At 42.1% G+C, this 144,179-nt stretch overlaps 1 protein-coding gene across 4 annotated transcripts; it reads left to right on the top strand.

The window, feature by feature from the left end:
- The first annotated feature begins 27,785 nt into the window (after nt 1-27,785).
- On the top strand, nt 27,786-117,924 carry APX6 (ascorbate peroxidase 6). Of its 4 annotated transcripts, XR_015687594.1 has the most exons (13): nt 27,786-28,234; nt 42,569-42,649; nt 51,798-51,924; nt 60,978-61,105; nt 61,214-61,284; nt 93,343-93,385; nt 93,492-93,588; nt 93,773-93,856; nt 94,099-94,220; nt 94,324-94,393; nt 100,073-100,226; nt 101,178-101,250; nt 117,650-117,924. XR_015687594.1 is itself a non-coding variant. In XM_087661074.1 (12 exons), exons 1-11 carry the CDS (start codon nt 28,036-28,038, stop codon nt 100,179-100,181), a joined length of 1,131 nt encoding a protein of 376 aa, XP_087517200.1. In that variant the 5' UTR covers nt 27,786-28,035; the 3' UTR covers nt 100,182-100,226; nt 117,650-117,924. The 4 variants fall into 4 exon arrangements, 3 of the variants coding, with proteins under 3 accessions (XP_087517200.1, XP_087517199.1, XP_087517201.1); XM_087661074.1 differs by lacking the exon at nt 101,178-101,250; XM_087661073.1 differs by lacking the exons at nt 101,178-101,250; nt 117,650-117,924 and having other exon boundaries at nt 100,073-100,532.
- The last annotated feature ends 26,255 nt before the right edge of the window (nt 117,925-144,179 follow it).

Here is a 144,179-nt window from a genome sequence, read left to right as displayed (position 1 = left end):
CACATCAATTTCATGTTGACATATCAACTCTCTTGCAAATGCTATCTTTGCAAATCAATGTCATTGCCTTTGCATAAGTTGTGACTAACTCCTAGCTTTGAATGGCATGATAGCTTTACTTAATTTGAGTCCAAACCCGTTATTCACAAAGGGAGAAATCTAATATACTAGCTACAATATAAAAATCATATCAAGAAGAAAATCAATCTCAATCAGGTGAGTACAAGAGACTCCCATAGTTTTAGAACATATAGAGGGTGCTTAATACATTTGATGATTAGCATAAACATCGATTTCTTTAGGAACAAGGAAGAATCCTACCATACATGAATTTCAATGAGGCACTATTCATAAATTTGGGGATTAGATATTAAGCTATAAGAAATTTCAAGGCTTAGCCTTAGCCAATAATATATAGTAAGAAAATGCCTATTTGTAGGATATACATTAATTTATAGGATTAATAAATTTAGAATATCTTTTTTTATTTTTCCTACCTTAATTGCAAAGGAAAAATCATTACCCAAAGTAATCGCTCATCACCCAAAGTAATTAATCCTTGAGGGCATTCAGCAAGCACCCCAAAAAAAGACAAAGAAATTTATTAATGCCAGCTAGGCTTCCCAACGTTCATCTTGGCGGGAGAAAGAAAGAGAGATTTGAGAAGAGGAAGAACAAGATGAAGAAGAAAGGACCTGACTAATGTGCTTTGAGAGAGAGAGAGAGAGAGAGAGAGAGAGACGAGGCTTGCATCAGCCATTCTTCATTCCAACGATTCATTTGGAGTTGAGACCGCGGCTGGTTTAGCTACGATGATCTGAATATTTTGCAGTCGATGAATGCTTCAGCAGCAGCGCCTCTACAACTGTATAGCTGGTGAGTAGCTAGTCTGTAACACGTCCACATTTATAAGGGTTTAATGTACTGTAGATGGATGAATATTTGGCAATGCTTATATTTCTCTTGCAACATGTTAAAGTACAAACACTACAGCAGGGTCGACGGGCGCAAATGCACCCGGCTATTATAACAGTTACCCCAACGTTAGTGACTCGCTCAGATGAGAGCTAAAGGTGAGATAACAGTAGAGTTTGGTGTGCTATATATTGGCACCTATAAGAGATCGAATGTTCCAAATCAGTACGCCTTTCTTTGGGTGGAAGGGTCTGAACTCTAGTACACCTATGTGTGTTGAGCCAGGCCATTGCAGTATGTGCCTATACGTGACTGCAATTCACCAATTCCATGGTGTGGAGGGTTTCTATTACCGATCGTTTGTCTATATCTATGGCACAATGCTTGCTAGGCCTGATCATCGTTTGGCTCAACAAGGTGCACAACCATGTTGCTTCTATTTAGACATAACATCAATCAAAAGGAAGAGCCAAAGGAACTTGTGAATTTTGAACATTATCAAGATTTGATTAAACAAAAATGGTATGGATGTATGTAATCTCTTACATCTTAATAATAACAATGATATAGCTATGTCCTTTATTGCAAGTACATTTATGTTTTCAAAATTTGATAAGGTCAGGTTCTGTTCTACATTTGTGTTTATGTTTATCTTGTATGTTTGTTTGTTCACAGTCAATGATGAACAAGGTTTGGAGGATGTTGAGCATGAACTGGAGGCAAAGGATGTAGCACCTTTTGTCTCAAATAGGTGAGATGCCTCCATTTATGTTATTGTATTAAGTATAAAATGGTTTTTTGGTAGGGATGAGTGCTTCAATTAAGTGAGAGATTATACTTGTTGTGGTTGTAGGCAACGCGGGCTACATATAGGCTATCCAACCTACAACAGGTACAAATGCACAAGTAAGCTCTGTGTATGATGGCGAGAGTCCACAAGACTATGTGCTCTCTGACAATGATGGGTATGATCCTACCATGGTGAGAGTAAGATCACTCATTGATCATATTGTTATTTGTTTTTCTTCCATTGCAACATAGGAGTACTTGATAAAGGTGAAGAGATACATGCTGAAATCTGTGGACAGGGGTTAATCAAAAATTGGTTTTATCATTAGCATATGCTACACTTGCTTTATAGCCTTTGGATGCTATTTCCAAGAGCGTGTTGGTACTATGTTTCCTCATCTAGTCCTTTAGAATATTGCATTTCAGTTTTGAGCCCACTCTTATTGTAATTGAGTTGTCATCTCTTTGTAGCTAGTCATCTCTAGACTGCTCTGTTTATCCTCTGCATCATTTGCTACCTAGGAATTGCTATGTTTGGCATCTACTTTAGCCATTATTTCTAGCTCAACTTCATAATTAGCATACAATATAGAGTTTGGGTCCATTCTAGAGAAGGATACGCTTCAACACTCCCTCAAGTTGCTCCCATGAGAATGAGTGTCTATTGGGCAGCCCTTTGTTGGTGGGTCATTGAATGCAGTAGAGAGTGTCAAATTGTTATTCAGATTTGGAGTTGACTTCAATATTCTGGATATGTTTGGAAGATGCCCTACAAATGGTCTATGAAGTACGTCATCCATTTGTATGCTTCTATGGGAGGTAACATCTATCAGAAGTGTGGAAGTGATGGAAGCACCACCCTTCATTGTGCTGTTGCTGGTCGGTCCATAACTAGAGAAAACTCTCCAATGCTTTTAACACAACCAAATGCTACAAGGCCTACAACAGTTAACGACAGTGAAGAACACCACGACATCTCCCATATTATACCCCTACAATCAATAGATTAGCATGGTACTTAGTTTGACATTGAGACACATCTATTATCAATTGGGGCTTGCTAGTTTGTGTGTGGAAATTGGTACCTACCTAAAAGTAATGAATGGCCTAGTTAGATAGAAAAAGCTTTCATGATGATGTAGACATACTGGTATGCATAACAACTCATCCTTATGAGCTTGGTATAATTGTGTTGCATGCAACTAGGACTGCGAGGAGAATCCATGGCAATCATGACAATGGAGCTACAAAATGGAAGAGGAAATTAGATATGTTTGGTATTAAATGTGCTTTGGTCGGTTGCTTCAATAGCATTCACTAGTTGCAAAGCATTGTTGGTATTGAAGGGATCCGAGGAAAGGTCCATTTCTTTCACACAATTTGTGGTAACAAGTGTAGAAAAGAGAGTCTTGTGTTGCTCTACTACTAGCAAACACATAATAGTATCAGAAGTCAAGCATATGTGGAAGAGATAATTATACATGCATTTTGCATGATGCTGAATACTCTTGAGTAGTATGTGCAAGGTATCAAAATCATGCTCTTACATCAAGCTCTATTGAGCAGGGCTGATGTTGATCATGGTTTAGATCCAAATTGAGTATAGTATTCTAGATAAAAGAGGAATGATGCCTAATGGCTTATGCCTAGATTGATGTCATTGATCAGTGTAGTTTGTTTCTTTCATCCAAGGTGTAGTGGTATATAAATAGGCTATTCGATGTAAGAGGAGTTGTTTATTGACATGTATATAACTTTATGTTTTTTATGTGAAAATTTGAAATGAGAGCCATGATTTCTTAGAAGAGGAGCACAATTCATGAACACCTACAACCTTGCTCATCCCATAAATGGGAAGTTGGTGAAGGTTGGAAGGTAATATGTCACTCCATGCACCTTGAGCACGAGTAAGTCATCATAATTAAATGATGGCTGCAACACATCTAATTTTAGGACAACCAGGTACCATATGTGGTAGTTTTGTGGAGTTGATTTATATGTGTACAAATTTCTAAATTGAAATGTGGATGGTTTCATGAAGAATAACGTGCATAGTGGTCAAAACTACTATTGAAGGTTCCTAATAAATGACAACTCTGTGAGCTAGTATAGAATATGGCTATTATGTCTATTGTGGTCCCTTCAATTGTGTACTATTACTATTGAGTTGCAATGTTTTAAGGGATTTTCTTGAATATCAGGTGCTTACAACTGCTAAAGATGTAGCAAAAAGAGTAGCTGAATTATAACAGAGCATGATAGAATCACTCAAGCTTGATATAGAAGATAGTATCGTAAAAGACAAGGCTATTGATGAATTTGCAAAAATCACAGGATTAGAATCTCCTAGGATGAGCTACGAAAAGCTGCATCGGAAAAGCTCGAAGGAGCTAGTCAAGATTCTACTTTTGGACACATATGCTCTATGTAAGTTCCTTTCACTTCTAGCCAGATTGAAGTTGACTTGATGGTTAGTTTGCTTTTGCTACAGGGGTTGAAGGTGATTGAGTCATTAATGGAGAGCTTGGCAACAAGAGCATGGCAGGCTTTTGGAACTGCTTTGAAAGGTAGGGTGAATTTCATTCAAAAGTAAGCACTTAAAGAGCTTTTTTTTTTGTTTTGGGTTGGGTTGGGGGGGTTGGGTTTCAGTAGTGGCAAGCTATTTTTATAGACTTTCGATAATACAAGAGACAGAACTCTAAGAATAAAGAAGAATGATTTTTGTGGCTTGGATAATTTAATCTTTGTGCAGAATAAAGTAATTGATTGAAAACTTTGCTGAGACATTTCAATAGTAAGGAAGCTTCTCTTACAAAGCTGGAACTCTTGCCCCAGGATTTCTTCAGATGCCTTTTTTGATACATATTTTGACAATTCTAAGCAATGCTAGGATAAATTAAAAGTACTCTGAAGGGTTTCCCAGTTTGGGTCTTAACACTAGCTTTTCCTTGTGGGATGTATTGAAGGGTTGTAGGGCTATAACATCTAAGGGCTTGGAGGTCCTTGAGTATGTTGGGTTTTGCTAGTCTACTTGAAAGAGGTTTACTCTATCACTTTTGGTTGCATCTTGAAGACATATGGGCATACATCCAAAATCTTGATATGAATTCCCAAATTTTTCCATTTTGGTTATATCCATCTACAAGTGTGTATCCTAATCATGGTATAATATTTTTGCTTTTGTCTTAACAGGTGCTACAATGGTGAGAAGAGTTAGTGCAACATTGATGCTGAATTGTAGGGTAGGCTATATGTGCCATCTAAGTATTTCGTAATGCTCATGTGAAGTACATGAGTGTTAGAAATATCCTATTGATGTGTAGGAACTCAAAGATCAATGGTTTTAGTATGGGCCAGTAGTATTTAAGCATTCAAGGTCTAAAAGCATGTATTGAGGCTGATGTTAGGGAAAATTGTATTAGAGGCTTGCTATATCGAGGAAGCAAGAGATCTTCTAGACAGGTACACTTTAATATTTTTCGTTGCATGATATTTTCAAGCCTAAAGGCAATGGAGTGAGAATAGAGGAATAATGCATAACTTTTCCCTTTTCTTCACAGATATGGATTGCATGAGCAGATAATTCTCTCAGGAGCACAAGGGTCAAGAAGGTACCCATACGATGGGCAATAGTGTGAAGAATGGGCTTCTTATATATCATCATTGAGGTATGCTGTTTCATTGAGCCTTTCTGTTTTCCTTTCCATTTAAGTTTAAATACTGTTTAAAAACAAGTTAATATGTTTGGTTATTGTCACCCTATTCATTGCCATGAGAACCTATTGCTATTTGAGTTGTTGCTGGTCATGACACTACTGTTGAAGGTTATTGAGTATTGCTTCTTACAACCAAGGACCTTTTGCTATCATCAATCGATGTGCTACTATTGCTACCCCTTTGAAGTCTTTCCATACCTGTACTTTATAGCCAAATGAATCCAAGATTTATTGGTGTCAAAATTTGGAGATGAGAGCTAGGGAACAATTGGGTGCGCAAGCAGTAATTGAAAGGAAAATTGTTTTGCCCAAAATCAAATCTCTGAGGCCATTGGAAAGCATGCATATCAACATTTTTTTCGTTTGAATGCAATGGTGAAGTGAAACTATTTTTTGGAGCTTATTACTACAGACAATGTATTGTGGTTGAAAGTGGCCATGAAAGTCTAGTTGTGGATACCACTACATGTATGAGTGTCTTGCAAAATGGTTTTGTTCCATTTTCATGGGATTGTATTAGACCAATACAATCATTGTTACACAAATTTATTCCACTTCAACATGGAAACAATATCATCGCATATGAGACAAAAGATTTGAGACCAAGGTCACATTTGATTAAGATAGGTTGCATCGGTTGCATTCCTCCTTGGCTAGAGGAAAATGATGTTGTCTATATGAAGTCTCATCTAGATGCTTTATGCGAGCCAAATGACCTCAAATGTGCCGATATAAGAGCAGTACACTATGAAATGAAGCAAGTAAAAGTGGGCTGGCTAACTAATGTACACTTGCAAGAAAATATTTGGAAAGTGAGAATAGAGGATCAAGATTGGAAGGATTGGTGGCTATGTGTATCCACAAAAAAGCAATGGCAAGTACTCAAAACAAAAGCAATTGCAATTGACAATAAAAGAAAGATTGTACCTACCATGTGGCGTTCCCATGAGCATGAGGCAACAATGTTCTCATGGTATGTTTATTGAAGTCTTTTGTTTTGTATTGCTTAATGTAATTTACATTTTCAAACATTATGACGGTATGTTTATTGAAGTCTTTTTTTTTGTATTGCTTAATGTTATTTACATTTTCCAACATGCATTGCAAACACTTTCTTATTGTTACCATGCCTATGTAGGTTTGCCATGCCGACTTCTAATCTAGAGATGATGGCTCTTTTGAAAAAAATGATGAGTGAGGATCTCAAACTACTTGGGCTTGTGGATTCAGTTGTGGAAGAAGTGAAAGGTAACTAACTCTAATAACTAAATTTATACCTAATTTTATTACTAATTCATGTGTTCTAATCCAAGTGTTAATTTATTTTGATGTATTAATTTATGTCTTAATTTGTTTAATTTATTTTGATCATTAGATGTATGTTATTGATCCTTACTTACAAATGATGACATTCTCTATATAATTTTCTAGTTAAAAATTTATTGTGTAATTTCTTATTTGATATTAGCATGTCTAAGAGTAAGGGCAAAGTAGATAAAGTGATAAGGAAAAAAGAGAATTCCCACGGAATTCCCTAGTTGAAAGTACATATAAGTAGGAAATGTAAAAAATAGGAAAAATGAGAGATTTTCTAGTGAGAGTACCTAGGGAATCACCTCTAGAATTTTTTTCCTATATATGGAATATTTCCTATATAGGAATTATTCCCTACACAGAAAATTTTGTATTTTCCTATGTAGGAAATATTTCCTACATTGGAAAGGTCTTATGTGATTCCCTACTTATTCTCACTAGGAAATGTCCCATTTTCCCTAGTTTTTACTTTCCCCACTTATATGTATTTTCAACTAGGGAATTCCATGGGGAATTCTCTTTTTTTCCTATATGGGGATCGATTGAAAGTTCCTTGTGCTGATTTAAAGAGGTTGTGTGTTGCTCGTCGATATCGTGCATCCCCTTCATCACCACCAACTCGCTGCACAGCCAGGGCTCATCGGCATGCGGGCTGGCCGGGCTGAGCTTGAGCTGGGAGAGCAGCGGGGAGCGCTCTAGAGAGGAGCGGAAGAGCTTGGAGACGCAGGAGAGGCGAGCGAGATCGCGAACGGAGAGGCCCGGCAGGATGCGCTGGATCAACACCTCCTCCGGAAGGAAGTCGGTGATGGTGCACGATTTATTGCTGCTGCTGCTGCTTCTCTTGCTGGCGGAACTGAGATCGATAATATTCATTATCATCATCGAGATTCGGGCCGACCCCCGCGTCGGGAATCAAGGTTTATCACGATTTGTCAAAAGCAAAAGAGTCGCTGGGAAAAGCAAAACGAAAAGCGTTCCATAAGATTCGGAAAGCTTTTTTTTCTAGAAGGCATTGGGATCAAGAACAAAGTGCTCTTCCCCAAGCACCACGTCGGACGTTTCCAATTTTCCCCTAACACAAGGTGTTTCCTATGGAATCGATGGACCGTGGTATCTGTATCTGTTTTTGGAACGTGAAATGTGGGGGGAGAGAGAGTGTTATCCCCCTCGGACTCAGTCACACACATCGTGCCATGGACTATCTCAACATGTCATCCCAACATAAAACAGCACAATATAACACAGTCCCCCCCCCAAACACAACACGGCACCCCATCACAGCATGGCACCTCAACACGACATGGCACCTCAACATAGCATGGAGCCTCAACATGACATGGCATGGCATCTCAACACAGCACGGCACGGTAACACGACACGGCACGGTGCCAACGTAACTCAGCAGTCCATCATCTCATATCTCCCCAATGGGTAGGGAAACCTTCATATCACTTGATGTTTCTTGGTGCTTACGCAAGGATGCACCCTTAAAACCCTTCACCGTAGCACAACACCCCACGCACCTCTCACCCACAAAAAGTCTACTCAATCCCCCTCACTCTCGCCGAATGCACTCACCATCCCCACTGACCTAATCCGGGTGGGAGCCCTGAGCCACCTAACCATGCCCACGCAACACGCACTACGGCCCCATGCCAGGACACGCTCTAGAGAGCCAAGCCTCGAGTCGAAGGTACCCCCACTATACACACCCCCCCTACAAAGAACTCGAAGCCCTCTTCGAGTTGAGTAGCTACTAAGAGTTTGTTATATATAAGAGTAAAACCAATACTCGTACCTAGCTTCAAAAAAGTGAAGGTAACTATAAGAGTGCACCTACTTAGTTATGCTCTCAACTATATTTACAAGCCACGCTGCAATGCCGCTACCCTATTAGGTTCGCCAATGCTAAAGTGTGGTGTTGGCATCGCGATCTACTTCATTGGTTGGGCTCTTACTAACCAAATCTTCATTTGAAGCCTTGTCTGAGGAAGCCGTGGTGATGCGCTAGAAGGCCGCGTACCTCTTTGCTCATCTTGCTCTATCCATGGCACTAGCACAAAGAAGTCCCCCACCCCGTGCCTTGGTTCTCTTTGGTGTGTGGCGCAGATCAACTTGTATTGGAGGGTTGGACTTCGCGGCTCCTTCGAAAGTAGATCACCTCCTCGCGAAAGCAGTGTGTTGCCTAGCGCGGAAGGTTTGATCCCACTTTGCCGCATTCTAATTATAATTGTAATAGTATTTATAGTTTTAATTATAGTTTAAATCAACTGTTAGTTCTAAATAAATAAATAATTTATCCTTACTAAATAATGATCTAATTTAATAATTAAATATAATTTACAATTATTTTAAGTATTAGTAATAATTATAAATATAATTAGTTAGTATTCTAAGTAAATAATGATTAGTTTTAATTAAAGTTTTAAGTAATTACTAATATTAATTATAAACCTAAGGAAAAAATGGAGAATCCATGATCTGTTGTCTCAAATTGAGTGCTCAGCATCTCTCTAATGTGCAATGTGTTCGCAATGACACTTAGTAATGATCAAATCTTCAACATACAAAATGACATTGGATAGAGTAGTGAAAGGGTCTTGTAGTGTGAATCATGGTAAAGGGCAGTACAAGGGACTTGGGAGCTCATTTAAAGACAAACTGAAGGCTCCAAGGTAAGTGGAATGGAGGTTTCTTGTTCTTTCAGTAAAAAGCTTTCTAGGTTATGGGTTGAGGACTGTTATAGGAAAAACTAAAAAAATATATGATAGGGAAAGGAGGAAGCTTATCCTTCTTTTGATGCATCTTTTTATTGGACTACAGGGTCTACCTTGAGGAAGGTGGATACAAACCATAAATCATGTTCTTCTTTCTAATTTAAGCCACAACTAGATCCTTGAGGTATCATGAAGCTACTGCCTATAACACACTTAGTAAAATGAAAAGGATATTCATAATCTCATGCTGCTTGTTTGTCATTACAGGGCTGGTCTTCACTTTTTTTCTTGTTGCCTCAAGTGTTTATTTTATAGAAAGGTGATTGTGTTACTTTTTTTAGTCTTTCTACAATGGTTTCCGTCCATTATTTATTTGGGCCATACCTGCACAGGCTGATGCAAGGACTTGGAGAGCATGGTATAGAACTTGAACTTCTCTCATGGATGGGAATAATAATCAGTAACAGCATATGCATGTTGGATATACAGCTACTAAGATCCAAGCACCTCTTTGCATCATTTGACGTGCAAGATTAGTTGAACTATGTGCAGGATTAGTATAGCTGGCTTTGGGAGCAATAATTGGTCAAGCAGTTCTACAACCACAGCAACTTCAACTGGTTTTGGCAATGTTCCAACCAGTTCTGGGAGCACATGTTCAATTGGTTTTGGCACAGGTCGATACATACTAGATTGGTAGATGTATCAATGCAAGATTATATGGAAGCACTATCCTTCATCGTGTTGCTATTGGTGGGTCCATGGCTAGAAAAAACTGTCCAATGCTTTTGACATAGCCAAATACTATTAGATCTGGAGCTGATAACAGTGTAGAACAACACTACATCTTGCATGTTATCTCCTTGCAGTTAGTAGATTGGCCTGACAGTGAGTTTGACTTTGAGGCTAGAAGTGAGGAAGACCCAATGACTTTTGTGCTGCAAGAAGGATAGCGGCTCTTAGATATACTTGCCATCAACAAACTGGAGGAAGAAAGTCTGAGTGCTTGTCTTGCAGCAGTGAAAGCAGCATCATTGGGCAGTCTAGTCAACTTCTTTTATCTCTATTTTATAAGCATTATCATGGATATTTTTGTTCTATGGAGTTGTTAAGAAGACCAAGAGTGAGTGAGTGAGAATTTATGAGAGTTAAAATGGACTTGTTATGTTGTTGGATTAATAAGTGATATCTGCATGTCTCTATATGAATTGGTTTTTGTTGTTGCAGTTGGGTACTTTGGGGTTTTGTAATTTTAGCTATTGGTAGCAAAAAGAGGACTACATGGAGGATGAGCAAGTCCTACTGTCTAAAGGATCAATGTTTTGACATGGTAAGGTGTGGTCTATTGTACAGGTAAATATTCTTGTCTAGTGGTGGTTGTAAAATTGTTAAGCTTATGATTCTTTCTTCAAGATTTGGAAACAAAACACTTTTCTCACAGTGTGAGACTTTCACCTTTCCTTTGAAGATTTTCTAACAATGAAATTGTTATTGATGAGCACGTGCCAACTCAGTTGATGCTCCAATCAGGGATGAACACATACCAAAGACACGCACACATCTTTGTAGCCAGAAGATCTGCATGCATATGCCTAGTGCCCACTTGAACTGAAGCTCAAAACTTTGAGGATTTTTAATTTTAGCTACTGGAGCAAGAAGAGGGCTACATGGAGGACTAAAGGTAATAGTCTATATCTTGCAACACCCTGACGAAGAGGGTTTTTATATACATTTTGGTAACATAAATATTTGCATATAATAGTTTGGCATCTTAGTCTATAACTAGCCTTATTTCTTTCCTTAAAATCATTCTTGGATGTAGTTAGCTTTACGGGTCTCCTTGTTCTATTGTCTTATTTTATGTTATCTAGTTGACCAAATGCATGAGCATTATCCATGTGTCTATTATTTGTGGCAACTTGTTGAGTGTCTTTAGGCAGTGGATTGGCTTTCTTCCACAAACAATTTCCTTCGCTCAGTATAATAATGCAAGTGCCTTCACTATGTAGTGTTGGAATCACAGTAACATCCGCTACATCCACTTTGTATTCACTATTGCACTTAGTGTTTATTGTTTCATTCAGTACCGATTGTGTCAAAAAAAAATTAATAAAATGCAATGTAATCAGACCTTGCAATTGCTTCATAGTTCAGACATGGAATCACTATTGCATTCACCTCATTCATAAGTGTGTTTCCTATGTTGCATTCAGTGTTTTCTGCTGCCATAAGGCATTGACAAATGGAGACCATCATGATCAAAGTTTTTGGGCACCAGAGAAGGGCAAAGAGATACATACTGCATCAATCAAGGAAGGTTACTACTACAACTAATAAGCAATGGTACTACTGCGACCCATCTTTTGTGCAAGTAAGCAATAGCCATAACTTTTGTAGAAAAGTCTTATTATTGGTATGTAGTCATTCTTGATTAGTGGTATGTTGCACTATGTGAATAGCTATATGATGATAGCTGTGATTGATTCAAGTAAAGAGATCAATAGAGGAAACATTTTCTTTGAAGTAGAATATAATTAGAAGTTAGACAGTTAAAGTTTTTAATCTCTATTTAATGCTAACAATTAAGGGAGAGAAGGGAATGCTAAGTTCATTTTAGTATAGGAGAAGTAAAAGAATTTTTTAATGGGAAGAACAACAATCATGTGAGTTATGGACTTCTACAGTTTGTAGCAATCTTCATAGTACAGGGTCCAGAGTTGGTGATAGTGTAGAATAACATCACATCTCCCATGTTATGCCCTTGTAGTTAACAAATTGTCATAGCAGTCAATTTGGCATTGAGACTAGAAGTGAGCTTGGCAAATGATGTCCTCCCTAGTAGGATCATGAAGAAGGCAGAAAATTAATGTCATATACAAATACAAATTTGGTTTTGTGCTACTTTAGGTTCTAATGTGGCACTAGAGTGGAGCTTCAGAAATCCAATGGCTATTAAATCTGTTGGATGTGGATAAAAGGTGCATAGTTTGGTTTGTCCTTGAGGGTTCCATTTACTATGATCAGTTTGAACACCTTCATTGTATTTTCATTTCAATGCAAAGCATGTATTTGCAACCATTAACTCCTTGAATTGTGCAAGTGTTTCCCAAGTTTTTCTATGTTGGGTCCTATTTTCAGATTTGCTCCTCTTTTCAGTCACCCATCCTCTAGAGGTTCCAAATCCACATTGCTTAAAGAAATATACAAGGCAAACCTTTGCTGATTATATTTGATCCAAAAGGATGGAGGAGGAGACACCAATTCAGTATAATAGATAAAATCTTGTTGCATGTAATCCATACGCTGCTGAAGGCAGTCCACTTTAGCAGAAAACCCATCACATAGTTTAGCTTTATCTTGCAACTGATCAGACTCCTCTTTGGAAGACAAAACAGAAGATACAAGAGCTGGAGGAGGAATAGAAAGAACATCCACCTTTTGGTGAAGTTCTTTGACAAGTTTCTTTTGGGACTCTACAGTTTTCTGAGAGTGTTGCATTTTACCCTCACTAGTACCAAGTTTACTAGCCAAACTGACCATTTCCTCAAGGGAAAATTTTTTCTCAATCATCAAAGATACATTCTCCTCCCCCAATTTAGCAATCTTAGATTCTAGCTCTTGAATGGTTGCCTTCTGTGAATCCATTAAGGCTGCGGCAATAATCATTTGTTTATGGATATCACTGAGTGTGGCCCTTTCTGAAGACAGATCCTCCAGTGCCTTACTCAACTAATTGGTTAGGGAATCCACCTTGTCTTGCATAGAAGTGTAAATACTTGTGTACAGTGTCTGAAGACAAGAAGTGAGGGAGGTTTCCAAAGTAGACTGGACACTTGAAACCATCTAGGGAAGCATGGGTCTAGATAAGATGGTTTGTAAAGATGAAGGGATTTGTGAATCTAGTTGTCCTTCCCTTTGTGCTGCAAATAAATTGGTACATGAGAGGAATGAGGGAAGGGAATTACCAGAAACAACAGGAGCAGATGCTTGTACACGGGAATCTAGTACAAGAGGACTGGAAGGACCCTTTGTACGAAGGCATTTCTGTCGAAAAAAAAACCAAGGGACTCTTCATCTTCTGAATTAAGTTGCTTGGATAGAGGAGAACGGACTGAAGGTGGAGGCTGCATCGGCAAAGGAGCAGGAGCAGGCACTGGTACACCACTAGGAGGAGGTGCAAAAGTGATAATGCGCTGTAAGAAGGTACCATAGGAGACATTACTGAGTTGACCCTTCCATGCTCGCTAAAAATGTTGATCCATTTTGGATAGTAGAAAGCCTGCCCAATTGAACTTAGCACCCTCTAGAATCTTCCCAAAAGGTGTGAAAAGTTCCTTGGATAGATACTTAGATGTAGATTTTCCCTGACATAAACTAGTCCTGGAGGAACTAACATAGTTGCTTCCATACAAGAGAAGAGATATGGGCAACAGATACCCCTGAACCGTTAATACGATGGCTGAGAAGCAAGGGGGTAGAAATTCCCTTCTTCAAGAGCGTGACAATCTCTTCAGCAATAAGTAACTAGTCACCACTAGGCACAAATGAAGTAGAAATGGGCAAGCACAGTGCTTCATTTGATATTAGCTGTAGATAAACAAAAGGTGCGGTCATAAAACCAGACCAAACTGGTTTTTAAAAGAAGCCAAGAAGGAGTAACAAAGCTTCTTATCCACAGGCGGCAAGGTGAGGGCAACAAATGATCAAAGGCCTGCACGTTGGGTGCAATTTGCCTCTAAAAGGAGGGAATAATCATGGAGTACGAGGGGAACATGCTATACCACGATCGAGAGAAAACCTGCAAAACCCACAAACAAAACCACCACTGAAACCATCGACAGGAGAAAGATTTATGACAAGACTGACTAGACTAGACCAGACCATCCCAAGAAAACCACATCCTATAGAAAATTCAACATGACCTACTCACATATGCAACCGAAAGCTTCGTGATATGCATAATAATCAAGCACCCTGATCCTCGTAGACAAGCACATAACAGAAAACAAAAGTGTCACGCATACCATAACCCAAACACAGACTCAAAAATTCATGATTGAACCAAAAACTCTGATCGAAAATATTAAGAACACAGATCAGACCAAGGGCAGACTAATAATCCCAAATCCCATGTAACTTTCAGCATCCTACAGTGCAGTGAAGTGGGTGGGTGAAACTAATGTCTCATTTTTTTTAGATGATCAATTAAGCACAGTTCATTGTTAATTTAATCCGTTAATGCATGGTGAGTTGGAAACGTAGCTAGCCCCTCTTAAACTGGACACGACTTAACTTGACTAGGTCTCTACTAATGCAGTTCATTTTTATAGTTATATGATGTGTGGCACTTGAGTGCATGCGTGACTTCGGGGGGTTCATTTTAATAACAAATTAAATATGTATATGCACTTGTGAATGGTTTTTAATTTACAAAAATTACGTGGATTATAGTGCAAAGGTACACGTACAATAGTGGGGTTCCTTCTACAATTAACATCCAATTCATTTTATTTACAATTTTATGATGTGCAATCTATTAATTTGGTGTGTGCAACTAACGGTTGACTTTTATTACAATTAAATGTGTGTTATGGTGCAATGTGAGAGAGGGAAAAAGAGAAAAAACGTGGTGATGTGTGGGTTTGTTTGCAAAGTCTGATACCACGTCCTCAAAAATGGAATGCGCAATCCACAAAAATCCACAAAAAACTGACAGAACGTCGACTAACAATAGTTGTCCTACCGTACAGAAAAAATGGAAACCAACTAACACCTTAACCAAACAAAAAAAATGATACACATGACCAAAATTTTTAAAAAATGGATATGAAGGAGAAAATTTTGATCAATTAAGAAGGATTTTGTTTTTTTTTGTTCGTGTCAATGATATGCAATGTGGAGTATGATAAAAAGATATATGAGCAACATTTTGGTTTATTGTGGTTTGGATTTTGCTTTGTGTGTTTTTATTTTATTAGTTTTGTGGTTTTTTTTTCATACCATGATGGTATGGTATGGAGATGTTTTGTTTTGTTTTATTGTTTTTTTAAACATTAAATGCAAAAGAATTTAGGGAAGTCTGATGGAATGGTTGTTTTGTTTTTTTTTTTAAACCAAGAAACTGATTTTTCCCAACACAAAGGCTGAAAACCATTTTTTCAAATTTTTAGAAAATTTTCCATCATGTTTTTGAATTTTTAAAGGATTTTAAATGATAAATATATTTTTATAAGATTTTTCCATGAAATAATTATAGTCCAAAAAATATATTGATATTTTTCATTCCAAAAAAAAATTCAAAATGTGAAAGTATATGAATTTTGGGGAAAATTTTGTCTAATTTTTATGTATTTTTCTAAAAAATTTAGGAATTTCCATCATTTTATGAATGATTTTGGCCAATTTTATTTTTTTAAAAAAATATTTAATGGCATTTTTTATGATAAAAATTTTGTAAAATTTAAAAAAAAGGTTTTCAATAAATTTTGTATTTTTTAAAATTTTTAATGCTTTTTTTAAAATTTCAAACGTTTTTTTGGATTTAATTATTGTGAAGGGATTTTCGGGATTAAAAAATGAATACCTGGGTACACGCGTATGAACAATAGCGACCTCGCACACCCACGAACGAGTGCAATGCACGTCCTCACGTGTGAACACCCGCAAAACAGCCCACGAGCAACTCCCGAACACGAGCAACAACGCCCACGCACGCGCACAACCTTGCGAACTCCCACAACTAACTTGTCGAGGACGGAGAATGAGGGTGGAGTAAAAGGGGCTAGGGAAGAGGGGGGTGTCTTCAAGGGTGAATGGGGGAAAGGTGGGAAGGGGGGGCTTAGGAGGAGGTGGGTTTACGACGAGAGGGAAGAGGGGCTTTGTAGGGGGGGGGGGGGGGGGGGGGGGGGTGTGTGGAGAGGGTGGGTGGTATGGGGGGGAAGGGGGGTTTAGGAGCGGGTTTGGGAAGGGTAGTGGGAAGGGTAGGAATGAGGGTTAGAAGGGGGGTGGGAGGGGGAGGAGAGGAGGGCCAAGGAGGCAGCGGAGCTGGTGGCAGCAGGAGGAAGAGGAAAAGGAGCGGGAAGAAGACGAAGAAGAAGGAGGAGAGGAAGGAGAAGGTGGAGGAGGAGGAGGAGGAGGAAGAAGACGACGACGACAACGACGACGATGATGATGATGATGATGGAAGAAGAAGAAGAAGAAGAAGAAAAGAGAGAGGGAGAGCATAAGCAGGGAGAGAGGGGAGAGAGAGAGGGAGGGGTCGGGGTCGGGGAGAGAGAAGAAGAAAGAAAGAGAGAGAAAGAAGAGGCGAGAGAAGAGGGAGGAAGGAGAGGGACCTGTCGGGGAAGGGGAAGATTAGGATTTTTTTTTCAAGTTGAAAATAAAAATAAATAAAAAAATAAAAGATAATAAAAAGTTTTTTAAAAAGCAAGGCAACCTCCCCTCGTCCCGCGCACAAGCACAGGGTGGGGGTAAAATAATTTGCAGTGGTGGCGGGACCCATAGACGGCTGGGACACCATCACGAGGGCAAATGGTGCAATAGACGCCTCAAAGGAGGGGTAAATTAAAAAACGCGGATGTTCAGGCGCAACGTAAGAGACACGTACACACGCAAAAACTGGAAAATTTTAATAAAACCCAAACCGTGCAGCATCGGAATGAATGACCGTAAAAAAGAAAAATGTGCTACAAGGTAGGGGAAAGGCAATGGAAAAATGCAATAGGGGTCCAGGGAGAATGCAGGGCATTCACATGGAAAAATGTGAAAATCGAGCCTGAAAATACATATGGAAATTAATATCAAAGAGAGAAACCGTTCGTCGAAACGAAGTGTGGGAAGCAGGAGAAATGTACTGAAGAAGGTGCGTGAGAATTCGAGCACTATAAAACACAAGTTCGATCAAGAGAAGAGGCATTAACATGGGAAAACCCAAATAATCGAACCCGAAAAGGCATTCAAAAATTAATAATTAATGATCCGTCCACCAAAATAGAGGGTAGTCAAAAGGAGAAATGTCAAGACATAGATGATCGTCAGGGTTGGCATAGTAGAACTCAGTTCCGATGAGGTTAGGACACGTTCACATGGGAAAAATAATAAATTGAAGCTAAAAAAGACGTATAAAAACTAATAACGAAAAATATGTAAGTCGGAATAGGGCGGTGGAAAAAGGAGAAATGGGCAAGAAGGGGGCCGGTCAAGAGTATCTACTCAAAATTGAATTTCGAGGAGAATAGGGCAGGTTCACATGGAAAAATGACGAAAATAAGTACGAAAAAGACACAAAAACCCACAAAAATGAATATCCAATGAGGCATGCATTGGAATGAGGGTGGTAAAAAGAAAAAATATCAAGGGAAAGGTATAGGATAGGGTCGGCATGTCAGATTGTTGTTTCGAAGCAAAAAGGATACATTCACATGGAAACATGTCTAATTAACGGAAAATGGTTCAAAATTTAATAACTCAAGAAATGTTTTGTGGAACAAGGATTGGTAAAACTAAAAATGGTCAGTTCAAAGGGAAGAATAGGGCTGTAAGGTTGGATTGGGGTTCTGGTGAACGTAAGGTGCATTTACATGAAAAATTTTCAAAATAAAGGATAAAGGAAGCAAGAGAAGGAATGGCCCCATGAGTGGGGTGAAAGTGAATTGGTGGGTGGCGAAGGGACCCCATCAAGGTAAAAGCAAGTCATAGCATAGATGCATGATCAAATTGAGGCATATGTAGGGGGTTGCATCATAGACACGCAAGGACACGTCCCCACACTTAAAACCTTAACGGAAAGGGTAAACGGAACATCAAAGACCTAGGACCATACATCACACCAACTCTTGATATCCCCACACTTAAGACCTGACCGTCACTAATAAACAAAAGGCGTAGGGTTAGAAAAACTAAGGAATAACTTGAACCATGTTGGAGAGAATCAAGGTTGATTGTCGATATCGCATACTATGTCTCAATCGGATACAGGAGAGACCAAGGTGTCTTTGCAACACGTACATGTTCAACGGGATAGGGACCACGCAGTAGCAATACCTAAGGAGGGAGCTTTGTTGAGGGAATCATGAAAAACCATCGATAGCAAGGAATATTGCACTCAGCTCACAGTCACTCAAATGGAATAAAAAAACAGTCACTCACCCCAGTACTGACATCACTCGAGTGAATCATGTTGAAAATCCAAATCTCATACCGGAGTTAGGAATCGACAAGGGGGATGGTGCAGAGGGAGTATGCCAAGTGCACAGTTGATGGTGCATTAGTGCGTCCAACCCCATCTAGCATAGGTGCAAGCAGGAAGGCCAGGGAACCTTGTTGTATAGTGTACAAAAGAGGATGATGTGTCATGTGGTGATAGCAGAGACCAATCCATGTGTGCATAGGGAAATGAGAACGTACCTGACTCCAATTGTCGTCACATCCCTCAATCCGCACCTCTCGATAATTGATTGAGGAAACACCAGTTACGCTCAGCCTCCCTCTGTCTCATACCCTATTGATAGAGACTGGAGGGTAGTCCGTTCTTGGAACCCATTGATGTTATCCTCACAGTCACTTGTGTAGAAGGTTGTATGCATTGTGCGCAATTGATGGTGCAAGTGTGCATCCCGCCTTGTGCCGGCATATGGTGCGAAAAGCAAGGCTAACGAGCCTTATAGTGCAATGCACAAGAACAAATCGTGCTTTGTGCATCGAGAGGCCCAATTCGTGGGTGGAACACTCCATTCACACATCGCACCTCTCTGTTAAATGTAAAAGGCAAGGACTGGTCACTCACTCCACCCTCTGTCTCACACTCACTCATAGATACAGAGGGCAAATCATACTCACATCCCCATCCGGTTAAGATGAAAACTCGCATCACACAAGGGGTTGTCAATGAAGATCGTTTCATCTATTATTGTCATCAGGGAGTTGATGACGAGGCATACCCAGGGAGATAGCCCATATATCTGGTACTGTAGATTTCCTAGAGATCATGTCGTCTGTATTAGGGAATTACATATTTTGCAGGGAGTACAGAGACAGTACACCAAGGGAGGTGGCTTTGGAATTTCTTTTGGAAAAGTGTCTACTTATGATTCATCTATCCTGGACTGCAGTGTATTAGCACCTTTTCTCGGAACGAGACCTACTATGACAAGGAATTGCTTCCTTTTCCCCCATAATAGTTTTTTTTTCTCTTTTTTTTCTTTTTACCCTGCTCCCGAGAGTGTTTCCACCTTTTCTCGAAGAATAGGTCGGCATGACAAGGACCGAAGTCATTTTCTCCCATGACTGATATATTTTTGTTTTTTTTCCTTTTTTTTTTCTTGTTGTCTTTGAAGCATCGAATGGCAAGGACACCATATATCAGAACCATCCTCGCCACCTTTGTTGCATCATATGGAAGGGAGCCAAGGAGGAGGAGAAGGTGGCTACGAGGGGCTATCAGAATGGAACCACATCATCAGGATTAGCAAGAGGGTTATCAAGAGTATTAGGTAAAGGCATCTCGACCATTGTGCAAAGAATAATGAAGCTATTAACGGTGATTGTCAGGATCCCTAGGAAGGGTAATACTTCTTGAGGCAATAGCCATTAATAAGGAAGGGATCATCCGAAAAATTGACTCTCTAGACTTGGACTAAGCCATTCGGATTGACGGCAAGTACCTTATAAGGACCCATCCAGCATTGTTGAAGCTTGCCTAGGAACTTTCCAAATCAAGAATCATAAGCGAGAACTAAGTCACCTCCTTGAACTCCTTCTGCTTGATGAAGTTGTCATGATAGAGCTTTCTGCGAGCTTGTGTGGCTTCCATGCACTATAGGGCCATCCTGCGGATCTCATCAAGACATTCAAAGTGCAAGAGACAGCGTTGCAAGGACTTAGCATCTCCCAAGCGTTCATTGATGGCCACCTGTAAAGAGGGTAGCTCGAGTTCAACAGGAAAAACGGCTTCTATACCATACACCAACTGGAAGGGGGTCTATCCTGTAGCTGCCTTATGGGAGGTTTTGTATGCCCAGAGGATCTCTGTAAGTTGATCATTCCAATTGCGATGATGTGTAGCAATCATCCTTGTCAAGATGCAATTGGTAACTTCAACTTGGTCATTGGCTCTAGGGTAATAGGGGGTGGACTTGCAATGGTGGATCTTGTATAGTTCTGTCAATTCTTCCATGATTTTGTTAAGGAAGTGGGTACCTCTATCACACTGACAAGCTCTAGGGGACTACCAAAATGGGTGATGATATTCTCATACAGGAACAAGGCCACACTATTTCTATCATCTCGCTTTAGAGCTTTAGCTTCACACCACTTGGTGACATAATCCATACATACCAAGACATATCTATTCTACTTCCGTCTGGTGGGGGGATCGATTGGACCTATGAAGTCGATGCCCCACTTCTTGAACGGCTTCAAGGGAAGGACAGGTTGCAATGGCATGGCACTAGTCTTGGTAGGTTTTCCCATCCATTGACAAGCATTACATCGCTTGTAGTAGTCATAGTGTAACGTGTCCACCCGTTGCTTACAGGACATGTCTTAGTAGCCCATCGAAAAGAGGGTCCAGAAAGCTTCGCCTGGCACTCCCATGGAATGTTACGAGGTTTGTGATCTAGGTCTTTCCGAGTCTGCCATGTAGCGGAAGTATTCCATCCGTTCCCACTTAGGACCAACCTAAATCAGGGTTTTTCTAGTGGTCAAACTCCTAGAACGACAGCTAGCATCGTGAACTACTTTACGCAGAAACGTCAGGGTCGAAGCGGATTCATGCTTCACTTGGTTCAAGGAGAATGGAAAACGAGAGGGATGCAAAGCTCGACCTCTCTGCCCATAAGGCATAGTCCCATTCCGTTCCCCTAAAAGAGCATAAATTGGGATTCTAGTAACCTAAACTCTAGGTCAGCGCCCTTGCTGTTTATTTCCTTCGAGAAGAGCTCCTTGCTGTCCATTTCGTTTGAGAAAAGTTCCCGGCCAACCGGGACCACCCATCCGTAGGACGGACCCATGGCCACATCCACCGCACTTTCCTCAGGGTTGCTTTAGTTGTCTAAATACCTACCACATTTAGTTGTACACGCATAAAGCAGCTTCCTTAATTAGCCAGTAGACACCGGTTCCTTCATGTAATCTTAGCACTTGACATAGAAAAGTAGTGTCAACCAAGTTCCTTTTCAACAGTTGATCTTATTTATCTTTGGAAAACATCATATAATCCAGCCCGTAGGCTAATCCATAATCTGTCCGAAGGCTATCCAGCAATCCACATGGATTACTATTCCAAGATTCCACCCATAGACTAGTATGCGGGCCTCGAGATCCAATCCCGAGTCACGTTGGCCTCTTGTGCAGTGCTCGGAAGGCAAGGGATTTACGGCCAGAGCCCCCTGGCACCCAAGCATCCTCTTGCTCCAAGTAGTGCCCAACGGAGATACCTCATGCAGCGGGTTCGGTCCACATTCCCGGCATGGCTAACAACCCCCTTGGTTAAGGTCAGGCAGACAGTCTGGGGTAACTGATGTTGCCTCTCCCTTTAGGCCTTCAACCTGAAGCATTAATTATCTTTCCATCTTTAGTTCCTTAAGCAAACAGTGCTCCTAAACTATTACAAGGACAATCAATCCAGTGGTCGTTTATTTGGCCAACTGCTAAGGAGTGAATTCTTCTCTCCGAATGCGTCCAGCATTCGATCCGAGATCAATTGCGACTTGGCAAGATCCCCAAGGGTTTGTTTGTTCACCCTTTTGTCCTTGGGCTAGGGCCATACCCTATTAACCCAACTTAACCAACACCTTAGGTTTCATAAATTAACAGTAAATCATGGCGACCATGTTGCTGTAACTTGATTGATCCTTTGCCTACCAAGCAAAACATAACTTCCCTTAACTTGGCAAATCAGCCCAAGAAAGGTGATGTAACAGGATGTCTACTCATCCTCTTGCAAGTTAGACTTGTGCTAGAACCTGCCAACCTCATTCCAAGGAATGGCAAATCTATCTTGTGATTGAACCACAAGGCCATGCGACGTTGCAGCTTGTTGCACAAGTGTCGCATCTGTCCCATGGGATCATTTCACCCATTGAACGACGTTTCCTGGTCAAGGAATTTTGTTTAGACAAGAAGCAAGGTTTAGGGTGTCTTCTTACCCAACCCAACCCTAATTGTACTAGGCCAACAACGTTCGGTCCTAGGCTTTCCAAACTCAATCCGAGTTTTAGCATTAGGTCAAATGATCCTTAGGGTAGAACCCTAGATCGTTGTTTGCATGGGCGTCCAATTGACCCAAACCTTCCATGAATGTGGGTAGGACCTTTGGGTTTGAGGGCTTCGACTTGGCGTCCAAGTACGATACTAGGCAGCACTTCCAACGTGCCAAGCCCTAGCTAGTACTTGCGGTGTTTATCGTATCGACTAGTTATGCCTATACGAATCACTAACAGGTTATAATATTACAAGTGTTCTAGCCAGATCAGTCTACTTGTCTTGCTACAAGAACGATCCTTTCCTAGAGATGATAAACTTGATCTAAAGGAGAAAAATAGTTGCAAAATGTCACAATACATGTAAACATGCGATTCATTGCTTCTACGCACCACAAGATCCGCAATAACCCTATCTTTTCTTGCTAAAGTCAAAATGCATGATAATTTGAAGAATAACTCACATAGGACCTACTAGGTTTTACATCAGAGAATCATGCATACAACCCCTTTTGTCTAAGCTTTAAAATTTCATGCTTTGATAAGCCATGCAACCTTTCGTAAATGCAACTCTTGATGAATGAATTTTTCCGCATGACGAAGGAGGTGCTTCATGAGGTTCATGAGGATCTCAAAGACATACAGTAGGACTCTTGGCTAGTGATCGACAATGATTAGAAGGTTTTTGATGTATCATCGTGTTTAGCTATCATTCCATACATACTTAGACATGCCATTTAGTTTTGTTTGTAGCTGTACTTTTTTGTTCTTACTCCATTAGCACATAGCTACTAGTCTCATGTCACTGACATTTAGAATTATGCAATTGCACAAGAGGGCTTTGAGTATCCTAGATGGGATCTACTCACTGCTGCTCAGTGTGGCTTATTAAGGGGTACAAGGCCTCTAGCAAGGTATAATTGTATTCTCTGGTTTAGTTCTAGTACTTCATATTACTTAATTTCATGCTGGTAGTTGGCTTGTCATCCACTAGGCTATGCCAAGTGTTGACGCTCAGATTACACCTTATGAATTTAGTATGTATGTAGGCGCTTATTCTATCACATGTAAAGCAATCCTTAAATGTCATGAGATGTCATGTGAAGGGTGATAGATATCCTAATGTACCCCTTTTTTGTATATTTTTATATCTATCTTCAAATGAGATGAAATATATTCAGCATAGCACCTTGTGGGGATGATGACAATTGATTCTACATTTTTGTATTTGTCTCTTGAAATTTCAAATCTATTAATTATGATTTCTCAATTCGAGAAATAACTGAGTAGTACTTTTCAGGATAGTGTATTGTTGTAAATCATTATGTTGTATACTTCATGTCGGTATAGTATCCCTAAAATTTATGTGTTATTTACGATCGTTTTCTCATTCTGGAAGTGATAGGCTGTGATATGGATATTCTAGGTAAATTATTATTTATACAAATTATGATAGGCCATTACAATTGATGCAAAGTCCTCTTTTGGTAGCAAACAACTAGATTTGAGGCACCAAGATTCATAAAAAAGCTTTCTTTTCTCCTCTCTATCTTTGCATTATAATAAGCAATGCCCTAATTTCTTGTTGAAAGCATGCTCTTAGCTTAAGTAGAACCCTTGCTTGTTTCACGAGTAGACCCCTTGCTTTTGGGCAATGATAGCTAAGAATCCAACCAATTTACCTTGAGAATGGTCTTTTATTGACTATAAACGACTCCTCTTTAACAATTGAAACCTTCAAAAAGGATCAAAATGTGTTAATGAGCAAATGAGGGAGGTATACCTCAATACATTCTTGAATAATAGCCTCTTCAAGAATAACTCAAATGGATTCCACACCCCTGCAAGGGATAAATCTCCAAGCTCTAGCTTTCTTGGATAACAACACCAACTTTCTTATCCCAAGCTCCTTCATGTGTAGCTATGGATGCCTCTCTACCTCACAAGCCTCAAGGATGAGGCTCAGATACCATGCTACAAAACATGATTTGAGCAAAAAGATGAGATCGAGCTATGGGGGAAGGAAGAAGAACAAGCGAATAATCATAATAATATGAAAGATATTTCCTTGATGACTAGTAGTCGTGCCAAATACACTCTTTTATAGCTTTTCATGTAGGATGCTCTTCCCTCTCTTCACTTATGGGATTCAACACTTTATCATACATTACATGTGCCTTTTGCATCATACATTTTAATAATAAGTACATGGTGTTGCTCGATTAGATACAATTTGCATGGGAGAGAGCTTAGCTCTCACAATTGATTTTCACGACAATCCTTTTCTTTCTCAAAAATTATGAGGCCTTTTCTCTTTGCAGTTAACAAGCATGGTGCATGACATTGAAAAGACCATGATTCTAAAAAGGGGTAACAATGGGGGACCCAAGGAGGGGTTAAAATATCCAATGATAGGATGTGATTGCTTAGATAAAGATGGGATTAATTAATCAAAAAACTAATTGAAGTAATTGTTTTGAAATGATTATTTTCAATAGCCATTGCGTTTGCGCCTAAAAGACCTGCTGAACGAATCTTGTGTAATTGATGAAGCTATTTTTATATGCCTTCACATCATGGTAGAAACTTAATTAATTAAATAATTAAGATGATGGGTGCACGAGTGAAAAGTGCATGGATAGCCATCATGATGGTATTATTCTATAAACACGTGGACTTGATTAGTTGAGTGCTTTCCTAATGGAATTTTATAAGATACGGTCGAATGTTTGACAATTTAAGATTGAGTCATAAAAGCCAATCTAGAGTCATAGAACCCAACTAGCACCATTTTAGAGGACACATAGATAGTGGTCACAATGATGCTATTTTGCAAACAAGTGGACCCAACTATTTAAGGAATTTCATAACAGAATTCTATAAGATAGGATCGAATGTTTGACAATCTAAGGTTGAGTTATAGAACCTAATTAGCACCATTTTAGGGGACTAAAGTGAGATTATACTAAGGCATGAGGTTAATGCTTCATCTCCCCTTGTCTCTCACTATCTTTTAACTTTGTGTGGTGCCAATTTGTTCTTAAACTTGATTGGTTACAAAGCGATACTTTTGAACCAGGCACTAGATTACTGATAGAGATTGAGAGATCATAGGCCTCTCGGGTTGATCCTAATTGGTCGAGGCCATAATATTTTATTGTGAGGTGGACTTGGAAGTCACTTAACTATCTAAGTCCATGAATTTGATAGGGGTTGAGATGGTGTTGCTAAGGAGAGGTGTCCAAAGCAACTACCACATGTCACCATTCTTTGCTTGGATAGGGGTCAGTGTTAGGGTCAGTATGTAACACATGGTATGGGAGCAAAAACTATCTATGTATTCACTAATATTAAGAAACATGAGTAGATCAAATCATGCCTCAAAAGCAATATCCTAGTTCTTCTCAAGATAAAAACATTTTGATTTTTATCAAGGGGAAGAGAATGTAATATACCCGCATGTACACGTCATTATCACACAAATACTTTACTTATGTGAGCAAAAAGAATGAAAGAAATGAAATAATATTATATTATTATTTTAACCAATAAGTTAGGCTTATAATATTAGTAATAATAGTTATTTAATGGGAAGGGAAAAGAGAAGTTAATTAAGTTAATCATGTAAGTTGTCTAGTTACTTAAGTAGTTAGTTGGTTAGTTTAGTAAGCTACCTAATTAGTAAAATAGGTAGGTTATAGTTTTAGAATTAAGATAAGTTGGCTTAGTTAGCTTATAAATAACTATTAGTTAATAGTGATTAGTAATCATTAGTTAATTAGCAAATTTTCAAGACAAAATCCTTACCTTGGGGGGAGGCGGATGGATAGCTTGAATAAATTGTTGTTTCTTAACAATGATCTTCCCTATCCACATGTGCCACCCCTCCCAATGGTTACCATCAATGGCCATCCCCTCCTACTGCTACATCACCATTCCCATTGCCTCTCTTATTCCTTTTCTATTGTTAATTTCCCCCCTCTCTTGTAGCTTGTATCTCCACCCCCTTGCCCCCCGGGAAAAAAAAAAACCACAAAATAGCCTCTTAACTCTTCTTTTGGGCATCCTAGAGGAGTAGGCCAATAGGTTGCAAAGAGAGGGAGAGATAGTGAAATAACACTCTCCCACATAGGTCGTTTTTCATGTCATGAGACTTTAGAGAGAGAGAGAGAGAGAGAGAGAGAGAGAGAGAGAGAGAGAGAGAGAGAGAGCTCTCCCCTCTCTTATCTTTTCCTACTCTCTTAATCACCCACCCCTCTCTCCCCCTACCACCAACTTTTCTATGAATAATTGGGTGAGGCTTTTAAGACCCTTTAAGGCAATTGCCAACCACCACATGGGCAATGCACAACACTTGGAGACTAAGTTGTGAAGATAACTCCATTGATCACCACTTTCCCAATATACTTAATTGATCAAGTAGCTATCTAATACTATTCCATTTCTTTCAAATGACTAGTTGATTGTAGGAATAGAGTGTACAAAAAAATGTCTAGGCCAAAATGTTTCCTTAAGTTAATTAAAGTAGCAACAGGAAATAGCAGATTGCATAAAATGAAAAAATGCAAGGGTAGTGCTATAGGATACTAGAAGCAAATCACATTGTTGAACTTTTGCCCTTGTTAGAAAGGAAAAAAATATTCATAAGTGTGTGACAAGCAATGGCTTTAATTGAAGAAGAGTATCTTGGTTGTTGTGGATGTGGTTCATGGAAATTATCATGAATTTGGAATATAGAAGGATTGTGACTAACATTGTACTCTCCTCTTAACATTAATCCCATCCTTGCCTAAGATGAGAGAAAGAATCCTCAGCGAGAATGATGTATAGCATTGGATAGACCCCCAGTTCTAGAAAGAGGTAAAGATAAGGGATCTCAAAAAGGGTTGCAATATCCAATGATAAATTAATCCAATAAAACTACTTTAGGTAATTGCTAGGAAAAGATAGTTTTCAACTACTTTTATGTTGCACCTAAAAGCTATTCAATGAATCTTGTGTTATCAGATAATCAATGAAGCTATTTGTATGTGTCTTCACAAGGTATCTTTTCGAGTTTTGCTAGACAATCAAGAATACTATATGTTATTATTTTTTATTTTCTTACAAAGTGTATCCTTTCAGTGTACAAGTATCTTATCTTTTGGCGTTCGAAGGATGATGTCCAGTTACCACCCTAAATAAATACATAAGGTTTCGTAAGTCGGATGGCTATCATCCACCCCCACCAGCTTTTGAACGCCTCGACCCAGGCATTCTCACACGATACTGTGCTGACAGAAGAGTGAAGCTGAGCTTGGCAGGCAGACCTAGCAGTAATTTACTTGCAGCTTTGCTTGGTGTCCGTTCGTTTGTCATCGGGCAAGAGGAGCGGGAGGGACAGACATGGAGGGTTGTGGCGCTGTCGGTGGTGGCTCTACCAATGCATACCCCTCGCGCGTCATCATCTTAGCATCACCAGAGTCCACTTCCGGCACTTTTGTCTCTTCTTGGCTTCCATCCTCGTCCAAAATGCTCCCATTGGTTCCTCCCCCGAGAGCCCAGCGCAAGGGTTCCTTCAGATGTTCACTGGAACAACACGCAGGTATACCTGCTTCTCCTTCCCATTTCCCGCCATTGCTTTTTAGACACAATCGTTTTTATCTGTATGCCCGAAGGAAATTTGGTAAGTCATTGCTTGTTAGTCAAAAAAAATGCCCGAAGAAAGTTGATGTTTGTTAAGGGTCCCGTGTTGTGTCGATAAACAAGTCTATGAAAACTTAAGCTTAACCAGTAGTAGTAACCAGCCATATATGCACAATAATGAAAAACGGAAGGAACATCGTGACACATTCCTGATAACCATTGACAAGGTTCTTGTTCGGACACACAGCAAGGGCTCATGAGCGTGAGGAGGAGGATGATTGTCCTTTTGTTATTAGCATTCTTTTCCTATAAGCAGGGGGATTGTCCTTTTGGTATTAGCATTCTTTCCTAAAGATAGGCTAGTCAAGTTACCTATGGGTAATTTTCATTCAAGAATCACCTTATCACCATAACATTGTAATAATGTATGCCCTAATAGGCAATGTTAATAAAATCCATGCTTGACATCTGGTTTATCGGATCATTTCAACTTATTTGGTTGTAAGGAATCGACAGTAGTGAGGTAGGGAGAAATAAGAAAGAAGATGGAAAGTGAGAACACTTAGCAAGAGATGCAAGGGTTGTATACACATGCACTGGTAACAAGACATGAGTCCATGTTTAGCTCAAGTGATAAGATGTTAGTTAGTTGGCCCAAGGTGCCCCAACATAAAACCCTAAGCCATGATTATTTGATGAGCAAATCCTTTGGCCATTAAGTGGGCCTTGTGTTTGTACAAATGTGCCTTCTCTATGATACTTGGTCACAAAGATTGACATCATTCCAATCACCTTGCATTTAATAGGCCTTCGATTCATGTTCCATGGCCCTATGTCAAGGATCATTATGCGATACCTCTCCAACCATCGACGGTTGTGGACTCCAACTTCCTTGTCTGTAGTGGCGAGTGTCATCAACTTGTAATTGGTGTGTAAGACCTTTCTTGTATGTGCTTGATTGCGACTAGAAAGTTGTGACATTTTGTGTTGCTCCCACTCTTAGAGGATAACCTCAATGGCTGCATCATGGAGGGTTTGATGAATCCATCGGGGAGAAAGCCAATGATTCCCTTGCTCCTTGGTTTTGAATTCTATCTTTGGATCACGATGGCTAGGAATTTGACGGTGGTGCAATCTCCTCCTAGAAAGTCTTAAACTCTGATTGCTCCCCTTGAAATTGGCTATGGCAACCACCTGTTGTTTGTGTCTCCAAGCATGGGGGTGCTTCTAGCATCTCTGCGATTGGAAGCTCTACGCATCGCATGTCTTTGCTGATGTAGATATTTTGGGACATTAGATCATAAATGCGGTATCTCACTGCTTAAAAATTATGCCCACGAACACGTCTAGTGGACTTTGGATCCATATTGCTACGTGGTCTATGTTGTTACCCAACCTCCCACTATTGCCGTTGAATAGTTGCCATAATCTTTAGCTGATCGTTTTTGTGTTTTCAGCGTTTTGAGTTTAGGGTTTGCATTTATTGCATTAATGTTTGAGTAATTGTGTTATAGTCGTGTTTATACATCTTGTGTTTTCTCAATGCAAACTCTAGCATATCTTCACATGGTATCAGAGCCGACGCTTTTAAAGGGTATCTTGTGGTATTGTGGAGGCTTGGTTTTGTGTGAGGTACACAAAGTAATAGAGAAGTTTCGTTACTTGCATGTGGAATTTTGGAAGGTTGCATAAGCATGGGTCAAGGTGAATAATAGCTACAAGAGCTATACCTTATGTCACTTATTTTTTCTTTTGTAAAATTTTTAATAACAAAAACATTTTTGAGTCTCGCCAATCAAACTAAAACATTTAGACATCATCATATTAGGAAAAAGTATGTGAAACTGCTTTCTTTCTCTCTATTTTTTGTTAGGATCGGCAAAAGGAAAGGGGAAGGGTGGAGGGGGTATGGTTTTATGTATGACAAATGCTATCTTTTATGTACTCACTAAAGCTACATTTCTAAAGGAGATTGCATTAATGCACAAAAACATGCAACCATTTCACAATGTCTTAAGACGACTCCTCCTTGGGATCCTACTATGTTCTATCAGGCTTCTCCATCACCGGAGTCCTTGAGGAGGCATTATGGACTTAACAAGGAGGACGCCACATCACCTTTACCTTCACTCTCTTCTCCTTTTCTTGACTTAATGTGATAGATGAGGAGTTCGAAGAATTCATGGGTAACAAGTATATCAAGCTTACCTCCCTCCTACTAGCTTTTGTACAACATCTAGACCGGTTGGTGAGGCCAGCCACCTCTCTAATCAAGGAGGACATATGGCATTTGGAATGATTGGTAAATCATCTTCTTCATCTCAGCCAAGTCCAATGTCAAGTTCAATTAACTCCTTTGAGTCATGAATCAAAACCCTCCTGTGTTTCTCCTTTTGGTGTGTAGGGTCTCGATACTTTTCAAATATACCAATGTAATCAAGGAGGCTCTAGACATAGATATACATCTATAGGTATATGTGAAATTGTATCCTCTGTTCTTTTTGAGTATGGATTTGGCACTTCTCTATCACACTTACCTCCCATCCCACCCACATCTCTTGAGTCTCTTTCTTTTGCATTTAGTAATCTAGGATTGCACTCCACTTGTGCATCTAGTACACTGGGAGTTGGGGCTTGCATATCTGCTTTTAGTTTCTTCTCTTTCTCTACATCCCATGTTATGTATCCTCAGGTGAATGCCTCTTTGCATCCTTGTATATCGTTAGGGGGGAATGCCACCCTTTAGCACTGTGCTTTACCCACATCCACAAGTGAACACATCTGTTTACCTTGGGATAATTGTGATGGGTATCCCCCTCACTTTCCCTAGACACTCATCTGTTAGTAGTCATGTTTGTCATGCCTTGTCATCTCTTGCCTGTGAGCCTCAGTCTGAGTCAGACGAGGACATTAGGAGCTCTGACATGTCTGTCATGTGTTATGATGGGGGAGGCTAGTCACTCTTGACTGGCTGTCTTAGGATGTGTATTTCTTTTTGGCCTCTTTTAGTGGGCAGCCACTGGTGGCTGCCCGGCCACTTTTTTGGTCACTGATGTGGGGCGCCCATTTTAGGGCATTTTTAGGGTTTGCGCCCATTTTAGGGTTAGGGTTAGGGTTTGTCCTTTTGCCTATTTATTGGCAGCCCCCCTCCCCACTTGGTCACTTGTCTTCTTGCAGATTCAGACACTCCTCCCCCGTGGTGGTGTTGCCATCATCATCAGCCTGATCTGGTGCCCTCACTGACGCTTCGGGCTGCGTGCAGGGACTGATCAGTCCATTTCAATGTATTCAGCATTCACTTCAGTCAGTGCAGATTTCTCTTTCTTATTTTCTGCTCTCTCTCTCTCTCCCCCTCCGTGTTCGTATTCCCTCTTCCGCAGCGCACTCTCACATGGTATCAGAGCCAAAGGAGAGTACACGGAGCTGAGATTTACGCGGGAGAACACCCACAACTTTGCATTTGCTGGTCAAGACGTCTCCAACAGTTGAGACGTCACCTTCTGCACCATCTTCTTGATCAAGGCGGCCTCTTTTGGTGTCACATCTTTGCGTTTGTTGCTGGCGTCATCCCCAACAGCCAAGGCAGCCCTTCCAAGAGGTCCCAAATATTTGCGTTTGCTGCTGGCGCCTTCTCCAGTGGCTGCCACGTCATCAACAACCTCTTCCTGCTTGCGTTTTCAGCCAGGCGGCCTCCCCAACAGCTGAGCGACATCTTCCTTACTGGTGTTTTGAGGTAGGAGGCTGTTTTTCTGTGGTGATTGCATCATTAGCATTTGCGTTTGACATCATCCTTGCGTTCTGTGCAAGGCGGCCAGCTCAGGAGCTTCTGGTGTTTGTGTTTCGGCACCGGCAACCTTCCCTTGTTGTGTTTTGGTGTTTGCAGATATCGAAGATGTCTTCTCATCAATTTACGGGCTTTGATAACTCAGATGACGAGCTTTTGTCTCGACACTCATCTGAACGGAGGCGTGATTTCTATCACGAGGACCGTCGTCCGGAGTCTATTCTTCTTTCCCGTCCCCCTTCTATTCATGTATCTCGGCAAGCCTCTTCCAGTGGGCCGAAGATGCAGCCTTTGGTACCCCCTGTACAGGTACCCGTACTTCCTCAGCTGCCCAAAGAGGACCGGTTGGATGGCTCCAACTTTTCTCAGTGGTCTTGCAAGGTGGAGTGTATCTTGGACTCCTTCGATCTTTGGGAGCTTGTTTCTGTTCCTATTCCCCGGCCTAAGGTGGATCCCGCAGATGGGACATCTATGGATCGTGCAGCCTTATGGGATCGGCTTAATTCTAGAGCCAGATCTTTCCTCTTTCTGAGTTTGCAGGATTCTGTCCTTGTTCATGTTCACAGGTTGAAGACTACAGCAGGCGTGTGGAGAAAGCTCGCGTCTCTCTATCAACAGAAGACGTTTGCCCACCGGATATCTCTCGAAAAGAAGTTGCGGATGCTCGCTATTGATGATAGTCCTTCCATGAAGGACCACATCAACAGATTACAGGATATGAGGGATGAGCTTGCATCCCTCGGTCGGACGATATCTTCTGAAGACATGGCTATGATTCTTTTGACTCAGTTGCCATCGCCTCGGTTTGATGTCTTCTACACCAGCCTTCTTACATCGAGGACCCGTGAGAAGCTTCTATGGGAGGAGCTATCCCCACTTGTCTTGGAGCATGACGAGCAACTCAGAGAGGTCAGTGCTAGTGGATCCGACTCCACTAGAGCCTTTGTTGTAGGTTCGGAAGGACAGAAGAAGAAGAAGAAGAAGTCAAAGGCTAAGAAGAAGGACAGTTCTTCAGACTTTGACTCAGATTCAGAGAGACCAAAGTGCCCACACTGTGGGAAAGGGACACATCCCGAGGAGAAATGCTGGAAGAAGTACCCTCACCTTCGTTCGGGAGCGAAGGGTGGATCTACATCGGAGCCTTCTTCTACCTCTACACCAGCTGTTACCCTTGAGTCAGTGTCTTCTGCGCAGCCTTGGTTAGTGGACAGTGGTGCTTTGAGTCATATGACTCCCCGAGGTGATTTGTTACAGGATCTCCGCCCATCAGAGGGTTCAGTCACTGTTGGTGACATTTTATCAGTGCCTATTAGTGGTGTTGGCACATTGCCTTTGTTTACCGACCGACCTTCGAGCTCCTTTTCACAGGCCCTACATGTTCTGGATTTGGGCCTTCTCCTCCTCTTCGTTTATGGCCTTACGAGGCTTGGCACACGAGTGATCTTCACCGAGCATGCCGTTGTTATTGAGGATTCTTTTACAAGAGCTGTCTTATCTACAGGTTGGCAGGAGAGCGGGCTTTACAGGCTCCATTCCCCTTCTTTGATGCAGGGTCCTCCAAGGCAGTCTATTGCTACACCCGTTCCCGCTTGTGCACCTTCTATTCCACAGGCTCCTTCCCATCCCCCACCTTCTCCTCCGGTGGTTCCCTCGTACCCCCCATCCCTTTCAGAGGGGGACGATCTCGGTGATGCGGCTGTGGATTCCCTGGTCCCTAGTGTTTTAGAGGGGGATTCCCAAGATCGTGAGGAGCTCCTTCAGCGGCAGTCTACATCGACGGACTTCATCGACCTTGGCATTCCTCTTGCCACCCCGGGATCCGTTTCTCCCTTGGCCTTCAGCCACACCCAGGATCTGCGAGGGGGTGTTAGCAGTCATGTTTGTCATGCCTTGTCATCTCCTGCCTGTGAGCCTCAGTCTGAGTGAGACGAGGACATTAGGAGCTCTGACATGTCTGTCATGTGTTATGATGGGGGAGGCTAGTTACTCTTGACTGGCTGTCTTAGGATGTGTATTCCTTTTTGGCCTCTTTTAGTGGGCAGCCACTGGCTGCCCGGCCACTTTTTTGGTCACTGATATGGGGCGCCCATTTTAGGGCATTTTTAGGGTTTGCGCCCATTTTAGGGTTAGGGTTAGGGTTTGTCCTTTTGCCTATTTATTGGCAGCCCCCCTCCCCACTTGGTCACTTGTCTTCTTGTAGATTCGGACACTCCTTCTCCCCCATGGTGGTGCTGCCATCATCATCAGCCTGATCTGGTGCCCTCACTGACGCTTCGGGCTGCGTGCAGGGACTGATCAGTCCATTTCAGTGTATTCAGCATTCATATCAGTCAGTGCAGATTTCTCTTTCTTATTTTCTGCTTTCTCTCTCTCTCTCCCTCCGTGTTCGTATTCCCTCTTCCGCAGCGCACTCTCACAATCTATCAGAAGTGGTGCAGCAATGGAAGCATAAACAACATGCTGAAATAAACTACTGAAACACAAGACAAGAAAGAAAGAATGAATGAACACAAATACAGATGAGAACTCAGATGTATGCTCGGGAAATGGAATCCATATCGAACACGAGACAATAGTATACAACAGTGAGTCACTAGCTATGTGGGCACCTTGGCACCGGCTCCTCTCTCTCGAATCGCAATAAATGCAGTCGGCTAGCATTAAATGCTCCCGAGTCCTGAAAGGGGCGCTAGAAAATGCCAGATAAATACACTAGAAAATACTACATAAGATGCTAAATGAAATGCCGTAGCCTTTGCAGCATAGACTCACACATGAGCTGACTAATTTGCTAACACCCTCTCTCAGATTAGGGGTGATCTGATACAATACAATAGTACAATGATGGGGAATCAGAAACTATACAACATAGAACCACCATAAGAACCATGGATATCTAAGCAGTCGGTCGCCAACGCGCCACCAAGATGCCTCCGAGAGTATCAGATGTCGGTGTCGATCATAATAGCACCACTCGAAAATAGAGAAGAATCATAGCAGCTCTGTGTTATGTCACTTATGTCACTCAGGACATAAAAGATCAATCTGCCAAACATGTATCTGAACATGTGACCATGGAATCCCCGCCTTCGGCCAAAACTGCCAAAGTGTCCCCTCATGTGAGCTCCTGACGAAAGCCTCCCGCTCTTTGTCACGAAAAGAATAGCCCATTATGAACCCAAATGTCAAATCTAGGCTCTAGGATTTCACTGCTAGACAACGATGATGCTTTAGGGACATCCCTCTCTGGATCCTGTGCATCTGTATAAAAATATAGATGAGGCACACCTGCCCCACCACCACACTCTCTCACACTCCCTCTCTAGCACCGAAGAGTCCTGAGGGATGTCATCATGCCATCACTAGAAAGTAGCAAAGGAAGGGGCCATCACTCCCTTCCCACAATCCGTAGAAGTTGATCCCTTCTGCGTCTTGGACGTTCCGTAGGTGACCTTTCTTCCCACAATGGTAACACTGTGGCTTCGACTTCTTCTTCGAACCCTTCTCTAAAGCTGCAAGAGCCTCACGTGATCCTCCATAGTGTGATGGAAGCCGCCCTGTAGCCGTAAGGTAGCCTCATGCTCAAGAAGCATCGAGGACGTGTGCAGAAAATTGACAAGAGTCGACGAAGCCTGTGCCCGTAAAGCATTCGCCACTCCATCTAATTCGGGGGGGAGCTTGTAGAGAGCAGTACCAATGAGATGTGCCTTTGACAGGGCAGATTGCATCTGACGAAGCTGATCCTAGATCGTGGTAACTCGAAGTAGAAAAGATTGGATAATATCCTTCGCCTCAAACTTCAAGTGCTGGAGCTGTCCATAGAGGGTCACCGCCCGCATCGTAGAAGGTGTCTTGTACATCAGCTGCAACTTCGACCATACCTCTGAAGCCGTCCTGCAGGCAGTGACTACCGGTAGAACTGCTTTAGAAATACACCGAAGAAGAGTCGAATAAGCACGGGCATCGTGTGAATCCCATGTAAGCACTGCCTCCTCATAGTTGCCTTCATCAAAATCAGATGGAATTGGAGAAGGCTGTTGAGGATGTGCCATAGCTCCGCCAACCACGTACCATAACTGCTTCTGGATAAACCACGCTTTCATCACCGCACTCCATGTGTGATAATCAGGTCCATGTAGCTTGTCATCTGTGGGTGTGCACAGAGGAGCCATTTGGAGGGGATGGAAAAGAGGAGAGAAAGGAAGGGCGTTGGAGAGTGAGCACAACCAAAACGCAACCAAAAACACAAAAAAAATAAGAGTTCACATGCAATGTAACCCAAAATCTAACCAAAATAAGCCAAAATTTGCTGCACAAAGTCAAAAAATCAGTTCAAAACTGCCAGAAACAGCAAAAATGGCCAGTTTTGCCAGTTGCCCAGCCCAAAATAGTGCTGAAAACAGCAAAACGCAGGTGGCACACTGCATAAACAGGTGTAGGGAACTGGTGCCAACAGCCTGATGATGAAAACACAGGCTGCAGGAGGTGTTGGATAGGTAGGCGATGCAGATGCTGATCAAAACGCAGTGTATGGAAGCCAAAAACTGGTCGCAATCAGGTTGACAGCAGTCGCCAGGGCAGCAGAGGGTTAAATCAGTCCTGAAATCAGCAATAAAACACAGCACAAGGTGTGCATAACCTGAAATCTGATACCATGTCAGAAGTGGTGCAGCAATGGAAGCATAAACAACATGCTGAAATAAACTGCTGAAACATAAGACGAGAAAGAAAGAATGAATGAACACAAATATAGATGAGAACTTAGATGTGTGCTCGGGAAACAGAATCCATATTGAACACGAGACAAGAGTATACAACAGTGAGTCATGGGCTGTGTGGGCACCCTGGCACCGGCTCCTCTCTCTTGAAGAATCCACGTATGATGGCTGAAGTACTCACAGAGGAGGAGGATCCCAACAATAAATAGGCATAAAATGGGGGGAGCAATAAATGCATTCAGCCAGCATTTATTGCTCCCTAGCCCTAAAAGAGGCGCCAAAAAATGCTAGATAAATACACTAGAAAATACTACATAAAATGCTAAATGAAATGCCACAACCTCTGCAACACAGACTCACACATAAGCTGACTAATATGCTAACATCATCTCCCCATCTATTGGCCTCTCAGATGCAGGGATTTCCATCGTCTGTTTATCGTGTGTTGTCTCACATTCCATGGTCACTCACGCAAGGCTTTTTATCCTTTGCTTGTGTGTCCCTATCCGTCCTCCACTAGCTACTCGTGTGGTCACCATGTCCATGCCTAGTCGGTCTATTCTCACTTTTGGATCCACCGTGCACACTTCATGCTGTCATGAGATTTTTGGTCTAAGCTTTGAAAGTAGACGACTACCCATACCTTGTAGAGTTTGATGCTCTACCTATAGGACATGAGGAGACATGCTTATGGGAGAGTTTACCCAGTGCATTGATGCAGTTTACAAGAAGTCTTAAGTGTTGGGTAGTTGACTATGTGGTAAGTCGAGGAAGACTTGATAAGTTGAGGTTTGCATCTCGCATAATGTATGGCTTTTGGGCCGGGGGGGGGGGGGGGGGGGAACTTGTGGAACTCAGAAGGGAGTTTGGGGCAGCACTCACTGTGTCAAAAAACAGGCACAAACAGGGCAGAAGGGCTTCAAATTGGCTGGAAGAGGGGGAGATCTGGCATGCAAACTGAAGTGGAAAGCAAAGGAAAGGAAGCTGTAGCATCAAGGGGGTAAAGTTTGATCTCTTGGTAAGAAAGGAGAGAGTTCTTTGTCTTCATTTGGCTGTCTTGAACAGGGAATAACAAGGTATACAATAGGGCAGCTTGCTATCCACAGGGTTTTCATCATCTTCTATTGGATCTAGGAGCATCAATACAAGGCATCTCACTCTCTACCATAGGGGGATAGTTTGTACTTATCAAATACATAATTTTGAGAGGATTTGGAGCAGCAAATGAGTCTTTTAGTGCTGTTGTGATACACAGTAAAAACAGCACCGAAGTAAAAAATAAGGCTCGTACATGGTCTCCTTCATCTTCAACCATTTCTATCATTTGATATTGCTTTCGGGTGATGGGATTGACCTTTCCCTCAAAATTCATTAACTTGTATAGAGATTTGATGCTTTTGCCTATCACACAAGCCTATGTACAGTAGGGTTCTGATCACTTCTTATTCAAGGTTAGGGTGTATATTGGGCTATTGATTTTGAGTTGATCGATTGTTTCAACAAGGGTTGGATTGATCTTGCATTGTTTTACTTGATAGAAATACAAGGGCTTGGTTTTAGATTCATTTGATGTGTGAATTGTTTGTTCTTTCTCTCTTCTTCTTCTCTTTAACCTCTATTCTTTGCACCCTTATTTCTGAAACCCCTGTGGTTTCAGCTTTCATCCCTCTACTCCCTAACATTTGTGCAAGATGGGAGATACATTAGGATCAAGTTCAAGTGATGTTATTCAGCAGTTAATGTAGAATATGAATATGATTTTGTAGGCACAACAACAACAACAATAACAGCAACAAATGATGCATGCTTTTGCAAAATTAGAGTCTGCTGTGATCAAGGCTTTGCAAGTTGTAGAGCAAGAGATCAAACTATTTAATGGTTGGAATGTATCAGCATATTTGCATTTGTATGCATTGAATATTGAATTTCTATGGAGTGGCTCAATTTGCATGGAGTCAATATTTTGAGCGAATTACTATGTAGGAATTAAAGGTACAGATTAAGGAATTGTATTTGTAGGATGTTGATTGGTCTATGTTTAAGAAGGCATTAAGAGAAGAGTTTTACATAGAAGATACCAATTTGGTTACTTGTAGAACGTTTTAAGAGTGGGTTATGAAGCCGAATAAAAGGTTCGTAGCTATTGAATTGTTACGAGAGTTTGAAAGTAGATTTGAGCAATTGGATATTGTAGAGCAATAGGTTCTTGAGTCCCAAAAAATTGAGATGTTTTTGCAGGCTACATGTCTTGCCTTACAAGAGAAGTTGGATGATTTGTTGGAAGATCAATCTATTGAAATGGGGTTTAAAACAAAATGGCGATATGTCAAAGATGTTGTAAATGCACTTGTCAAGAAGTACAGAAGAAGGGAAAGATTGCATATTGGGGCTTTGCCTACTGCTTCTGGCAAGACCATTGAAACTGTATTTAAGCCACATGTATCTATGATTGTTTTGAAGGTTGAACCTGCTGTTTCGATAGTAAAAGAGGATGTTATGGATGAGTTGGTGTAGGGAATGCATAACCTATAGTTTCTTCATTCCCGTTTTTGGTTTTAGTTTCCAGCCCCAAAAAGGCTTTCTAGGGTCTTTTGAGAGAGTCGGTCGGAGCGCCGTACGAGAGACTTTAGTGGGCGAGACTCCAGATAGTTGGTGCTTCATCATCAGAGGCTGCTACACTTGCGTTTTCAGTTTTTGGCTCTTCCGTCTTCTCCAATGTCACTTCTTAGTAGTTGGTGATGCCTTCAAGCTCTCCATCCTTTGACGGTAGTCTCCTTGCTCCAAGCATCACCGGTCATTATCCTTGAGTTGTGGATTTAGAGGCTCCTCTTCGACGACAATCTCCTTGGTCTAGGCGACACCTCATCATCCCTATGTTTGCAGACTTAGAGGCTTCTTTGGTAGTATCCCTGCTCCGGGGTATCCTTCGTGCTACGGCACCCTTGTATCAGATTCACTTTATTAATTTATTTCATTCATCTGAGTTTCTCTTCTTTTCTCTTTTGAGTGTTTGTCGCACACACTCTGTGTTCCTCCTTGCAAACCCTACTGTCTCTCTAGTTGCTTAGTCATTTTGTGACATGGTATTAGAGCTTACCTATTTGCTTGACATAGTATCAGAGCTAGAGGTGCTCAGTGAGTTGCGAAGATCCTCTGTATCAGTGAAGGCAAAGATAGGTTGCAAGTTCGACATCAACATATGATTTCCTTACCATTTTCGTTGTGTCATTGGGCGATATCCTTCTTCTCCCTCCCACCCTCCCTTTTATAGGTTGGCATTACGGTATCATGGCATCTTCATTGTCAGCTTGCCCATCTCTTGGGTGCTCCTACTGTGGCAAGAACGGTCACATCATCGAAGATTGTTGACATCGACCTTTGCTCCCTACCCCACCGGAGTATATACGTCTTTCACTAGGCACTCCTTGTGCTACCTCTCCTTTCTAGGCCACGATGGTTGTTTTGCATCGGGTCTTAGCTTACTATTCTTAAGGCAATAAGAGGCATTCCACACGCACTAAGTCCTTTTCAGTAGCTGGAGGCTTTAAGACCTCACAAGGTGATAAGTCCTCTTGGAGACCACCACCTTGTGTGGAAGTTTCCCCCATCCATTTTCAGGTCCGGTGGCCACCACGACTGACATCTCCTCCACAGTACACTCTATTGTGAGCCTGCGACTATTCCCTACCCTTGGTTCACCATGCGCCTCCTCCTACCCCAACCTTTTCTCCTCAGGATCGAGAAGACGCCTCTAGGCTCTCTCCGGCTTCTACTCCTTTCGAGCCCTTCATATCTTCTTCGGCAAGATCGGTGGTACTTCCTTCGTTTTCAAACACCTTGGAGTCCGTGATCCATGAGTTGGAGTCCCCTCCGACGGTAGTCTCCTTGCTTCAGGCATCACTAGTCATTATCCCTAAGTTGCAGATTCAGAGGCTCCTCTTTGATTGCAATCTCCTTGCTCGAGGCGACACCTCATCATCCCTGTGTTTGTAGACTTAGAGACTTCTTTGGCAGTCTCCTTGCTCCAAGGTATCCTTTGTGCTACGCACCCTTTTATCATATTCACTTCATTATTTCATTTCATTCATCTAAGTTTCTCTTCCTTTCTCTTCTCAGCGCTTGTCATACACATTGTGAGTTTCTCCTCGCAAACCCTACTGCCCCTCTGGTTGCTCAGTCATTTCGTGACATGGTATTAGAGTATACCTGTTTTCTTGACAGCCGAGCTTGCGGAATCCAAAGGGTATAGGGCATACATACATTTACAGCTGAAACACTAAAGGAGTTGAATATCGGTTGTGAAGCATTCCTCTTGCTTGCTGAAAGGGAGTGCTTTTTGCAGATGTTAGCCACACATGGGAAGGCAATTGCATTTCAGCCTGTTGAAATAGGTTGTGTGGACCTGAACATTGTGGCTTGGATGGTGATTTTTACTATTCCACATGTGCATGGAGTTTAAAGTTGATTCCAGTGCCTTAGGCTTCCATCCCCAAGTTAATAGAGCTGCTAAATGAAAAGATGCGTACGAAGATATTGAAGTCGTCTTCAGCTCCAGACTCGAATAGGTGGCTTATCGTGCCCAAGAAGAATGATACATTGAGGTTTATTCAAGACATGCAACCAGTCAACAAAGTGGCTATAAGAAATGTTGGTGCAGGGCCTATAGTCCATGAGTTTGTAGAGGTATTCGTTGGAAGGGCTATTTATTCTTTGCGAGATTTATACTCAAGTTATGATTAGTTTCAACTGGTAGTTGAAAGCAGGGACACCATGCCCATGAAGACACCCTCAGGCTTGGTATGGATGTGTATGCTTCCACAAGGTGCAACAAACTCGGAAGCACACATGATGAATGCAATGAATAAGGTGCTGAGGGATTACATACCTCAACTTATTGTGTCCTTTAGACACCCTTAGGCTTGGTATGGATGTGTATGCTTCCACAAGGTGCAACAAACTCGGAAGCACACACGATGAATGCAATGAATAAGGTGCTCAGGGATTACATACCTCGACTTATTGTGTTCTTTTTGAATGATGTATGAATAAAGGGTTGTGGAGAGGAGGAGAAGAATGAAGAGTTGGATGTGAAGCATATAGGTGATTGTGAAAAGATGTTAGCTCTCTTGGAAGGAGTACACTTGACTCTTTTAGGCCACAAGTTTGTATTTGAAGTTGCGGAGGTCTTGATTGTGGGCCATATGTGTGGACCCTATGGCAGGAAGCCTTAACGAGCAAAGATAGATGGTAGTTCAGAGGTTAGAAGGTTATTGGGAGTATGTGTCTTTTACCTTATATAGATTCCTCATTTTGCGCATATGGCTAATGATCTCTATCAATTGTTTTGGAAAGAACATAAGTTCTAGTGGGGACAAAAGCATACCAAAGCTATGAAGAAATTGAAGAGACTATTGAAGTTAGTATCGACATTTAGAAAGGACGATTACTCAAAAGGGAAGCCTATAATCATCATAGTGGATGTGAGCCCGATTGGTATTGGATGGGCGATTGGGTAGGATGATGATGAGGGGAAGAGATACACTATTAGGTTTGGTACAAAAGTCTTGAATGAAGGGCAATGAAGCTATCCACAAGTGAAGAGAGAGCTTTGGGGCCATTGTAACAGCCCTAAAATGTGACAAAGAATACTTTCAAGGTGCTCATGTGGTCATTGAAACAGATTGCTTGCCATTATTGGGCATGATTACAAGTTGTGTAGCATTGGATATTGCCATGTTAAGGTGGACAGCTTATATTGAGTCACTAAACTGTGAATTACAACATATTGCAGGGAGGAACAAACCAGTTACGGACATGTTATCAAGGGCACACTTTGAGGATGAAGACGGGATGATGGATGTTGAAGAAGAGGGTGAGTTTCTTGCTGAAAATAACTATACTACTGCTAAGGCTGAATTGGTAGTTGCTGTAATTGCAGGTACAACTCTTATTAATGCAAGGACTAAAATACAGCAAGGACAGTAGCTGAAATGACAGGGAAATGTGCTCTAATAGTGAATACAACAATAGATAATGTGGATATAGTGATAGCTAAAGCTTAGACAACAAAGAAAAAGTACTTCAGGTGTTATATGATAGCTTTAGTGATGTTTTTGGAAGACTCATATGCAGGGGACTGGCTGAAAATAGGGTAGTATCTCAGTACACTATCAAAGAGAGAAGAGTGGTCTGAGGAAGAGTACAATAGGATTTAAAGAAAGGCATCTGGATTTTTCTAAAAGATGGGTATCTTTGGAAGCATGCAAAAAAGAAGAAAGGGCTTCCACTGTGAGTTATTGGTGATAGAGCTACACGGGTACAAGTGATGGAGGAGTTTCATGAGAGTCTATGGGCTAGCCATAGATGTGTTTGGGGCACCTTTGAGAAGGTAAAGGCAAGATATTGGTGGCAAGGAATGTATTGAGATTTCGCACACTTCATTGAATCGTGTACTACCTGTCAAATATACTTAGTAGTGAAACATAGAGATGGATTGCATACAACTTATTCCTTGTCTATTCATTATAAATGGTGGTGGATTTGGTGACTATGCTTACATGTATGTGGTAGAAGAGATATCTTGTGCGTGCATGCAAGGATTTGACAAATCAGGTGGAAGAAAGAGCTCTCAATACGAAGACAACACACATTGTATACACTTTTGGAAGAGGTCTTTTGCCGTTATGGGGGTGTGGGAAAAATTACTGTTGATAGAGAAGAATTGGATGTAGATAAGGCTTGTGAATTCTTTGCTTGGTTGGGAAATAAACTTGGATTGACTTCAATCTATAATCGAGAAGGTAATGGAGAGAGTGAGTGGGGGCATCCGCCTATCATTAAAAGCATTGGCAAAGTCATGTAGAGGAAGAATGGAGGAGTTGCCTCGATTGTTATTGTATACCTTATGGACCGATAGGACAGCACATAGTATAGTGATTGGATACATGCTTGTTGAATAATGTATGGACAGCAGCCCATCGTACCTATTGAAGAGGTGATTGCTCTTTGAAGTGTGTTGCCTTGGGAGGAGGGGCTGAATAGAGGGATTGTTGGCTCTACGCATTAAGTAGCTAGAGAGGAGACTGGAAGACATTGAGACAATAGTGTAAAGATTGGGGGTAGCAAATCTTCGGAATAAAAAAGGTTTGATAAGAGGCATAGACTGACCAAGGGCGATATAGGAAGGCAATTGGGTGTTGATTTATGCATAGTTGTTAGGTACAAAAGGTACGATATGGTACAATACGATAAAATACGGTACTAAATGGTACCTTATGATTTTATAAGGTATGATACAATATTAGTACAAAAAGAAATTTAAGATGATTTTTTAAATAACAAAAACCATAAATCATTAAATGATAGAATACATGTTTAAAGTGGAAATAGCCATTTCATCACAAAATAGAATGAATACATAAGGGTGACCATCACAGTCGCATGGGCTGCGCAAAACATGTGGTACAACTACAGTCTAGTATATCTGATACAAAAAAGAGAGAGACCTGTGAATCTATGATGAGGCATCACTATCATCATCATCATTAGAACCATCTGAGTGCTCATCAAGAGAGTTTGAAGATGACTCGACATCGGATGATGAGACACACTCCTACTCATTCTCACTGATAAGGTTACTATCATTATCAAATGATGGCTCCCTCGGTGGTGGCTGTGTAGGCAAGGGGGGGATGCCATCATGAGGCACAAGATGTGAGCTACTAGAGCCCCTCCTTACATATGTTTACAGGCCACTCGAACCACCCCTCCTCGATGTTGGAGGGCGTCGAATGACCATACCCTAGCTACTACCTACTGAAACTCCTCACCCACAAGCATGCTGACTGTGAGTGTCACGAGTATTTGTTGCTATAAGCTCTCTATAGAGCTTTGCAAAAACCATCTCCTTCTCCTTGTCCACCTCCTGATGTACACTCTGAAAAGTGTCGCCCATCAACTTGAATGTATCAACATTCACCTACACAATGCAGTGATGCACGTAAGATTGTAAATGCTAAAGTCTAAATTGTTAAGTATAAACTTCAAAGTTCAAACTTTAAAACAACAAAATTTAAATTTTATGGTTAAGTGTTTAAACTTTACCTGCTTCCGACTACCCATGCTCATCATAGTTTTCATCATGCGTAAGTGCGATAATAGACTAGCCACTCATAAGTGTTGTGTGCTAAGCCGATTGCGAATCTTTGTGTGAATGAGAGAATAGGCACTCCAGTTTCTCTCACATGCACCCAAAGAGCAATCGTGGGCAAGGACCCTCATGGCTAAGGGTTGAAGGGTCTCCAATGCATATCCAAAGTTTTGCCACCAAAATAAAGGCTTGACAAGTTTGAAGTGAGTCTCTCCTTCAACAAGTGGGAGAAACAAAAGCTACATGCCCTCTCTGATTTGCATAATATCCTAGCTCCTCCAGCACTGCATTGTGGTCATCCATAGGGACCACACGAGTCAAATAAGCAAGCTGGTCCGAACGGAACTCTCTATTATCCATGACTGCTGGCGACTTGTAGGCCGGATGTACCAATGCGGCAAGACCATGGATGGAATTATGTATCCATGCCCATGTTCTCTCTGCTATCTCTAAAACATGTGTACACTGTGTCTTTGTGATCACTGTACAAGCATGCGTCTCCACCAATGCGGTTCTAAAGAAGTGAATGAGAAGGCCCATGGTGGACCCCTCGCAATCACTCATATGTAACACCCTATAAAAGGGAGTCACGACAATGACAACGGCACGAACTTTTTGCCAAAACTGCTCATTAAGGCACAAGCGCTGCATGGCTTTGGCCTCCTTTTGTCTCATGCTCATCCCACTCATTCCATAGAGTGGACACCACTATCTGGTGCAAGGTGGACCGTACCTCATAAAGACACTCCAGCAATAACCACATGTAAGCAAAGCGAGTTGAAGAGGCTTCTTCAACTCCAGTGTGTTATGCTCATGATACATCGCAAGCACCTTTACCTTTACTATGAAGAATGTTACAATTGATGTAGCTTTGCAGACCACCCTCTTCACCCACTTGAGCTTCCCAATGTCCTCCATGAGCAAGTCGAAACAATGACTTGCATATGGAGTCCACACAATCGTGGAAAACTCAACCTCAAGCAAACGGCCCATGCCTTAACAATTCGATGCATCGTTGGTAACAACTTGCACCACATTCGAGGTGCCCACCTAAGTATACTAACAATACTTGGAGGTTAGAGAGAGAAAGAGAGAGTTAAGCCTTTCAAGTTTCAACTTCCAAGATTCAAGAATAAAGAGAGATGGGGGTCGAGGGCCTTGGGGCCTGAGGGAAAGAGAGAATCGAGATAGATATTAGAGAGAAATTAAAATAGGAAGATAGATAGTTATGCATAAATCAATTATCATAATGAAAGAAAGTGAAACAAATTTAAAAGGCAATGTTTATCTCAATGATAGCTTGTCGAATGTGGCGGTAGATGAATGTGCCCATCGTTTTCCTCCCCCTCTTGCCGGTATCTACGGCACGCAAAAAGTAAGTGTCGAGTAGACATGAGATGAGTATGTTGATGATGCCCCGTTTCTTATGATCACTCCATCATTCGGTGAGAATGGAGCCACCATATTTTATCCATGCAGCCCAAATAGGATCAAGGGCTCTATCAATCCTCTCTTTCTCTTCATCAATATTTTTCGTCCTCATGTCGTTGTATGTGACACTGGTCCATCCTGAACATGGACCCACATTGGCAATGGCTTTTACCATCTTCTTCCATTGCTCTTGCTTTAGGACATTGAATGCAAGATTGCACTCAATCACTGTGGGTGTAATTTCAATGTCCACAAGTCATTGCCTTTCTCTAAGAAAGGTAACCGATCCATGCACATGACCGGGAGCTTGAGAGAGAGAGGATTGTCTCTCTGGCAATGCATGAGCCTCCACTTTGTCTTTTACCGAAGCCGGATGCGGATGTGGAGCCCCCACTACCAATGGTAGAGGCCTCTCCCGCATCTGTTGAAGATATGTCCACATTCGATGCTTCCATGCTAGTAGGCAGAGGAGTTGGTGCGGATAAGCCACTTCCTCCTCCTCTTGTGGACTCTTCTCTCATCTTGGCGAAAATCTTATCCGCGATGTTTTGAGGGATCTCCTTCCATGGAGCAACTTGCCCTCCCGTCTTGGAAAGATGTTGGAGAAGCCAAGTTGCACTGCTTGTATAGTGCTTCCCACAATACTTGCATGTCCAATGGTGGGAGTTGGACTTCTTTGTCTTCCTCTCCATATGGATCGCGTGCAAATTGAAGGCCTTGTGCTTCTCATGAGTCATGGTGCCGATGACGGATAGAGAGGCTCGGGGGAGAGTGAGAGAGAGAGAGGGAGTGAGATTCTTGAGTCTCGACTCTTGAAACTTGAGTCTTGTAAGTTGAAAGAGAGGGAAACTCAAGAGGCTCGAGGGTTGGGGTAAAGTTGAGAGAGAGAGAGAGGGAGTGAGATTCTTGAGTCTCGACTCTTGAAACTTGAGTCTTGTAAGTTGAAAGAGAGGGAAACTCAAGAGGCTCGAGGGTTGGGGTAAAGTTGAAAGAGCAAGAGTGAGAGAGAGGGGATGGGAGATGAGAATGGCAAATGCTTTGATAGGGTGTGGGATAGAGGGGATGGGAGATGAGATTTGAGAATGGCAAATGCTTTGATAGGGAGGCTCGGGGGAGAGTGAGAGAGAGAGAGAGGGAGTGAGATTCTTGAGTCTCGACTCTTGAAACTTGAGTCTTGTAAGTTGAAAGAGAGGGAAACTCAAGAGGCTCGAGGGTTGGGGTAAAGTTGGAGAGAGAGAGAGGGAGTGAGATTCTTGAGTCTCGACTCTTGAAACTTGAGTCTTGTAAGTTGAAAGAGAGGGAAACTCAAGAGGCTCGAGGGTTGGGGTAAAGTTGAAAGAGCAAGAGTGAGAGAGAGGGGATGGGAGATGAGAATGGCAAATGCTTTGATAGGGTGTGGGATAGAGGGGATGGGAGATGAGATTTGAGAATGGCAAATGCTTTGATAGGGTGCGGGAAAGAGGGGATGGGAGATGAGAATGACAAATCACAAGTCCACTCAAGATCCAAGAGACGAAGATGAGAATGGTAAATGCTTGTTGAATTGGCCTGGAAGCATGGAGGAGAGGAGCACCTTTTGTAGCTGAGAGAAGGGTCAAAGTTCAAACAGTGTTGGCTGGAATCCAAGGAGGGCTTCTAGGGGGGGGGGGGAAGTGCATAGCTGGAAAAGGGGGTGGGATGAGGTATGTAAGGCTTTCCAACCCCCCCCAAAAAGTGCCATGCAGGCAGGCGGAACGTGTAGGAGTAAAGGTAGGGCCACAGAACATAGGACTCGGGACGCGGGACGCCCAGGTGAGGTGGCTAGAAAGGGCCCAATTTAACGTATGAATTTGTATGGATACGTACCGTACGGTATGAACAATACCGTACGTTGTACGGAGACAACTATGGATTTATGACAACAGCTTGGAAAATCAGCATAGCACTATTCGAAAGGTCTCTAAATGGTGGTTTGGTTAGTATGTCTTGAGATGTGTACATAACAATGCTACCTATTCACTGAGTGAATTTGATTAGACAACGTTGAGGATTCCTATTATAGGAAAGCGGATTAAGATCTTCACGAGACGTGAAGCTGATGCATATGAGGGACATGAGTTGGAAACATGTACTACTCATGATAGAACTAAGAGTCTAGCACATGTTGGAGAAGTGCAGGTTTAGAGGGGGTGGATGTCATGAGATTTTTGGTCTAAGCTTTGAAAGTAGATGACTATCCATACCTTGCAAAATTTGATGCTCTACCCTACAGGACACGAGGAGACAAGCTTATTAGAGAGTTTACTTAGTGCACCGACTCTATTTACAAGAAGTCTTAAGTGTTGGGAAGTTGACTATGTGGTTAAGTGAGGAGGAGGACTTGATAAGTCAAGGTTTGCATGTGGCATAATGTATGGCTTAAAAGGGAAGGGGGGGGGAACTTGTGGAACTTTGGAAAAGGGGCAAAAGTGGAGAAAAGAGGGGAGTTTGGGGCAGCATTCAGCGTGCCGAAAAGTGGCGCAAACAGGGGAAAAGGGGGCTGCTGGAAAAGGGGGAGATATGGCATGCAAACTTAAAGTGGAAAGAAAGAGAAAGGAAGCTTTAGCATCAAGGGTGGTAAGTTTGATCTCTTGGTAAAAAAGAAGAGAGTTCTTTATTTCCATTTGGCTGTCTTGAGGATGGAATAACAGGGTATGCAATAGGGCAGCTTGCTGTCCACAGGGTTTTCACAGTCTTCTATTGAATCCATGAGCATCTATACAAGGCATCTCTCTCTCTACCATAGGGGGATGGTTTGTACTTATCAAAGACATAATTTTGAGAGGTTTTGGAGCAGCAAATGAGTCTTTTAGTGCCACTGTAATACACAGTAAAAACAGGGCTGAAGTACATAAATAAGGCCCATATAGTGTTTCCTTCATCTTCAACCATTTCTATCATTTGATATTGCTTTCAGGTGATAGGATTGACCTTCCCCCTATCAAAGTTCATGCACTTGTATTGATGCTTTTGCCTATCACACAGGCTTATGTACAACAAGGTTTTGATCTCATCTTATTCAGGGTTAGGGTGTATGTTGTGTTATTGATTTTGGGTTGATCGATGGTCTCAACAACAAGGGTTGGATTGATCTTGCATTGTTGTATTTGATAGAAATACAAGCGCATGGCTTCAGATTCATTTGGGGTGTGAATTGTTTCTTCTTTCTCTCTTTTTCTTCTCTTTAACCTCTACTCTCTACACCCTTATTTCTGAAATCCCCATGGTTTTGGCTTTCATCCCTCTACTCTCTGATGATGCATATAATGGTGGGCACTCTGGGATTACCTCTCAAGTGTACTCCACTCCTCCACCCCACCCACATTCCCCATCTTATAGCACTATCACTCTTGTTGCTATGGTCAAGAATGTCTTCACGAATAAGACTCGGATGTGAGGAAGTCCTCGATGCTCCAACATCAAATGGGCCATCCTAAGCATGGTTCGATTCGCTCGCTCCACAACACCATTTTCTAATGTTGTGTTTGGATGGGAATATGCTAAACTTGATATGGTGCTTCTTGCAAGAGCTGTCAAACACTTCGAAACAAAACTCTCCTTTATGGTCGTCTTTGAACCTCTCAAGCCTTGAAGGAAGTGTGCTTTTTCAATGAACACCTTCCACTCATTGAAGTTGGAAAAGACCTAGAATTTGTACTCCAAGAAGTAGGGCCACATGCACTTGGAAAAGCCATCAATAATAAACATTAGGTAATCGGCCTTCCTAAGGAAGGCTGTTCTAATAGGTTTGCACGAGTTTGTGTGAACCAATCAAAGTAGTTTGGAAGCTGGCCTTGTGGCTTGCCTTGGGAAAAGGCTATGGTGCTATTTGCTACTTTAACACCTAGGGCATAAAGAAGTGATTGAGGAAAATATGTGCTCATAGCAGGCATGCCAAAGTAGCCCAAGAGCCGATGAATATTGCACGGCAAGGGCTGTGAGCTTAGAGCCCACCCTCCTCTATATCCTTCCAAAGCACTTGACCTGTGTATGCATCTTCAACCATAAAAACATTGTGAGTAAAAACCATGCATGTCCCTTCAAACCATGAACATACGATCTGTTAAAACTGAAATCAAGAACACAAAGTATTTGGCAGAAGAGTCTTGATGATCTAGAAGAAGGGAAATGGTCCTTGCTTCATGAACTGGCATTGAAGAGTTCTTGGCCTCTTGCCCTTCTTGTTGCCGCCTCCCAAACCTGCACTTACAGTAAATGCTTTGGTGGATCTTGCTCCACCACATCTGATCTCCTTGTGTCGCGCATCCTATTCTAAAACAAGTGGGGCAAGCTCCCCCCAAAATAATAGTATTTCAAACTCTAGAGGTGAGTAAGATGGTGTAGAAGACATCATACTTTGGAGATGGGAGATAGCTAATGAGTAGCATAGCCATATCTTTGGATGTTATTTTGTTGCCAAGGGATGCAAGCTCGTCTTGCAACCTCTCCATTTTGTTGATATGATTCTTTATGGAAGGAGAATCATAAATAGGTAACATTTGGAGCTTCTTCTCAATGGAGATGCGGTGGGCAAAGGTCTTGACTTGATACAAAGAAGACAACTTTGTTTAGACCTTAGCTGCTGACTGGTTTCTGCAAACACGTACAAGGACCAGACATAAATAGACTTGGAATTAGGCCTTATTCATTCATAGGGGGTCTCAAGGTGAGGGATTTAAGGTCATTAGAGTTGGACAAGTGAGTCAATTTATAGGCTGTTCCTAGTCTAGCAGGATACTAGTTGATTGTGTGATTGTGTTTGGTTGAGTGTGATTGCATCTTGAGTATCAACCTTAAGTGTGTGCCTGCATGGGCTGGTGTATGCAGCAGACACAGTTTTTGACCAAAACTGCCTGCAATCAGCCGAATTTGGGATGGCCAAATTGTAGGCCTAGCTTTCATTCTTTTAGTCATCTACACCCTTCCTGCAGGGAGCTGTCCTGCGATGTGTGCTGTGCTGCCATTGCTCTATTGTCCCCAATGCCTGGCATGAATTCTAGTGTTTGCTGTCCTTGTGGCAGCCAGCAGTATTTCATGTCCTTAAAACATAGGAACTTGTGTGTGTGCAGAGACCTGGCTGACCTGCTACATGGCTATTACCTGGCCACTGTTGTAGCAATTATTAATTGGGCATAATATATATGCTGAAATTTGTTTGTTGGGCTGCTTTGCACGAGGGTCTCATTTAACTTTGCTAGTGAATTTCTTGCTTTGGAAGTGTTCAATTTCATCAAGAAACTAAGTTCTATTTAGGTTAATTTCATTACTTGGAAGTGCTGTCTCATATGTTTATGTGTGTATGTTAGGATTGAGTTGAAAATAAACCTATTAATTGAAGGCATTGGCACTCCTTGGAATTTGGGGAAGCAGCTAAATTAGGTTGTCAAGTGACTCTTTAAATTGTTCTGTGGATATGAACCAGGACCTTCAAAGGCTCACTTGTTGATGAGACGGAGAGCACTCACAGAAGCTCTCATCTCTTCTTCTATCGCTGTGGCTCTGGGACAAGTCTTTACTTCCGAGTCACATGCAACAGAGGAGATATCAAGGTTTGTTTGGTTTCCTGCATTTCAGATAGGCCTTTCCTTTTATTTTGGGTGCTATGCGGCCTTTTTGAATTTTCTGAAAGTGTTTACCGATGTATGCATTGATTGATACAGACTTCAGGTACCTCAAAGAACACAAGGGTATCCATCATAATTAAGGAAAGCAAAAGTTGAACAGCTTAACAATGAGTGCTCGATGCCTTTTAAAAAATTTAAGTTACTATACTATATGAAGAAGAGTGTGGAGGCACCACTAGGGTTTGCATCGAGGAAACACAAGAGTGTACGACCACGACAGAAGCACAACAAGATAAATACAGACATAGAGAGCAAAACTCAAACTCTAAACGCAAAACTCAAAATTCAAACACAAATAAAAGAAGAGATAAAAGAACACAACTTAAAAGTGAAGGAATGATGTAAATGAATGTAAGAGTGTACAATGTGCCCAAGGGCAGAGCACTGTGTCGGAGAGTGACGTTCACCAGAGATAGATCCCAAGTCTGTGACTACTAGTCGGAGTGTAGGATGAAGAGAATGCAGCAAATGCAAGTGTCAGGAGGGCATGGAGCACCAAACACAGGATGGACAGGTGTGGAAGAGGTCTGACAGCTATCGCTTGATGTGGAGGATGTTGTTGCCTGATGTAGGAACTGTCGCCTAGTGTGAAAACGCTAACTGCAAGCTGTATATGTAGTCGCCAATGTCAAGCAGCTCCAATCGCATGTAGGGGAGGGTTAGAAACCCATCGCCAATGCTGATGGAGGAGTGCTAGATGCAAAGAAAGGTGTGGCGGTAGTCGTTGGGGCTTGGACAGCCACGTGTGTATGAGCTGATGGTTGAAAACTGCACTCAAGGGTGAGAAATCTGCATAGACGGGATTAAGACTGAATGGAGGCAGCCTACCTATTTATAGATGAGGATGGACACTCCCAATTTAAGGGTTTCATTGAACTCTCTTGAATTGTGCCCCGTTTTAAGATTTTCATTAAATCAAGCTTGTTTTGGGGTTGTTTAAGTGCTCATCATGGAATGTATTTCTTAGCTCAACACTCCCTCTCAGGCCCAAAACATGGTGAGAAAGGAAGACCAACCCATTTCGCCCAAGGCGTCCCACCCCAAAGCATCCAGGGCATTGGACAAAGGGTGCACGGTGGTTGCCCAGTGGCTTACCAAGACTACAAAGGCAATGGTTATCTTACCAAGGGAGTTCAAGTAGTCACCCTAGAGCGGACAGAGCATCAGACAAAGGGTGCTCGTCAGCTGCCAAGTGGCCTACCAAGCTCTACAAAGGCAGATGAAACTACAATGAGCTTTTTTTTTTTGGTAAGTGAGAGATGGTTTGCAGTTGATTGAGTAGAAGACGCGAGAATGAGAAGGGATGGTTAGGTCCAACCCATCACAAAAGAGACAAGCTACCCATCCACTCGAGGATGTCGATGACGAGGGAATGGTGATGAAGTAATGGTGGTTTGTGGTGTACAGACCGCTTGTGGAAACGGCTTATGATTCACCTAGTGGTGCTTTGCACAATGAGTATGCTACATGTTGTGAAATGCTCATGTAGTAGGTGCTACTTGGATAGTGTCCCTCTTGGGGAAAATTTTTACTTGTCCAAGTGCTCTAGTACAAAGATGATGAAATCATGCAATGTAAAGGGTGAAGGTACAACGGGGAGGAGAGACCAATGTTGAAGACAAGTGTCGAAACTTGTAGAATACCAAGAAGGGTAGAAATCCCCTGTCAACCTTGAATGTTGATGCTGAAGGAGGAAGAGGAGCCAAATGTCAGTCTTCGGTGGGGTGTCGAGAACCATGATGAGAAGAATCCTGACTAGAAGACTAGGTAAAAGTCACTGCTATGATAGCATCAAGAGAGATGATGTACGATCTTGCCTCGGGAGGGAAAGCCTACATACTGGTAGAAGAGCGAAACTCCTAGGAAGATGAAACCGCGAAGGGAACGGTGTGCATCCCATGTCTCCAGCCCAGGTAGGACTAGATAACTTGCATGTTAGCCTTGCATTGAAAACAAAGTTTGCAAAAAAGAGTAATATCTACAATCACAGAGGTCAATAGTGAGATGCACTAAAAAAAAGAAAAACAAGACTAAAATGGAAAATGAAGTGAATGAACAAGTGTAATAATGCAAATGTGTATGGGGTTGTAAATGCAACGAAAGACTTAAGAATGAAAGGCTAAGTGTGGGAATACCATTGGATATGGCGAGGTGGGGAAGAAGTCCTAGAAGGTGCAGTGTTGGAGGTCCTAGGAATGGATGCGTAAAGTGCAATAGGATTGGTGCTAGCACCCCTCAGGAGTAGAGAAGGATGTCTGTTGAGGTAGTTCGTGTGGCACATGTCCAGCAGCTGTGGGGGTTGAAGGAGTAGATGGGATATTAGCGGAAGGCGTAGCCCCACTAGATTGTGTAGTCGTAGTAGTATGTTGTGGTTTTCTAGGAGGAAGACCTTGGGCCTTGGTACGACACCTTGTTCACATGGCACAACCTCTGGCAGTCTGTGTAAAACGTATTTTTCTTAGAAATTTGCTGCCAAAGGGGTTGAGGCTCTTTGTTTCCGTTGGGGGAAGTGGTGCCACCCTTGTTTTGGCTTGCCTTTGCATTTTGCGAGTTCTTGCCACTGTTGGTTTTTGCTCCTGAAGAAGAGGCAACCAACGCTTGCCCCTTTGAATAGATGTGTTGGGAATAAAGGGACACCGTGCCTTTTATGGTGTTCGGGTGTGCACGCACCCTTATACATGTACTATATATAAAACCTAAAGTGGTACTTGGAGATTGTACCCACATCAAGTTTTGTGCTCTCTCTCTCTCTCTCTCTCTCTCTCTCTCTCACTCTACTTTGCACACACTCTCTCTCACAGTGCGAACCATAGCATCGTGTGTCTCGATCCTCGCATACCTCGTTGACAAATTGGTATTAGAGCTGTGGCAAAGGTGTGCATGCTTCCCGAGGTAGGCAATAGGTGAGGCTATGGAGGTGATAGCTTTTCAGGCCAGGTTGGCAGTCCATTGCAGCAGGTGTCCCGTCAAACTAGGCATGCTTAGGTCATCGGCTAGCTGCACGTCACGTTTTTAGCAGGTGTGAGTTGTGACACTTAGGTGATCGCCTTGACAGTCAGCCGTGAGTTGTGAAAGTCAGCTTCGACAGGCAGGCGACGGCTTGGATAGGTGACCGGATTTGCGACGACTGATTGCAAGCATGAGCACGTGACAGGTTGATTAGGCAGCATGAGGATGGTGGGCTGGACCAGTCAGGCGGCGTGAGCAATGGGCTGGTGGAGATCATGCCTGGTCAACGGCGTCATGATTTGATAGTCCTTTTTCGTCATTTTTTTTCTCAAATAATTTCTGCAATCTGTTTCCTTTTCCACTGATGGGCGTTCGCATGTGTAAGCATTGTGTAAAATTTTGAGCTGAAAAGTTGGGGCGTTTCTCAGATTTGGGGATTTTGATGCAGAATAGGACAATTTGATTCAGAAATTGGAAATTCAGGGTGCACATTTGCTCAGGAAATTTGGGACTTTTCATATTTCAGTGAAATTTTGTCAATTTCACTCAAATTTGTGCACATTCGACCCAAGAAAATTTGGGTTTTTGCCGAATTTCATCAAATTATGCAAGAATTGCATAGTATATGCACTTGGGTACATGTATTGATGCAATTTGGGCGGATTTGCCTTTGAAAATTTGGGGCTTTTGACCGCAATCATAAAATTTGTGCCCGAGAATGCATATGGAGAAGAAATTGCAGCAGAATTTTGGGGATTTCACATGCAATTGGTGCATTGGCCTATAAATCTAGCTGCAATTGATTGTGGAGTGTAGTAGCAGACATTCTTTAATTTTGGAAATCAATTTGCAGATCTGAAATTTCTGCAATTTCTTGATTTTCACTGCTGGTTGGTATTTGCAGCGTACCACGGTCATTTGCGTGACATTTGGGCTTGCATTTGCTGACATTTGAGTCAATTTAGTGCTGCAAATCATGGCTGGAAACAATGACAGGAGCAACTTTTTACACATGAAGAAGCTTGAGGGTGCACACAATTTTGCAATATGGCAAAAACAGTGCCACAATGTCTTGGTGTAGAAGAAATAGGTGAAGCCCATTAAAGCGAAGGGAATAAGACCAACAGGTATGGAACAAGAAGAGTGGGATGATTTGGATGAGCTTTCATGCTCTACCATAGAGCTCTCAGTGTCAGACAACTTGCTCTTTGACATTGAGAAGCTAAATTATGCATATGAAATGCGGTGAAGACTTGAGGAATTGTATGCTTAGTAAAGTGTAGCCAACAAGGTTAATTGACTGAAAAAGTTGATGGACCTTTGCATGAAGGAAGGTACAGTCATGTCTGTACATTTGAACGAGTTCAACTCAATTTTCAATCAGCTGATTGCTTTGGATTTCCACATTGATGATGAGTTCAAGTCTACTTTTTTGCTATGCACTTTGCATGAAAGTTGGGATACTTTTAGGACAGCTTTGAGTAACTCGAATGCTATCAAGGATGCACTTGAAAGTAAGAGCATTGAGCTCATCAAGGTACATATCGATGATAACCCTGCAGACCTTCTCACGAAGGGTCTTTCAACATAGCAGTTTGCCCATTGCCACCAGATGATGGGGGTTGGATAGTATATGTGTATTTCAGCACTGTACATACATAGACTTAGCTGATTTTTTTCTCTACCTTTAGACACGTTGCATTTAGGTGGGAGGTTGTTGGGGATAAAGGGTCATTGTGTCTTTTATAGTGTTTAGGTATGCACACACCCTTACACATGTACTATATATATATTATCAAAAACTTGAAGTGGTATTTGGAGATTGTACCCATATCGAGTGTTGTGCTCTCTCTCTCTCTCTCTCTCTCACTCTCTACTGTGCACTCACTCTCTCACACTGTGCAAACCATAGCATCATGTGTCTCGATTCTCGCGTACTTCATTGACATAGATGGAGGTGGAGGACTTCTTGTGGACTTGATCATGTAACCTCGCATAACGCAAGAACTGACGCTCAAACTTGTAGGTCAGCAATAGACAGTGAGATAATATGCTGGATAAAATAGAAGTATTTGTTGGGCAACTTGTTCAAGAAGGACGTAACTTGATCGTTGTCTGACTTCGGAGAGTCAGTAGTGGCAAACTCGACAAGTAATCGCCAATATTCTACCAACTTGACTTTCGGATCATCCCCTTCCTTAATGAAAAACTCTTGAAGCTCAAAGTTGATGTTTATATGCCGAGTACGATCTCTGATTGTATAGCGGTTGATGAGATGACTCCAACATTTCGATGCGAGAGGGAAGTGCTGTAACTGAGAGTGAAACTCATGAAACAAACCGTGCATCAGCTCGACATTGGTTGTGGCATTGCTAGCTTGCCATTGATGAATGTAATTATTAGGGTGGGCTACGTGAGAGTCATGCATAGGATTAAGTCCAATAACAAGGTTCCAAAGACCCTGAGACTCAAGCACGTGCTGCATATAGTTCGACCAAGTAGTGAAAATTGACTCGTTGAAATGAGTCTTGTGCGTGTAGGCATTATTGGTTGAGGCAACAAGAGTGATAGTGCTTTGATAAGGTGGATAGGGCGGGTACACTTTGGAATGGATCCTAGAGTGCATACCAGGCATACGAGAAGTGTGCACGTTGGATCCAAATGTGTGCTTGGGATGACTAGGCATGGGCATTGTCGCTGCATGAGGACCCCATGGTGGAGGGATAGAGACACGTGGAGCAGAGGATGAAAATCCTTGGGTGGGAGTGACCCATGGAAAGTGTGATGACGCACCATAAGCAGAGGATGAAAATCCTTGCGTTTGAGAGGTCATGGTGTGTGTGTAGCTAGGGGTAGTGACAGGGATGCCCATCACAACTGTCCCAGTTGGAAAAGATGTTCTTGCATGAGAAAAGGCAGAGGGAACTATGTTAGAGAGTGACATTTCCTGTAACAAAGCCCCATAGTGCAGAGTGTCTTGTGGGAAAGAATAGGTGACAATGTTAAGAGGTGGGATGCCCCTTAACGATGCACCGTGATGTGAAGTGGTAGAGAAATGTGAATATGGAATAGAGAATGAAAATGTGCTAGGAGCGGAGACAGAAGGTCCAACTCCCAGTGTGTAGAGGTGGATGTGGAAAGTAAGCTGAGGTTTCGAAATGAGTGTGATATGGCTTCAAGAGAAGAGGGTGGGATGGGAGGGAGAGAAGAAGAGTAATTGACTTGGTCAAATGAAACGGAAGATGTAGTTATATCTGATGATGAATGTTTGCTTCTTGAGCCTCCTCTATTAAGATTTACATTTTTTTTGCCATTCGGGTCTTGCACACCAAAAGGCAAAACAGGAGAGGGTTTTGATTCGAACAACTCAAAGGGTTGTATAAACCTGATACAAGGCTTGGCCAAGATGATGAAGATGGATCGCTAGTCGTCCCAAATGTCACATTGTTTCCATGATGAAAAAGGTAGCCAGTCTTATCAACCATTCTAGAAGGAGTAGCAAAACTGGAAGAAGGGATGTCTTCTAGTCCATACTTGTAGGTACTCCTCAAACTCCTTTGTGAGGTTAATGAAATCTGGAATATCTGGCATAGGTGTAAACATAGAGGGTGATGGTGAGGGTGAATGCGGAGTGCCGCATTTCTCATCGAGTCCATAATGTAGGAGAGCTTGGAGTACCAAACGCAGGTTGGTGGGAGACATGGGTAAAAGAGGACTGACAGCTGTTATCTGATGTGGAGGATGGTGTCTGTCTTGAGGACATGCATTTTTGAAACCTCACTTAACATGTGGATTAATTTTTAATCACATGGTTAAAGTAAATGTTGCACATGTGAGGTATAACTGGGACTAGAGTAAATTTACGAGTCTGAGACTCCAGAAAATCACGGGATGTCAAAGGCAAAAGTTGCTATAAGGTATGCCGCACATGTAGTTGGTGGTATCTGGTGCTAGTTGTTGGCCTAGGTCATTTATTTGGCCATAAGTGTCAGTTGGTGACACTAGAGAAGTGGCATTTAATGGTATATAATACCAATCTGATGGTCAAAGATGACGTAGAGACACTCAAGAATGGAAGTCGCCCAGTCAATTTAATTATTGGCTAGTCAGATTATTTTTTTGGGCATTGAAATAATTATTAGATTAATTTTCAGTATTTAAAGATGGAAAAATTAATATTTAATTATGGATAATCTTGGAAAACCATTTGGAAAGGTTGCTACTTGTCATAAATTTCCATGCAAGATTGAAAAACGTCTTTAGAGGTTGGGGACATACATTTTAGTGCATTCAGCTTGTAAGAGAGAGGAAGGAGATGTTGCTGCTCTGATCTGTAGCCATTGGAGGATCTTCTGAGGTAGCCAAGGGCAAGAGAAGACCAAGCAACAACAAATGACAACCTCTACATGCTGTTGAGATAGGGCAGTAGTAGTAAATGATTGATTTTCTTTAGTTCTTTGCATCTACAAGCTGTTGAGACAAGGCAGTAGTAGTAAATGATTGATTTTCTTCAGTTCTTTGCAACGAAAGTCTGAATTTGCTCTCTTCTGAGCATTCTCTCTCATCTCCTAGCCTTTCTACAGCCTTGCTTCGAAGATTATAGCATTGAGATCACCAGAGGCTCAGAAATTTCAAATTTCTCTTATGTAAATCCTGATCTGCAGAGTAGAAATTAGGGTTTACGAGCAACCTCAGGAAGCCTGCTAGAAATTGGAAGCTTCAAGACTCGGATTCAACAGGGCTGAAGCTGTTTCAGTCAAATTCAAGTGGAGGGACCAGCAAATCAATGAATTTGGAGCATTTTCATCTCCATCAAAGTGGGTGAAGGCCAATTGACTGCCCGAATCAAGGGGCAAATCAGATTGAAGACTTGTTCGTCATTTTGGATAGCAAGGGGAGTTGGAATACCAAAAGGGATTGGGAGAATCCCATTGTACATTGACTTCTTCTTCAATTAAGTTAAAGAAATATTGAAAGGGGTGCCAGTTTTGGGGCCAACAAGGTGTCCATTGTCCAAGATTGTAAGTTAATTTGCATTTCTCAGTTTTGAAATAAATGTTACTGCTGTAACTAAGTTGTAATCCGGGAATTACTGCCCATCCATGTAAGGAAGGCTGGTTCACTGTCACTTGATGTAGGAGCTAGCACCTAGTGTGAAAACATCAAACGCAAGTTGTAGATATAGTTGCTAATGTTAGGCAGCTCCAATTGCACGTAGAGGAGGGTCAGAAACCTGTTGCCAATGCTGATGGAGGAGCGCTAGATGCAAAGGAAGGTGTGGCAGCAGTCGCTGGGGCTGGACAGCCATGTGTGTGTGGGATGATGGTTGATCTCTGCACTCAAGGGTGAGAAATCTGCACAAACGGGATTAAGATTGAATGGGGGCAGCTTGTCTATTTATAGATGAGGATGGACCCTCCCAAATTAGGGTTTCACCGAACTCTCTCCAACCGCGCCTCGTTTTAGAGTTTTCGTTAAATTAAGCTTGTTTTGGGACTGTTTAAGTGGCTAATCAGCATGGAATGCATTTGGTAGCTCAACATACTAAACGTGCCAAAGTACTTTTGCCTTTCTCACTGTTTTTTAGTGAGGGCTGGAGAAGAGTAATAACAGAAGAGTGTTTTTTCTAGTCATCTACCACTGCACTAACAATATTCTGTTGTTTTATTATATATTTATAAAAAAACACAAACGGTAAAGGCTATCATGAAGCGGAGAAACCTCGTCAGGAGAAGAGAGGTTACGACTAATTCAAACCAATGTTTTAAGAAGCAATAATCCTTTATGTCTGGATGACTTCAAATGCCTCAAAGATCTGTGACAGAAGCTGAATGAACTCATGAATTAGGCACTGGCAGCAGTTGACATGTTAAGCAATGGATATTACCTACTTTATAGTCAGGCTCTGTGCAGCTTAATATTGTCTTAAACAAAGTCCATCTCAGATCTAGGAACTACTTCAGTAGTTATATGCACATTATTTGGAAAATAATCGAAGTTGCAAAGGTTTATTGTTGTATCATGTGAAGGATTGATGCAGAGGAGATCGATACTGTTCAAACTGAGTTAAGAAAGCTGCTGAAAAAGTCTAAAGCTGCAGGGATGCTTCGACTAGTCTTTCATGATGCTGGCACTTTTGATGCAATTAAACATACAGGTGAAGATTTGGTTGCAGGAGGTTTTCTTGTAGGATAGAAGTAAACGAGGAATAGTGTTTAAATATCTCTAAAACTGTGTGATGTAACCTTTGGACTTAGATTGCCAGGGGGAATGAATGGATCAATAATCTTTGAGCTTGATAGGCCTGAAAACTCTGGCTTAGATCGTGCAATCAAGGTATTTTCTAACTTTTGGCCGAAAGTAGATTCTCAGATTCATAAATACCATAAGCTCTAAACTTGTATGTACTTGAAGGTCTAAAAATTGTACATTTGCTGTACAATTACCTTAAAGGAACAATACACCAACAAAGTCATACGTTTCATTCTTTCATCTTTATAGCATGAAACTTTTCTAATTGTGTTTTGGTTTTTTATTACTTCACTCACTCACTCACACACACGCACGCACGCACGCACGCATCTACAAAAGGCCAATGTGGCCTATGAAACAAAATATAGAGTACATCCATGTCTAATGTAGAGAGAGAGAGAGAGAGAGAGAGAGAGAGAGAGAGAGAGAGAGAGAGAGAGAGAGAGAGAGAGAAGTAATGAGAGAAGGTCACGGGAGCTCGTCGTTGGACCTGCGCACGGTTCGTCTGGTGCTCTGCCGTTGATTTCTCCCGCCCCGTCATGTCGTCGGTTCGTTCGCGTGCCCCGTCACGTCCGTTCGCCTGTTCGTCCGTTCGCGCACCCCGTCAGTTCGCCTGTTCGCCCCGTCACGTCGCCTGTTCGTCCGTCCACCTTTCCCTGAGAGCGCCTCCCTACCCTGTTCGTCCGTCCGCCTGGTTCCCTGAGAGCGCCTCCCTACCCTGCCTGCGACCTGACCCTGCGACCTAACCCTGAGACCTGACTCTGCGTAGGAGCGACTTGACCCTGCAAATCTGCTCCGTTTTCCTGCCAAACGACCCCGACCATCTGTATAGCAGGCGACTGTACTGTTGACTCCACCGTCAGACTTCACCGTCAGTCCCCTGTCTCGTCTCGCCTTCGAAGCCCCTGTACTAAGAGCGACTGGCACCACGCAGTCTTCTAGGTTTCCGGCACAGTAGAAAGAATTCTGTGATACAGCAGAGGGTCGGCCTCCGCCGTGTGAGAAACCAGCTTTCAGGAGTGCAAATTTCTGACTCAGCAGACAAAGACCTGTGCTGCAGCAAGACACACACAAAGAGAGAGAGAGAGAGAGAGAGAGAGAGAGAGAGAGAGAGAGAGAGAGAGAGAGAGAGAGAGAGAGAGAGAGAGAGAGAGAGAGAGAGAGAGAGAGAGAGAGAGAGAGAGAGAGAGAGAGAGAGAGAGAGAGGGGCCGCTCCACCCTCCTGCCCCTGCACTGTTAGGGTTGTGCCCTGCCGCACTCCCTCTTGGGACAGGTCGTGACTGCGGCGGACAAGGTCGCGTCTCCCGCTCTTCACCGCGCGTCAGTCCTCCTTCGAGATCCAATCGTGATACAATATGGCTGGTCTGGATCTGGATTTTATAGACCAAACAGTGGCAGCGCTTGGTCCGGATTCTGATACTGAGGAGCCTGAGGATATGGTTCCGTGCACCGAAGAGATGCCCCCTGGTCCTGACATCCAGCCTGCGGGTAAACGTACCAAGCATACTTCGGATGAGATAGTGGATCATCAGGATCGTTCCTATGCTCAGGTTGCTTCGGATTCTATGGACTCTCAGGATGTTGACTGGGAGCATTTGCTAGAATTTGCCAACACTTTGCTTGGCGATTATGTTCAACATAATCAGGAAGTCTTTTCTGACTCTGCACCTGACGATGTTCTGGAAGCCACTATGGACCGGAAAACTGTCCTGCGATCCTTTTCGGTGTTTTATGATCGCGCTGTGATACTCTTCTTCACTGGTCGAATCCCACTACTTTCCCGTATTCGCCAGTGGCTGCATAGTCTGCTACAAGGAGAATGTGTTGAAGAGATTTTTGTTGGGCCCCGAGGGTTTTTTGAGGTGTTGTTGAAATCTGAGACGCATCGTGCTGCTCTCCTGTCTAAATTGCCTTTGTTTTTTGATCGCCGGTTGGTCCATGTTATACCATGGCGCCCAATGGCAGATTTTCAGCGTCTGTTGCAACGTGAATGCCCTGTCTTGGTTGAAGTGGAAAATTGTCCGGCTGTCTATTGGCCACTGTTGAAGGACGCTATGGCCGCTGTGGGCACTGTTCTGGTTCCTCCAAGTCTAAGGGCTGTGAATCGCAACCGGTTGTGTATGTTATGGGACACTGCAAGGAAAAGGCCTGCTTGGTTACGTCTCAATTGCTCTGGCATGCATCCATTACACTTTCGTTTGAAATGGGGCAATTTTGCAAGACATTGCTTTTCCTGTGGACAATTGGGGCATTTTATGGCCGAATGCCCGGAGCGGCAACACACTTCAGATGCTGGCCATGTTGTGTTGCCCATGGAAGATATGGTGTGTGATGCTCCGTCGCAAGATGCTATCCACCCACCTAAAGTTCTGGACAAAGGTAAACAACAGGTTATGGGTCCAGATTCCCGTGCCACTGACTGGGTTGAAGTACGTGCAAAAAAAGGCAACAGGGTTGTTGTGCTGGCATGGAGAATACCATGCCTACTACCTCACAAGATTCCATACGTACCTATAGGCGCAGGAAGGAAATGTTGTCTTCCGAGCGATCTGCTCCTGCTATGGTTTCCTCTTCCCCCCGTCCTCAGTCCACCAGGAGAATGTATTCGGATCGTCCAAAGGGTCCACCTGCTAAGCTGGCTTTTGATACCAGAGGGAACGTCATTACCCCGTGGGATCATCGTTATCCCCGTTCCATCCCCAAGCCAGCCGATATGCCATCTACCTCCAAATCTGGTCCTCAGAACTCTTTTACTGTGTTGGCGGATTTCTTGGATGAGGGAGTCTTGGACATTCTCGCAGAAAAAGTCAAATCGAGGCAAGCTGTGCCTCGTACCTGATTTTGTTTTGAATACACATGAAAATAGCCACGTGGAATGTGCGAGGAATTTGTTCTCGCCACAAGCAACATGCCATGTGGACTGTATTGCATGAGAATCAGTGGAATGTCCTGTGTGCTGTTGAGCATAAGAGTCACGGGGAAGCCGGAAAAGTTGTGGATTGCCATGGCTTTCGTTTGTTCTATGCAGGGACACAGGCCATGCATTATTCGGGTGTGCTCATGATTGTACATGACAAATATCAGCCTGTTTTTATTAAAAATGATGTGCATGGCCGCTTTCTGGTGATTGGAATTTTATTCGAAGGGGAGATCTTATGGTTACTTGGTCTCTATGCTCCGAATGATCCTTTATCTCACCGGGAGCTTTGGCAGACTTTGCAGACCTCCTTGTCACTTGGCAGACGGGGCTTCTTGATGGGGGATTTCAATATGTGTGTTGATTCTTCCCAGTCCACATCGGATCATTCGGTAATGGACGCGCCGGAAAGTCGTATGTGGCATGAGTTGGCTCTTACTGTTCTTAAGCAAGATCTCTGGTTCTGGCTACACCCGTCTTCTATAGGCTTTACTTTCCATTCTGCCCAGTATGCAACAACATGGTCGCGGTTGGACCGCATATACATCATGTAGAATGATGATTTTCTTCCTGAATGCTCGAAATGAAAGTGTTGCAGCAATATGCCTTGTCGGACCATTTCCCTCTGCAGCTTGAGCTGCTTACACAACCCATTGCACCTTTCAAGCAATTTCTGGAGAGACTCCCTTTGCGTTTCAACTCGTCTTACTTGAAGCATGCAATCTTTCAAGGCTATATGCAGCAATTGATTGATAGATTCTTATTGGACTTCTCCTCTCAGGGCACTGCTTCATTTGAAAGATTGCTCTCTAATGTGCAGTGGGTTGCTCGGTAGTATGGGATCCATCATGCCTCTCTTTGTCGGCGGCGTCGACAAGCAGCAGAGGATCTACTAGCTTTGGTTCGTTCTCTGCTGGTGGACACTCCGGATGATGCATTTTTGCTAGCACTGGTAATGCGGCTGGCTGATCTTATTAAAGAATTTCAGTTGAAATCGTATTAGCAGGCCAAATTGCAACATCTGACGGAGACTTTGCAAGATAGTGCGTGTCAGACTCATAAGTTCTTTCGAGCCCTCCATGCCTCTCCTGCTCGGGAGAATATGACCAGACTCGAGGATGCAGAAGGCCACCTGATCCTTGATCCGCAGACTATTGTGCATATGTGTAGGAATTATTTCCACGACCTTCTTGGTTCCACTTCTCCACCTGCAGCCCAAACTACTCAGGCCCGTTCGGTTTTTTATGACCTGGTCCGCAATCAGGTTCCGCAGGACATGCAAGCTACTATGGAGTCAGATATTTGTGAGGCAGAGGTTATGGACGTTTTGTTATACTTGCCCAAGGATAAAAGTCGGGTTGGGACGGTCTCGCCAATGAGTTCTTTGAGGCTTTTGCTACCCAATTGGCGAAACCATTGAAGGCTTTGTTTCAGCAGGAGTGGGAAACGGGGATCATGCCTTCCTCATGGAAAGAAGGACTTATTAAACTGCTTCCAAAGGTTCCTTCGCCGTCTACGTTGAAACATTAGCGTCCAATTTCTTTGATGGGTTCTATGTATAAAATCTTTTCCAAAGTAATGGCGAATCGGCTCCATAAGCATCTCCCTGCCATTGTGCACCCTCTCCAGTATGGTTTCATTAAGGGCCGAAACATTCTACATAATGTATTAAACGCGCAACTGGCGATTGATTATGCAAGGCATTCTAATCAGGAGGTCGTACTGATTCAATTGGACCTGGAAAAGGCTTTTGACTATCTGGACTGGTCTTTCGTTGCTGAACTTATGTCTGCTATGGGCTTTGGTGCTTGGATGTCTCGTCTAATCTACACCATCAGTGCTGTGGCGTCTTCGAGAGTCATGCTGAATGGAGGTGTTACTGAGCCATTTGTCCTTGCCCGCTCTGTCAGACAGGGGTGCCCTTTGAGCCCTCTCTTCTTTGCCCTTGCGACTCATCCAGTTCTTTCGATGTTATCTCATATGGCAGCTTCTACTCAGTTGGCTGGATTCTCTTCCTTCTGGACAACACTTCATTAGTCAATCCTTGGCTGATGACAGCTTTATGATTTTGCGTGCGGACAAGGATAACCTTCGAAAAGCATTGGATGTTTGGGCTCTCTTTGGTCAGGCGTCCGGCCTTCGCATCAATGCGTTCAAATCAGCCATTCTCAGCTACACGGAGTCGGATTTGCAGTCCTTGGACTAGCAGGGTATGGTTGTTTCTCGTGGCTCCATTGTCAGGCATCTTGGGTACCCTTTGGGTGTTTATGTTCCCCCAAAGCAGCTTCTACAGTGGATTTCTCAGAAAATGGTGGCTAAGTTTCTGTATTGGAAGTCTCAGGCCTGGCCCTTCCATGTTCGCCTCAAAGTAGCCCAGACAATTATGTTGCCAATGCTCACATATTTCTTGCCATTGCTGCCCTGGACTACTACGACTCTGAATGCTCTTACTCAGTCTATTCGTTTCATGCTATGGAAGAAGGATTCATTGCATGCAGGCATTTCCTGGATTTCTTGGTCGCATGCGTGCACCCCCAAACACATGGGTGGAGGGGCTATTTTAGATGCCCAAACTCACATGCTGGCACTCCGTTGGTCTCTTTTCCGCGCCATTTGCTCGGATCATCATCCGTGGGTCGTTATAGCCCGTTATTTCCTTGAGGATCATGGGCTTCTGCATGGCAATACCCAAATCCGGAGTTCTTGGTGGCATGTTCTTAATGCTGATTCGCGGTTCTCCAGTTCTTCTTCGTCGCTGCTTACTCATTTGGTATGTTCCTGGAAACTGGTCCTCCAGAAGGCTCAGTGGCATCCAACGGAGGATCGCGTAGCTACTAATTCTTTTCAATTGGAATTGCTGGCAGTCTCGCGATTACTTTCATGGGAAGGTAAATACGAGCTTAGACCACAATTCAACCGGATGGCACGTTTGGGCTTATCTTCAGTCGGGGATGCCACCCTTGCTAGTCGCAATGTGCTAATATCGTTTCGTACAGCTAGGAGGCTTTTTAGGATCCCTCGTGGATATAGGCATTTATGGGAACAGCTTTTGATGGTGCTCCAGAGCAGACAACCCTTTCCTGCCCTTGCTTCAGATCATCCCTGGCAAGATTGGGACTTTGAAGGCCGGTTGAATTTAAACAAAGCTTCTGCTAACCAGGTGTATCATCTTCTGATTAAAGATCATCAATGGCTGGTTACTAAAACGAATACTCTATGGGGATTGCGTAAATCCCGGTCATGGTGGAGGGCAACTGTGATGGAGGGCTGGTTGAACAAGACACCCTTCAAATATAAGGTCTTTCTTTGGAGAGTGATGATTGGTGGTCTTCCTCTTGCTTCAGCTCTTTCCAAGCGACGAATCTCCAATGGCAATTGTTTCTTTTGCACCACTTCTGTGGAATCCTCCCGGCACCGATTTATTTCTTGCCCCATCGCTAAGAAAGTTTGGTTATTCTTGTCAGCCGTTTGGCGAGCGGTGGTTGGTTGCACACTACGCCCCTTTGATTGGGTTTTTGGGCAGCCCAAATAACCCACTCCGGCACAGCCACATATGAAGCTCATGTATCACTTTCTTCGATATTGGGGCTGTTGGCATAACTGGACCATTCGGAATGCTTTCCTTTTTGATTCCGCCTATAATGTTCAGCGGCATATTGCTAGGTTTAAGGGCTTCTTGTATTGGCAGCTAGATCTTCTCCAGCATTCTGACATGCTCTCTAGGGAGGACTTACGTCCCTGGCATATGGCAATTTCCTCCGCGTCTTTGCCATGACTTTGCAACTCGTAGTACTAGAACCTCTTCACATGATGGCGTAGCGTCATCGTGTATCTTGTAATCAAATAGATCTTCTCCGGCACTTTGACATCCTCTCTCGGGAGGACTTACGCCCCTGGCACATGGCAATTTCCTCCGCGTCTTTGCCATGATTTTGTAACTATTTGGCCCTTTGGTTCTTGTAAAGAGTCAGTTTGTACACACGATGGGGTAGAGCCATCGTGTATCTTGTAATCATGAAAACTTTTTCGTAATTAATACAATTACCTTTTACGAAAAGAGAGAGAGAGAGAGAGAGAGAGAGAGAGAACTGATGAACCTGAGATTTTGGCGAACCACATGGACTTGAGCACCTGCAGTCCTGCCATCGCTCCTGCAACATCTTCTTTCTGCGTCAGGTCTGCTGCTGGCTGAGATGCTGTGAACTGAGGACCTGGCTGACATAACCTGCACCTGCTGCAGTGAGGACCTGATCTGAAACCTGTAGCATGGCTGCCTTGGACATTTCTGCTGCGAAAAACCTAACTCCTGACCTGTAACAACCTGCAGAACCTGTAGCATAGCAACCTCGACATTGCGAAACCCTAATTCATGACCTGCAGTTGTGCCCTTGCTGGCTGTTGTGGCCTGCAGCCGACCTGGCCTGTGTGGCATGCAGTCAAGCACCCAGACAGGTTTCTTCCAGTCCTGTGTGGTCAGCCTGACAAGCAGTGAATATATAGACCAGCAGCACCTCCATAAACAGACCAGCGTCACTTACAGAGCGAAATCAGAACAGCAGGGAACAGAGCTAGGGTTCATCTGCAGCTTCTCAGGATGTTTGCTCCCCTATGCCTGAGCTGAAATGTGGAGGTAGATGCCTCGGGGCCTAATATGAATGAGGATGAAATGGTTCCAAATTCTAATACTGAAGATACTGAGCCAGTTGTCAAGCACTCTAAGTTTGTTGAGGCTTCCCCCGTGAATGGGACAAATGTATTGCCTTGCAGGGAATCACAAACATTGCATTGTGTGCTTGGAGACACGTCACACTTTGTTCTATGCTTGAGCAGGGCAGTCAGATGACTCCCAAGACTTGGATTGGGAGCATCTCTTGGAATGCGTTGCTTGGGGAGTATGTGCAACATAATTAGAATACTTGCCATGACTTTGATGAGAGTGATGTCTCCTTTTTGTTCATCGTGAAATTCGCTACATGGAATGTTTGGGGTATTTGTTCGCGTGGCAAACAACATGCTATGTGGCAATGCTTGGGATGTCTTGTGTGTGACAGAGCATAAGAGTCATAAAGAAACAGGGAGAACTCTGCACTGTCATGGTTTCAAGCTTTTCTATGCTGATGTTCCTGTGGGAACCCATGTTGGTGTGTTGCTAATTGTTCGGCCAAAGTCTTGGCTAATAGATCACATGATACCTTCCGAATCTTATATCCTTGCATAGTATGGATTCATCAAAGGGATATTCTACACAACATCTTGAACATCTAAATGGGAATAGAGTACTCTTGCTACACAAAGGAGGAAATGGTGATGGCTCAATTGGACTTGGAAAAGCCATTGACCACTTGAAATGGTCTTTCTTGGGTCAGCTAATGCAATGCATGGGATTTGGTCCTAGAATATCTGGACTTATTAACACCATTAGTATGGACTCCTCTTCAAGAGTTTTGCTCAATGGTGGTGTCACAAAACCTTTTCCCCTTCACCGATTTGTTAGGCAAGGTTGCTTGTTGAGTCCTTTATTCTTTGCTTTGGCCACTCATCCCATTTTGATGATGTTGTTTGGCTTGGTGGCTAATGGTGGTGAGGTGGTTGGACTCTCTCTTTCACGTAAGGAATATTCTACACCACATCTTGAACATCCAAATGGGGATATTTTATGCTTGCTACACAAAGTAGAAAATGGTGATGGCTCAATTGGACTTGGAAAAAGCCTTTGACCACTTCAAATGGTCTTTCTTGGGTCAGCTAATGCAATGCATGGGATTTGGTCCTAGAACATTTGGACTTATTAACACCATTAGCATGAACTCCTCTTCAAGAGTTTTTGCTCAATGGTGGTGTCACGAAACCCTTTTCCCTTCACCAATCTGTTAGGTAGGGTTGCTCCATGAGTCCTTTATTTTTTGCTTTGGCCACTCATCCCATTTTGATGATGTTCTTTGGCTTGGTGCCTAATGGTGAAGTGGTTGGACTCTCTCTTTCACGTAAGATTGAAAATAGCTGAGACAATCATAACCCATCCTTGCTCCCTTGGCTGAAGTCTAATTTATGGGAAATTACTCAACCCATCGCTTCTTGCTTTGGAAGAAGAATTCTACACGGATGGGGTTATATCTTGGATCTTTTGGCACCATGTTCGTGTTAGTAGTCTAGTTAGCTTGTGTGAGTCTAGGTCACTCCTAACATACTAGGGTATTGAGGCATTAATTGCTGGCCGACCTGCTACCATTTATGGCACTATTTCGGCCTATATATTCAGGGACTCCCTCCTTAGTTATTCGTTTATCACCTACTATTGGTTTTGTTAGAGAGAGGGAGGTGGTGCCAGTGCCTAGGCCCCATGCAGCTAGTGACTCATTGTTGTAGGCGATTGCCTTGTGTTTGGTATATGGATTTCATTTCTCGAGCATTCTTCTTAGTTCTCTTCTTTGCAATGTTCTTCTAGGTTTTTCTCTTCTATCGTTGTGTTCAGCAGTGTATTATGTATAGCATCCGTTTATGCTTCCATTAATGCATTGGCACTATTTAGTCGAAGGATACTATTTAGTCTTTCTTACTTTGTGTCACACATGTACATGATTAGCTTTGACATGTGCAATCCGCCCTTCCAGAGACTCATCTTGTCGGGACTGTGCTTTATAACCTTCCTTCGGAGTTTGACGGAGTAGCCAATGCTTTAAGGGCTTAGCTATCAGTTTTCTAGAGATGTCCTTGATGTTGCTCAAGCATGAGATATCTCCCGGTTATAGGGGAGGCTTTCATTGCAGTTTGGTGGTTCCAGTAAGGTCAACCATATGGAGAATATGTGGAGAGAGAAGCAATATGACAGATGAGCAAGCAAGACAAGCAAAGCCATCATGCATAGGGAAAAAATGCCTTTAGAGATTGCCATGTGCAATGGCACGAGTATGGTGGATTTGGAGTTGACCACTCCAAGGGTGACTGAAAAGGGATAAATGCGCACAAACATATGTTTGTATGAACATAATGCCAATACATGGGGTAATGCAAAGAAAGATACAAGTTTTCATGCTCGTGTAAAATGCGATGCAATGGTGCCACTTGGACAGTGCCCTAGCAAGGGAATTGTTAACTTGCTCAAGTGTCCTTTCACAATCATGTCATCGTGACAGTGCGGATGGAGTTGTAAATGTCGATAATGTACAATATAAAGTAAATAAATGTCTGAGAGTGAAAAGCTGTGAATATCATCACTGTCACTTTCAAGAGAAGGAAACTGTCCCCTCTCAAATTGAAAGAAAAAGCAAGAGAAAGGCACTTTCTCCCCGTCAATTTGAAGGAGTAGAGGAGGGTGTGCCGAAGCCGATTTGAGGTAGAAGATATTGAATAACCTGTTGATCTCTCTTGTCAAAATATATACAAAATTGTCATTGGATAGCATAGACTGTAGGCGAATAGTACCTAGATCAACTTGCTCTCTGGTGAAGTGGAAGTGATCTACCACATGCCTTGTCTAAGGTGTGATGATCGGATTGCTCACAAGGGCAATGGCACTTTGGTTGTCGCAATAGACATATGTAGGCACCTCACAAGGAAATTGAAGTGTGGTCAACAAGCTCTTAGATAGATAGCCTTTGTAGTATCATTGAAAAAAGCATGTTACTTTGCCTCCGCCGTGGAAGCTGCCGTACTTGAGGTGTAGAGGTAGCCATCATGGGAACACCGGGTGTTAGGATCTCTCGCCCAGCCAGAATTAGTATATCCATGGTAGAAGGTACTGTAGAACCAGCTTGTTGACCCCCTTGGTCAAAATATTTACAAAATTGTCACTAGATGGCACAGACTCTAGGCGAATAATGCCTAGCTCAACTTGCTCTTTGGTGAAGTGGAAGTGAACTGCCACGTGCCTTGTCCGAGGTATGATGATCGGATTGCTTGGAAGGGCAATGGTACTCTAGTTGTTGCAGTAGACAAGTGTAGGCGTCTTGCAAGGAAACAAAAGTGCGGCCAGCAAGTTCTTAGATAGATGGCCTTTGTGGTACCATCGAAAAAAGCACGATACTTTGCCTCCGCCATGGAAGCTGCGATCGTCTCCTGCTTATGGCTAGCCCAAGAGATGGGTGCTATGCCCAAGGTGTAGAGATAACTGCCATGGGAACACGGGGTGTCAAGATCTCCTGCCTAATGAGAATCATCATATCCCTGTAAGCATAAACCATGGCCATAAGCTAGTCCATAATTATAGGTATACCTTAAATATCTTAACATACGAAGACAAACAATCGAATGAGATATTCTAGGTGCATTAAAATATTCACTAAGCAAACTAAGTGAGAATTCAAGATTTGACCTAGTATGAATCAATCAAAGTAGTTTCGGTACAATAAAATGATAAGTGTGAGCATCAAAAGGCTGACCGAAGATATCCTTATACAAATGGACAGTGGGATTAAGAGGTGTGGCTGTAGCCATGTTTGATCAATGCAATACTGTTTTATTAGTTGTAGGGTGTATTTCAATTGTGATAGAAAGATACTTCCCTCGGATTGAACAATCTCCATTCCCAAGAAATAAGGCAACAAACCCTAGTCGGTCATCTCAAATGGAGAGCAAAGATTTGCCTTGATTTTTGCTATGGCTGCAGAATTTGAGCCAATGAGGAGTATATCATCAATGGAGAACAAGATGTAGTTGACCCCTACACTAGTGGTGCACACATATAGATTTGGATCATAGGGGATAGAATGGTATCCATGAGTCCATGAGAACTCATCCATCCTTTGGTACCAAGACCTCCACACTTGCTTCAGCCCATAAAGAGATTTATGTAGGTGAGATACCTTGCCATTCCAATCAAGGGAAGAAAAGGTGGGAGACTGCTTCACATAGACTTCCGCCTTCAAACAACCGTTCAAAAAGGCACTTTTGATGTCTATTTGATAGATTGCCTAACTGTGGTGAGCAACGGGCACAACCAATAGACGAAATGATGTCAATCGAGCAGTAGTAGGTGCGAAGGTTTTTTCATAGTCAATGTTGTGCTTTTGCATGAAACCTTGCACTACAAGGTGAGCCTGGCATTTGTCTAAAGTACCATGAGCCTAAAGCTTGGTTCTAAAAATCCACTTCGTCTTGATGAGTGGGTTGTGACGAGGACGATTCACCAAGATCCAAGTCCCATTTTGATCGATACTATCCAGTTCCTTCGCCATGGCATCATACCATTGAGGGAGTTTGAGAGCCTCTTGCGCGGCTCGGAATGTGCAATGTAATCAGTTGTAAACAACAATGCATATGAAACTTGAGGGGCGAGCGGAGTAGACCTTCTAGGGCCTTTTGGAGTGAAATGGTCTACTAGTACCAGTAAGGTAACCGGTCTCAGGGTCTGGAAGCAAAAGTGTCTATAGGAAGGTCAGGAGCGGGCAGTAGATTCGGCTTAGAAGGCATGATCTCATATGATGTGAGCGGAGGTGAGGACGAAGTGTCCAGTGCAAAAGACTGCACAATGTCTCTCGCATCAAAGATGACATCTCTCTTGACGATCACCTTGTTCGTTTGAGGAAACAAATGGTATGCTCTTACTTCGGAAGAATAGCCCACAAAGATCGAGAGATCTGGTCAAGGGGAGAGCTTTTCTATCTTGTTATTAGGAGTGTGCACATAAGTACGACTACCGAAGACTTTGAAGTGACAAACAATAGGTGGAGAGTCAAAAAAGTGCCTTATACGGAGTCTTTTTAGGGACCGTCATAGTTGGATATTCGTTAAAGATGTACACCGAAGTGTTAACAATCTCAATCCAAAGGCACTTAGGCAGCTTTGCTGTGAACATCATAGAGAATGCCATATTTATGATTATTTGGTTTCTATGCTCTATGACTCCATTTTGTGTGGGGGAGTTGGTGGAGGTAAGCTGGTGTGCAATGCCTTGTGCTCCTGTAGAAACTCAAAAAACTCGTGGAAGGTAAACTTGCCACCAGAATCACTCCTCAATACCCACACGATAATCACTCTAGTTATGAACTAGTAGAACCCAAGCACTGAAATGCTTTGTATGTGGAAAATAACTCATCAATGTGTAATTGTATCTAAGCCTTAGTGGTCAATACGAATTTCTACTTCACCTAAGGTATAAAGGTATAAGTGAAGGCATCTGACTTGTGCTTGAGAAAATATATCCAGATGTACCTAGAGAAATCATGCACTATAAAAAAGAAGTACATCACACCATTCAAGGTGGTAGAGGATATGGGACCACAAAGATTTATATGAATGACCCTAAGGGGTTCCTCAGCACAGGTGATAGATCGCTGAGGGAAGGATTTAGGATGTTGCTTACCTAGTTGACACGCTTTACAAACCTCTTGAGATAGTTTGAGGGGTGGAAGGCCCTCAATGATTTCATTGACACGACAACTCATAAAGAGAGTCCTAGCCAAGATGTCCTTAGCGAAAATGCAAAAGGTGCTCATAGCCCGTGGGCACTCATGTGGTCGGCCAAGGCTTGGAAGTGATGGAACTACGAATCATCGGCAGTTGGCTCGGTAAGAAAATGGTTGATGTGGTAAAGGCCATTAGGATGTGCCTTGCCACGAGCCATTACTAAACCAATCTAAGAGTCTAGGATCTCGACTATGGTCATAGTAAAGAAAACTGTTTGCCCCAAGTGGCAAAGCTGTTGAACGAACAACAAGAGCATTCCAAGTCGGGGGACATGATAGACATCATCCAACGAAGCGAGATCCGGGGATCCTGATTAGGGGAAAACTGATGCGACCCTTGTGAAGAAATACTCTAAATGTAGAAAACACAAAACCAATCAATTGACAAAGCACAGACAAATAAATATAGAACACAGTTAGGGTTAGGGTTAGGGTAACTCAGAGATAGTCAACACAATGAATGATAAAGTGAATGAATAATAAACATATAATGCTCATGTAGCAAACACGCTATGTAGTGAATATGGGACCTTGAACTCTCGTATCTTTGGGATTAAGGCAAAGGTTATGAGCTGTAGAGTGTGTCGTACTCCAAATAGATCTCGAAATGCAGCAAGGTGGCCTCTGTGTGTCGAACACTAGCAAATGCAGTTAGGGAAGGCTGGATTTGATGTAAACGACATTGCAAAAGAGAGAAAGACTAAAAACGCAAGTACCCGAGGAGAGAGAAAATTGGGCGACAACTGTTAGATGCAAACGCAGGAGATAGAGGAAAAGAGAAAGGTAGGGCGGCAATCCAAAAACAGTAAACGCAGCCCGAGGAGGAGAGAAAATGTCAGGGCGGTAGGCTCTAGATTGATGCGACAATACGAGATGATGACGTCAGCAGCAACAAATGCTGCAATTTGTTTAGTAGCAGATGGTTGGCACTCATTGCTATGTCCTTTGCGAATGGGGTATGGGCAATAGAGATATGGCTTTGAAAACCTACCAAAACGAGATTGAGGGAGAGTGGTGGGTTGCATGCCTATTTGTAGAAAGTTTGGGGCACCCAAATTAGTGTTGTGCATGTGGGACACAGTAACTCTCTAGGATCGCGTTTCTTTTTAAAATAAGAATATTTTTTCATTAATTAAGCATATTTTGGAGCTGTTGAAGCGAGACTAATATAATTTTAGCTCAACAGTCCCTATCAGGCTCTAAATTGAGCTATGAGAAGTGGGCCAGCCAAGCCCTTCAAATAGTGTGTTTTTACCCTAAGGCGTTCCACTCCAAAGTAGTGAGAGTATCGGGAAAATGATGCATGTTGTCTGCCTAGCGACCTACTAAGACTATAAAGGTGATGGTTATCTTACCAAGGGAGCCCAAGTGATCACTTGAGAGGGGCAAGGGTATCAGACCAAGGATGCGCGTCAATTGCCCAGGGGCTTATCAAGGCTTGCAAAGTGGGATGGAATCAACAATGGATTTCTTTTTTGTTTTGTTTAAAAAAAGAGCTTTGTTTGTGTAGCACAAGATTTAGCACTAAATGAGGGTTTCAAATTAGTGTTGGTCTCATTGAGCCATTTTGCCCTGAAGTACGGAAAAATAAAGATGGATAGCCCCACTATCTTCATAAAACAAGCAAAATAATCCCACACACTACTAAGGTAAGTGCCTAGGGATTTCTAAGAGAGAGAGTGTGTGTGTGTGTGCGAATCATATGGAAAATATGTGGAGAGATAGACAATATGATGTGGGAGCAAGCAAGACAAGCAAAGCTAGCATGCAAGCATAGGGAAAAAAAAAACGTGCCTTTGGAGAGTGCCATGTGCAATTACGTGAGTAGGGTGCATCCGGAGTTGACCATTCCAAGGGTGACGGAAAAGGAATAAATGCGCACAGATGCATGTTTACATGAACAGAATGCCAATCCATGGGGCAATACAAAGGAAGATGTAAGTTTTCATGCTCATGGAATGCGATGCAATGATGCCACTTGGATAGGCCCTCGCAGTGAAATTATTCACTTGCCCAAGCGCCCTTTTATAACCATGTCATCCTGATAGTGCGGATGAAGTTACAAATGTCTATAATATACAATACATAATAAATAAATGTCTGGAAGGAAAAACACTGTAAGCTTCATCAATATCACTATCAAGAGAAGAAAACTGTCCCCTCTTAAATTGGAATTAGAAGTGAGAGGAAAGCATGCTTTCTTTGTTAGTGTAAAGAAGTAGCGAAGGGTGTACCCGGGCCGATTCGTGGTAGAAGGTATTGTATAACCGGCTTGTTGACCGCCTTGGTCAAAATATATGGAAAATTGTCATTGAATGGCATAGACTTTATGTGAATAATATCTAGCTCAACTTGCTCTTTAGTGAAGTGGAAGTGAAGCACCACGTGCTTGATCGAATTGCTTGCAAGGGCAATGGCACTTTGGTTGTTGCAATAGACAATCGTAGGTGCCTCGCAAGGGAATTGAAGTGTAGCCAGCAAGCTATTAGATAGATAGCCTTTGTGGTACCATCGAAAAAAACTTGATATTCGGCCTCTGCCGTGGAAGCTACTACTGTCTCTTGCTTACGGCTAGCCCAAGAGATGTGTGCCGTGCCCAAGGTGTAGAGGTAGCTGCCATGGAAACGCTAGGTGTCAAAATCTTGCACCTAGATAGAATCAGTATACCCCTGTAAGCATAAACCATGACCATAAGCTAGTTCATAATTATAGATACACCTTAAATATCTTAACACACGAAGATAAGCAATCTAATGAGACATTCTAGGTGCATTAAAATATTGACTAAGCAAACCAAGTGAGAATGCAAGATCTGGTCTAGTATGAATCAACCAAAGTAATATCCCTATAGTAGAATGATAGGTGTGAGCATCAAAAGGCTTGACCCGAGGTATTCTTTTGCAAATGGACAGTGGGATCTAGAGGCGTGGCTACTGGCCATGTTTAATCAATGCAATACTATTCCACCCTTTGTAGGGTGTACTTCTGCTATGATAGAAAGATACTTTCCTTGGATCGAACAATCTTCATCTCTAAGAAATAAGACAACAATCCTAAGTCAATTATCTTGAATGTAGAGCAAAGTTGTGCCTTAATTTTTGCGATAGTTGTAGAATTTGAGCCAATGAGTAATATATCATTGACATGCAGCATGATATAGCTGACCCTTGCGCTAGTGGTGCGCACATATAGATTTGGATCATAGGGGGTAGAACGGTATGCATGAGTTTGAAGAACTTGTCCATCGTGTGGTACCAAGACCTCAGTGCTTGTTTCAATCCATAAAGAGCTTTCCGCAAGCGAAATACCTTATCAGTCCGGTCAGCGGAAGAAAAGTTGAGAGGTTACTCCACATAGAATTCCTCCTTCAAATAACCATCCAAAAAGGCACTTTTGATGTCCATTTGATAGATCAACTTCATAGTCAATACCGTGCTTTCGCTTGAAACCTTGCATTACAAGGTGAGCCTTGTATTTGTGAAATGTACCATTAGCCTTTAGCTTAGTCCTAAAAATCCACTTCTTCTCGATGACTAGTTTGTGATGAGGGTGATCCACCAATGTCCAAGTTCCATTTCGATCTTGGAGAGCCTCTTGCCAAGTATCTGGCTTAGAATGTGCAATGTAATGAGTTGTAAACAACGATGCATACGAATCATGAGGGGTAAGCTGAGCAAACCTTCAAGGGCCCTTTAGAGTGTAATTCGGTGGAAGGACCCCCGAATCTTGCATGGTTTGTTGGTACCAGCGAGGTAACGGGTCTCGTGGAGAAGGCCTAGGGGTTGAAGTGGTTGCAGGATGGTCAGGAGCGGATAGTAGATCCGATTGAGTAGGCACGATCTCAAACGATGCGAGTGGAGGTGAGGATAAAGAGTCCAGTGCAAAAGATTGCACTATGTCCCTCTTATCACTTTGATTTCCATCAAACTTGATGTCTGAATTGGAAGAAGTTGCAGCCATTTTTATCACGAACACGAGTAAATGCACTGAACTGCAGAAACACAAGCTGAACCAACAAATGCATTGCTGTTTTTCCTCAAGCAGTAATAAATCTCTGCTGTTGATACATAAACCAACCACCACACGGGCAAATACTGCGGAAATTTACCAAATTTTGCACAAAGCCCCAAAAATCCAGGTCCAACAGTGCATAAATGTCAGCCAATCTGACCAAGCTGAGCAAAATTTTACCATTGCATGAAAAGCCCCAATTTTTCGGGGTCCAATGTTTGGAAATTTTACTCGAAAAGGTGAAATTCCGACAAATTTGGCAAAATCCCCAATTTGATTGAGGTCACTACGCACAATGTTTGCAATTTCTGACTTGAATGTCATTACCAGGCATAGATGAGATTAAATTTGGGAAAAGTTCGGGCTCAAATTTGCACAGAATTGACGATTGTGCTTCCAACACATGAACCTTCGTTAAGGCAAGGGGAAAATTCAGAAATTAGAGAAATTTCTGAATAAAAAGGGGAGGTACCGAAGCAGAGATAGGTCCATATGATATTGTAGATGGAGGTGGAGGCATTGGGACACGATAGCCTTGTCCAAATGTTGGTTGGGGCACAACGTAATGACTGGATGGTCCACTAGGTGATGCTATAGAGGCAAATTGCGATACTAAACATTCCACACTTAAGTATGTTTGAGATGCACTCCGAGATAGATAACTTGAAAGTGTGTGTATGGGAGGTCGAGTCTCCGTCACTGGTACACCACCCGAAAACAGGTATATAGAGGTCCTAAACGTTGTGCGTAAATGTGTATAATGCCTTGGTGTGGTGCATGGTGGATTATGTGGTGCAATTAATGAAAGTGGAGAGAAAGGTGTAGCGGAAGATGAGGGAGGGATGGGTGGCAGCCCAAATGGATTAGTGATAGATGTTGTTGTGGGAAATATGATTGGTTTCTTTTGTCCATTAAATACATTAGATTGAGAATTGGATGAAGATGCATCTACTTCAAATTGATCATGAGAAATAAATCATGTGAATGAAAAGGAAGGGATGGATTACTTACAAGTTCTTTCAGCTTCTAACTTAGTTTTGAGTTCATAAAGAAATACCCATCTTCCTTATTACTTAAAAACCAAAGGTTGCTTTGAAGAGTTCCTTCTTGAAGAGTATCCTTGGATCCAATAAAAAATACAAAATCAATTGGCATAGAATCTGAAATAATAGGGTTTGTACTTGGCATTGGAGAAAAGATGTACTATGGAAATCATGCGTAATTTGAGCTAGGTTTCACTTGTAGATGGCTAGCTCGTTGTGGAGATTTCGAAGGTCCTACAAGATCATTAGTTCTGTGCGCCAAATCTAAATGAGAAAACTCATACTTACCTTTAACCTCATCTTGAGCCCTATGCACAAGGATGAGATCATACTCAATGGTAGAAATCTGATATGGGCTGTGAACTCCATGGTAGTTCTCCACCCATGTCAGATTAGCAGAAGCAAGTTGGCAGGCCCACTCTTAATCGTTTCTGTCCATGTTTGACTGTGGAGACTAGAGCGGTGTTGTGAATGTGTTCGAAATCATCTACCCCTTTTGTTGTTTCTGCTTTTCGGATGAGCTTTTCGATCAAAGGGCAAGGTTTCTAAGAGAGTATCTAGCTTTGATACCATGTGAAGAAATGCTCTAGACGCAGAAAACACAAAATCAATTGTATGACAAAGCACATATTGATAAACATAGAATATAGTTAGGGTAACTCAGAGAGATTGAACACAATGAATAATAAAGTGAATGAATAACGAATATACAATGCTCATGCAAGAAACACACTATGTAGTGAATATTGAACCTCGAACTCTCGTATCTCTGGGATCAAGGCAGAGGTTATGAGCTATAGAGTGTGTCATACTTTGAATAGATCTCAAAACGCAGCAAGGTAGCCTCCAGTAGCAAATGCAGCTAGGGAAGGCTAGATTTGATGTAGACGACAGCGTAGAAGAAAGAAATACTAAAAATGCAGATACCTGAGGAGAGAGAAAAACTGGGCGACAACCGTTTTTAATGCAAATGCAACATATAAAGGAAATTGAAAGTTAGGGCAGAAGCCCAAAACAATAAACAGAGCATGGATAGGAGAGAGAATGTCAGGGTGGCAACTCTAGATTGATGATGACAGCACAAGATGAGATCAATAGCAAGTGCAGCAATCTATTTGTAGGCGACAACTCCAGGGTATGGGGCGACAGCTGTGGGTAGGTGGCGATAGCAGAGCAGAATGAAGGCGAAGGTTGAAATCAGGCGCCAAATGGTAGTAGATGGTTGGGGGAAGCTCTGACTGTGATGTCCTTTGCAAATGAGGTGTGGGCAGCAATGATATAGCTCTTGAAACTTGCGAAAATGAAATTTAGGGAGAATAGTAGGCTGCATGTCCATTTATAGAAAGTTTAGGGTATCCAAATTAGGGTTGTGCATGTGGGATATAGTAACTCTCTAGGATTGCGTTTCTTTTTAAAGTAAGAAGGTTTCTTTATTAATTAAGCAGATTTTGGGGCTGTTTAAGTGAGGCTAATGCAATTTTAGCTCAACAATCTTGGGCTTGAATTTTGACTGAGGAGTTATTTCCTACACAGACTCTCCCGATTGCAAGGGCTTGGGAAATGAAAATATTTGATGTAGGAGTCATGTGATGGGTAGCTCCACTGTCCACAAGCCAAATAGGTGCAGTTGTGCTTAGCTATGACGAGTGAGCCTCCGTGTCGTCCTCGTTAGGAGGCAACTCGCTGAGGTGAATGAGACTTGCATTCAATGTCTCTAAGGAGATGATGTGGGCCTTTGTAGACCAGTTAAATAGACCTTCAGGAGTTGAGTAGTTCGCGGACTATGATGGCAGACCGGTGGTAGTGTGGGTCTAGCCTCGCCATTGCCCATGTTGGGGGTTGCTACCACCTTGCTTCTCGTGTTGGGGTTACTCCACTAGGGTGTGGGGGTTTGATCTTTGGATTTTGATTGTGTAGCTCTTGCCTTAGATCAACACTCGTCGTCATAATGGCCAGCCTTTTGACAATGTTGACAATAGCTATTTTTCTTAGATACATTCTATCTTCCAAGTTTGAGAGTTGATTGTGTGGTCCCTTGGGATTCACTAGCCTTCTTTGAATTTTGTTTGTGATTTTGATTTGAATTTTGTTTGCCCTTGCTTTGCCATCCCCTTTTGAGAAGATGCAACCCCCCTCTATCAAGGAGGTGTTTTCATAAAATGTGGACATTTGAGATTATAAAATCACCTGGTGGAGAAAATGGAAATATTTTCTTGGCAGCTTGTTAAGGAATAATGTAAGCTTATCGTTAGAGGAATTAAAAGCTCTAGTGGTTGAGAATTCAATGGGAAGATGTTGATACTCAGCCAACTTGATTTTCAAGTCATCCTTGTCGGTGATTTTCAAGTCATCCTTGTTGGTGATTTTAAAATTTAGAGCTCTTGATCCAAATTGATGTGAAGGGTCCTATCTTGAGCCGCATAGTGGTTAGTCGAGTGTGCCTAACACTCAGATGCTAAGTCGAGATGCTGAAGCTGAGAGTGAAACTCAGGCAATAAGCCTTACATAATCTCGAGAATAGCGGAGGCATTATGAGTCTTCTATGAGTGGATGAGGTTTTGAGAGTCTAAGACACACCTCATCAAGTTAGACCAAGTCTTGTCATTAAAAGCATGCTTGGCGGATAAGGAGCTAGAACCATGTGGTGTTTGCGAAGATGGATAGTGGAGGTAGGTGGAGGATAAGATGGTGGTGGTGGTGGTGGATAAGGAGGAGGAAGGAGTAAAGGTGGACATGCAGAAATAGGCTATTGATGTCCTATGAGTGCCGATTGCTGTGGAGGTACCGAAACTGACACAGGTCCATATGGTACCGTAGGTGGAGATGGAGACACTGGGACATGATAACCTTGTCTAAATGTCGGTTGGGGCACAACATAATGACTGGATGGTCCACTAGGTAATGCCATAGAGGCAAATTGTGGTACCAAATGATCCACACTCCAGTATATTTGGGTTGTATCCCTAGAAGGATAACACGAAAGTGTGTGTGTGTGTGGGTTCTAGCCTCTGCGATAGATATACCACCTAGAAATGGATATGTAGAGGTGCTAAAGGTTGTGCTTAAGTGTGCAGACCCCCCCGGTGGTGTGTAGTGGTAAATGTAGTGCACTTAATGTGGAAAGGAAGGTGCAGCAGAAGATGAGGGAGGGATGGATGGGAGCCCGAATGGATTAGTAATAGATGTTGTGGGAAACATGGTTGCCTAATTTTTTCTATTAAATGCATTAGATTGAGAATTGGATGAAGATGCACCTACTCTAGATTGACCATGAGAAATAAAATCATTTGAAGGAAAAAGAAGGAAAGGAATATTTACAAGTTCTTCTTTCAGTTTTTATCTAGTTTTGAGTTCATAAAGAAATGCCTATCTTCCTCATTATCGAGAAACCAAAGGTTATTATGAAGAGTCCCTTCTTGACGAGCGTCCCTAGATCCAACAGAAATTACAAAATCAGTTGGCATAGAATTTGACATTATAGGGTTTGTACTTGCCATTGAAGAAAAGAAGTGCCATGGAAGTGAAGTGTAATTTGAGCCAAGTTCCACTTGAGATAGCTAGTTCGTAGTGGAGATTCCGAAGGTCTTGCAAGATCATTAGTTCTGTGCACCAAATCTAAAGGAGATAACTCAAACTTACCTTCAACCTCCTGTTGAGGCCTATGTATAAGGATGAGATTATACTTAGCTGAGGAAATTTGGTATGGTTTGTGTACTCCATGGTAGTCCGATGGTTCTCTCTCCATGTCAGATTGAGCAATAGCAAGATGGGAGGCCCACTCTTGATAGTTTCTGTCCATGTTTGGTTGTGGAGAGTGGAGCAGTGGTGTGAGTGCGCCTAAAGTCATCTAACCCTTTTGTTGTTCTTGCTATTGCGGATGAGCTTTCCGACCAAAGGCCAAGGTTTCTCAGAGTACCTAGCTCTAATACCATTTGAAGAAATGTTCTAAACGCTGAAAACACAAAACCAATCGTACGACAAAGCACAAACTGATAAACACAGAACATAGTTAGGGTTAGGGTAACTCAGAGACAGTTAACACAATGAATAATGAAGTGAATGACTAGTGAATATACAATGCTCATGTGGTGAACACACAATGCAGCGAATACTGAACCTCGAACTCTTGTATCCCTTGGATCAAGGTAGAGGTTATGAGCTGGAGAGTGTGTTGTACTTCGAAATGGATCCTAGAATGTAGCAAGGCAATCCTTGTGTGTCGAACAACAGCAAATGTAGCTAGAGAGGGTGCATTTGATGCAAACATGCAGTAAGGAGAGAGAGAGAGAAAATTGATGACATTAATTAATGGGGTTTGTAGCTCCTAGCCTTTAATCTCTACTCCAAGAGGTGCTTGGATAGCAGCACTATCACTACTTGGACTCTCGAACCTTGAATCGCAGCCATAGAAACTCCCACAACCACACAACCTCTAGGAAGGAGGTTCTGATACCGTGTTTCAAAACATGCTAGAGCAAGAAAGATGTCAGTAGATTGCGGGGAAAAGTAGAAGAAGAAAAATAAAACTAGTGTAAAAAAAGAGACATGATTATTTTAATGGTGAGCAAGTACATTCTTTCATAGCTTTTCGGCTAGGTTAGTCTTTCCTCTCTTTGCCTATGGGATTGAACCCTTTGTCTTACATTACATTTGCCTTTAGCATTGACTTTAGCACCTTCCTTTTAATATGAATGGTAATGGAGATGTGGTAGAAGAAGTGGATGGGATTTGAAATTGAGGTGTAAATGATGTGGATGTGGATACATTAAATGAAATGAAGATGAAGATGCTAAATGCATCATAGATGAAACACTAAAATCATTCTGACATTGAGAAACATAATTGAAAGAAGGAAAAGCCGAAATTGAATTACTAGACATTTTCTTATAATTCTCTCTATGCGTGTTAACATACAAGAATGGATCTTCAAGAGGATCTTTAGCATGATCAATAGACAAAACTCTTTCTTTGTCATGCTCTTTATCAAAATGCTGCAAAGGAGTAAAAGAGGAAGAAGGGTTATGAGTAGGAACTTGTGTACCTTGCATCAGAGTAGTAGGAAGAGCTTGAAAGAAAGATAGATACTTCAGATCTCTTTCTTTAACAGGGGGTCCATTCATGATGGAGGTCTCGACAGCCTTGTAATATCTTTAGATTTATGTGCAACATTTGATGAGTCTCAAAGAGATGCAAAGACAAGCTGAAATAGAGATTGCACGCACTATAATTGAGTGTAATCTCTCTTTCCAGATGCTTAAAGTGGATCGATGGAAGTGCATGGTGAAAGCCATTGTTGTCGTAGATCCATGCGAGAGATGGTATAATGTCACATACCATGACATGCGTATAAGGAAGCTTGATGAGGAGAGAGAAAGAAAGAAGAAAGAAAGAAAGTTATATTAACTTCTACGAAAGGCCAAGTTGGCCTATGAGACCAAAACGTTACATACAAAATGTCTGGGAAACTTTCTAGGTCCCAGTAAAGCTACCATCTAATGCTATGATAAACTAATTGAGTAGGTACAAAATGGTATATAGGGTGGGTACAATTCATATGTGTTCCAAGTATGGTGTGGAATTCTCATGGAGCTTGGTCATCCTAAAATGTCCCGCATGGGTCTATCTAACATCGAGAGGCTGAATCGGCATGGCAGGGCCCTCTAGTGGCGGTGTAGTATCCCTTGTATCCTCGACATGTGCCTCTTGCAGGGGCGGGGACCGGTTGGGCGTGGGCGCCGGGCTTTGCTTCTTGTCGTGGCTATGGCTAGGGTGGTTCTCCGCGGCCGGGAGGTCAATGGGACTGGTAGGGGCTCAGGGGTAGGGATGGTAGTTGGCTCTCGGTAGAATTCTGTGACGTTGGGCGGCTCCTTGTCTCTGCTTCGAGGTCCGTAGGAGGTGGTCTCTGTGGCGCCATATTTCCAGCAAGAAGAGCTCAAGGCATCTCTGGTCCTTGAAATCCATCACTTTGGAGAGTGGCCCGAATCCTTCTCTAAACAGGTAGTGGAAGCGTCCTCGGATCTCGTAGTACGCTAGGCACCTGCATATGTAGTGTTCTTCTGTCTCCGGCTCGAGCTGGCAGATTTGGCAGATCCGATGTTCTAGGGGGAGGGGGTGGGCCCCATATCTACCCATCTCGACCCGCTGGTGTGAAGATGTACAGATCTGTCCGATGGCGCTTCTGACTCCATGGGACAAGTGTGTGTCCATGTAGCTTGGGTGGGTAATGAAGTCGTCTGGAGATATGTGCAGGAAGTGCTCTCGGTAGAAAGCCTTCTTTGTCCCTAGGTATTTTGTAGGAGTCACCCATGTCTTGGCCGTGTGTAGCTGAATGATGTCCATTTTGATGATATGGTTCACCTCCTCTTGGCTGAGCTCTAGGCTGTATTGTAGTGATGATATGTCTCAGTTCGGGCATACCAGCATTCAGTGTTCCCTTGCAGTGCTAGTTGTTTGGACGGCTGTAGCGCAAGTCTGGGGTGCCGATGCCGGGGCAAGTTCCATAGTTGGTGCAAGAAGGCCAGTGTTTGGAAGAGGGCCTCAGCTACGATGGGCGGTGCCCCCATCTCTGCTCTGATGATCTCGTGTGGCATAGAGGGCTTGCTCCGAATCATTCGTGAGATCATAAGTATCAGGGGTCTCTCCATCTGCTCCCATCCCTCATAGGTGGCCTCCTCTTGAGGCAGTGGTTGGTCTTGTGTGGCCCTCGTGTGGTAGAGATTGGATCCCCATATGGAAGCCTTGTACAAAAGTGCTGGTGTGACTAGAGTGTCAAATAGCTAGAGCTTTGTATGAGGCTCCTAGAATTGTATGTGGGCGCATTGGTTCTCCATGGATCCAAGGGCTGCATAGCCTCATGTCAATCTATCTGCTGCTGCCTTTCTCAAAGTGAATCTCGGTCCTGAAAATGTAATCCCTAGATAGACATATCTTTGGACCGCTTCCATGGTTTCCTCACCGTATGTGAAGGGGGATATTGACCGTCGAATCCATTGGGTTGAAGTGTTGAACACCATGACCTTGGTCTTCCCTAGGTTCACGGTGAGGTCTTTATCTTGGTAGAAGGTCCGTAGTGCCTCCAATTGGCGCTGTAGCCCTTCGGGCGTGCTGGAGATGAGAACTATGTCGTCAGCACATAGTAAGATGGGTATCGGTATCCCTCCTAGGCTAGATCCCTCCCCTCCCAATATATTCCTGTACTCTGATATCTCATCAATCTAGGGACCAAATAAAGTAGGTAAGAGTGGGCATCCTTGTTTAACTCCAACGATGTTGGTTATCTCCTTTGATAGCCCCCCTGGTGTTCGAACTCGACCCGTGACCAATTCGTATAGTGCCAGTATCCCCCAATGCATTTCGGACGGGACCTCCAGTTCTTGTAGTCTCTGCATGAGCCTGGCTCGTGGTACCGTGTTGAAGGCCTTGCGGAAGTCCTCAAAGCAACACTATACCTGCCTCCCGTGCCCTGCCCTCCTTTATAATGGCTGTAAGTGTGAGGATATGGTCAAGAGTGGAGTACCCTCTCTTGAACCTTACTTGTTTAGTCGCCCGATGCTGGTGTTGCTCCACCCACTTGCTCAGCTCATGGTCTAGGATGGATCCATAGAGCTTGGCTAGTACATGGCCAACCATGATTGTTTGGTAGTTCGTGGGGGCCATGGAATCTCCAACCTTTAGGATAGGTATTATGGTGTTAGCTGACCAGCTGGTAGGGAAGCCCTTACATAAGGCTTTGTTGAACATGCGGGCTAGAAGGGGTGTAAACACGTCCCGGAGAGGATTGATAAGTCACTTGAGCCCGTGCGTGCAAGTTAGGCAAAGTATGGATGCTCTATCCTATTTGATAGATGGAGCGATCCTAAAAAAAGAGGGATTATCAATATCCTTGTCTCTTGTCCACTTGGTACGTACTTCGTGTGAGTGGGATGACGGCATAAGGGGGTGTGGGTGGGGGGAGAATCATGGGCTTCTTTATGTATCGGTACATATGGTAAGCCATCATTGAGGTAATTGATTTATTTACTTGCAAGTTATAACTTCTTAAATTTATTAATATATTTTATTGAAAATTTCTAAACATAATGATTCTAACTTCATTATGTGTGATCTTGATTCTTGTAGGTTGGTGCGCAAAAAGTTGTGCAAGTTGTCACGGACAATGTCTCTAATTGCGCCTCTATGGGACAAAAACTTGAGGCCAAGTTTTCATCCATGCTACACCATGTGCTACACATTGCCTAGATCTTCTTATGAAAGGTATAGGCAAGTTGGAGTGGGTGAAGAGGAGTGTGGACACAATTTTCACTTTGATCAACGGCAAGGTCCGAGTTCTTGCGATTTATCACTCGTACTAGGACTTCAAGTTGAAGAAGCCTTTAAAGATGTGCTTTGTGGCCATGTGGCTTCTTCTTGAGCGCCTCTACAACGTTTGCAACAAGCTTCAAAAGATGGTTGTGTCTTACGAGTTTGAGTGGCTTGAAGGAGAGTCCTCATCGAGTCAAGTAGAAGCGAAAGTTGTTCAACTGCTTTGCATGAAGAAGGAGTTTTGAATGGATGTGAGGAGCATTGTCATTGCTGTCACATCCATATACAAGGTGCTTCGCATGAGCGACATGGAAGGATCTTGTATTGGCCGTCTCTATCATCTTATGGTGGAGGTAATAGTGGAGATAGAAGCATTAATCATCTTGGATAAGGAGGTTTTTTCTTCTTGATAATCTTTTTTTTTTTTGATTGGGAATTTTTATCATGATTCAAAGTTTTTTCAATTTTTAGAATTCACATTGTTTTTCTCTCTTTATACCATCCAAGTCTCAAGAATGATGTACCCTCTCTCTTCCTCTAAATTTCTCTTTTATTCCTTTGGAAGGACATCTTGGACACCTCACCAGAAAGAGATGATATTCTCTTTAGACGAAGAAGAGATGGAGTGGATGAAGTGACCCATCCATGGGTTTGCGGTACTCTTGCATTTCACATTCAAGAAGCTCTCCCTATTTATGAATGCAAATGTCCTTGCCGATTGTGATGCCTTTCTTCTGAAGGCTTTGGCTTAAGAGCACCACAATGTCTTCTTCCAAGAGCTCATAGATTGTAATGATCAAAGGGGCATTGCTTTCACTTCCACGATTTGTTGGAAGAGGGATTCATTGGTGAAGCTTCTTTTTTGGTGGAAGTCGTTTGGTTACTAATTGCTCTATCTTCATAAAGTGGCTTTACGTTTCCTGGCACAAGTTTCCAATCAAATCTCTAATCTCTTTAATTTTAGTTCTTTTAAATTGATTTTAGTTGCGAGTTTGATTTTTGAAGTTTAAATCTATTTTCTTTTCCCATGTGCTTTAGGATTGCTCATTGGGTGCATGTGAGAGGAATTAGTCTACCCATTCTCTCGTGTACACAAATTTGCAACAAGCTCAGCACACGACGATTAGAGTGACTAATTTATTGTTGCTCCAATTTATGCATGCTACGTAGTATGCACGAGATGTCTATGCCAAGACAAGTATACCGTACGAAATTGAATCATGTAACATATTTTGATATGTTTTATTTATTTAGTCTAACTCTATGTTATTTATCCTTTAAATGTATAGATTAATGTAGATACGCTCAAGCTCTCCACAAGCACAGTTAGAGTGTGACTCTTGGGAGGGACTTGGAGGTGGTGCAAATATTTAGAGATCTTTATTTGGAGCTTGAAGAGATTCACTTGTGGGTCTCTCGCACTTGAGCACGCTGGCGTGTTGTTTGCCCTCGTGCCGCTAGTGATGGAGCTTTTATGTCAACATTGGCACCGGCTACTTGTGGTGATTGTGGGGCCCTTAGGTGCTACACAAGGCGTGTGAGTGACTTGAGAAGCACTCCTAGTGCAGCACTTGAGGATACATCTATCACTACCTTTAGTGTAGAGCTTAGAGTGCTTGAGTATGATGATGAGGGCAATGTACTTAGTGAAGGTGACTTTGTCGAGGAGGAAAATGACTCAAGTATCCGCGAGGATGCTTCTAGCTCGGATGATAAGAGTGATCTGAGTACTTAGACTCTAGAGCGTTAGACTCTAGACCTTGTTATTGGTTTATTCTTTTATATATTTTCTTGAGTCTTCAAAGTTAAGTCTTGTGTCAACCCACTTTTGCACTTAGTTTTGAGTAAAGTCTCTAAATGTATGTTTTAAGTCCAAACATATAGATTTTAAATTATATGTAATTTTTTTTTCATCGGACGTAGTATCAGATGTAGGTCCATGATATATTAGTCCGATTAGTACCATATTAGTATTAGATGGTACTAATCGGATGCCATGGGATGTGACAATCTTGGGGACCGGGCAGAGAGTATGAGCAAAAGAGTGTGTCATACTTTGATGGATCGCGAAATGCAGCAGACAGCCTTTTGGAATGTTTGGCAGTTGAAACACATCTTTATGATGGTCGGATTAGTTGACAAATGAGTAGGCAATGCACGGAACAACAAAACACATAATCCAACTTTGCATACTTTAACTGCAAATCTCTCATCCCTTTCACCAACTCTTCCATCATATCATCTTTTTGAGTAAGAGTTGTAGTTCCAGGTGTCTGTTTGCTTACTTGATTGGTCTTCTGCACAACGGGAGTGGCTCTTGCAATGGCCAATTTGTCTCTACGTCTTTGTCTTTTCATAAGCTTTGACAATGCATCTTGTACATCTTTCTAGTTTCTCTCTCGTCCTTGGTTTGTGTAATCATCTTCTAAAAACTTTTTAAGACTGGGTTGTAGTGAAGAGTCTATAGCTTGAAGAAATAAATTGACTTTCTCCATCTCTAGTGTTAATTGCCCTATTGTATCTAGCTGCTCATACGTGTGCTCAAACTCTCGCAACAATTCTGTTGCTGCTAACCCCTTGTTGGCTTAGCAACACACTCCAAGAAGGTTCTTTTCATTACCTGTTTAACATCCTCCATAAGGTACTCATCCTTGAGCGCTTTTGAGAAATCATCCTAACTATTACCATGTTCCACAAAAATAGCTCTTATGTGAGATCTAATCTGCGGGACTAGGGCCCGCACAAAATACTAGCTCATCTGGTTTGTAGGAACCCCAATGAATTCTAACTTCTCTGCATAGAGCTGCAAGTAATTCGATAGATCCCGTCCTTCAAACCACTTCACTTCAGCCGTAACTGACTCAAGTGCATTTGTAACAGCTTCTTCATGCTTGTATATCTCATATGTCTGCATAATCTGTTGCATATCTACTTATCGTACAAATCCTGCATTTGCAGAATCATCCATGCTATAAAACTCTTCCTTTGGCTTTTCATGTCGGCTTTAGCAAAGATGTAAAAGACTTGACATGTATCGCCAATAGACACCTGGTCTCAGGAAAGAAGAGCTTGTAGCACAGAGATATGGATTTCAGTGGAAGATGAAAAGAAAGAGAGAAGGTAATAGATAGCAGTAACATGGAACCAATTTAACTAAAATCCTAACTGTAGCTTTTGTATATTTCATAAAATCTTGTGTCCAAACTGCATAGAGCATATACATTACAATATATATCAAGTTCTGAGACTATTGCTCAGCATAAACCGGGCTATGTTCAGCCCCATATGCAAATAAATCACCATACATAAGTTTGGACAGCAAACAATGTATTTGTAGTTCAAAAACAGTCCTGTACATACATATGAACAGTCCAGAACAGTCCTGTACATACATATGAACTTAATTAGCCTATATAGATATGATAATCCCTGCACTGAGTGACCAAGATACCTCTCTTTCAGTCCTATACATCAGTCTTGCAAAACATGACAGCAGTGAACCAACCAAATCAGTCCACTATTTCCTTGGATTCATGGCAGCAAAGCATACATAGCAGCAGTAAGAAACAGGACAGTTGTGCGATGCTGTAATTCAGCCCTCAATACCCTGTTCTCAGCCTTCACAGACCAGTCCTGAATAGTCCATATCAGCCCTGAAGTACGCTTGGACGTTAGCCCAAAAGCAGACCCAGAACCCTTTAATCTTCAGCAACCAAGCATGCCAAGAGATGCAGTGATGATGAAACTTATAGGCAGCAGCAGGTCAGCCTGAAATTTGCAACGGATTTTGCGTTGGCCTCCTGCTGCACAACGCGACTTGTCTTCTACCTTCTTCAATTTGCTCCATGTATTCTTCCTATTATCTCTGTACACATTTATAGACACTCTTGCTTCTTCCTTTGTCTCCACTCACAGCTCTGAACTTCATGCAATCATGTTCACACAGTGTCATGCAGTCTCTTCCATGCTTCCCTAGGCATGTAAGATGGGTAGTGTTATGTACCTCCTGCCCAGGACTTGAATATATTCAAGTCATATGTGTACTTTAATGTCTTGCCTTCAACACCACACGACAATGTGGTAGCAGGCAACAGGTGCTAACAGGTGTAGGCAGCAGTCACCAGCTGGCAGCTCATATATTTGAACCATGCTTAAACTCTAGGTTTTTGGTCATTTTGTAAATGGATCCCTAGGCCTAGTTAGCCCTAACTACCCTTGGATTCTCAACAGTTCTACAATTGTTAGAATATCTACTAAATCCTCTATATTTTTCTCATCTTCTATTTTGTATGATATGCAAATGAAAATCTTCTGTTGATTGGAAATGTCTTGTATTGCTTTGTCATTGTTGGGTCCTCTATGATATCCTCTACATGTTTCTTTCTATAATACTCTTCATGATATGCAAAATCGAAACTTTCTCACTGATTGGAAATGTCTTGTATTGCTTTGTTATGTAAAAGATTCTCCTCTTGCTTCTTGCTTATCTTTTGGTGCTTGTACATCTTTGATAGCAGTATAGAAGTTGGCTTTCAACCATTATAGTCTTCATATCGTGTCTACGGGTTATTCAATTTGAAGTTTTCCTTTTTGGTTCTTTTCTTAATTACCTTAAGTCTCTACATATTCTATTCTTATTTTGAGCTATTTTCACGGATTATTTGTGTGTGGGAGGTCTCAGTTCCAACTTCAAAGGCGAAGGCCATCTCAGCTTGGGAACAAATCTAACCTTCTTGACCATTAGATAAGCCATCTCTCATACATGGAATTTATTCTAACTATCCCATAGGAACGTGTCCTTAGGCAAATAATTCAACACTCTGATAATTTCTTTTCACATATGTAATAATCTCATGCCATATTGTACTAGTTTCTTCCACCTTACAGAATTCCAACAGGAAGCATCCTTGAGAGTCTCATATTTTGGACTGATTGGAGGTTCTTTTGCCTTCAAAGAAGTCATATAACCTCTTATCTAACCTCTTCCTTGTCCTTTGAGCTTGTGACCAGGATTTCCAAATAATTCCTTGTTTAGTAAACAATAATTCTTAAACTTCAAACTGTTCTATGTTCTCATGCTGCCAGTCATTACTGATAGAAGTCTTTCAAATCAACTGAAGGATCAAGAAGAAAGATCCTTGGTAAGGGGCACCAAAAAGATCTGAGTGAAAGAAAATTGAACAGATCTGACTGTAGTAGTTCTCTTGCTCAACCCATACCCTTGCTTGTACCTTCAGTGAGCAGGTCTCTACCAACACCTCCAGATAACCAAAGATACTCAATTGTCTTGCTGGTTAATCTTTGACTGCAACTTGGAGATTTTTTTCCAAGAAGTACTAAATGAGCATACAACAGGAGAATGGCTAGGCTGAATGAAGCTTGTCTTGAGCTATTTACTTTAGCTGCGTCTTATTCTTCATGGTGATTTTCTTCTCTGCTTCTAATGTTTTGCACTATTTGTTTTCAGATCCTTGAAAGTGTAAGAGCTTCATTAGACAAATCTCTTCAAGGTTAATGCTCACATCTACCATTGTTTTGCATGTATCAACTTATGAATTTTGTTTTTTGTTTCAAAATTGCAACTATTTTCTAAGCTCAGATCTCTTTTCTGGCCAGTATCTTGGGCAGATCTTATTGCAATTGGTGGAGCAGAGGCTGTAGCTCTTTGTGGTGGACCTAAAATTCCCATCAAGCTGGGACGAATAGATGCTGTGTAAGACCATTTTTTCAAGTATGTAGCAAACTTAGAAGTTCAAAGATAGTGACAAATTGTCCTTGGGATGATCCAGTGTAGGATTACTGGTAAAGGCCATTTACTGGAGGCCATTAAGAGCTTGAATTCAAAAGCTGTCTGACTGCTATTCTCATATTTTAAGCTGAATTGATTTATTTTGCAGTTCTAGTGATCCAGAAGGAGAACTTCCTGCAGAGACTTTGGATGCTACTACCCTCAAGCATATCTTTTCTAGGAAAGGATTTGGGTAAGAAAACAATAGAATTCCCATATCTTCAACTTAACTTTATAGAAACGACTATCTTTAATTGGGGTTATGAGCTGCTTTGTTTGCCTCAAAGGGCTGTTCTTTTTGATTGATTCAGATGTGTGCAAACCTAGTTTGTGAATTTACAAGTTTGTTGCAGCTTGAAAATTCCATAGCTGTCACTGATATGTTAGAGCACTCCTGCAGTTTCTTTCATTGTTAATCAGTAAATTGGCCCGCAGTACACAGGAAATGGTGGTACTATCAGGCGCTCATACTATTGGTAGGAAGGGTTTTGGAAGCCCAACAGTATTTGACAACTCTTATTTCAAAGTCCTCTTGCAAAAGCCATGGGCTGAAGATGGTAAACAAACTTTCCCCAATGTTTTAAAAAGGTTTTGGTGTGGGTTCAATAGCTTTGAAGTGATTAAGTGGCTAGGCTTCTCAAAAATTTTAACCAATTGCAGGTAATGAAATGGGATCGATGGTAGGCCTTGCCTCTGATCGGACCTTAGTGGATGATGATGAATGTTTGAGGTAGATATTCTAGTCTCTTTCACTTGTTCATGCTACCAAATGTCTAGAAGCAAGAAGATGCAGAGAGCTGTAGAAAAATTATGTTACATCATATCTGATCATAAGCCTACATAAGGTAAAAGCAGAATGTTACAAAGCCCGAACATAAGTTTAAACAATACTACCAGTCTCCAACACTTAATGTGCTTCTTCTCTCCAAAAGTCTGGATCTACTTGGTTAATTGCTCAAGAGGATTCCATGGAAGCCTGCTCCATGTCTGAAGTGCAGAGCAAGTTGTATCTGTGTACCCCTTAATGTTGTCAAGTTGAGCAGCAACATCCTACTATTTCATCATCTTGAACTCTCTCTCTTTTACATATTAGCTGGGTCTAAACCGTCTAGGTGACTTGCAATAGATAATCAAAAGGTAGTAAGCATACTGTAGGTACTACCAGTTGTGATTTTTTAAAATATGTGCAGTTTGTTGTTCCAAAGTCACATGTGGTGGGCACAGACTAGGTACTGCTGATGATAGAAAAAAGCAGTGTGGCCACATGGTATGGATGATGCAGTTCATGATGCCATTGCAACTCTACACACCTCAGATGCTGATGGTATCATGAATATTGTAGGGTTGATCATCTATGGTTTCGATGCAAAGTAACCTTCTTGCACAATGACACACAATTTAGAAGGTCCCTTCACTTCTCTGGCATGACATCGGGGGAATATTGCAATTTGCACCTCATGCCCAGGTTCTTGCACAAATTTGGCTCTCAATTTGTTCGCCACACTCGTCTTGTTATACAGGTATAGTTTTCATGATGATGAACAGGATGAGATGAGCTGAAAATGGACTGAGATTAGCAGCAAGCTGCAAATAAGGAAGACATGGCAGGATGGAGGAAAGAGTGACAGTGTGGAGGCTGATGATTGCATGAATGGAGCTGGATGAGGTGAAAAGGAGCTGGCTGTCAGCAAATATGAATTACAGTTGAGGTACTATTGCAAAGAGAGGATGTTTGGGACAAAAGCATAAGTTTTGCCCAAAACTAGAGTCTTTTAACCATTCCCTGCCGTGCTCCCAACAAGCTATACCATCTCAAGATGCAATGACGGGAGCAACCTACTAATGGATGTCCCCATATTTGGGGATGTGTTTCTTGAGTAGGATCTGTTTTGGACTGAGTTCTCACGTCTTGAGGGCATATTGTGGCCATCCCTCGTCAGTATGATGTCAGGGCTCAGCCATAGGTGATTGGCCAGTAGGCTGCATGTAAAGCACTGTTTGGCCTTCTTACAAGCCTCAAGCTTGTTTGGAGCTAAGGAAGCTCAAGTCACCATCCACAACTTATGCTATAGCTTACGCACCGATTGTGTAAAGTGTTTAGTTCTTGTCCACAAAAATAAGTTCTGTCTTGTTTCTAACAGCGCTAACACATTTAAAGCATTCTTTGTTACTATAAACACATTTGAGGTACGCCTAGGCCTCATGAGTCCACTGAAAGCACGTTTGTCCTTGTAGATGTACTGGTTGAGGAGTTAGGCAGAGGGATTTTATGGTGTTTGGTTTGCATTATTAGAACCGAAGGCAACCTCGTTAGATTTGTGTTTGTGCCATTTTATTAAAAATGTTTATATGGCATTAGGCATGGAATAGCCATTGTGGATTTGTAGAAAACATTTTTATCCTTAAAGATTGCTTGTAATGTGCTTGGATCCATTACCTGTAAAGATGGCCATTTATTGTTAATGAATATTGATTCTTTATATAATGACATGATAAAGGGAGTGGTGGTAAGGACTAATTCAAGTTGTATCAATTCCAAATGGATCCATGGTTTCTCAACCAATTGGACACATGTGAGACATGAAGAACAACCACGTTCTAGTCTACGTTTCCTAAAGATGTAGAAATGCTTTGAAGGATTGATAACACACGAAATACTAGATGGTTTAGTTGTACTAAACGTATGTAAAAATTCTATAGCTATATTTGAAGCCAATTGTGAATCTCTATTGTATCTCTGATAGATTCTATCTTTCCAGAGGAATTGCATAAATTAATTACTTATCCTATTTTCGTAAATAGTAGTTCCGTATGGTATACAAATCCATTCCATTTAATCGATTATCAAAATAGTCATTCATTCGAAAAAAGTCTAAAAACCAGCTAGAAAGGCTTGAAAACCCGTCAATAAAGCCATTCAGATTTGCATAAAAGCCAGTAGGTATTAAACAATTAAATATTAATAGCCTGTCCATGTTGTTTTTGATTGAAATCGCTAAAGTTGCTATCAAATTGTATAGTATTATCGCATTGAATACTTTTTTTTTTACTAGACAAGGATAATCTAGGCTTCACTAGACACTGATATTGTCTACTGTATGGTTATGCTAATTCAGACGATTGGCCCATGAAACGATGTTGGGGAAAGGTTTTTTTTAAAAATATAAGTTCTACTAGATGTTGGAACTAGCTATGGAGAGAGAAACAAGAGAAAGTAGATAGTGACAGTGAGAGTAGAAGAGAGTGTATCTCCTAGTGTGAAATGATAGAATGAAAATACAACTAATGTCCACCAAGGTTGACCTAACCAACCTTCCACGCACTAACTAGGGTTGATTTAACTGACTCTAGGGCCTAGTGTCACCACATTAAAATCCTAAGAGACACTTTGACACTTAATAAGTGTCCACACACCACATGAATTACATGGGACATTGCCTCAAGTGAAATGGCTGAATAATACATATGAGATGGTTTTCTATATAAACAATGAGTTACAAACACATTTATACCATGTGAATTGTTTTATATCAAGAAAGGATGGGTATCCTATATATAGTGTCCAAAAGCCTCCAAAAAGCAGGAAAAAATATGTTTTTTTTCCAATTTTAAATCATGTGTCAGTCAGCGGTTTCACTCAGGGTGTTTCACATTTCAGTGAAATTTTTCAGGTGTTTTGCATTTCAGTGCTAGTGCTGAAGAATTCAGAACCGAAAAGCCATCATCATGGGGATGTGCTGGTAAGCTCGCATTGGAGCCAAATGTTAGGTGCTAGATTCATGCTTAGAGGTGCCTGAATGCTGATTGAAAAGATGGATAACTCTAGAGAACCCAAAAGTACCATGGAACCATGGTTGCAAGGAAGGAATGTAAGAGAAGGTGGGAAGGCCTAACTTGGACCTCAGAAATCCATCTACTGCTGTAGATTTTGGAACTGAAATCCTTAGAGGTGACTGAATGAAGGAACTTCAGAGAGCCCGAGGCACCATGAAACCAAAGTTGCAAGGAATGAAAGGGAAGGTGGGAATGCCTAACTTGGACCTCAGAACTCCATCCACTGCTGTAGAATTAGGAACTGAAAAGCTGTCATAACTCTGACGTGCTGGCAGGCTCACATTGAAGCCAAGTGGCAGATGCTAGATTCATGCTTAGAGATGCCTGAATGCTAATTGAAAAGATGGAGAACTTTAGAGAACTCCAGAGCCCAAAGTACCATGGAACCATGATTGCAAGGAAGGAACGTAAGGGAAGGTGGGAAGGCCTAACTTGGACCTCAGAACTCCATCTACTGCTTTAGAATTGGGAACTGAAAAGTCATCATAACTCAAATGATGAGCATGAGCAGACAGTGCAGCAATGTGTGCTGTTGGTTACTATGGAAACATGCCTGTCTTGGGCTGCTTGGAGACTTTAGTAGAAAATGGAACTGGACAGGTGGCTGGTGCTGAAACATAGTTGTGGCCAGATGTGGTTACACTGGACGTGAATTCAGCGGGAAATGCAAAACTGAAAAGACAGCTGTTCAGTACTGAAAAGGTCTTTTGGAGTTTGATCCCCAGGGCTGTAAATTATCTTTTGGTTAGGCTGTGACTGCTACAGACAGTCTTGGGCTGCTCCTGCTGTTGGAAGATCGGGCTGACTGCAGCTTTTGGCTCTGCTGGAAGAGGGTGGGAGGGCAAGAAAACACTAGGGACAGTGCGGGCCTGATGAAGGCTGGCTTCAGTATGATGGTAACCCAATCGCCATGGGAATGCTGGAGAAGGGCTGATGCCTGTTTGCTGAGTATTGAACTCAGAGACCACAATTTGAGACAAGTCTTTTGCTGAGCAACTAAAACTGTAAGACCAACTATAAGTAGCTGAGAGGTAAGTTTTAACTGGTCCAATCCGTGTTAAGCTATAGTCAAACTGCATATATGCAGAGTATTGTTTGTTAAAATACCAATCAATCATGGAAAGTATGGTTCCATTCTTCATAAAATAATATTGGATCTGTGGTAACAGCTAGGGACATTGACGTTTTGAGACTTTGGTTGACTCACAACTGGAGGTGCTTAAAGGAATGCTTCAAGAAGCCATCCACGAACACTATAAAATAATAGTAGATGTGTGGTAACTGTTAGGCACACAGACGTTTTGTGACTTTGGTTGACTCACAACTGGAGATGCTAAAAGGATTGCTTCGAGAAGCCATCCATGAACACTCTTCATGAAGCAGGCATTTCTTCAACCTGCATAACTGAGACTCTTGGAAATCTGGTGATACAAAGCATCGTTGGGCTTGTACTTATTCAAATACCTCCCATTCACCTTCTGTTGTCTCTGATTATCCGCTGGATTGAAGTGAGGAAGTATTGCTCTTCTCATCTTCTATTAAGGACTGCCACAATTGGCATTGAATCTTTATTCTATGCCCTCTAACATCCCATTGGAAGCATTGAGCAACCAAGTGCACACTATTTGTCCATCCTCCCTAAGATTGTGTGAAAGCATTCGTAATATTCTTTATCTGACATTTTCTGCTCCTCCTGGGTGTGAGAGATAAACAGTTAGCCTTTATTAGTCAATGTTCTAGCTAGTAATATGTCCCATGAGTTCTAGATGCCTGCTCATTAGAATGTGTCCTAGGCATTTCGCTTCTCCCATCCCGTAGTTTGAGAAGCGTCAATGATATATGGGGGATAGAGAGGCTGAAACATGACGTCAGAGGACCTCAGATTTCTCCAAAGGAAAGGGCCGCTGGGAACAATAACATCAGGTCTGGCTGGGACCCTCCTAAATGCAAATGCTCAATGCTTAATCTCGGGAGCTGTTCCTGTGAGGGCTTTCCCATTGGAACAGTTTTTCTGCAGGTTCCTGGTTTCTCAAATAGTAAGCAGGCCACCTGGGGGTTTTCTAAAAAGCCCCCATCTAATAAAAAATATAAAGCAAACTCTGGTTTTAAGAAACCAGCTCACCTGGTGGATTTTTGAAAAAGCCACTTCATCTAACAAAAATTTTAAAATAAAAATATAAAGCCACCTGGGGGAGGGAGGGTCAAAATAAACTCTGGAAAAAATATGAAAATATAGTCCCCTGGAGGGTTTTCAAAAAGCTCCTGTCTAATAGAAAATATAAAATAAATTCTGGTAAAAATGTCCTATTTTCAGGCATTCAGAGACAGATCCACTTGTCCCTGTCCATTTTAAGAACTGGTTTTTAGGAGGAACACCACCACTTAGGTGTTTGTACAGCCTTTCTCAGCAGATTCCATACAAGGTTAAAAAAGGGTCAATATTAAAATTATGATTCAGCTTGTAAGTAGGGAAGTAAAAATGATGGTCTCATATCACTGATATGGAAAGATTGTGTTTAGAATAATTCACCTGACAATAAGCTGCAGGGACTAACTTTTTGCAAATTCCTGGCAGATGGGTGAAGTATTATGCTGAGAAGCAGGAAAAATTCTTTGAGGATTTCAGTGCAGCCTATATAAAGCTTGTGGATTCTGGGGCCATGTGGAGAAGACAAGACACCTAACACCACTAATATCAGATCAAGTAATTTGGTGTCATTAGCAACTTGGTATGTAATGCTTCATGTCAGCTGTTGGTTCCGAAGGGTAGCTACATTATCTTTTGAAGACTAACTCACCCTTCAAATATTTTCAAGTGTAACTCTTCTTTTGAAGGGTATAAATTTTCATATCCTTACTTGAAGGGTAACATCCCTCAAAAAGGGTTCTGTAGTCTTAAAAACCAAGGCCTGCCTTGTGCACATACAAGCCTCAGAAAATTTTTTAAATTTTGAATCTGGTAGCAAAATCAAGTTTTAGTCAAATTTGTTTATATTGCATCATTATTTATGTTGTAACTAAATGGGATGTAACACTTCTTTGTGTTTATAGTTCCGTTTATGTTGTAATTTTCTTGTGCATTGCATGATGGTGAGTGTGGCAATCTAGGTTAAAAAGCAAAGATTTGGGATTTTTAGTTTCAAGTTGGAAGGCTACAATTGCAATGAGTATTAAAAGGTGCAAAGACTTTGAGGTAAGGAATGACTTCACCATAGATAAGGCTAAATTGCAAAGATCGTAACATAGCAATAATACAGCTTTGACATGACTATAATATTCTTGGAACCTACTACAAATACCAAGTGGCATATAAATAGGTTGGCCCGATTTTTCACATGTATATGTATTTCAAGCAACAAATAACACCTTGAGATTTCAAAACACATCTAATTGAAATAAACACAACATTCAAGGAAAAAATTGAAGTTCCATTGAAGTTCAAAAGGACCATTCTGTTATAGGTTATTTTTAGCAATATGTTGTTTGGTCAAGCCAATTTCCACCCGAGTTGGATATGTTTTGCATATGTATGTAAAGAAAGGCAAACTCGTGTGTTAGTAAAGTCTTGTGAGATGCTTGTATGTTGTTAGGTATGCATATGCATGTGGGTGACATAAACAAATATTTTCATGTGAATCATGATATTCTAAACACGTACATTTATGTTTGTCCCATGATAGACACACTGGTTAAATTTTTACTTATGAAGATAATTGGAACGTTTATGAGGAAATTGCCACCAATGAGGATAATGTAAGTTACATTTTCTTCCTGTATATAAGCCTCACAATATTTACGAATCTTTATGAAGTTTGTGTGTAATGTAAGAAATACGTTTAATTTTGTAAGCTCATCTATTTGAAGGTAAATGAATACATGTATAGGCGCTTATATGTAGGTAGAATGTAAGAAATAGGAAGGTTGGTAACTTATTTCATGAGAGAAAGAAAGGAAGTGATATTAATGTTGTCTAAGATGACATAGGTCATAATGACAAAGTCAAGATTGATATACAATCCACTTCTAGGTGCCATTGGTATGAATGAAGATGAACTACTAAGGCTACAAGAGTTACTAAATCAGTTACTGACCTTGAAGTAGTCTAATGCTAAGGTGTTTGGAACCTTTCACCTTGAAACATTTTGATTGCTTTGATGTTTCAACTTTATCTTGTACATCTTCAAACTCGAAGGTTCCTTGGTTATTTCCTTGGTTGGCGATGTGTTATGGTGTCACCCACTTGAAACTTTGATTTTCTAATATCAACTCTAGTTTGGTTTTTAATCTATTATGACTCCAAACATTCTTGGTAATCTTCATTCTCTTGTTCATCTTGTATTTCTTTATGCCACCCATTAAGAAGTCCTCCTAGTTCTGCATGAGATTCAAACTTCTTTTGTAATGTTGCTTCACTAAATATATAAGAAATCATGTTTGTCATACCTTGCTCATGTTCATCATTGTTGTAATTTCCTTCTATACCTTTTCTTGCATTTTTGTTGTCATGTTCTTAGCTTTTATCTTCAATCTTCTTATTGGTTGTAGTCACCTTTGTAACCAACTTTTTCTTTTGTTGTCATGTTCTTAGCTTTTATCTTCAATCTTCTTATTGGTTGTAGTCACCTTTGTAACCAACTTTTTCTTTAGTTGAGCCAAGTGCATATGCACTTTGGAGAGTGAGTCCTTTAAGGCCATATTTTATGCCTCGAAGTTATTAAATCATCGATGTAGATATTTCTCTCATATGCTTGGATCTTGGGTGGTGTTACCATGATGGTTGAGAGACTCTTAGGTACATCTTATTGATAGGGCAAAATTTCAAGTCTAATCCTCTCCCTTAAGCATTGCCCTTGCACCATAGGGGGAGGTAATGAAAGGATTGAAACTCTTTGAAGAACTGATGCTTACGAGCAAGCTCTTAGTTAAGAATTAGAGAAAATAGACGCATGAGGAAGGATTGTGCTGTTGGGGGGAGAGACACCCTGGGCACATGAAGAGGAATCCGGTCGATAGCAGGCTCTTTATTGCAAACGTAGCACTGCGTCGATGGAGTTCTCAGACGGAAAGCAATCGGAAGAATGAATCGCTGCCTAACGGAACATGTCGAGCTTGTCAGGCAAGCAGCCCCCGGTAACCATAGGTTTTCCTCCACATCAGCATATTCTTCCCATTGGCAGCTTGTCAGAGATTCAAGTCTCATGTACCCATGGCTCCATATGCCCTTAACTTTGATAATCTTCGGACGGAATAGTGCATGCGCCCAGGTTGAGAGAGAGAGAGAGAGGGAGAGAGAGAGAGTGTACGTATACCCTGGCTGAGAGAGTGAGAGAGTGTGCGCGTGCATGCACACACATGCATGTGTTATAGGATTGATAGAGAAAGACGGAAGTATTGTGTTGCAGGACTGTGGAACGAGAGAGAGAGAGAGAGAGAGAGAGAGCTGCCGACGGAACAATGGCAGATCCTTGCCCTGTGCGCCGCCCTGCCCTGTGCGTTGCCTGAACCCTTTCCCCAGGGCTGCGCAGGATCGACCTGACCCTGCGTGCAGCCGGACCGTGAGCCAGCGAGGGCGAATCTGCTCTGTTTTCCTGCCCAACGACCCTGACCTTCTGTACAGCAGGTACGCGCGTGAGAGAGAGTGGGTGCCGTCTGTCTTCCCTGCCAGACCCCTTGCCTTCCAGCCGTCGTGGTCCTGTCCTGCGCGCACTCTGTCCCACCACTCAGGCGGTTGCACTGCAGACTTCACCGTCAGTCCCCTATCTCTTCTGGCCTTCAAATCCCTTGTACTAAGAGCAACCGGCACACAGTCTTGTAGGTTTCTGGCACAGCAGAAAGAATTCTGTGATACAGCAGAAGGTCGGCCTCCACCGTGTGAGAAACCAGCTTACAGGGGTGCTGATTTCTAACTCGGCAGACAGAGATCTGTGCTGCAGCAAGACACAGAGAGAGAGAGAGAGAGAGAGAGAGAGAGAGAGAGAGAGAGAGAGGCCTGTGCTGTCTTGGTCTTCCGCGAGCTTTTGGTGTGGCATCCGACCTGCACACGTATTGAAACACCATGGCTGGACTGGATTTGGCTTTTATCGACCAAAAGGTGGCCGCCCTTGGTCCGGATTCTGATATAGAGGAACCAGAGGATATGGTTCCGTGTACGGAGGAGATGCCCCCTGGTCCGGACTTCTAGCTTGTGGGCAAACGCTCCAAGCATACGTCAGAAGAGATAATGGATCATCAGGAATGTTCGTATGCTCAGGCTGCCTCTGACTTTGTGGATTCGTAGGATATTAATTGGGAGCATTTACTGGAGTTTGCCAACACGCTACTTGGCGAGTATGTCCAACACAATCATGCAGCGTTTTATGACTCTTGAACTAACGATGTTCTGGAAGCCACGGTGGACCCGAAAAGTGTCTTGCGCTCTTTTTCGGTGTTTTACGACTGTGCTGTTATACTCTTCTTCACTGGTAGGATTCCAGTGCTTTCCCACATTCGCCAGTGGTTGCATCATTTACTACAGGGGGAGTGTGTTGAGGAGATTTTTGTTGGGCCTCGAGGCTTCTATGAGGGAGTGTTGAAATTTGAGACGCATCGGACTGAGCTTCTGTCTAAACTGCCATTATTCTTTGATTGCCGTTTGGTCCATGTTGTGCCATGGCGCCCTATGGCAGACTTTCAGCGCCTCCTTCAACGTGAATGCCCGGTGTGGGTTGAAGTGGAAAATTGCCTGGCTGTCTATTGACCGTTGTTAAAGGATGCCATGGCCGTTGTGGGAACTATTCTGGTCCCCCCGAGCCTAAGGGCCATGAATCGCAACCGTTTGTGTATGTTATGGGACACTGCTAGGAAAAGACCTGCATGGCTTTGTATTAATTGCTCTGGCATGCATCCTTTGCACTTTCGTTTGAAATGGAGCAACTTTGCAGGACACTGCTTTTCGTGTGGAAAATTGGGGCATTTTATGGCCGAATGCCCAGAGAAGAAACCATATTCAGATGATGAGCATGTTGCCCTGCCAATGGAAGACATGGTGCTTGATGCTCCATCCCAGGATGCATCCTAGCCACATAAAGTTCTGGATAAAGGTAAACAACCTGCTTCGGGTTTGGATTCCCGTGGCAATGACTGGGTAGAGGCATGTCCCAAAAAAGGTAAAAAGATTGATGTTGGCCTGCCAGCTACTGGGCCTAATGTTTCACAAGATTCCATGCGCACGTATATGCGCAAGAAAGAATTACTGTCTTCAGAGCACGCTGTGCGTACTATGGTTCCTCTGCTCCCCGTAATCAGTCTGCTCGGAAAGTATATACGGACGGTCCAAAGGGCCCACCTGCTAAGTTGGCTTTTGATACTCGAGGGAATGTGATTACGCCATGGGATCGTCGTTATCCCCGTTCCATCCCCAAGACAGTGGATATTCCGTCTACTTCTAAAGCTGGCCGTCAGAACTCTTTCGCCGTGTTAGCTGATTTTTTGGATGAGGGTGTCCTTGATATTCTAGTTGGAAAGGTTAAATCGAGGCAAGTGGTGCCTCGTTCCTGATTTTCTTTTTGAATACACATGAAGATAGCCACGTGGAATGTGCAAGGCATTTGTTCTCGCCATAAGCAACATGCCATGTGGACTGTATTGCATGAGAATCAGTGGGATGTCTTGTGTGCGGTAGAGCATAAGAGTCACGATGAAGCAGGAAAAGTTGTGGATTGCCATGGGTTTCGCTTATTTTATGCAGGGACACCCGCCGGGCATTATTCTGGTGTGCTTATGATTGTACATGAGAAATATCAGTCGGTTCTTATTAAAAATGATGTACATGGCCGCTTTGTGGTGATTGAAGTTTTATTTGAAGGAGAAATCTTATGGTTGCTAGGCCTATATGCTCCGAATGATCCTTTATCCCGTCGAGATCTTTGGAATACCTTGAAGACCTCCTTGTCACTTGGCAAATGGAGTTTTTTGATGGGGGATTTTAATATGTGTGTTGATTCTTCACAATCCACTTCAGGGCATTCGGTGATGGACGCTCTGGAAAGTCGGGTGTGGAATGTGTTTGCTCTTGCCGTGGTTAAGCAAGATCTGTGGTCCTGGCTACACCCTTTTTCTACAGGGTTTACTTTCCATTCGGCGCAGCATGCTACTACATGGTCGCGGTTGGACCGAATGTACATCATGCAGGATGATGATTTTCTTCCTGAGATGCTGGAAATGATAGTCTTGCAGTAATATGCCTTGTCAGACCATTTCCCTCTCTAGCTCGAGATACTTGCATAACCCATTGCATCTTTTATGCAACTGCTGGATAGATTCCCTTTACGTTTCAACTCGTCTTATTTGAAGCATTCGCTCTTTCGGGGCTATATGCAGCAATTGATTGATAGATTTTTATTGGACTTTGCCTCTTAGGGCACTGCTTCCTTTGAACGATTGCTCTCTAATGTGCAACGGATAGCTCGGCAGTATGGGATCCACCATGTCTCTCTTTGTCAGCGGCATCGACACGCAACGGAGGACTTACTGGCTTTGGTTCGTTCTCTGCTGGTAGACACTCCAGATGATGAATTTCTGCTGTCACTGGCAATGCGTTTGGTTGATCTTATTAAAGAGTTTCAGCTGAAATCTTATCAGCAGGCCAAATTACAAAAGTTGACTGAGAATTTGCAAGATAGTGCTTGTCAAACTCATAAGTTCTTTCACGCGCTGCATGCCTCTCCGGCTCGAGAAAATATGACTAGACTCCAGAATTCGGAGGGTCAAATGGTCACTGACCCTTAGACTATTGTTAATATGTGCAGGAATTATTTTTTGGAGCTTCTTGGTTCTTCTCAGTCACGTTACGCATGCACGTTTAGTCTTCTATGATCTGGTCCGATAACAGGTTTCACTTGATATGCAAACTACTTTGGAGTCTGATATTTGTGAGGAGGTTATGGATGTTTTGTTACGCCTGCCTAAGGATAAAAGTCCCGGTTGGGATAGTCTCACCAATGAATTCTTTGAGAGCTTTGCTACCTAATTGGTGAAGCCATTGACGGCTATGTTTCAGCAGGTTTGGGAAACAGGGTTCATGCCTTCCTCATGGAAAGAAGGGCTTATCAAATTGCTTCCAAACGTTCCTTCGCCGTCAATGTTGCAACACTAAAGACCAATCTCTTTGATGGGTTCGATGTATAAAATCTTTTCCAAAGTGCTGGCGAATCGGCTCCACAAACATCTTCCGGCCATTGTGCATCCTCTTCAATATGGTTTCATTAAGGGCCGCAACATTCTGCATAATATCTTAAATGTGCAAATGGCTATTGACTATACAAGGTACTCTAGTCAGGAAGTGGTATTGATCCAATTGGATCTGGAAAAGGCGTTTGACTATTTAGACTGGTCTTTCATTGCAGAACTTATGTCTACGATGGGCTTTGGCACTCGGATGCCCCGCTTGATCTACACCATTAGTGCGGCGGCCTCTTCGCGAGTTATGCTAAATGGTGGTATTATAGAGCCCTTTGTCCTGGCACGTTCTATGAGACAGGGTTGTCCTTTAAGTCCTCTCTTCTTTGCCCTGGCGACTCATCCGGTTCTGTTGATGTTATCCTCGATGGCAGCTTCTGCTCAGTTGGCCGAATTGTCTCTTCCTTTTGGTCAGCACTTCGTTATCAATCTTTGGTAAATGACAGTTTTATGATTTTACGTGCGGACAAGGACAATATTCGCAAGGCATTAGATGTTTGGATGCTCTTTGGTCAGGCTTCTGGTCTTCGTATCAATACTTTCAAATCGGCCCTTCTCAGTTGTACGGAGTCCGATTTACAGTCATTGGGCTGGCAGGGACACCCTTTGGGTGTTGATGTTCGGTCAAAACAACTACTACAGTGGATTTCGCAGAAACTGGCAGCGAAGTTTCTCTATTGGAAGTCGCAAGCTTGGCCCTTCCATGTTCGCCTCAAAGTGGCTCAAACAATTATGCTGCCAATGCTCACATATTTCTTACCATTGCTGCCTTGGACTCCTACTACTTTGAATGCTCTCACCCGGCCCATTCGTTTCATGTTATGGAAGAAGGATTCATTGCATGCCGATATTTCGTGGATTTCGTGGTCGCATACATGTACCCCCAAACGCTTGGGTGGTGGGGCTATTTTGGATGCCGAAACTCATATGCTGGCACTTCGTTGGTCTCTTTTTCGTGCCATGTGTATGGAGCATCACCCGTGGGCTGCTATAGCCCGTTATTTTCTTGAGGACTGCAGGCTTCTGCATGGGAATACACAAATTCGAGGCTCCTGGTGGCATGTGCTTAATGCAGACTCTCGGTTTTTGAGTCCTTCCTCATCTCTGCTTGTTCATTTGGTCGGCTCTTGGCAATTGGTTCTTCAGAAGGTGCGTTGGTCTCCAGCGGAGGACCGCGTAAATACTAACTCTTTTCAATTGGAATTGTTGGCAGTCTCGAGATTACTTTCATGGGAAGGCAAACAGGAGCTTAGACCAAAATTTAACCGCATGGCCCGCGTGCTTGACCTCAGTTGCAGATGCCACCCTTGCCAGTCGTAATGTCTTCATATCATTTCGTACTGCCAGGAGGCTTTTTCGAATCCCTCGTGGATACCATGATTTATGGGAACAACTTCTGTTAGTGCTCCAGAGCAGGCAACCCTTTCCTGCCCTTGCTCTGAATCGCCCTTGGCAGGGCTGGGTCCTTGTAGGTCGGTTAAATTTGGAAAAGGCCTTAGCTAACCAAGTGTACCATCTTCTAATTAAAGATCATCAATGGCTGGTCACTAAAGCTAATACTGTATGGGGGTTGCGAAAATCTCACTCATGGTGGAAGGCAACTGTGATGGAGGGTTGGGTGAACAAGACACCTTTCAAATGCAAGGTCTTTCTTTGGAGGGTAATGATTGGTGGTCTTCCTCTTGCCTCGGCCCTTTTCAAGCGTCGAATCTCTAACGGCAACTGTTTCTTCTGCACCACTGCTGTGGAATCGGCCCGTCATCGATTTATCTCTTGCCCTCTCGCTAAGAAAATATGGTTCCTTTTGTCAGTGGTTTGGCGAGTTGGTTTCTCAACGAGTCCTTTCGATTGGGTTTTTGTACGCCCAAAATACCCCCGCATCGGCACAGTTGCATATGAAGACCTTGTTTCATTTTCTCAGATATTGGGGATGCTGGCATAATTGGACTACTCGGAATGCCTTTCTTTTTGATTCGGCCTCTAATGTTCAGGGACACATTGCCAGGCTTAAAGGCCTCTTGCTTTGGCAAATTGATCTCATTCGGCACTCTGACTTGCTCCCTCGGGAAGACTTGCTTCCTTGGCATAGGGCAATTTCGCCGGTGTCTTTGCCATGACTTGTGTATCTCAGTCCGTGTTTTGTACTGAGAAGTTCACACACGGTGGCTTAGAACCATCGTGTATCTTGTAATCATGTAACCTTGTACCTTTTTTTTGTAATTAATACAATTACCTTTTACGAAAAAAAAGAGGGAGGGAGGGAGAAGAGATCCGTCGCGGGTGCCCGTCGCCGTCGCCGTCGCCGTCGCCTGTACCCTGTCGCCATCGCCTGCAGCCTCGCCGCCTGCGCTTGCAGGTCCGTCGCCGTCGCTTGCAGGCCCGTCACTTGCATCTGGAGGCCCGTTGTCGTATACCCTGGCGGAGAGAGTGAGAGAGTGTATGTGCGTGCATGCGCGCACATGCATGTGTTATAGGATTGATAGAGAAAGATAGGGAAGTATTGTGCTGTAGGACTGTGGAACGAGAGAGAGAGAGAGAGAGAGAGAGAGAGAGAGAGAGAGAGAGAGAGAGAGAGAGAGAGAGAGAGGGAGGGAGGGAGGGAGGTAGGGAGGGAAGAGATCCATCGTGGGTGCCCGTCACCGTTGCCTGCACCCCGTCACCATCGCATGCAGCCTTGTTGCCTGCGCCCCATCGCCGTCGCTTGCAGCCCTGTCACCATCGCCTGCATCTGGAGGCCTGTCGCCGTCACCTGTATCTGGAGACCCGCCGCTGTCGTCTGGAGGCCCGTCATCTGCTGCTGCCTGGACCTAGACCTGCCGTCACTTGCATCTGCGCCTTGCTGCAGAAAACCCTAATTCGACTGTTTTCGTCAACGAAAAGAAGTGCCGACAGAGAGACAGAGCGAGAGCAACAGAGGCAGGTGTGGACGCTGTTCTTGCGCTGGCCCCTGGTGCCTGTCCGCGTGACCTGGACTCTGTTGACCTGGCCCGCCCCGTTTTTCGTGTCCTGCATACTGCCTACCGTCAATTGTGCTGCGCCATAGCGTGGATGCCTTGACTAGCGTATCGCAGATTTGCCAGGTTTAATCGGGTGGTGATACAACACGATTGGTTTGGATATGGCCTTTATCAACCAAACGGTGGCAGCCCTTAGCTCAGATTCTGATACAGAGGAACCATAGGATATGGTTCCTTGCACAGAGGAGATGCCTCCTGGTCCTGACTTCCAGCCTGCGGGCAAACGCGCCAAGCATACTTCGGAAGAGACAATGGATCATGAGAAACGTTCTTATGCTCAGGTTGCCTTTGATTCTATGGATTCTGAGGATGTTGATTGGGAGCATTTGTTGGAGTTTGCAAACATGCTACTTGGAGATTATGTCCAACATAATCATGAAGCTTTTTCTGGAGCTGAAGATGTTCTGGAAGCCGGGGTGGACCCGAAAAATGTCTTGCGCTCATTTTCGGTGTTTTATGACCGTGCTGTTATACTCTTCTTCACTGGCAGGATCCCAGTGCTTTCCCATATTCGCCAGTGGCTGCACCATCTACTACAAGGGGAGTGTGTTGAGGACATTTTGGTTGGGCCCCGAGGCTTCTATGAGGTGTTGTTGAAATCTGAGAAGCACCGTGCTGATCTCCTGTCTAAACTGCCATTGTTTTTTGATCGCCATTTGGTCCATGTTGTGCCATGGCACCCAATGGCAGATTTCCAGCGCTTGCTTCAACGTGAATGCCTGGTGTGGGTTGAAGTGGAAAATTGTCCGGTTGTCTATTGGCCAGTGTTAAAGGATGCCATGGCCGTTGTGGGCACTGTTCTGGTCCCCTCGAGCCTAAGGGCCATGAATTGTAGCTGTTTGTATATGCTATGGAACACTGCTAGGAAAAGGCCTGCTTGGTTACGTCTTAATTGCTCTGGCATACATCCTTTGCACTTTCGTTTGAAATGGGGCAACTTTGCAGGCCATTGCTTTTCCTGTGGAAAATTGGGGCATTTTATGGACGAATGCCCAGAGAAGCAACCGACTTCAGATGCTGAGCATGTTGTGCTGTCCATGGAAGATATGGTGCTTGATGCTCCGTCGCAGGATGCAACCCAGCCACCTAAAGTTTTGGATAAAGGTAAACAACACGTTTCGGGTTTGGATTCTCGTGGCAATGACTGGGTAGATGTGCGTGCCAAAAAAGGTAAAAGGTCTGATGCTGGCCTGGCGGATACTGGGCCTAATGCTTCACAAGATTCCATGCGCACTTATATGCGCAAGAAAGAAATGGTGTCTTCAGAGCACAATGCTCATACTACGGTTTCCTCTGCTCCCTGTAATTAGTCTACTAGGAAAGTATATACGGACGGTTCAAAGGGCCCACTTGCTAAGTTGACTTTTGATACTAGAGGTAATGTGACTACTCCATGGGATTGTCGTTATCCCCGTTCCATCCCCAAGACAGTGGATAGTCCGTCTACCTCTAAAGCCGGCCGTCAGAACTCCTTTGCTGTGTTAGCTGATTTTTTGGATGAGGGAGTCCTTGACATTCTAGCAGAAAAGGTTAAATCGAGGCAAGGGATGCCTCGTTCTTGATTTTCTTTTTGAATACACATGAAGATAGCCAGGTGGAATGTGTGAGGCATTTGTTCTCGCCATAAGCAACATGCCATGTGGACTGTATTGCATGAGAATCAGTGGGATGTTTTGTGTGTTGTTGAGCACAAGAGTCACGGTGAAGCAGGAAAAGTTGTGGATTGCCATGGGTTTCGCTTGTTTTATGCAGGGACACATGCCATGCATTATTCTGGTGTGCTTATGATTGTACATGAGAAATACCAGCCTGTTCTTATTAAAAATGATGTACATGGCTGTTTCATGGTGATTGAAGTTTTAGTTGAAGGAGAGATCTTATGGTTGTTGGGCCTCTATGCTCCAAATGACCCTCTATCCCACCGGGATCTTTGGAATACTTTGCAGACCTTCTTGTCACTTGGCAGACGGGGTTTTTTGATGGGGGATTTTAATATGTGTATTGATTATCACAGTCCACATCAGAGCATTCGATGATGGACACTACGGAAAGTCGTGTGTGGAATGCGTTTTCTCTTGCTGTACTTAAGCAAGATCTTTGGTCTTGGCTACACCCTTCTTCTACAGGGTTAACTTTCCATTTTGCGCAGTATGCAACTACATGGTCGTGGTTGGACCGCATGTACATCATGCAGGATGATGATTTTCTTCCTGGGATGCTGGAAATGAAAGTGTTGCAGCAATATGCCTTGTCGGATCATTTCCCTCTACAGCTTGAGATACTTGCTCAACCCATTGCACCTTTTAAGCAACTTCTGGATAGACTCCCTTTGCATTTCAACTCGTCTTATTTGAAGCATTCAATCTTTCAGGACTATATGTAGCAATTGATTGATAGATTTTTATTGGACTTCGCCTCTGAGGGCAATGCTTCTTTTGAACGATTGCTCTCTAATGTGCAGCGGGTTGCTCGGTAGTATGGGATTCATCATTTTCTCTTTGTCGGCGCCGTCAAAAAGCAGCGGAGGAGTTACTGGCTTTGGTTCGTTCTCTGCTGATGGACACTCCAGATGATGTATCTTTGTTGTCACTGGCGATGTGTTTGGCTGATCTTATTAAAGAGTTTCAGTTGAAATCTTATCAACAGGCCAAATTGCAAAATTTGACTGAGAATTTGCAAGATAGTGGTTGTAAGACTTATAAGTTCTTTCGAGCTCTACATGCATCTCCTGCTCGAGAAAATCTGACTAGACTCCAGGATCCAGAAGGTCGAATGGTCATTGATCCTTAGACTATTGTGAATATGTGCAGGAATTATTTTCTAGACCTTCTTGGTTCTTCTTCTTCACCTTCTGACCAAGTTACTCATGCACGCTCAGTTTTCTATGATCTGGTCCGCAATTAGGTTCCACTTGATATGCAAACTACTTTGGAGACAGATATTTGTGAGGCGGAGGTTATGGATGTTTTGTTACACCTGCCCAAGGATAAAAGTCCCGGTTGGGATGGTCTCACCAATGAATTCTGAGATTTCTGCTACCCAACTGGTGAAACCATTGACGACTATGTTTCAGTAGGTTTGGGAAACGGGGTTCATGCCTTCCTCATGGAAAGAAGGTCTTATTAAACTGCTTCCAAAAGTTCCTTCGCCGTCAATGCTGAAACATTGGAGACCAATTTCTTTGATGGGTTCGATGTATAAAATCTTTTCCAAAGTGATGGCGAATCGGCTCCACAAGCATCTTCCGGCCATTGTGCATTCTCTTCAATATGGTTTCATTAAGGGACGAAATATTCTGCATAATATTTTAAATGTGCAAATGGCTATTGACTATGCAAGGCACTCTGATCAGCAAGTGGTATTGATTCAATTGGATCTGGAAAAGGCTTTTGATTACTTGGACTGGTCTTTCATTGCAGAACTTATGTCTACTATGGCTTTGGTACTCGGATGTCCCGCTTGATCTACACCATTAGTGCTGCGGCTTCTTCGCGAGTTATGCTGAATGGTGGTGTTACAGAGCCATTTGTCCTTGCAGGCTCCGTGAGATAGGGTTGCCCTTTGAGTCCTCTCTTCTTTGTCCTTGCGACTCATCCAGTTCTTTCGATGTTATCTTCTATGGCAGCTTCTACTCAGTTGGCTGGATTGTCTCTTCCTTTTGGACAACAGTTCATTGCTCAATCTTTGGCTGATGATAGCTTTATGATTTTGTGTGCGGACAAGGACAATATTCGCAAAGCATTAGATGTTTGGACGCTCTTTGGTCATGCTTTTGGTCTTCAAATCAACGCTTTCAAATCATCCATTCTCAGTCGTACGGAGTCCGATTTATAGTCATTGGGCTGGCAGGGACATGTGGTTCCCCGTGGTTCCATTGTCAGGCAACTTGGGTACCCTTTGGGTGTTGATGTTCGGCCAAAGCAGCTACTAGAGTAGATCTCACAGAAACTGGCAGCTAAGTTTCTGTATTGGAAGTCGCAGGTTTGGCCTTTCCATGTTCGCAAGTGGGACATGAGCTGTCCAAGGAGCCTGTAGATCAAGCACAAATCATGCTGATCTACTGAGGGCTTTTGCTACTATTGTTGTGCTAGTTAGGATGGTAAGGAAGCTTTAGGGGGTGCCCAAGGAGGCACACAACAAGCCTCAAGTGCCCAAATGAAAGAGAGAGCAAGATCCAAGCTCCAAGGGTTTGAGCTATGGCTGCCTTGATTGACTACAACCTAAAAATTGAATAAAAAACACTAAAAGAATACTTCAATACCTCTGTAGCAATGCCATGAGGGTGCCTCAATTGGTCGGGAAGGTGCTCGAGAAGGCGAGGAGTGACGGGAGTTAGGAAAGGTTGGCTATGGCTATCGGGAAGGAGACCCAATATACAAAGTATACTACATGCTGACAAATGCACATGCATAATGTGTCACTTGGCTAGTATCCCTCGTGGGGAAATTGTTCACTTGCCTAAGTGCCCTAGTACAAAGATGATAAAATCATGCAATGCAAAGGAGAATGGTACAAGAGGGGAGAAGATGATGTCGAAGACAAAGTGTTGAAGTCTGTAGAATACCAAGAAGGGCAGAAACCCTCTCTCAACCTGGATGTAGATGTCGAAGGAGGAAGAGGAGCCTAATGTCAGTCGTCGTGTGGTGTCGAGAACCATGATGAATGGAAGAAGATGATGAAAATGATGAATCACCTTGCTAGTAGAGTTAGTGCCGTGATAGCATCAAGATATTGCAATATCCGTATTGGAAGGGGAAGCCTCCATGCTAGATGAATAACAAACACTCCTTGGATGATGAAACCATAATAAGAACGGCACACATCCCCACGTTTCTAGCCCAGGAAGGACCAAAGCAAACTTGCAAGTTAGCCCGATTGACATACAAAACCCTACAAGAGAGATAAGAATTTGCAAGCACAAAGGTCAGTAGTGAGATGCTCCAAAGCAAAACATAATAGAAAGAAAAAGCTAATTGAAAGTACAATGCAATGAATGTGTACGTGTGTGAGTAAATTCAACGGAAGACATAAGAATGGAAAAGCTAAGGACAATGAATCCTATGGGCCCAACTCTAAGAGTGCAAAAAATGGATGCTAGGCTGACCAAGGACAGGGCTGTCCGCATGCCACATGTCCACTAGCAACAACGAGTGGTGCAGAGGGAGCAGATGAAGCAGTCATTTCCTCTTCTTTGAGTAGTCATTTCCTCTTCTTTGAGCAGTCATTTCCTCTACTCATACCTAGGATCTAGAGGATGTACCTAGATCGGGGCCCTTGGATCTTCAGCAGCAACTTGGTGACTAGGCCTTCATATTTCTTCTAGCATGGAGTCACGGAGCTAGTGGCTTCTCTCCCGAGGTTGCATTTTGGGTTCTACAGCTCATCTAGTCTCCTGACTATCTTCAAAGGTCACCTTCTTTTTGAGGTGGTATTCTCAGATTACAGGGTGGACCTTTTTCATCCCTTGGTCTGCATGGAGCCACATCGCGAGATTGAGTATGGGCATATCCTTATGGTTCTCAGCACCACACAAAGTTTGAGATTCCTTCTATTCATTGCATGATTTCATAATCTTTGTACTAGGACGCTTAAGTAAGTGAACAATTTTCCCACGAGGGACATTGTCTAAGTGGCACTTGCTGCATGAGCATTCTTCAGCATGTAGCATTGCATCTCCACCTCTCTCTTCTCTTGTTCCCCTTTTTGGGCCTAAGAGGGGATGTTGAGAAACCCTTTACCCTTCACCCGCAATTTGCATTTTTGCGTATAGGGTTTTCGTTTAGGATTTGTAGTTCAAAAAGGGGCGCCACCCTAGTTTGACTGTGCCTATTTATCAGCCACTCTCTCATTCATTCCTTAGGGTTGATCCTTCAGTTCGTCACTCCCACTCTCTCTCCATTAGTCTTTTGACACACACTCTCTCCATCATCTCTCTCTCTCCTCTCCTACCACCATCTCCACACTCTCCTAGCTCCAGCCTCCCTCTCCAGTTAGCTGTGTTTATAGTGGCAGTGTGCTCCTCTTTAGCTGGCGTCCATCCTCCATTGTTGGCGACATCATCTTCTGTGCTCCTACACCTTGGGTTTGGAGTCCACACTCTCTTGGCGTTAGCATCCACCCTATCTAGCGTCATCCTCCACCCTTTTAGTGGCTCCACCTTGCGTTTGGTAGCCAGGGAGGTTCCTCACCATCTGGTGTCTCTCTCCAGCAAGTGTCACCTTCATGAGAGGCAGTTGCACCTTGTGTTTGGTTCTTGGCTGCTTCCCACCCTTTTGATATCACTCTAGTAGCGAGCTGGCATCACCTCATCAGGCTTGCATTTGGAAACATAGACTTCATTAGCTGTCTCCATGTTTGTAGGTACCACTCTTCATCCTCGCGTTTGTAGATTCAGAGGCTCCTCACCCTTCGACGGCAGTCTTCCTGATCCGAGTGACACCTCATCATCTTGTGTTTGTAAACTCAAAGGCTTCTTCGACAGTCTTCCTACACTCCAGGGCTTCCTTTGTGTTACGATACCCTTGTATTAGATTCACTTCATCAGCATGATTCATCTTTCATCATCTTTTGTGTTACTTTTCTAGGATACATCTATGCTTCACCCAGAACTAGCATTTCAAGGGGTTCAATGAGAGGCGGTATAGTCGACATCAGTAACTGAAGCATTGCTCGGTGGGTGGGTTACGAAAGGTCTACGTGGCCTAGGGATGCCTGTGGGATTAATCTCCATTCTAGGGATTACCAGTTTCATATCGTTAGGTGCTAGAAAAGCCAATGGGGCTCCCCTTCCAAGGAAGTTTGGTGGCCTATTCCCTAGGTATGGTTGGTTGTATGGTTGTGAGTATGGAAGCTTGCTTGGTATCCTGCAAAATGCATGGCGTCATAGCCAAACCTACCACAATTGGTGCAAGGTTGGGATCTAGGGTCCTGACATTGTGATGTAAGGTGATTTCCACCACAATGCATGCATTGGACATGTGGGCGCGTAGGTCTCCTCACTATCTCCTATAGCCTTGCCAGCTCCATCGATCTCACTCTATTTTTCAAAAATTAAGGATTAGGTTTTTCTTGCATTTGTTATTGGATTGACTTGTGTTGTTGATTTCAACATGTAACCAATGACCACATTCTATCACATGTATCTATAGGAGTTTCAAATTGTGACGTGGCCAAGTAAAAGTTTCACTTGTGGACTTTAAGGACTCGAAAGGGATCCATATGGATATTTAGATCTTTGTCTGAGCTCATCAACATATTGAGTGTACTCTTCTTAGAAAACAACTCCTCCTTTGAGTTTGGCTACTTGATGAAAGTGATGTTGAGACTTCAAGCTCAAGCTACTAACCTGACATGATAGCTATGTGTCTAGCTGTCCCTAGCATGTGTGTGTCATTGAATAAGTCGGGTCATGACTTAATTGTAGTTAGTAGATTAGTACGATTTTGGTCACTTAGACCTAGTTGTATTAGGTTACTGAGTCTGTGTGTGAGTACTTGAATAATGATGAAGAAAATTAGAGCATTGAGCTCTCTGTGGCCTCATGTCTCTCTCTCCCATTCTCTCAACATGGCGTCAGAGCATGGTCTTGTTGAGCATGAGCATAATTAGGCGCTCAGTGGGGACTGCAATCAATGAAAATCTTGGGTAAGAGACATATAGTTGATATGTCTTATGATCAGGACCTGTTTGAGGCATTCAAGGGTGTCCCCATTAGCTCTTCTTTGATACATATGGAGTAGTGTTGAGTGTTAACCATTAGAACTTCAACCAATAGCAAACATGTGTGGACGTCCCTAAAATTGTGCATGTTTCTAGATGATAGCGTGGACAACATTTGAGCTTTGATAAGTGCTGTCATACTTGATTGCTAATGAAGAGAGATAGTGCTTACTCTGTGTTTCTTTCTGGGCATTATGCAGTGCTGAAAATGGTAGCACTAAACTGAGCAGTAGAGAACACATGGATAGATTAGTGTGAGCTGCAAGAAATTGCGCCTACTATCTGAGCATTAAATGAAGCAATTTGTAGCTCATTTGGGAGCTAGCATAACACAATCTCCTTGAATATTGTCACTAAGTATGCTTGCCATGTGGTGGAGCACTCCTAAAGTGATCGGAAGCCTTATGTAACAGACTGAGTGTGATCATAAAGTTGAGGCAACTTGTATGTAATGCTTGGAGGTTATTCAACAAAGCTTTAGAGGAACAATGGAAGGCTTCAATGTCCAATTTTGGGGTGGTTAATTGATGGTAAAATGGAGGTACTTGGCTAGTTGCAATTGTAAGAAACTTCTTGGTTGCTACATGTTGTGTAAGAAAGTCTTGATACTCATAGAAATGTCTGTGAACTTACAAATGAAAAGGCATATGTTTGGAACGCTTTAAGGGGTTTTCTAAATAGAGAACATTCAGAATTTAGCAGAGAACTTGCTGCTGGTCACTCATAGTTGATATTGCAAACAACTTGTCTTCATATTTATTGGATTGATTGGAGTGCATACAAACACCTTGTCTGTGAAAATTACTTGGTTTCTAGGAAGTCAAGTTGAAATTTTTTTATCACTGCAGTGAATACATTCTGTCATAGACGTGCCAAATGTAGAGAGATCAGATAATATGACTCAAATAGTGGGTGACAAAATCAATAACAGTAACTATGCTATTTGGAAGTTTCGGATGGAGAACTTTCTGATGGGAAAGGGCTATTGGGATTTAGTCATGGGTGTTGAAGCTAAACTCGAGCTTCCCGAAAAAAATCCTACAGGTGAATAGAGATGGGCACATCGAGCATCGTTGGAAAGATTCCAAAGGGTGTTGCATTGGTTGTCCTTGTGTATATATGATGCAATGGTCATGTAGATAATGAACTGCAAGTCACTAGAGGATGCTTTGAATATTTTTATGTGGTATTATGGCACGATCACTAGTGCTCATGAAATTTAGCTAAAGTAGAAGTTCAACAATATGGATAGGAAAGGTTGATGCATACAGGACTATGTGACCGAAATTAAGACCATTGCACATCAGCTAGCTCTAGTTGGAGTTGATATTTGATGATGAGGATTTAGTGGCTATTATCCTAAATGGTTTAGGACTTGAGTACAAATGTTTTGATACCTCTATATCAGTGCATGCTTAGAGACCAGATTTTAATGAGCTTGTGTCATTGCTCATATATAAAGAAGTCAAATTGGGGTTAGCTACTAGATTAAGTAGCTCTAAAAGCAAAGATGCAGTGTTCTATTCTAATCAACAAGGTCGTGGAAGCTGTGAAAGAGGGTTTGCTCGCGGAAGAGGAACACAACAGAATGCATCTCATAGTAGTATTACTTAGCCGAGTTAGAATGAAAAAGGTGGTGGACATTTTAGAATGAGGGGGAGATCTAGCCTTAGGGGTAGAGGATCCTGGGCAGCCACATCATACTCATGACAATTCGAATAAAGATAAGGATTGTCACTATTGTGGTAAGTATGGCCGCATTACCAAAGAGTGCTAGAAAAAATAGACTAACCAGAAAGGCAAATAGAAGGGACACTATGCATCATCGAGTCATACAGAGGATGTATTAGCTGATAGACAAATGATGACAACTTGTAAGAACAAACCTTGTTGAACCAAATCTACCACCATAACTTCTGGTAGAAGTATCCAAACAAAGTGTACCACATGTCAAAACGTAGCTCTTGAAGAGTACTTTGACCGTATGTAGGTGGCATAATTATGAAAATTAGATAGAATAAAAACTATTCTAAAATAGTTTGCTGCTTGCATCATAACTGGCTCCATAGTTTACATGCTTTAGCTACCAATGTGTCTTGTAGGTAAGGAAACTCATTTAGTATAGAAATAGGCCTCCAAGAAGCTTCCTCAAGTGGAAAACCTCTCCACTTGATTAAATATTCAATGATAGGACGAGAGTAAGATTTTTCTCACGCTGACCTATAACAACCTCTGGGATGTACTGAATAAGACCTTTATTAATAGATGGTAGCTCATTAACTATATCAAGAAGATTACCATAGAAAGGCTTGAGCTGACTAACATGGAATACATTACAAATCTTAGTGGAAGAGGGTAGCTTTAATGTATGTGCCAAGTCTCCAATGTGCTTTCAGGATCCTATAGGGTTCATAAAATCTGCGAGCAAGCTTGTTATCGGATCAATCCTTTAAAGTAGAATACCTAGACTTGGGCACCTTCAACAAGACTAATTCTCCTTCTTGGAATTCTAAGGGTCACCTATTCTCGTTTGCATTCATCTTTATATGGTCTTGGGCTTTCTTAAAGATTCATCTTATATTGTTAAAGAAAGGATTGCATTCTTTTCAAATTTTCTTTTCCATGAGGATTGATTCTTTAATTGAGCATGACTGTGGGTAAGGGTATCTTATAACCATATAGTCTCAAAGGATGAAACTGTAATGCTAGTATGAGTGGAGTTATTGTAGGCAAACTCAACCAAGTATAACCAAGAAGCCCATGAATTCCGCACATTATAACAGAAATGCCGAAGATAAGTCTCCAACAACTTATTTACCCTTTCTATCTATCCATCGCTTTGTGGATGGTAGTTTGGTTGTAGAGAGAGTCAACTTAGTGTCCATGGATGTGAATTTTGCCTGCCAAAAGTTACTCATGAACTTTGAATCTCCATCATGAATAATTACTTGCAGTAATTCATATAATCTAAAATTTTTCTCCATAAACGGACTGGCCACTTAAGAGGCAGTAAATTGGGTCTTGGTTGGAATGAATTGGGTTGCCTTAGCAAGTCTATCCACTATTCCATCCCTTTTTGGTAGTAGGTAAGCTAATAATGAAGTCCATGGTAATGTGTATCAATTTTCCCATAGGAATAGGGAATGGCTGCAATAAACCACCTGGCTTATGGGTGCTATTCTTATTCTGATTACAAGACATACACTTCATGATAAAATCTTTGTTATATTTCCATAGTCCTTTTCAATAGAAGATTTTACTGATCCTATCATAGGTTTTGAAAACTCCAAGGTGTCCAGCTAAAGGTGAAGAATGCAACTCTTCCATAATTTTTTGTATAAAAGAAGTAGAGGAATTGATAATCTTGCCATTTAACCAGCTTAGGTCATTTTAAAGTTGAAAATGTGAGTTATCTTCCATGAGACCTTGCTGTAAGTTCTAAAAAACATGGTTGAGCTCTTCATCCAAAGATAGGCTTTTGTCAATTCTTTAATCCAATTGCTATGTAGCTCAGTCATCATAGTTGAAACTTTATAGGCCCACATACAAGAACGAGAATGAGCCACTAACATTGTCTCTATCCCTCGTATGAGTGATGTCAAAATCATAATTTTGCAATGTAGCTACCCACTTACATTGCTTAGGAGTAAGATTGGACTAAGTGAGAAAATACTTAAGGACCCTTGTGATCACTACTTTCAACTCTAAATTGGCTATCATATAAATAATGGTGCCATTTGTTTATTATATGCAAGATAGCCAACATCTCTTGGTCAATATAGACATTCATAGCCATTTTCTTATATGTAAGCTTGTGACTTTCGAATGCAATCACTCCATGCTCTTGTAACAAAATAGCCCCTATGTCTCAGTCCATTGGCATCACATTGAATGGTAAACTCCTTTGAAAAATCTTGGCATACTAGAATATGAGTAAAAGTAAGGAGTTCCTTTATGTAGTTGAAGCTACTATCTACAAGTGCATCCCAAAAGAAAGCTTCCTTCTTCAACCTATTAGTCAAAGGAGTTACAATAGCCACATAATGCTTGATAAGTTAGCAATAAAATTAAGATAAACCAAGAAACTGTGAAGTAGTGGTAGTAGGTGTTGGCCAATCTTTAACACACTGCACCTTCTTGGGTTTAGTCTCATGGATTCCTTTTTCACTGATAATATGTCCCACGTACTCCACTTTAGTCTACAAGAAAGAGAATTTATTCTCTTTAGCAAAGAGTTTGTGATGTCTCAATACATCAAAAACATTCTTCATATGCGATAAATGGTCTTTAAGGGTCTTACTGTAAATCAAAATATCATCAAAGAAGATTAGGACAAACTGAAAAAGAAAAGCCTGAAAATCTTGTTCATCAGACTTTGGAAGGTAGCTAGGGTATTTGTAAGCCCAAATGGCATCATTAAGAAATGGTAGAGCTCTTGATCAGTCCTAAAGGTAGTCTTGATTTCATCACCCTCTCGCATACGGATTTGATGATACCTTGACCTCAAGTCAATCTTCATAGAATCTAGCCCCCTTGAGTTCAGTGGTGGCTGATTATCTTTCTTGTACATGGGCTTGCAAAGTTTCAGCAATGACTGAGAACTACATAGTGATTGGATTGAAGAACTACAGGAGGCTTATCTTTTGAATGAAGAACTCAGGCATATTTTTTAGAAATTACAAGGTCTTATGGAAGAAAACTCGCATTATCAGCTTAAAAATGGTCTTATTTGGTTAAATGGCAAGATTGCCATTTCTTCTACCTCTTCTTTTACAAGGAAAATTTTGGAGGAACTACATTGTTCGACTTTAGCTAGACATCTTGGAGTTTTCAAGACTTATGATAGGATCAATAAAAGTTTTTATTGGAAAGGGCTGTGGAAAGATGTCAAAGACTTTGTCATGAAGTGTATGTCTTGCAGAATAAGGATAGCACTCATCATCAATTCTAGGTATTGGATACTTGTTCTTCACTATGATCTTGTTTAGATCCCTGTAATCAATACACATCCTGAAAGAGCCATCTTTCTTTTTAACTAATAAGACCGGAGATACATAAGGTGAAGAACTAGGTTCAATGAATCCCATTTCAAGAAGCTCCTTGATTTCCTTGGCTACTTCTTCACGCTCACAGTTGGATAATCCATAAGATGGCTAATTAGTTGGCTTCGAGTTGGGCTCCAAATCAATTGGGTGATCTACTGCTCTCTTGGAAGGCAATGAAGTAGGCACTTCAAACAAATCCCTATACTCCTTAAGGAGAGCTTTCAAAGCTGGATGATTTGCCGAATTTATGGAGGATGATTTGCCGAATTTATGGATTGATCTTTAATCTCTTTATTGAGGTGCAAAACAAAGATTTGTGAGCACCTCTTGTATAGCTTTTTGAGTTGTTGAATGGTGATAAGCTGAAAATCTAATTTACTAGGAATTCCCTGTAAATGGATGAGCTATTCGTCAAGGGTAAAATCCATATATAGCTATGAGAAATCCATAGCAATTTTGCCCAATGTCATCAGCCAATCACACTCGAGTACAATATGTATGGGTCTCATTTCCAAGGTTATCTGATTTACTTTTGCTTCATAATTTTCAGCCAGTTGTAAAGAAACTTGTGGGCATATTTGAGTGTTGATTTCTTCTTCACCATTGGCTACTTGAACTCTTATGGGCTATTGTAAGTCAATGGGAAAATAATTCAGCTTATCCATAATGAACTCATTCACAAAACTATGTAGTGCCACTATTTATCAGGATAAACATATCTCTCCCATGAATATTATCCTTCATACGAAGTGTATTAGGGCTCCTAGAACCTATCCAAGTATCCATGGAAATGAAACAATTAGTAGCAGTAAAAGTGGCTCATCAAGAGTTCCTCCTAGATCAAAAGGAACACTTCCACCTGGATCAAAAGGAAAAGTGTTGGTTAGATCATTAAAATATCCTTGCCAAACTTCTTCCTCAACATCCTCACACAGAGATTAAGCAAGTGGAATACCTTGATTAAGCTTGAAGAAGATGATTGATGCGAGCTTCAATCCAAATATTATAAAAGCCCTCCATAATCCACCATGAATCCATCAAAAGCTTAAAAAGTCCATAACATTAGCCCATATGAGCTCAAATATGATTGATTACATGAAGAATCAATTCCTTGGGCTTGCTTGAATACTTGAATGTCAAAGACTCAAGGTTCTTGAAAAAAAGCCCCAAAATAATCATTCAATATGAGCTTCAAGTTCTTCAATAGGTTGAAATCATAGCAATTCCTTCAATCCTGGAATCCATCTTGCTTCAAAATGATGGTAGAGAGAATTTGGAGGTCGGGAAGGGCCAAAGATTGAAGAAATTGAAGCTTTCGTGTCTGAAACTATAGTTGCCCTGTTGTATACTAGGGTTTTAGAGAGAAAAAATGATGATTAGTGACTTGCAAGGCTTGTTTATGCTAAAGACAAGGCCAAGTAGTAGCTCAATAATTAGGAAATCCATTAGGAAGATGATTGTGGTTGGCTATGGACTATGATCTGCTACAAGAAATCAGCTATTAGACATTCGTTGTCTATCTGATGCACAAGGGTTGAAGAATCATTGCCCCATGGTTAAATAGGAATAAGATATCATTGGAGAGCAAGATTGCTGCATTTCTTGGCAGTCACCATGGAAGCTTTAGCCACCAAAATCTTGGAAGAGAGAGAGAGAGAGAAAAAAACTGTACTAAAAAAAGTAACAAAGGTTTAAGTTTTCTCCTAGTCCAGTTAGTCCCTATTTTACAAATACATCCAAAGTTTGCATGAAAGTTTGACGAAGACCTACTATTTTGGCCTTCCACTACCATATTATGTGTCCCAAAGATCTCTAGATGTAGTCTCCTTCCAAATGTAGATGTCTACTAGTCATCACTGTCCATATCCTATATGTGTAGTACTTGTCTGAAATTGATTTTTCATTAAGAAAACTTGGACTGAGTATGAAGAAAAGAGAAGAAAAATGGATCAAAGACCAATGCTATGATACCACTTGTCAAGAAGTGGACTGGAGAGAGAGAAAGAAGAGAGAGAATACTGCAGAAGAGAGAGGAGTGCATGAGAGAGAGAGAGAAAGAGAGTGATGAGGATAGATAAATACTAGAAATGGAGAGAGAAAGACAAAAAAGAGGTGAGAAGCCATAGAAGCTATGAGCATGCAAATGTTGATGCCAAATTGATTATATAAATACTACTCATTGCCTACTTAACTTGGATTTTTGTTGGATGATTGAACATTGATGCTATAGGATTGAAATAAGGATGAAAATAGTAAGTGAGAGTATTGTAAAAGAAGTGAGTCACTGCAAAAGGGTAATGCCCTATCCATATCCTTTTCAATTTAGTCATTTTTCAATATCTACTTGCATTTCATTGAAGAATTTAAAGGTTTTTTCAATCAATTCATATCATCCTTGTTTGATTAGCCATTAGAATGTTTTTTCCATGTTGATTATCGTAAGGAAAAGTAGATGCTAGGTGAGTTAGGAAGACAAAACAGAGGTGACCCTCCCTTCTTGATTATGACCCTGAAGGGGTGCACAACTCGGCTTGAGAAGGAACTTTGCACAACCCTCAAGTCTCGGAGCCCATGCAATTTTCAAATTTAGGTGCAAGTACATTTCCCATTATCAGAGTTTGGTAGTAGTACAATAGTGATTAGTCCTATTCAGGGTATGACTGTGATTGAAGGTTCCATTGGAAGAAGATTGGAAGAGGTGCAAGGCATCTCTTATTTTCAGGATACCTACAGGTGGTGGTCACATTTTTACAGGTATTACAGTAGGTACCTACCAATCTATAGGTTATCCTTGTTATTACAAAGGTTTATAAGGGTTTCTTCCACTCAAGGTACTCCCACAACAAGGTCAAATAGGATACTTACAGGTGGTGGACACGGTGCATGAAACTTTTTCTTGGAAGTGAAGATTCAATTACAAAAAATTTATATTGATCAACATTGAGAACTTGATAGCTCCATTTTTTGTCATTGTTCCACCCAAAGTCTCCAACCCAAGTTCATATCGTTTAAAATATAGTATATCTTCATATAATAAGCTTCCCATAGAGCTATTAAGCATTGGGATTGGTGCTATATTTTGAGAGAAATAGGGGATTTATTGACAAATTGTCTACTATTACAACACTCTCTCCTAATGGCCAAGAATAAGAAGAAAGACCCCATTATTGAAGCATTGAATGATGGTGTCAGAAAATTTCAAGAGGATGAAAATTGCAAAAATGAAGCCCATAATGTTGAACAAATAGATGAATATTTAAGCATTGGGATTTCTTACAACACACACCAAGAAAGGGATGACACACATGAAGTGTATGTAGTGAATGATTACCTATTAATGAGAACAGAGTTGGGACATGTGAATGAAGGTCTATCTAAGGATTTAAAGACTTTGAATGAAGGCTTAATACATATGAATCAAGGTTTGTTGTAGGGATGGCACAAGTAAACAAGGGCATCTTTGATTTGTAGGCAAAGCAACAAATATTTATTCCAAGAACTCATCTCAGGCATAAAGGAAATTGGGAGCAAGCCACAAAGGGAATCTTAAACTATTGAAGATCCACATGCAACCCCTTTTGTTGGTAATCCTCACCATCCAAACAAAGAAAGTTCTTAGCCAGTTATGCATACTTTTGAGAGGGGAGAACCATTTAGAGTGAGGGGTAACAATCACCCTTCACAAACCCATGGCATTCATACCACAAGACCTCAGATTATCAGCCTAAAAGATAGTCATACACATGAAGGGGAACAAGACAACAATCAATGGGATGATGATTATCATGGATGTGACCCTTTCTACAAGTCTTTTTACCAGCACCCCTCAAATATACAAAAAGGGAATGCAGTCAACAATCAAGTTCATGAAGGTGGAAGGTATGATGAGAGAAGATTAGCCCATGATATCCCAAACAAAGAGCATGTTTCAAATGACTAACCCCATCTCATGGTTTTAGGCCACCTACTTTTAGGAAAAAGTAATGGAACAAAGATTCATAGAAGCAACATGCTTATGGGGAGCTATCTTACAATGAATAAGAGTATAAGGAAAAGATCAATATCACTAATTTCAAAGGGGATGACGCTTCACCTTTAAAGTGGGAGGAATGGATTAATAAGCTTGAATTTTACTTCACTCTTTATCCTAGAAGTGAAGAAGCCAAGATTTATTTTATGGCTCTTCATCTTGAAGGTTATACCCATGGTTGGTGGCATTACATGCACAAGATTAGACAAAACTTTCTCACTTGGAAGGAGTTCAAGTAAGTAATGATTAATGCTTTTGTTTTCCCTTTGGAAAAAGAAAGGCTCCAAAGAAGATGGTAGACATGTGCTCAAAGAGGAATGTTTGTTAGAGACTCTTCCAACACCTAATAAAATCTCTCCATGCATGTTGAAGGCATTTCAAATTTTGCTAAGTTGAATAAATGCATTTTTGGTCTTGACCCTACCCTATCATTCGAGGTAGGAGCTCAACAACCAAAAACTTTACATGAGGCCATATAATTGGCTGAAAGATATTCCTTGAAGTACAAGATAGATGCATGAACTTTCTAACAAAGGAGTTTGAGCAATAAACTTTCCAACCAATCTACAAAATATGGGCAAGTTTTCAATCAATCAAGAGACTCTTTAAAGCAAGAAAATAGGGGTTATAATAGTTAAAATAGTTATAATAGAAAAGTGCCAACTTTTTTCACTATTTATGTCTCTAAAAAAAGTGAAATTATGTATAGAAATGGAAGAAAAATTTCAAAAATGTGGCTGAGACAAGAGGTAAAATTTCAAGAGATAAAAGTGCTCCTAAACTATCTCAAAACAATTTTAATAGCAACTTCCTTCCTCATGAGAAGTTTAGAGAAATGCATCCCAAAGGATTATGTTTCAAATGTGAGAAAAAGTGGTCACAAGATCATAAGCTGAAGTGCAAATCTAAGAATTCAAAAATCAATATGGTGATCACTCAAGATGTGGAAGTTGAAGAAGAAAAATAAGATCAAGACGGAAATTTACTGCCCAATGGTCAAAGAAATTTGAGAGAAGAAGAGGATGCCACTAACGAAAAATTGTATGATCCCATGGATGGATTTCTAATTGATCCTGGGTGGCACTCATGATTCTTCTCATGCTTCCTTGTGTATTATTTCACATGATGCATGGTGTGGATGCAAAGGAGAAATTATACTTAGACTTAAATGTATCATCAATGGCAAGGTTGCACATATTTTAGTAGATACAAGCAACACTCATAGCTTCGTCAACACCAAATCTTTGAACGGACTAAAGTTCCTACCCATTGACATGGATTCCTCCTTACAGATACAAGTTGCCAATGGCTCATATGAGTCTAGTAAAGAAGTGTGTCCATGTACTTCAATTGAACTATCGCCCTCTTGTATAACACGTGGACTTGATCACTTTGGATATGGGGCCTATTGACATTGTTATTGGATGTAATTGGCTGAACACACTTGGCAAATTCACTTTAGACTTGGAACAATTGCAAGTGGAATTTCATTGGCAAGGACAACACATAGAATTGAAAGGCATAGATCACAAATATATAAAACTCATTTCCATGAAGAAATTGCAAAAAAAAAAAAACAATGCCAAGTCATGTATCTTCACTCTTTTACTTGTGAAAGTAGATGAAGAGCAATAATCAAATTAGCCATGTTTTTCTACAAAGAAAAGGGGTACAAGATTGGAAGAGATATTAGAGGAATACAATGATTTATTTCAACCACCATCATCTTTGCCTCCAAAGCAATAGATTGACCATCCTATTGATTTGTTGCCTAACACAAAGCCCATCAATAAACCTTCCTATTTTTGGTCCAAGTTTGAGAGAAAAGAAGTGGAGTGACAAGTCAAAGAATTGCTACAAATGGGTTTAATTCAGCAAAGTCAATCACCATTTTCATCTCCCGTGCTCTTAGTCAAGAAGAAGGATGGATCATTTTACATGTGCATTGATTATCGGGATTTAAACAAGTCAATTGTAAAGAATAGATTTTCACCAAAATAGATCTTTGCTTGGGCTATCATTAAATTCGAATGAAGGAAGACAATGAGTTTAAAATAGCTTTTAGGACTAAAAGAGGATTATACCACTTCTTGGTTATGCCATTTGGGCTTTCCAATGTACCTGCTACTTTTCAAGCCCTCATGAATAAAATATTGCAATCCTTCTTATTAAAAATAGTCCTTGATTTCTTTGATGATATTCTCATCTATCGCAAATACAAGGATGAGCGTTTGAAGTATATACGTGAGGTCTTTGACACATTACAAAGATACACACTCTTTGCTAAGATGACAAAGTGTTTTTTCATAGAAGATGAAGTTGAATACTTAGGTCATGTTGTGGGAGAGCAAGGCATTAGTGTTGATCCCAACAAGGTGAAATGTGTTAAAGAATAGCCTACTACAAATGCAACCTCTTTGAGAGGATTCATTGGGTTATCATCCTTCTATAGGAGGTTCATTAAGAATTATGCTCATTTGGCAGCTCTATTGATGGATAAATTTAAAAAGGAGGATTTCTTTTGGGATTCCATCGTTGATCAAAGTTTCAATGAGCTAAAATCTCTTTTAATTTCAGCACCTATCCTTGTACACGTGAATTTCTCTAAGGAGTTTATCATATGTGCGGATGCTAGTGGAAGAGGAATTGGGGATGTTTTATGTCAAGACCATGGAGTCATAGCTTATGAAACTCAGAAGCTTGATGACAAGGAGAGTCAATTACATGTTTATGAGCAACAGATGTTGGTAATATTGCACACGATTAAAAGTGGCATCATTACATATATGGCGGCTATTTCAAGGTCAAAAGTGATCATCGTGTGCTAAAATGCTTCCTTTTACAACCAAATTTATCTCTCGAAAAACGAAGATGGTTAGCTACTCTTTAAGGTTATGACTTTGAGAGATCTTATATGGCTAGAAAAGACAATGTGTTGGCAGATGTCTTATTAAGAATGTGGGCACATTCTATCTCTACCATTTCAAACGTGCATAAGGATTGTATCCATGATATTCAAGAAGAGTATTTGGTTGATGGGCAAGCATCCAAAATGATGAAGGAATTTCAGCAAGGCAAAGGAGAAGAGTACCCAAATTATAAATGGCATGATGGTTTTTTATGGTATCAAGGATAGGTTTTCTTGACTCCTCAATCATCTTTCAAAGACTGCATTTTATGAGAGATGCACTCTTCACCTTTAGCATGACATCATGGTTTGTTTCAAAACATTTGATAATATCCATAAGAGCTTTTATTGAAAAGGGATTTAGAGAGATGTTAAAGACTATGCCATGAGTTGTCTTATGTGTCAACAAAATAAGGATTCCACACTTCTACCTAGCGGTTTGCTTCAGCCACTACCTATTCCTCATGGGAAGTGGACTAATATTAGCATGGATTTCATAACGTGATTGCCTACAACAAAACATAGTGGAATAGCATTTATGTTGTGGTAGATTGGTTGACTAAATCAACCCATTTCATTCCAACAAAGGCTCAATTTATAGCAAAGCAAGTGGCTAATTAGTTTATGGAATTTGTCTTTAAGCTTCATGGAATGTCAATAAAGATTGTGTCCGATTGTGACACCAAGTTTATGGGCAACTTTTAGAGGAGTTTGTTCTCTTCTACGGGGACTATTTTGACTCCTAGTATGGCATCCAAGAATGGACGGGAAATTTAAAAGGGCTAACAAATGGCTAGAAGTTTATTTGCGTCATTTTTACCATGACACACAAAATGCATGGGACCATTGGCTTCATCTTGCAGAATTTTGTTATAATAATACTTATCACATGAGTATTGGAATGTCTCATTTTGAAGCATTGTATGGCTACAATGGTTAAGTGCCTTTCGCATTGTTTCATGATGATGTGAATCCTAATGCACATGCAGAGTTAGAGAAGATGGAGGCTTTTATGAAGCAATGGAAGGATAACATTGGAAAAGCTCAAGAGACAATGAAGGCCTATGTGAATGAGAAAAGAAGACATGTGGAGTTTGATAAATATGAATGGGTTTTCTTGAAGTTTCCAAAATATCCTTATGCTTCTCTTAAAAAGGAGGACATAATAAACTTTCTCATAGGTATTATGGTCCATACCAAATAATTAAGAGAGTTGGAATCTTTCCTATCAAGTTGATTTGCCTCCAACTACACGCATCCACAATGTCTTTCATGTATCTCAACTTGAGAGTTATGTTGGCCCGGAATCCAAGCTCTTGAAGAACTACCTCCCCTTGATGAAGATGGTTTGATCATTTACGAATCTAAAAGGATTTTTGGTAAGCATGTGAAAGTTCTAAAGGAACCGAGTTCTTGTGGAGTATCTTATAAAGTGGAAGGGTTTGCCTATGGAAGAATCTTCTTAGTAGCATGCTTCATATTTGGAACAATTTCCATTACTTAATGCTTTATCTTCATCGAAACTTAAATTTGATGGTATGGATGGATACTATATATTGTCATCTACATTTCTACAGCTCAGACATGGAAATTGGACACTTCTACTTCAAGCTATGACCAGATTTGTATTGTAGCATATTTTGGACAGTTTATAGTAGTTTGTTCCACTTACATGGCCTTTCTTCATTGACTTATTTGGTCTTCTTCAACATGGACTCCTATTTCAGTATGAATTCTTTTATTCCAAGCTATTCTTGTACTCATCCTTGTATCTTGTCCCAAATTCAGCTTTGAGGAGACAAAGCTCTTCTAGGCCAGGATGGCTTGTAATGGAGTAGAAATGCCTTCATATGTTAGCCAACATTTAGCCTATTATGGTTAATTATAAAAGGCTAAGTTGTAATTAGCCAATGATATTTTTACCATTTTACAACATTTTATGGTTTAGGTCTTAACCTCCCAACATCTAATTTCTTTTCTTAAAAATTTTCTATATTTTCTGTAGTTGAACTTGAATATACTCAGTGATCCAAGTATATTCGAGGATATAATAATGTACAACTAAGCATTTGTTTGCATGAGTAATTTTAACGGTTACTCTAAAGTATTGAAATAAAGAAACTAAGGTAAGAGTTTTAATTTGAAACTTTAGGGTTAGTAAAGAACATTTATTTAAAACCCTGGATACATAAAAGCTATAACTCCAAACTCATTTTCACTTTCATTCTCTACTTGCCTACACTTGTGCTCTCCTCCTTGCTTTCTTTGTGGGCCATGGCTACTGCTCTCGCCTTCATCGCATGGATTAGCTCCACACGCTATGCACACATAGGAGTATACTGGCATCATTTTGTGATACTGCAAACCCTCTTACATGCTCTATTCTGGACTCTGGTCTCAGATGGGTCCCCATATATTTCCTATATAGTTTAGGTACTGGATCAAGCCATGCAAAGGTAATAAATTGAGCCCTTGTGCATGTGGGGCAGCATCTCCGTGTCAGAGCAGTGCTCATCTCATCCCAAGACCATGCCAGGATGGATCTCATTGAGCGCGATGCAGTATTTGCCATATATGTTTTGTGCACTGAGGTACAAGAGGACAGTAAGGAAGACATTGACACACCCTCTCGGCCATAGCTAGAGTATTTTGAGAGGGAGCCTGAAGAGATCACACTCAATCCGAGCGTAAAGGTAGCACAAAGCTTAGCCATTGTACACCCACTTCCTTGCTCTGTTGAGATGCCAACAAGAAATGAACCACCCCTTGCATTTCCTAACAGCAACTAGCGTCGGACCCAAGCGAACTACTTTACGCAGAAACGCCAGGTCTGAAGTGGATTCACGCTGCACTTGGTTCAAGGAGAATGGGAAACGAGAGGAATGCAAAGCTCAATCTCTCTACCATAAGGCATAGTCCCATTCCGTTCCCCTAAAACAACGTAAATCAGGTTCACTCAAAAATCTAGGTCAACGCTTTAGTTGTTCGTGATCTTTGACGATCTTCCTGCTGTCCATCATGATTTGAGAAAAGTTCCCGGCCAACCGGGACCACCCATCCGTAGGACGGACCTATGGCACATCCTCTGCACTTTTCTTGGGTCGTTTTAGTTATTTAATTACCTAACACATTAGTTGGACATGTAACAACCAGCTTCTTTAATTAACCGGTTAGGCACTGGTTCCTTCACGTAATCTTATCACTTGACATAGAAAAACAATATCAAACAAATTCGTTATTAATAGGTTATCATATTTATCTTTGAAATATAAAGAGTCCAGCCTGTAGGCTTATCCACAATCCGCCCGAAGGCTATCCAGCAATCCACAGGGATCGCTTATTCCAAATTTCCGCCCGTAGACTAGTATACGGGCCTTGAGATCTAATCTCGAGTCATGTTAGCCTCTTGTGCAGGACCCGGAAGGTGAGGGATTTACAGCAAGAGCCCCTTGTCACCCAAGCATCCTCTTGCTCTAAGTAGCGCTCAATGGAGAGACCTCTCACGACGAGTTCGGTCCACTTTCCTGGCATGGTCAACAACCCCCTTGGTTAGGGTCAGGCAGGCAGTCGGGGGTAACTGAAGCTGCCTATCCCTTCAGGACTTCAACCTGAAGTATAGGTATCCATTTATCTTTTAATTCATTGATCAAACAAAGCCAAATAGTTCTCTAAAATCTGTAGCAAGCACAAACATTTCCATTGGTCGTTTTTTTATTGTTGGCAAACTGCTAAGGAATGAATCCTTCCTTTCGAATGCATCCAGCACTCGATCCGGGATGACTTGCAACTTGGCAAGATCCCCTACATCCTGGGTTAGGGCGTACCCTATTAACCCAACTTGGTCAAACCTTAAAGTTCATTGGGTACTTCAGTTTCTGGTCTTTAATCTCCAATTAATCTTCCTTACTCAAGAAGGATATCAAAGTATACATCCTTTTGCAAGATAACTTGCGTAAGGATCCACCATCTTTGTTGCGAGAATTTGGCCTTTCTTCTTGTGATTCAATCACAAGACCATATGACTCCGTACCTGCGTAAGTGCCGCATTGTACTATGCGATAATGGAGTCACGAAACAATCCGTTTCAGGTTCTTTAAGCTGACATCGTTAGTCCTAGGGTTTCCTAGCTTCATTTTTGTAAGAATCTCAAGGACAAACCCTAGTTCCTTTTACGATTACAATTCACTGTCCCTACACTCAGGGAATGTGGGCAAGTATTTGAGGTATAGACGTTTCTTGGAATTTAACTCATTCCCAACGAGTATTTCGCAGCATAGGTATTTTTAAGTTTATATCAATTTGGTTAACTCCAGAAGATAATTTCGAGATTACTTCCACATGATTCGTTGTCTATGCGTAACCCTAACTTATCGATTTGAGGTCAGGCATAGGTTAGGTTAATTTCAACTAATCTTCCCTTTTCTTTGCGAACAAAGTTCATGCTAAATAAGCAACCTTTTTCTTGCTAATTTATGTAGTTAACAATGATAATTTCATAGAGTTTATGCATCGTAAGAGTCATTTCATGATTTGCACTTTTCATGATGATTCATTGCAAAAAGAATAGGGGGCGAGATGCAGTTTTATACCTTTAGGCTTAACCAAAGTATACTATTTTAATGGGTAATAATCTAGCTCATAATTCATTTCAATGCATAAAGCTATTTGCTAAAAATACATTTATGCTTTGTTTATTTTGCATGTTCCATTAAATGTATTAATGACTAAGTTCCTTCGTCGTGAACAACTAGGACAAAATATATCCTATTTCTAACAATTAACCTTGCATGATTGAATTACAACGATATAAAATATTAAGAAGGAAAACCTGGGTTTGGGGTGAGATATCCACATGGATACTGGGAGATGACCCTCCTGCGGCTGCGCCTTGGACTTTCTTAGGAGGCATCGCAATTGTAGTTTTTTGGACGTGGAAGCAGCTTTACAACTCCCCCTAGGAATTCCACCGTTGCTCCCTTGCACCGTCTCTTGGAAGTAGTTTTCTTGAAGGCTCCCTCCTAAAAGTAGGGATTTCAAATGAAAGGTGTTTCAAAATCTTTTGCCGATAAGACCTTTAACACTCTTCTTCTCTTTTACAAGTGGGAAAAAAGGAACAAAAGGCCCAAGGGTATTTTGCATAGAGCAAGGAACGGCCTAAGGGGTTTAACCACGGGAGAAATGGGGAGTAATCCCTAAGTCCAAGAGAAAGGGCTTAAGGAATTTTATTAAGCACGGGGTTTTCAAAGCCCACGTAAAGCATGGGAAGGTTAAGGGGGAAAAGGCCTTATGAGCTTCAAACATGAGGGGGGGTCTTCAATATGTCACAAGGGAAAGGGAATAAGGGGATTTTTCACACGGGGGGTTTTCAATATGTCACGGAAAGGGGCTTAAGGGTTTAGACACAGGGTTCCAACACCCATGAAAAAACAAGCTATAGGTTTATAAAACACGGAGGGGGTGGGTTCCAAGGCCCAAGAGGAAGGGGCTTATAGTTAAATCACAGGGGGGGTTCCAAAATACCATGGAAAGAGGTTGTAGGTGTTAAAACCGGGGTTCCACCACCCATGGGAGAAGGGGCTTAAAATACGGGGGTAATAATACAAAGGGTTTTAAAACCCACAAGAAGGGGGGAGTGAAGGGGGGCTTATTAAGCCCTTTGGAAGCTTCCCCCCTAGGAAGCTTCTAAAAGCTTCCCCACGTGGGCGGGGGGGGGGGGGGGGGGAACTTAACAAAGCTGGCGGCGTGATGGACAGGTGGTGTGCTGGGAGGACTGGCAGCGGACGGTAGAGTCAGGCGGCTGGTTCACGTTCTGCAGCAGCTCTCAGACATCCTTCCCTCTCTCAAGGCCTTTCCTTCTCACAGCCTACCGTATTTCAGAATGCCCCCCTCTCACCTCACGATGCCTACAAAGTGCCGTCCCGCCTCCCTCATCACAGCTGCCTCATCTGTTTAAATAGGGGAGGGGAGGGGGATCCTCCCTCCCCTAACGTGTCGATGCGCCATGGTAGCTGGAAGCATCGAGCTCCACCAAGGAGCTTTGTCATGCTTTCTATTCCCCTCCCATTCCAGCATGACAGTCGGGTGGGGAGGGGAATAATAAAAAAATTTGCAATTATTTCTTTAAAAGGAATTATCCCCATAATTATCCTACCCTTAAGAGGGTTTCCTATGTGAATGGTAGTTTCATCCTTTTTGGAGTTGGCACATTAGCCCATGACCATTGGACCCAAATCGGCAAACCATATTTGCAGAGCCCACTAATGCTAAGCTTAGACCTTATGGAGGTCGAAGCTACACACTTCTGGGAAAGGGCCAAGTTGTAATTTCTATCGAGTTTGAAAGCATGCCGATGATCTTATATGTGCTACCCAACACTAAAGATGCAGGCACAGAATCATTATTAGGAAGAAGCGAGCTCATTGCATTGTCGACTACAAGTCGCAAGTATCTACCTAGCCATAGGCAACGTCCGAATAGTTACATCTTTTAGCAAGGGCGGTGTGACTCATTCCAAGACCGCAAAGCCACCGGTAGAGAACCCTACTCTTAAGTCTAAGGAGGGGGTCGTGACTCATCACAAATCGCCAAACCTCAATGCTGAGGCAACCCATTGATCCCAACATTGAAGCCAAGAAACCCCAGTTCAAATGGGTACCTAAACATCAAGGACTGCCATCTTGAAGCAGACACCCATGCCCTCGCGGAGCTAAGGGCCCATACTCAAAACCTAAGAGGCCAAGATGAAATTGTAAACATCAATGCACAGTCCCCAAAACCTTATTGCAAGCGCAAGGCTATTATGAGGATAACTCCTAGATTTGGCTACCCAAAGCCAAAACAACCACAAGTCCTACTCAAACGCCACCCTTGAGATGGCCACACAAAACACTGAGTTGGAGACACTCAAGCCACAAGATAATTAGGCCGCCAAGTCCATAGAACCGCCAAAACCTAGATCAATATTGCCTAAACCAATCTATCGCCCAAAATTGCAGCTTGCTACTAACAAAACCCCCAAATATAAAGTTGGTGGTACCCCTCAAACCTCAGAAGCATCTAGCAGCATGACAACCGCAACTACAATGAAACTCATTGAACATGAAGCCAAGCTACAACCTAAGGAAAAAAACAAGCTACAATCATTAGTTGCTAAATTCTCTAGCTTTGTCAAATCTCAACCACTTGCCAACCTTAGACCCTCTTATGAGCGGCAATCACTTTAACTCTAGCCGGAGACTTAGCTGAAAATTTACAGGGATGACTTGGTTGCTTGCCTTAGACCCTTGGACAGGACTTTCATGTCGCTTGCTAAAAGCTATGACCGCTTAGACTTGGGACTCTTGGACGAACCTATGGCAACAAAAATACGGACGCTCCCTTGTTCTTGGGAAGAATCGGAATTTGTGTTTGCCAAGGCTTTTGAGGTAGCTGCAGAGTTGATTTCCACTGAGTTTTCTCATGAACAAGCGCAATAACAATGCCTTATCATCTCATATGACAAGCGCATAGCTTGTGCCAATGATCAAGAGATAGAAGACTTGAAATAACTTGTAGCCAACAACTCCCCTTTCTTGAAAAAATGGTACACTCTTTGCCTTCAATGAGAGCTTGAGGGATGTCAAGTCAAGGTCAGGTCATGTCAAATGCTGAGCAATGTCACACAATCAAAACATCGGAGTATGACCCAACTTATGTTGCTCCAACCTCTTATAGGGTATTAACGACCATTCGTGTGACCGACCCATGGAAGAGCATATTCAGGGATACCCCTACTTAGATCGCTTCCTTACCGAGGAGGAGCTACACATTGCTAGTTGCATGGAATTCAATGACTTCTTGCTCGATGTCCTTACTTACATCATCCAGTTTGGCATATGACCTTTCGACATGGACCGGTATGCTCATATGGAATATAATCCAAACTTCTATGCTTGGCTCATGTAGAAGTAAAGCACTATATCCATGTGCAACACGTCCTTTACATTCTAGCCTTCAATCCTAGGAAGGATTCTTCTTAATTCCAAGGGGAAGGGGATAAGGGTAAGGCAAAGGTAAGGTAAATCAAACCAAACACACAAGGAAAACAATAAAGAAAAGGCACTCATTGGTAGGATGAAACAATTTGTGAGTGTGGCAAAGGTCAATAAAATTTGAAATCAATAGACCAATTGGAAGAAAAGTCAAATTCTGCACTCGAGAAATTCAAATATGTAATTGTTCTCTTTTGTTTGTGATTATTATGAATAAACTAATGGTGAATATGGTTTCATGATAGGCACCCATCATGGCAGGCCAAGAAAAGGCTAGCAAATTGTCTTTTTCAGAAGAAGAACAAGCAAAGTATGGTCTTTCAGTGGAAACATGAGCCTTCAACCAGTTTAAGTTCTGGCATATCTTCAACTTAGAAGACGTGGCCATTGAAGGAGCTGTGAGAGGTAGATCATCGAGCAATGCAATCTGCAGAAACACGTGGAAGCAATAGGCCAAGGGTTAAACTAGATCTACTATGCAGAGTTTTTGAGGACTTTCCACAGGAACCACGACACCATAACTATGCACGAGGGAGAGGAAAATCGTCGGGTGCAGATTGAATTGACCTCAGATGCTGGTGGAAAAGGCATTGGGCTTGACGAACAAAGTAGAGAGGAAGCCAAAGAGAGATGTATATGCCTTGCTAAGAATGGAAAAGGTAAGGGTCCACACCAGTGATGTCATCAACTTGGTAGATATTCCGAATCCTGAAGTCCAACTCCAAGCCAAGATGGTGCACGCATTGTTTTCTAGTCAGAGGTACAACACCATCATGAGCCGCATTAATGTCCCCCTAACTAGAGAGCATCGCAGCTCGATCGCTAGATGAGGTGAACCTCAACGGTTTTGTGAGGAAGACCATTGAGACCTTGGCAAAAGCTCTGGCAACAAGAGGACAACCTTCCAAGGGGGAATCCCCGGCCACGAAAGTGTAACATGTCCACCTATTCCCTTACAGGACATGTCTTAGCAGCCCATCGGAAAGAGGGTCTAGAAGGCTCCGCTCGGTACTCCCATGGAATGTTACAAGGTTTGCAATCTAGGTTTTTCCAAGTCTGCCACGTAGCGGAAGTATTCCGGCCGTTCCCACTTAGGACCGCCGACCTGAAGCAAGGTTTTCTCTAATGGTCAATTTCCTAAAATGGTAGCTAGCGTCGAACCCCACGCGAACTACTTTACGCAGAAACGTCAGGGTTGAAGCGGATTCATGCTGCACTTGGTTTAAGGAGAATGGGAAATGAGAGGGATGCAAAGCTCGGCCTCCCTGCCCATAAGGCATAGTCCCATTCCGTTCCCCTAAAACAACATAAATCCAGTTTTGGTAATCTAGACTTAAGGTCAACGTTCCTTGCTGTTCATTTCCTTCGAGCAAAGTTTCCTGCTGTCGATTTCATTTGAGACAAGTTCCCGGCCAACTGGGACCACCCATCCGTAGGACAGACCCATGGCCACATCTATCACACTTTCCTCAAGGTTGTTTTAGTTGTCTAATTATCTACCACATTTAGTTGGACATGCATAAAACAACTTCCTTAATTAGCCAGTTAGACACCGGTTCCTTCATGTAATCTTAGCACCTAACATAGAAAAACAGTGTCAAACAAGTTCCTTTTCAATAGTTGATCTTATTTATCTTTGGAATACATCCATAAAATCCAGCCCATAGCCTAATCCATAATCTGCCCGAAGGCTATCTATAATCCACCCGAAGGCTATCCAGCAATCCACAGGGATTACTAATCCAAGATTTCGCCCATAAACTAGTATGCGGGCCTCGAGATCAAATCCCGAGTCATGTTGGCCTTTTGTGCAGGGACCGGAAGGCAAGGGATTTACGGCCAGAGCACTATAACGTGTTCACCTGCTCCAAGTAGTACCCAATGGAGAGACCTCACGCAGCGGGTTCGGTCCACGTTCTCGGCGTGGCTAAACAACCCCCTTGGTTAGGATCAAGTAGACAGTCGGGGGTAACTGATGTTGCCTCTCCCTTCAGGCCTTCAACCTGAAGCATTAATTATCTTTCCATCCTTAGTTCATTGAGCAAACAATGTAAATAGTGCTCCTAAACTGTTACAAGCACAATCAATCCAGTGGTCTTTTATTTGGCCAACTGCTAAGGAGTGAATCCTTGTCTCTGAATGCATCCAACATTCGATCCGGGATCAACTGCAACTCGGCAAGATCCCCAAGGTTCTATTTGTTTACCCTTTTGTCCTTGGATTAGGGTCATACCCTATCAACCCAACTTAACCAACATCTTAGGTTTCATCAATTAACAGTAAGTCCTGGCGACCATGTCGCTCTAACTTGATTGATCCTTTGCTTCCAAGCAAATACATAACTTTCCTTAACTTGGCAATTTTTCCCAAGAAAGGTGATGTAACAGGATGACTACTCATCCTCTTGCAAGTTATACTTGCGCTAGAACCTGCCAACCTCATTCCAAGGAATGGCAAAATTCTCTTGTGATTAAACCACAAAGTTAGCACTTGGGGTATTTATCATATCGACTGAACCATGTCTATACGAATCCCTTGCGGGTTAGGTGATTTAGATAATTTGATCTACTTGTCTTGCGACAAGGACGAGCCTTTCTAGAGATGACAAACTTGATCTAAAGGAGAAAAATAGTTGCAAAATGTCACAATACATGTAAACATGCGATTCATTGCTTCTACATTCCACTAGATTCACAATAACCCTATATTTACTTGCTAAAAGTCAAAAGGCATGATAATTTGCAGAATAACTTTCATAGGACCTACTAGGACTTACATCAAAGAATCATGCCTACGACCTTTTTGTCTAGGCATTTGAGTTTCATGCTTTAATAAGCCATGCAATCCTTTCTAAATGCCACTTGATGAATTGAAATTTACGCATGATGAATGTGCAACATGCAACCCTTTCCTAACTACAACGTAGTTAATGAAGTTCATACAAAGTGAATATTGTAGGACTAGTATCGGCTTATTCCATTTTGCAAGCACATGCCACATGCAAGTCCATAGAATCATTTTCATGCTCTGCTATTTCTTTTCGGGTAACATCCTACGGGTGTTAATGACTTTTCCTCATGAATCATTACAAGGAAGATATTGCCTAAAATGCGACATACGCTTATTCCTTCCATGTCCAATAAAAAATGCACTTAATAATTTCATTCCTTTGCCCTAAGTAATAGGCGTTTAGACGCATTACTTTGGAAATGCACCAAAAATAGCAACATGCAGGTAATCTCCTAAGATGGACAACTCTGGAAATGCAAACGATCCAATTGCATGACATGCACCAACCTTGTCTAACGTTTAAAGAGATAATTTATCAAATGTACTTTTATCTCTACCACATGCATTAATGATAAGCGTAAAATGCATTCTCTCTTATGGAATTAAGCGTGCTTAAAACATTTCTTTATGTGAAGACTTGTGGATCCGCGGTGATGTCCACGTGTAAATTCCGAGAGGAACCTCCCGCCGGTGCGCCTTGCGACTTCTTGGGAGCCATCGTAGATGACTTGAGCTCTGCTGATTACCCTCGCTTCTACGCGTTCTCCGAATAGCCTCAAGATTTGCCTTCTCCCTTATACGCAGGAGATTCCTTCACCCAAAATGCGGATCTTTAAAAACCCGGGAGCTTGTGGGATTTGGGCCTTATGGGAAGGATTGTGGGAAGGGAGCTTTTACAAGCCCGGTTTTAAAACCAAGAAGGCACGCAGGAACAAGACCCAAGGCCTTATCCTTTAGAAGCTTCTTAGAGAAGCTTCTTAGAGAAGCTTCTAAGAAGCTTCTGGTCTTTGAGCAGGACCGACCTGGAAGAAAGGTAATGATTGAGGGGTAATAATAAGATGGAAAGAAGATGACGAATGGGGAGGTTGATTCAGTAGTGGCAACGTGGAGCTACGGTGGTAGCAGAGCTGCAATGGCGGCCGCGGGCAGCAAGTCTGGGTGTGGCAGAGCATGGCAAGGCGGCATCTTTTGGCGGCTGTAGCACAATGTCGCTCCTCCTCCTCTTCCTTTGAACAATGGTGTGGCAGCCTACTGGCTTGGGATGGCGATGGCGGCTTCCACTCTCTCTCTCCTCTCCCTCAGCACGGCGCAATTTGTCTGCTCCTCCCCCCTCCAATCCAAAGCTAAGGGGGGGTTTTAATAGCTTAAGAGGGGGAGAGGGAAGCCACCACGTGGCTGGTGCATGGCTCTCCCCCCATACACCAACTTCGGCACATCACCTCCTTCTCCCATTCCCTTCCCTCCAGCCATGCATTGGCTGGGGAATTTAAAAAAATTGCTTAATTTGCATCATTATCCATTTTTCCCCCTTCCAAAAGGGTGTTTCCCCGTGGTTATGGAGTCTTGAACCCCCGGGCTCGATTTGACATTGCGGAGGCCTCATCTTTGCTCGTGCAGGGTATGGATTAAGCTGCTGGTAATTACAATGTGGGAGATAACCTTGCACAAGTATTACGCAGCGTGCGGGGAGTCAAGTTTAGTAATATTTTTTAGCGGGAATATTACATTCTCTCCCCCTTGGAGGAATCAAGATGTCGTCATCTCGAGAAGAACTGGGGGTATTGTTGGTTGAGTGTGCTTTCATCCATCCAAGTGGCATCCTCCTCGAGATAATCTTTCCACTGGACGAGACATTCTTTCAAGGTTCTGGATCTCAATGTCTCTCCCTAACATCTAAGATCCTGTCAGGCAGTAGCTCAAGGACTCCTTGGCTAGGCATTACAACTTGTTGGTCATCAAGTACATTGCTAGGATTAGGTACAAGCTTCTTCAGTAGGCTGATATGAAATACATTATGAACCTTTAGATTCTCTAGGAGTTGCAGTCTATAAGCATTGGGTCCTAGGTACTTGAGGATCTTGTAGGGTCCACAATACCTTGGACTTAGCTTCTTGCAATCTCCTAAGGATAGGGAACTCTTCTTTGGGCATACGCAAATGAAGACCATGTCTCCTTCCTTGAAGGTTCTATCTTGATGTTTCAAATCCGCGTAGGCCTTCTGTCTATCCTTGGCGGCTTGGATGTCCTGTCTTATTGACTTCATCTGGTCATCCATATCTTCTAGCATCTGCCTTGAAGCTTCAACCCTCAAAGTTGGATCTGAGAAGTTTAAAGGACTTCGACAGTCATGCCCATACAATGCTTAAAAAGGAGTCATCTGAATACTTTGTTGGTAAGAAGCATTGTAGGCAAACTCAACCAGTGGCAAGTATTGAATCTACCTTTTTGGCTCACGGCAGCAGTGCACCCTTAGCATATCCTTGATGACTTGGTTGACTCGCTCTGTTTGACCATCCGTTTAGGGATGGTAAGCTGTACTAAAACAGAGTTGAGTCCCAATGGCTTCAAAGATAGCTCTCCAAAAGTGTGATGTGAAGAGAGAGTCATGATCACTAATGATTCTTCTAGGCAACCCATGTAGCTTGAATATCTCCTTGATGAACAACCTTGCAATGTCTGAGGCTTTATAGTTTGTCTTAACAGGAATAAGGTGTGCAATCTTAGTGAGCATATCCACCACAACCATAATGGAGTTGTATCCTCCTTGAACTTGGGGTAGACCAACAAAAAAGTCCACACTTATGAATTCCCATTTCATTTGGGGAATGTCAAGTGGTTGCAACTTTCCTGGCATTTTGACATGTTCGGCCTTAATACGTTGACAAGACAAACACTCAGTGATATATTTGAGAATGTCACCTTTAAGCCTCTCCTAATAGTAGCTCTTTCTGATTGCATTGAGGGTCTTGGCATAGCCAGGATGTCCTGAGAAAGGGGAATCATGAGCTTCCCAAAGTATCTTCTGCTTGAGTGACTGGCTTGTCGGTATACATAATCTCGTTCTATAGTAGACAAGTCCACTATTGATAAAGAATTCTTGATACTTAGCTTGTAGCTTTGGGTCTTGATCCTTGATAGGGATCTCCCTTAGCATCTTTTGATAGGTTAGGTCATGACAAGCTCTTCCCTAGCTAGCTCAAGTATCGGGTCGTTTGACATGGATACCTTTGTGGCTAGAGATCTAGTTGTTGATGGATTTTGCAAGATTAGAGAATTAAGGAATGCCTTGCGACTAAGTGCATCGGCAACTATGTTTTCCTTTCCAGGCCAGTATTTGATTTCAGAATCATACTCCTCTAGCACTTCAATCCACCGATGTTGCCTCATGTTGAGTTCATTCTGGGTAAAGATCCACTTGAGACTTTTATGATCCGTCACTAGGGTAAACTTGTTACCCAACAGGTAGTGTCTCCAAAGCTTAAGAGCATGGATGACAGCTAACAACTCTAGATCATGGGTAGCATAATTCTTCTCATGACTCTTCAATTTTCTTGAAGAGTATGCTACAGGATTACCTTCTTGCATAAGCACACATCCTAGGGCAAGTGTGCTAGCATCAGTTACTACTTCGAACTCCTTACTAAGGTCCGGAAGTCTCAGGATAGGTGCTGATACCAAACTTTGCTTTAATCTATCAAAGCTAGATTGTTCAGCATTTGACCATGCAATCGTTGTTTGCTTCTTCAGTAGATCGGTCAGAGGTGTTGCAATCAAAGCATAGTTTTTTATAAAGACCCTATACCATCCTGTCAATCCAAGAAAACTGCATACTTCTTTGATAGTTATTGGTATTGGCCATTCTAGAACATCTCTGAATCCACTGAGATTCCTTCCACTGATACGATGAATCTCAAATATTCAATCTGA

This window comes from Lygodium microphyllum, chromosome 20 (genome assembly GCF_053477565.2).
Source record: "Lygodium microphyllum isolate KBCC chromosome 20, Lygodium_microphyllum_v1.1.10, whole genome shotgun sequence".
In the NCBI taxonomy this organism is placed as follows: domain Eukaryota; kingdom Viridiplantae; phylum Streptophyta; class Polypodiopsida; order Schizaeales; family Lygodiaceae; genus Lygodium; species Lygodium microphyllum.
The sequence above is the reverse complement of the archived record's forward strand: the minus strand, read 5'-3'. Positions and strand labels throughout refer to the sequence as shown.

Coding starts and splice junctions, on each gene's coding strand:
- APX6 (XM_087661074.1), top strand. CDS start 28,036: ATGGAGGGTTGTGGCGCTGTCGGTGGTGGCTCTACCAATGCATACCCC. Junction 61,106..61,213: donor TGATGCAATTAAACATACAG/GTGAAGATTTGG, acceptor TTAGATTGCCAG/GGGGAATGAATGGATCAATA. Junction 61,285..93,342: donor GCTTAGATCGTGCAATCAAG/GTATTTTCTAAC, acceptor ATTTGTTTTCAG/ATCCTTGAAAGTGTAAGAGC.